This window comes from Hyaena hyaena, unplaced genomic scaffold, assembly GCF_003009895.1.
Source record: "Hyaena hyaena isolate Hyena2069 unplaced genomic scaffold, ASM300989v1 scaffold_60, whole genome shotgun sequence".
Classification (NCBI taxonomy): domain Eukaryota; kingdom Metazoa; phylum Chordata; class Mammalia; order Carnivora; family Hyaenidae; genus Hyaena; species Hyaena hyaena.
In genome coordinates this window covers 4,272,467-4,416,645 of record NW_024080692.1, presented here as the reverse complement: position 1 = coordinate 4,416,645, position 144,179 = coordinate 4,272,467, and the positions used below count along the sequence as shown (strand labels likewise).

The 144,179-nt window shown below is 45.6% G+C and overlaps 1 long non-coding RNA gene across 4 annotated transcripts; it reads left to right on the top strand.

The window, feature by feature from the left end:
* Positions 1 to 35,171: 35,171 nt before the first annotated feature.
* Positions 35,172 to 115,178, top strand: LOC120231670. 4 transcript variants are annotated; one of them, XR_005528380.1, is made up of 8 exons: positions 35,172 to 35,232; positions 36,379 to 36,481; positions 36,906 to 36,957; positions 37,992 to 38,084; positions 98,227 to 98,358; positions 107,321 to 107,374; positions 113,699 to 113,949; positions 114,922 to 115,178. It is a non-coding gene; the product is annotated as an uncharacterized LOC120231670 (long non-coding RNA). The 4 variants fall into 4 exon arrangements; XR_005528378.1 differs by lacking the exon at positions 36,379 to 36,481 and having other exon boundaries at positions 113,699 to 113,810; XR_005528377.1 differs by lacking the exon at positions 36,379 to 36,481.
* The last annotated feature ends 29,001 nt before the right edge of the window (positions 115,179 to 144,179 follow it).

The window sequence follows — 144,179 nt, the reverse complement described above, 5'->3', positions numbered from 1 at the left end:
CAGCAGACAGAGTAATGTGGCAAATATACAGGGTACACGATGTCTGGAGGGAGGGTCTAGGTGCTATCCCCATGGGGCCTGGTGGAACGTGACCCCCAGATCTAACCATGGGTATAGAGTCAACTGTTGATTACCCACTTGTGAGTAACACAAGGCCACTGTGAATTCACCCTTTGGCAGGGAGGCGGATTTCCACTGAGAAATCCTGCCTAAGGGATTTCTTAGAAGCTGGGGAAGCTTCTCAGTGGCCCTGCCTCTCTCTGTAGGTGACAAGATAACCAGGGATCAATCCATACCATGATATGAATCAGAATGATGGACGTAGGAGCAAAGACCAGCGGTTGGTTCTTTCTAACTTTTTCTTCCTTCTGTATTGTCCTTTCATCTGCCGAGCACAGTCTAATAAGTAGGGAAAGCCTAGGAGGGTCAGAAACATGGTGTTGGCTCACTCAGCCTCATTACTTAGCCAGCTTGCCAAGAATTCTACCCCAAAAAGAGAGAGAGAATGAGGAGGGTCAGTCTGAAGCTTCCCGTCAGCATGAAGCAGTCAGATTTGTCTGGGGCTTGAATTAGGTGGTTTGAGAGATGATGTGTTGAAACACGAGCCTAGGCGAGGAACCAGAAACCCCCTTCTCTCGGCCAAGGCTGACCTTGACCAGTGAATGACCTTCAGCAGTTATTTAAATTCTCTGGGATACAGTTTCCTTGTCTGTTTCCAAAATCCAGCACTCAAAATCATTATTCATTTTTATTTATCAGATATTATATATATGTATATATATACTTAATATATATGGGTAGCAAATATAATTTTCCAAGTAATAATATAGAATACAGTGTTTGAAAAGCCCTGGGCCTCTGAATATTTTTTCAGGCTGCACATTATTTCAACCATTCCTACATTTAGCAAGCTCTTTGCGGTGTATGCTGTGTCTAAAGGAACAGAGACATTAAATGGTGAGCTTCTATACCTATAAAGTGGAACTATTTATTACAGTCAGCTATGTGACTGGTTCCAGGACCTGCCTTTCCACAATCAGAAGAGCTGAGAACCTAGGTGTTTAATTTCTGAAATGCAGAGAGTTAATAACCTCTTTCATTCATTAGCCCACACCTTTCATTATACAATTGGAGTTAGAATTAAAATGCAAACATGCACTCGTAGCGTAGCGACATAAATCCTGATTATTCTAATTCATACTAAGGTGTAAATGACTGACACCAGGCCCTCTCCTTGAAGTGTGTTTTAAGACTAGTAAAGGGAAAAAACAAAGCAAAACAGGGAAAGTGATGGGGACTATAAGGGGTGGGGGTGGGGGGCAATGGGCTAAGAACATGGAAAGGGAAGGATGGAGTTTCCAAAGATAAATTTTCCTTTACTTACTGCTTTTTCACTACTTTTAGACAGAAACCAGTGGTTTAAGATCCAATTTCAGGGAATGTCATAGTCTCTGTGTTTTACGACCCGGGCTGATTTTCAAGACCAGAACGCCCCTTCCACAAAAATCAGATAAAGCTGCCAAAGCAAACCTCAGGATCTTGAGGGACGTTATAAAATAAAACTAAGTTTCTTCCTTTTTATTTTTTTACACCATGCATTTTTTTTCCACCTTGAATACAAAACATAGCCCCTCACCTTAGAATATTCAGATACTGCAACAAAGTTTAAAGAAAAAAGCAAACTTGTCCTCAATTCCACCATTGTTATCATCATGGTGCTTTTTTTTTTAAACTTAAAGAGAGATTTCAAGGCTGTGGCAGTGTGGCCTGAGGAGACTGCTAAACGACCGCAGCACAAACAAGTGGGGTCCGAACATGCTTCCGTCAACAGAACCTGACAGAAGAACAAAAGCACCCACCTGTGCGTCTTTGGTGAGGTGGGTAGATGTGAGGCTGAGGACGGGGCACGTTCAATAACCACCTCTTTTCCTTTTTGACACCATATTCCTAGGAAGCAGGTTACTGAAGAGTTCATTCCAACCGGAACTGACTTTTAAACTAGGTGAGGACTGAGTAATGCCGACCAGAAACACTCTGGTCCACAAACACGTGTGTGTGCACAGGTATGTTCTCCCACCCCCATAGGGCTCAGGGCACCAGATTAGGAATGAGATGGGCTGGGAAAAGCCTTTTTATGTGTTTGTACTCCTGTTCCCATCTTTAACTTGCAAACGAAGGCTTTCTTTCTTTCTTTTTTTTTTTTTTCTAGGAGAGAGAGAGAGAGAGAGAGAGACAGCGTGAGCAGGGGAGGGTCAGAGAGAGAGGGAGTCACAGACTGAAACAGGCTCCAGGCTCTGAGCTGGCAGTCAGCACAGAGCCCGACGCGGGGCTCGAACCCATGAACCACAAGATCATAACCTAAGCGAAAGTCGGATGCTTAACCGATTAATACACCCAGGCGCCCCCAAACGAAGGCTTTCTTCAAAAAGTAAGGTGGTGTGTGGAAAAATCGAGAACATTTGGCCCGGGGTGGGGTGGGGGTGGGGTTCCCTGCTTCGGGCTCAGCTGCAGACAAACTAGAGGATGGCTGGCTGTGTCCACCAGCCTCCAGGTGAGGCCTCATTGCCCTGGTGGCTTTAGACAAAGGGTGACGGTGATAGTAAGTATCATTAGCCCACAGGGAGTCCGGGGTCCCGGTGCGGCCCTGACCACAGGGCCCAGGTTCCCAGGACTCTGAGGCTGCTCACAAAGCAGGCATTTATGAAGTGGTTGGCTTTGCATTAATTAATTCCCCAGCCATTCACCAACAGTAACAATCCCTTCAATTAGAGTCCAGGCCCGGGAAAGCCCTGGTGTTTATTGCAAGTGACGTCTGCAGAGCTAAGTGTGACTGTGTTAATACGGAGTGGCACAAGGGGACCCAACCCCTCTCCTGCCTTGTGTTGCTTTGGAGGAAGAAAGGGCTCTTGGAGGAATGTTCGATTTGTGCTTCTCCTCACCAGTGGTCAGCTCGTCAGCTGAAGTTTTCTCATCTGCTTCTCCTCCGGGGACGGGTTGGTCCCGATGGCTGAGTTCTGCCGTGTGTCCATGGTGTATCGAGGTGGGGGGGGGGGTCTCAAATGGCTTCGGGTCCTGGTGGCCTGATGTGATGGCGCTTGAATGCACACGGATGGGGGCCCCGCTTGAATGCACACGGATGGGGGGCCCACTGGGAGGCTGGACAGAGCTCGGCCACTTCTCTCATCATAAACATAAGAATTGGGGGGGTCAGCGAGAGACTTGGATCTGCAAGGGTCTCCGTGTCGTGCAAGCTGAAAGGTACAGGAAATAAATGTGATTGTTCATTCCCAGAGGAAAGCATCTGTTCTCTAAGGGTAGTTCTGAGTCCTGAACATCACAGGCTCTAAACAAATGTGTGACGGCCCACTGACTGATGGGTTGATGAGATACTTGCCGCTTTGTCCTCCAGCCTGTTTAGCTGCCTGGGTTGGTCAGTTATCCAGCCTCTTTCATCTCTAGATCTTTCTAGTATCTGCCTCCATCGTCAGCACCAAGGATGCACACATTTGCCAACTGGACATCCCTCACGCAGCCTTCCCGGATCTGCAGAAGGCTGGGCTCATCCAAGCCACGTGGCTTCATTATAGGTTGGCTACTTACTTTTTAAAAAAATTTTAGTGTTTTTTATTTATTTTGGAGAGAGTGCAAGCAGGAGAGGGGCAGAGAGAGAGGGACAGAGGATCCAAAGCCGGCCCTGTGCCGATTGTCAAGTTCTAGTCTAGCTCTGCTTTAAGGAGTTGCGGCAGAGCGCCTGGGTGGCTCAGTCTGTTAAGCGTTTGACTTCGGCTCAAGTCATGATCTCATGGCTCACCTATGAGTTTGAGCCCCATGTCAGGCCCCGTGCTGACAGCTCAGAGCCTGGACCCTGCTTCGGATTCTGTGCCTCCCTCTCTCTCTACCCCTCCCCTACTCATGCTCTGTCTCTCTCCAAAATAAATCAGCATTAAAAAATAAAAGAGTTGTGGGGAGCTGTGGGGGACTCTGGCTCAACGCTTCTACCTGTACCAGGGTGAGTTACGTCCCAAGTGCCCACTGGAGTTCTGAAGTCCCTTGAAACTCCTGACATATGTTAATATCAGCTCACCTAAAGAGAGAAGAACCCCAGCTTGGGCACCCAAAGTAGGGTCGGTCAAGGTATCTCAGAACAGGTGCCTTGGGAGGTAAATCTGTCTGTCCAATTCTGCCTTTCCCTCGCCCTCCTCTTTCCAAATTTACCTAGCACCGGGAGCTGGCCCCCCCCCCCATTGTTGTTGTGTCATTAACAAAACTCCCTAGACCCTTGCAAAGCCCCTACAGCAGAACTGTCCCATGAGAAAAATGGTGGATTTAATAAGCTTCCCCTTGAATGGCCCCAAATCCCTTCCAGTGATGGGGGGGGAGGGGGGAAGCACGCGCAGAGAAACAACCATCCACAGGACAGAGTTTTCAGGGGCAGGAGGCGAGAGAGGGAAAGAATAAAGAAAGTTCCCGAGATCCTGGGCCTCAGGGACCAAATTAAAAAGGCAGCATCACTTATTCAAAATCAGATGAATGTCAGTGGGGTGTTTGTCAAACAAACTTGTCATTATTTGTCACAATTTGAGGAAGTATCAGTCAGTAGTCACACTTGAACGTGTAGCAGAGTTATTTATAGCTGCCAGTCTACAGTTTTAAGTCATGCAGGGCCAAGGTTCGGTGCTATAAACAGCTTTATTTATAATGATTGTGTGGCTATAAATAGTTTGGTTTGCTGGGTGTAGCAGAATGGCTGGGCGCGGGGCCGCTACAGCCAGGAGGGAAGCGACAGCCGGTTAGTGAATTCTCTTGTTTTTTCCTCTTCTTGGCGGACCCTCTCTGTGAGTCCTTGGCCAGGAGGGTATTTCATCGTCTTCCTCGCTGTCCCTTTTGCAACGAGAAGTTGTGTGCCACGGTGTTTCCGGGAGACGGTGGAAGTTACTTAATTAATTAACATCTGCCCCAAGATCTCCCGTGGAAAGGTTGAAAGGGAACGAGCCTGCCAGTAACGCCTCCTTTGTGCCTATTCATGGACAATGAGCTAATTACAGACTCCTTCTCATGCTGGAGGGTGGAGGGAGAGAGACATCCTGTTATTCTCCAGAACGGGCAGAGCTCGAAAGGTTTGTTTATAGCTTCGGTGTTAATTTGACCGACAGCAAGAGTCTCTTCTAAAAATAAGCGGTTGTCAGATATTTAGAAATTTACTAGTTTCTTGTGTCAGCAGAACCTTGTTTAGGGAGTAGGGAGGTGGGGTGGAGAGGAGACGAGAGGAAGGGGAATATGTATACATAAATTTTACATGTAAAATACATAGGTATGTCAGCTTAAAAAACTGATCATTATACTGTTTGGCAGAGGGACAGTAATCTTACAATGGGGAGGAACACCCTTCACCCGCTACCCTCCCAAACATTAATGTGTTTGTCATATGGAAATTTCCGGTTCTAGACAAATTCCCACCCCACCCCACCCCACTCCACCCCCAAAAGCCTCACGCTCAATTTTAATACCATCAGCCTAAATCTTATTTTGCTACTTTTTTTTTTTTTTGAAGAAAAGGTGTGGCCATGAAAAAATTTATTGGATCTTAATTTGCAAAATTAGTTCTGGCTCATTTTATCGCTGTAATTTAATACTTATAATGATTTTCTGACACATATGTTTTAGCAGCAAGATCTACTTCCTATTCATTTTTCATTTCGATACGGCTGCAGTCTATTAGGCAGGACAGTAGAAATCAGAGAGCAGAGCGCCCCGCGAGAAACTGACATCTTGGTGTCATCTGCACGCTCTCAGACATGCGCTGAGCGTGTAAGTGTGCAAGCAGGTATGGCCAGAGATTTGAGACAGAAGGAGAGAGGCAAGCAATCCATCCTGAAAAAGGGATTCCTTTTTTTTTCGGGGGGGGGGGAGGCTATATCATCAGCAACATCTTCATTGTCATCATTATCGCAATTTTTGTCCAAGAGGGCTGTCAGATGCATCGTATTTGAACCTGTCCCACTCGAGCTGTAGCGAGGACAGTCTGCCCAAACAAGCTGACAATTAACACTCAGGAGATGCAGGTCATGGATGCAGATGATCTAAGGTCCTGGGACTCTGAGGGGGTGCTTCTCATCCTGACCTGGGTGCTGGGGAGCCATCGGGTGGAGATGGTCCCCGGGTTGAATCCTCTGGGTGGTTCCTTAGGACCCCCACTGCCGTGTCTTTTTGCTTCTGTATCGACACCTCTGATGTGGTGGGCCCCTGGTAAATATTTGCAGAGAGAACAAATGAAGGTTTACTCTCTTTTGTAGTTTGATGGGCTCCAGGAGAGCACTTCTGGTGTGCATTTGCAATATGCAAGTAAACACCCAAATGAATTACAAGAGTTAAAAATGAAACAGTAAAGAGACGAGATTTCTGCGGTGTGTGCCCTAGCCTGCTAGGGGACAAGGCGCCTCTTCAGACTGATGGCCTCACATGCCTGATCAAAATGATAAACTCCTTACTGAGTTATGATAAGGATGTCCAACACCTAGGTGTAAGGAAAACGCGGAGCGATGTGCATGTGGAGGTGAATTGATTTCAATGGCCTCGCCAGCATCCCCCAAATTCCCTCCCTGTATATTGCGGGAAGGACCTTTACCATACACAGGGTGAGACCTCATCTGCCACAGGTTCTAAGTCTGGACTCATGAAAGACAGGGCACTGAGCCAAAGGAAAGGGGACCAGGACAAAGAGAAAGATGTGACATCAAATTTCTCCCCCTTCTCTCTTTGGTTTTCTTCTCTTGGACTGTTTTTGGTTATACTTATCTCCGTGATTATGCTCAGCATTTTAAAAAAGAGATTCTCAACATTGATTTTGGAACACAAAAGACAAATGTTTTTCCCTATCGCTTATTGAGTGAAGGTGGGGGGCGGATTTTAATATTAGCATTATCAAGTCTGACTTCAGAGAAGATTCTTGGAACTGGAAATCTGTTTGGCCAGTCTGATTAACTCCCATCCTGGTGATGTTATGACCATATATCCTAGATCTAGATGTTCCCATTCAGAGAAGAAAGAGGAACACAATAGATTTTGCAATATAATTTGTGAATCTGGTAAGTAGCGTATACCTAATATTTTTCTTTTTATTTCCGTTTCTAAGAAATGTCCCTAATGCCGAGTACTAGCTGAGCAGGATCTGGTATAAACGCATTCGTTCAGTCCCTTTGGCTACTCATTCTCTGAACTCGAAGTGTTTGGAGCTTCAAGACACCATTAGCTTCTTCTATTCTATTCCTCTCCTTTGGCTAAGTGACTGGTTCAAAGCCATTTGCTTTCTAAGAGGCAGAGCTGGGATAGAATGTCGCTTGCCTTCCAGAAACGAGAACTCACTAATTTTTGGAAATGGAGAGACATGCCCATTATAAAGGTGGGTAAGAGTGACGATTCTAGTGTCAGACGGGCCTCGGTGTGAATCTTGGCTCGGTCACTGTGTGTGAGGCAAGGGCGCGTTGAGCCCTGACTTTCTCATTCGTGTTGTAAAAACAATAGTGATACCACAAGAGACGGGTTGGGAGAATTAAACTGGGTATTGTGGGTCGAATACTTTGCTGTGGCCCCTAGAACTTGAATGGTCCCCAACATATATCAGAAGGAACAATGAAAACAAAACCTAGAAGCCAGCTAACTCGTCTAAACTAGGTTCCTGGTTCTTTGGGTCGGCCGACCAGAGTTGTTGCTGGGAAAGTATCTTCCCACTGCACAGCCTTTTGGGTGCCCTTGTTTTTCTGGGGGAGAACGTACATGCTTATTTCCTCTGAGAGAGAAACAGAGGAGCCCTGTTCACTCCCCATCAGGCTTTGAGCAGAGAGATACAGAGGTGGTAGATTGGTGGCTGGAGATGGGGACAGTGAGGGAGGGCCCTAGATGAACAGTCCCCAGGAGCGAGAGGGGTCCAAGAGGTCCAGATGGCCCGGCAGGAAGCCCAGCTGTGTGGGACAGCAGACCCCTACTTTGGAACGCGGCCTGTGCCCACAGGAGGCATAGCGGATAATTCAGTGGGAGCGATCTCTGCCAGCAGGGCCCCTGCCCCTGAGATGGACTCCTGTCAAACGGTGTTTGAGGAACTGAAAAACTCTGGGAGATAATTGTATAGAAGCCTCTAGTAAATTAAGCCGCTGAGGGCTTAGAACATGATTTCACTCGCAGACGGGGGAATAACTATTTGCACACAAAATTATCCCATTTAATCCCGCAATAACCTGGTGACGTTTTTAGGGTACTTTGCGGATCGGGAGAATGGAGGCCCAGAGAGACGTAAATCACACACGCAAAGTCACAGACATCAGACTGAAGCCAGGGTTGAAAACGACCCTCGTGGAGTTTAGACTCTGACCTGGCTGCATCCACTGGCCCGGCTAAGTTTTCCTGGAATATATTTTCCACTACACTTCGCCCCCGCCTCTTGGGCTCACTGATGATGGGCTAGGACTTCCTGTGTGTGAGTGTCTGGGGGAGGTAAGCAGATTCTGATTCAGAATCTCAAGGCTATCCTGCCTGCACCACTTACTGGCCTTGAGGCCTTGGGCCAGGGAACTAAGTTTCCTGTGCCTCAGTTTCTTCATCTGTAAAGAGGGGTATATTAGGCAGGCTTCTCAGAGAAACAGAACAGATAGGATGTGTGTGTGTGTGTGTACATATATAAATTACACACTATTTGTATGTATCTAAGTACATTTGTTTTAAGGAATTGATTCCAGTGATAACAGAGGCTGATAAATCTAAAAGGCTGGAGACCCAGGGAAAAGCTCGTGTTGCAGCTGGAGTTTGAAGGCAGCCTAGAGGCAGACATTCCTTTTCCTTGGAGGACCTCAGTCTTTTTTTCCTTTTTTCTTAAGACCTTCCACTGATTGCACAAGGCACACCCACGTTATAAAGGATAATCCCTTTTACTCAATGTCTAGTGATTTAAATGCAAATCTCACCTAAAAAAGTACCTTCCTAGCGATATCTAGACTGGTGTTTGGCCACATATCTGGGTCCTGTGACCTAGCTGAGTTGACACATGGCATTAGCCAGCACATGGGGCTAATAAGATCTATCTCCATAAGGTTGAAGTGAGGTATCAATGAGCTGATAGATAGATAGATAGATAGATAGATAGATAGAGAGCTTGGAACTTGCCGGGCACAGGTAAGTTCCAGCTACATATTACCTACTCTTCCTCCCCCAAAATGCACGAGCTCTCTCTGGCTTTGGTTCAGACAGGTCATTTCTGTTAGCGGACCAAGCCTCCGGCAGCCAGCCGGTTTGAGTTCTCTTCCACTTGCTTCCTGCGGCTGCAGTAAAGTCCGCGCGCCTCCTGTGCGGCCCCCCGCGTCTGGGAGGAGATTTATGTATCCTGTTTCGCAGGGATAAATTAGGATCCTGGGCACTGCCTCCCAGGGATGGCCTCAGTAGAGGCCCCAGAGGGGAAATACTGCACGGAAGGGGCGGCTGAGGACAGCCGAAAGGACAGGCAAGAATTCCACCCAGGAAATTTTTGTTGTTGTTTATACTGGTGGCAGGAAGCAAACATAATGCTCTTTAATTTTCCTTGGCAAGGTCTGCGGCCCGCGGCTGCCAGCCTGTCTGCCTGGCCGGGTTGCACCCCTCCTCCCTTCTCCGCCCAGCCCTCAGGTGGATGGCCCCCCAGCAAACGCCTTTTCTGGAAAAATGAGCCCCCTCCCGCCGGACCCTCTCTGCGGCCAAGGCTCTGCTCTATCTCCACCCGCCAGCCGCGCCCTCCCCACCCGATGGAGCGAGAGACCTTTGATAGCCACGCGTGCATTGCGAGCCCCATTGCACGCTCCGTTTGGACACCGGAGAATTTTCATTTTGCTTTGGTTCGTTGGGGGGGGGGGGAGGGGGATTAAAGCTGGGACACGTGCAAAAGATCCGGGTGACAACGGGGAAGGAAAGCTGGGGGAGGAAGCGGAGGAAGGGGTGGCCGTAGCAGGTGGGAGGGGCCCGCAGGACCCGTGAAAGAATAAACTAAGCTTTCATCTTGGAGTCTGATCCGGTTCTGAACCCTGATGGGAAAGGTCATGAATTTTAAAATGCGTCTCTCCGGCCGACAGCTCTAGTCATAAACCACACTCTCGGGAGAGCTAGACGGCAGGCGGCGGGAGACCTGAGGCGGAGGGGCGCACTGCAGCCCCCCGCAGCCCCCGGCCACTGGCACGGGGGTCCGGGCGCCCAGGCGGGCCTGTGGGGGGCGGTGGCGACGGGAGGCTTGAACACGCTGTCCTGGGCAGGCTTCGGAGGTCCAGCCCTCCTTCCTGCCAGCCGTGGACGTCTCCAGCGCGCAGGCCGCCAGCTCTGACCTGGGCACCTGGGTTAGTGGACCCGCCGGTTCCTGTGTCACTTGCAAGTTACGTGGCCGCCTGCGGCGGTCTCGTTCACCCACCTGGGGCGCCGAGGGCCCCTCCGCCGGGGCAGTGGCACCCAGGCTCTGAGAGCTGCTGCAGGAGGGGCAGCTCTGTGATCCCTCCTCCAACCCTTCCCCTCCCCTCCACCCCGCTCCTCAGGCTCCCCCTGCGCCCTTACTGTCCCTCCTCCCACTCCTTAACCTCCCCTCCCCCATGCCACTCCTTCCCCCTCCCCCTCCTTCCCCTCCCCCTGCGCCCTTACTGTCCCTCCTCCCACTCCTTAACCTCCCCTCCCCCATACCACTCATTCCCTCCTCCCCCTTCTTCCCCTCCCCCTGCCCCCCATTCCTATACCTCTCCCACACTCCTTAACCTTCCCCTCCCCCCACCCCACTCCTTCCCTTCTCCCCATCCCCACTCCTTGCCCCCCACCCCCCAAGTCTCAGGAAGCTCAGAGTCTGCAGATGACCCAAGGCTGGGTTCTTGTCGGGTCTCTGCCTGCTGTGGGAGGGGGAGAGGGTGGCCGCTGTCTCTCTGGGCTGTAATAGGCCATAGGCACCCCGTCCTGGGGCCCTGGGCTCCTGTCAGTACATCTGCGTCAAGGAAAGGTGAGTGCTCTTGAGAAGTGGAGTGTGGCGTAGTCTCTTAAATCATGTAGTGTTAGATCTTGAGTAGAAGAGAGGCTCATTTTTCCCCCCAGAAATAGCCCTAAGGAAGTGCAGTGGTGACTTACCCGTTTGCAAACTTCGGGTAGAGAACTTGGAGTTTTCTGAAAGCAAGATAGTGGGAATGGAAGCAGGATTGCAGACGTTTCTGGAAACACAAGGTAGCCAAGCACAGTGCTCTGACCGCTTCCAAGGCCCGATGGCCGAGCTGAGGAGACGGAGGCTTGTGGCTCCGGAAAGAGGGCCGAGGTGCAAGCCGGTCCCGTAGATGCAGTGGGACCCTTGGGAGTCCCATATGAGCCCCCACTTCTCTCGCCCTGTGCCTGGCCTGGTCCTGTCTTCCATCCCTGGGAAAGAGGGTAGCTCCTCCCAGAGAGCAGAGGGGGGCCAGTCACCTATGTTTGGGCACTGGGGCTCCTGATTGCCTCAGTTTGGGGGAGACTTTTCAGGGGGTGAGCAGCCTCCTTCTCATTTAAGAAAAAAGATGTTTTCCTTGTGATAAAACATATCCACGGTAAAATTTAAAATGTTAACCATTTAAAAACATGTTTTTAAGTTTATGTATTTATTTTGAGAGAGATAGAGANGCAGTGGGACCCTTGGGAGTCCCATATGAGCCCCCACTTCTCTCGCCCTGTGCCTGGCCTGGTCCTGTCTTCCATCCCTGGGAAAGAGGGTAGCTCCTCCCAGAGAGCAGAGGGGGGCCAGTCACCTATGTTTGGGCACTGGGGCTCCTGATTGCCTCAGTTTGGGGGAGACTTTTCAGGGGGTGAGCAGCCTCCTTCTCATTTAAGAAAAAAGATGTTTTCCTTGTGATAAAACATATCCACGGTAAAATTTAAAATGTTAACCATTTAAAAACATGTTTTTAAGTTTATGTATTTATTTTGGGGCAGACAGAGAGAGAGAGAGGGAGAGAGAGTCCCAAGCAGGATGCAGAGCTTGAACTCCCAAACTGCAAGATCATGACCTGAGCAGAAACAAGAGTCAGAAGCCCAACCAGCTGAGCCACCCAGGAGCCCCACCATTTTAACGATTTTTATTTTTATTTTTATTTTGGGGGGGGAGGTTTTAACATGTATTTATTATTTTTTTCCCAGTTCTACTTTTTATTTTATTCTTATTGTTTTTATTTTTTTATAGTTTATTGTCAAGTTGGTTTAACAGAAGATGAAGCGGGAGAAGAAGGGGAACCATGAGAGACTCTTAACGATTTTTAAGTGATAGTTACGCGGCACTTAACTCACAATGTTGCATCACCACCAGCACTATGTCCAGAATGTTTTCATTTTCCAAAACCGAAACGCTGTGCTCATTAAACAATCACTCCTCTCCGCCCACCCCCGGCCCCTGGTGACCACGATTCTGTTTCGCGTCTCTTGAGAATCTACCTATTCTAAATACCCCTACGTGACAGGATCGTATAGTATCTCCCTCATTTTTAACACAGATTAATTTGGAAACCACAGATTTGCAAGGACTCTTCCAATTTGCAAAGAGACAGAAGCCTGCACGAGGCCATGTTGGCGAAGGGTCGCTCAGAGCAGGGGACAACTTGGTGGTGGCTGAACAGAAATGGGAGCCTGGCCAGGATGCCCCGAGCCGGGAGGGGGTGGTGCTCTGTGGGGGTGACCTGGCACGTATGCCCAGCTGCAGAGAAGACCATGGCAACAGAGGGAGCCTTGACCTTCATAAATCACAGTGCTCTCCCTTTTCTGATTTCATTGACTGTGACCGACTTTCTGAAAACCAGACTTCCCGCTGAGCTTGTGGGCAGAAGTGACAACAAGGTGACATGGGCATCTCTTTGCTTGGCACTTAACACTCGGCCACGGAGAGGCGTGGTCAGAACACAAACATGGGAGTCCTTTGTGAATTGGAAAACCAGCTCTTCCATTTACGATATGTGAAACCTAGAACAAGTTTCTGCAGTCACAGGGTTCTGGCATCTGCTTGTGAAGGGGGGGGGGGGGCGGTGATGGTGGTGATGGAGAGAATCCCCGTCTCTTAGGGTTACTGTGAAGTATAAGGAAAACACTATGTCAGATGGAAACGCGCACTGCAGAATGCCTAACCCACAGCAGGTGCTCAGTAATGACGGTAATTGTAAGAATAATTCATTTTGATGTTACACATCAGTCTCTTATAAGTTTTGTTAGCATGACTCACTATCCTTACATCCAAACCACGTTAAGTCGTGGAAACCGAGTTTGAGGTACGCAAGCCCGAGCCCCAGGCATTCCCGGCCTCTCAATATCACCACCCGTTTCCCTTTCTAAGCATAAGTGGAAATAAAGAATTTGGAAGTGGGGAGCTCATCTGTGGGCAAGAGATACTAACCACAACCTTGTTTTAGTCAGTCGTACCGCAAGGACCGCCTGGTGACAGATGGGCCACCCGGGGTAAAGGCAGACAGAACAATGAATGTCACCCTCTTCTACCCCCAAGATAAACTCACCTGCGGTGGGATTCACAGTGGAGGCGCAGAGCAGGTCTGCCTGAGACTTTTTTTTAATGTTTTATTTATTTCTTAGGAGAGAGAGAGAGAGAGACAGCGTGAGCAGGGGAGGGTCAGAGACAGAGGGAGTCACAGACTGAAACAGGCTCCAGGCTCTGAGCTGGCAGTCAGCACAGAGCCCGAGGCGGGTCTCGAACCCACGAACTGCGAGATCATGACCTAAGCGAAAGTCGGACGCTTAACCGACTAAGCCACCCAGGCGCCCCTTGAGACTTGTTTTTTGAGCCCCTCTGTCTGTCCCGGACGCATTTCCTGGGTGTCTTCAGGGGTGCTACCTGCTGTTACGGCTGCTGGTGGGATCCTGACCTGGGTCCTCAAGTTCCGAGAGTCTCCTTCCTGGATGGATTTAGGTGGGGGCAGCCTTCATGCAGACTCAGGGCCACAGCCTCCTTGACGCGTGGCCTTTGGTGAATTTGCTTTTCTTTCTCAGGAGCCTCCTGGTCCTCGCTCAGGTTACCCAGAGAGTTTTCGTAGCAGCAGATCTTGAACCCAAAGCACTGCGGTCTTAATCTCTGTTGTCTGTGGTCTTAATCTCTGTGCATCGACGGCTCCCACTGGCGTTGACCCAGCCCCCAGGCCCCTCCTGCAATGGGTGTGGCAGGGTGGTGGGGGGTCGTCCATCTGCCCGCAGATCCCAGTTGGGTGGATTAATTAATGATTATAAAGTACTTTGAAGGTTGGAAGGCTAATTATTTAGCCAGTCCCCTCCTTCCCCACCCTCCCCAAGTCCCCTTGACGGCTTTTGTCTCTTTCCCTCATGGGGCGTCCTTTGAAGTAAATAGCGGAGGATGAATCGGGGTCAGTTAATAGAGCTGGCCATTCCAGATGGCCGGACCAGAGAGGCCGTCTGGATGCCGTGCCACAGTCGGTGCTGAGATTTGCTAGGAGACTGGCAATGCCGTGTAGCTTTTCTTTACATCAGAGCTGACCAAGGTTCCAGAAGATGGTGTTTTCCCAGGCTCCCAACAGGGCAGAGCCAGCAGCAGGTCATCAACAGCTGAGGGGTAACCTGGTGTCCCCGTGTGTCCAGGTCTGGTCCAGTTTCAACATGAAATCCCATGTCTAGTCCCTTATTCTCTCCTCTTTCTCTCAGGACTCTTTTCCCTGAGCAGGGTTCTGTAGCTAGAACCTGGTAGATTCTGTTTCCTCTGTGGGTACCAGGGGGCAGAGAACAGCTGCCCTGCGGGAGCGGCGATTTTGAGGCGCCTCCTGGAAGGAGGCCATCATATGGCTTCTCTGCCCTCCCTCTCTCCCAGCATACCAAGGTTTTGAAATAAGATGCATTTTTCTATTATTTTATAATCTTGAATTGTGTCTACCTTTTTAGCTGGGGAAACCCAAGGATGAAGTAAATGTCATAGGTGGGGGGATGATACCCGTAGATCCCTTACCTGAGCCCGAGACTAGGCCTTTGGGGCACCTGTGTGCATATTCAGGGCAGAGAAGTCCGGGGCTGGAAAATCCCAAGTCAGTGGAAGTTATTCATCTATGTTCACAAGGTTTATCGAGGGGCTCTTCTGGCTATAAAGACGGTAGGGATTCAGAGAGGAGACGATTAGTTCTAAAGGGAGGTTAAGTCTAATAGGGAGGAAATATGAAGATATATAACTATGGCAAATGATCCTTGGAGCGATTGTTTTGTATTTTGCTCCATTTTTATGTTCCCTCAGGTCAACAGGTAGATTGGCTCTTTGCCTGTCCTTGCCTCGGGATATTTCTAGGGCAGAAAACAGAAGCTGCTTGAAGTCAAAGGCTTTTGTAAAACTCCCAAGCTCTTTGAAGCAAGGATGCTGGGGTCCCAGGGGCCGAGGGGAGAGGGGAGGCCTTTGAGGGCATCCAGAGGAGAGAGGGAGATGACTCTAAAGGCCAGAGGCGGGTGACAGAGGGCTTTGAGCGTGATGAAAGAGAGGGAAGAAGGCAGAGAAGCCAGGAGACGTGGAAAGATCACGAAGGTGTGGTGTCGGAGATCTATAGAGACCAGTGAGGCACAGGGGACCCCAGCCTCACCCCAAACTCCTCCAGTGAGTCCTCAAGGTGGAGGAGCCACCGGCCCTGGAGGTCCATATGGGTGGGGACAGTGGAGGACTCTGGGGACTGGTGGGTGGAGGGGCTCCCCAGTGTTCTGCTGATGGAGCAGGCCCGGCCACTGGCAAATTCCCCAGAGATCACAGGTAAAGACGGTGCTAGAATTTCGACCCCACCCCCAGCAGGACGGGAGCTCAGAGGGGACTAAGATGGTTGAAAATGAAAACATTCTGCATGCTGGAGTAGTAGACTTGGATACTGAGAGGACATGGCACAATAGAAAGCGGGGGTTGGAGATGCCCACGAAGTCTAATTCCTACAGACGGAAGGTAGAATGGTGGTTGCCAGGCACTGGGGTAAAGAGGATCGGGGGGTCTGGGGGGTTGTTTAGTAGATTCAGATTTTCTTTTTCGTTTTTAAAAATTTTTTAAAGTTTATTTATTTTGAGGGAGAGAGAGAGAGAGAGAGAGCGAGAGAGCGCACAAGTAGGGGAAGGGCAGAGAGAGGGAGAGAGAGAATCCCAAACAGGCTCAGTGCTGTCTACACAGAACCCAACACGGGCTCAAACTCACACACCATGTGATCATGACTTGAGCCGAAACCAAGAGTTGGATGCTTAACTGACTCAGCCACCCGGGCGCCCCAAGAGCTGTTTTTCTCTTTTCCTTCCCTTCCCTTCCCTTCCCTTCCCTTCCCTTCCCTTCCCTTCCCTTCCCTTCCCTTCCCTTCCCTTCCCTTCCCTTCCCTTCCCTTCCCTTTCCTTTCCTTTCCTTTCCTTTCTTCTTCCTCCTCCTCCTCTTCTCCTTCTCCTTCTCCTTCTCGTTCTTNTCTTCCTCCTCCTCCTCTTCTCCTTCTCCTTCTCCTTCTCGTTCTTGTTCTTGTTCTTGTTCTTGTTCTTCTTCTTCTTCTTTTTCTTCTCCTTCTTCTTCTCCTTCTTCTCCTTCTTCTCCTTCTTCTCCTTCTTCTTCTTCTTCTTCTTCTTCTTCTTCTTCTTCTTCTTCTTCTTCTTCTTCTTCTTCTTCTTCAGAGAGAACATAGTGAGGGAGAGGCAGAGAGAGAGAGAATACCAGGAGGGGCAGAAGGAGAGAGAGAGAGAGAAGCAGGGCACACCCGAAGTTGGGCTCAAGCTCACCAGAAGCATCAACGGCTGCTGGTGGGATCCTGACCGGGGTCCTCAAGTCCTGAGTCTCCTTCCTGGGAGGATACGTGTGGGAGGGATCCAGACACACACTTGTGCGGGCAGCCTCCGTGCAGACTCAGGACTACAATCCCCTTTACTCTTAGCCTTTGGTGAATTTGCCCAAGCCCTCGGGTGAATTCTTTCTCAAAAGCCTCCTGGCCCCTTTTTCCCACTTTGCCATCTCGCTCAGGTTACCCAGAGAGTTTTTGTAGCAGCAGATCTTGAACCCAAAGCACCGTGGTCTCAATCCCTGTCTCAGGCGCACCGACGGCTCTCGCTGGCGTTTGCCCAAAATCTGAACCCAAAGTTTGACTCTTGGTTTGTGAGTTTGAGCCCCGTGTCAGGCTCTGCACTGATAGTGGGGAACCTGCTTGGGATTCTGTCTGTCCCTCTCTCTCAAAAGAAATACATAAACTTAAAAAAAAAAAAGAATGGGGGACCAAGGGAGGAATTTGCCTAGTTTAGAGTTTATCTGGTAGGTGGTGGGAACCATGGTGGGAACATGTTGTTGTCAGGGTTACATAATCAGACTGTTCTGGAAAGATGGCCCAGGCTGCTGTGTGGAGGATGGAGTGGAGTGCAGAGGCAGGACGCTGCCCTCCCCCCTGCCTCCCCCCTTTCACTGTGATGGCAGAAGAGAAGGCAGGTCCTGTCCGTCGCCTGAGCCCTTGCTCACCCAGCTCCCTGGGATCAAGACGGTGAGCAACTCTCCCCTCTACTCACACCTCCCCAGCGACTGGGCCATCTGTCACCTCATCCCCCGTGTGCTTGGCCATATTTGCCATTTTAAGAGTCTCTGCTGTTGTTACCACCTCAGTGGATGGAAAGAACTGGCATCACAGACAGGCCCTTCCCAAGCCCCCTGCCCCACTTCCTCCATGACTTCTGTGGGTCTCCTTCCCACGCCCCCGGGCCCACAGAACTGTCTCTCTGTTGTACCTACTGCATCAGCCCACGTTCCCCCTGGTGGCCGATTTCTGCCTGGCTGGGGCTGTCTGTGCCTCCTTGCGGGCAGAAGGGTGCTTTCCCAGGGCCGGGGAAGGCCCCCCACACTCGCTGCCTGGGTTCAAGATGCAGATAAGTTTTCTGTCCTGTGGCCATGTCTGCAGCAGGAGCGCGGACAGTCTTACCTCCCTGGACTGTTAGGAAGGTGTTTTAAAATGGTTAAAAGACAATTTAGGGGCCACCTCGGTGGCTCAGGTGGATAAGCATCTTACTCTTGATTTCGACTCGGGGGATGATATCAGGGTCTGTGAGATCGAGCCCTGTGTTGGGCTCTGCGCTGACAGCATGGAGCCTTCTTGGGACTCTCTCTCTCTCTCCCTCTCTCCCACTCACGTGCACTCTAAATAAATTAAAAAATAAATAAAGACAACTTAAGTGGCAGAAATAAACTTGATTTAACACTTCATGAACTGGACAATCTCCTTTTGCTTTACTCCAAAATGGGGCGGAAGGCAGGAAGCTTTTACAGGATGAACGATCAAGAATGAGGAAGAGAAAAATAGAAAATACCTGATTGGCTGAGGCCACATAGGCAACCTCGCTTGGGGTGAGAAGACTTGGCATTTGGGGATTGGCAGGTGGGATGGGGGTTCTGCATTTCTTTTCTTTCTTTCTTCCTTCCTTCCTTTCTTTTTTAAATGATGTATTGTCGAGCTAGCTAACATACAGTGTATACAATATGCTCTTGGCTTCAGGAGTAGATTCCTATGATTCATCGCTTACATACAACGCCCAGTGCTCATCCCAACAAGTGCCCTCCTCAGTGCCCATCATCTTTTTTCCCCTCTCCCCCATCTCCCCTGCCCTCCCCATCAACCCTCAGTTTGTTCTCTGTATTTAAGAGTCTCTTATGGTTTGCCTCCCTCTCTATTTGAAACTATTTTTGACTCCTCCCTTCCCCCATGGACTTCTGTGAAGTTTCTCAGATTCCACATAGGAGTGAAAACATTATATCTGTCTTTCTCTGCCTGACTTATTTCACTCAGCCTAATACACTCCAGTTCCACCCACGTTGCTGCAAATGACATGATTTTATTCCTTCTCATTGCCAAGTAGTATTCCATTGTATAGATAAACCACATCTTCTTTATCCATTTGTCAGTTGATGGATGCTTGGGCTCTTTCCATAATTTGGCTATTGTTGAAAGTGCTGCTATAAACCCTGGGGTCCATGTGCCCCTAGAAACCAGCCCTCCTAGGGGATACTGCCTTTCTGGCCAAGCACAGCATTAACAGGGACAGCATTCTCTAGGCTAAGCTTCTGTTTGCTGACATGGCACCCCGGGCAGGAGCGCTTCCATCTTGGGTCTAGAAATCTTTTCCCATGGAGGATTGAATGAGTCAACATTTGAAAAGCACTTGGAACAGTGCCTGGCATGGAGATGGTGTAGTATAATTGTGAAGTAAGCACGTACCTCAAAAAGTAATGTGGGGCATTAAATGAGATGCTGTTCATAGGGACAAAGCACAGTGCCTGGTAAACAGTTAACGCAAAATAAATGCTAACAGCCGCTCTTACTGTGACAACGTCTGGAGCTTGACCCCTGTGGGGTGGCATGGAGGAGATGAGGTGGGGTCTGCCTTGGGGGTCGGCCCAAGTAGTGGGCCTGACTGCCCTTCAGTTCTCTTGGTTGTCTCTCACATCTCATCTGCCCCCTACATGACTGCTGCCTTTCTAACTGGACGTGGATCTAGTCAGGTGACTGCCTGACCTAACAACCTGCTATCAATTCTTGTTATGGGTTCAAGTGTGACCCCTTGATAAGATACATTGAGGCCACAAGCTCTAGAACCTCAGAGGGGGACCATACTTGGAAATGAGATTGTTGCAGATGGAATTAGTTAAGACAAGGTCATATTGGAGCATCCGATATGGCTGGTGTCCTTATAAGAAGGTGGGCATACCGAGGGGCGCCTGGGTGGCTCAGCTGTTAGGTTCGTTAGGCGTCCGACTTCAGCTTAGGTCATGAGCTCATGGTTTGTGGGTTCGAGCCCTGCATTGGGCTCTGGGCTGACAGCTTCGGATTCTGTGTCCTCCTCTCTCTGCCCCTCCCCTGTCTCTGTCTCTCTCTCTCAAAAACAAATAAACATTAAACGAATTAAAAAAAAAAAAAAGGTGGGCATATGGAGACACAGGTACCCAGAGTGAACACCACGTAAAGGTGGAGGCAGAGATCAGAGTAACGTGTCTACAAGCCGAGGGAGGCCGAAGATCACCAGCCTTCACCAGCAGTCAGGAGAGAGACATGGGACGGGTTCTCCCTCACAGGCCCCGGAAGGAGCCAATCCTCTGACACCTTGATTTTGGACTTCCAAAATCAAGCCTCCAGAATTGTGAGACAATACTTTCAATTGCATGAAACTCCCCCCCACCTCCCCAGTTTGTGGCCCTTTGTCTGGCAGCCTTCGGAACAAATACTGTCCTCATTGCCTGAAGAAACCAACCAAACTTTTTAGCCTGGTATTTGAAAATCACTATCCTTTACACACACACACACACACACACACACACACACTTGCGTGCACATGCATGCATTAGCCACACATGATGTCATACCAGACTATTTGCAATTCCCCAGATGTGACTAAAAGATAATTATTTGTTGTAGGACAAAATTATTTAATATTGATAATTATTCCCCCCAATCTGCTACGATCTGAGTACTTGCAGCTCGCTCGTGCTTGTAGGGCATCTGTACCCCAGAAGACAGCTGAGATGAGAGAGTGAGAGAGGACCCAGAGCAGAGGAAGAGCGATACACAAAATACCTCTGGGTTGCGAAAGGGAGTGTGTAACGGGCCTGGGGAAATTGGCAGGGCCAGGGATGTGGTCGCCAGAGGCTGTGCCGTCCAGGGAAGGAACAATCTGGGATGATTCTCAGTGGACTTCGGAGGGAGGACTGAAATGTTGAGGGGAGATTTCCCGAGAGGTGAGGTGTCCCTGCTCACTCTCCCTATGAAATCTTCAGTTGAAACATTGCCCTCCTTCTATGCTTGTGGTGTTCCTCTCTCCTCCCCCCTTCCCTTCTTCTTCATTCCCGGGTGGTAGTGGGGTGCCTGCCTACAGAAGTTTCCAGGTGAAATCAGAGGCTGAGTAATCCAAGTCCATGACACATCCCCTTGTTCCCACGGTTCCTGATGCCCGGGATGACCTTTCCCTCTTTCTTTGCAACACCCATCCCACTCAGCCTTCAAATGCCCTCACTTCTGTGGCAATTTCTATGCCGCCTCCCCTCTTCCTACTCTTAGGCAGAATTATAACTAATCACCACCTTGGATTCCCACAGAGCTTCCCAGATCCTCCTGTGGTCTTGCTTTATCCTACTTTCTTTGAGGATGGGTGGAGCCTGGGTCCCAATTCACCTGGGTCTCCCCTGCCTGCATCGGGCGCTGGGTGCCTAGCGTGGAACCAACATATAAATAAAAGGATGGGCTGAGGGCCAGCAGGATTGGACAGGGAGAGGACTATATGCCCCCCCACACCCCCGGAAGAAAATGAGATGACAAATGAGGAGCTGGGGCGAGGAGAAGGAGTTAACAGGCAGCCTTCCCAGAAGCACCCCTCAGAGAAGTCTGATTTACATAATTTAAATCTGAATAACTAGAAGGATGGATGGGGAGCCGATTGGTAGGTGGAATGTAGAGACAGGACGCACAAAGGCCAAGAGAAGATCAAGAATGGGGATTAGAGATGACATTTATACTAGAGTCATACAAACACGAAGTTGGAGGTGGAAGAAATACGGTAGGAACAAGGTGGAAACACAGGCAAGGCGGTGGGGGCAGGGAGGGAAGAATCGCATTAATAACAGATGCTGGGACAGGAGAGAGACAAAATCCATGACCTCAACTCAACGTCAGGACCAGCGGGGTGATTGTCTGTAGCCATCTTGGTCTGACATCTAACGGGACGTTTGTCTGCATCTCACTGCTGAGCGGGGCAGAAGACCGAGTAGGAAATGACGAGGACTGGCCCAGAAAGGACTGGAAACCCAGCACAGAAGCTCGACAACGGTCGTTTGTGTGCGTGTGTGGGGAGGGAGGAAACGTGGATAATAATATACTGTGGAGATAAATTAATAATACTAAGCTACCTCGCCAGGGTGTTATGAGTGTTAATTAATTAATTATTGTTTGCAAAGCACTTTGAAGGTGGAAAGGCTCTATAATTATTATGAATAAAATGTCAGAGATAATAATCCGGCAGAATGCGGTGACCTCATCAGCACCTCATTTGCATGGCACCAAGTAGAGCAGATTCAAGGATTCTCTGCCAAGGGGGAGACCTGCTGGGGACGACAGATGCCCGTCTCAACGCCCTGCCTTCTCCCTGCCATGTCTTTCTGTCAGCCCCAAAGCCGTAGCCTCTGCTCCCTTGGCAGCAGGCTCCTGAGGAAGTGTGTGAGGTGATATTTTTATGAGTCAGAAGGCTGCATATGTAAGAAGCTGATGACTGGATTACTTCACGGTGGGTAGCATTCTAATGTTCTAGCCCTGAGGAGCGCTCTGCACCCTCAACGGCTTTGATTTGGCAGGCGGTTCTCTTTCAGAGGAGATAAAAAACATGGCGGCATGGGGCTGTTCCTCTGGAGTGGGATGGGCATAGACTGTTGGGGGACAAAAGATAGGGACATTTGGGGATGATGGCGCGCCTACAAGGTTTTTGCTCAGGTGTGGGGGAAAGGGCAAGGCGCGGGCCACATCACGGGCTCATGGTGCTGACATTCTCAGGGTGGGAGTCACTGAACACAGAGAACTCCCCGTTCAGAGACGGAATGTGTCGGTGGGGTGGTGGGGGGGACAGTAAGGCAGAGGAGCCTATTATCAGAGAGCAAGGCAGCAGTGAGAGAAGGAGCTGCCCCAGCGGGGCCCATCGGAGGCCAGCGTCGGGAAAGTGCGCAAGGCTGAGGTGAGCTCTTGGAGGTGGGCTCCTGGAGAAGAGATGTTTGAGGATAGTTGCTCTTAGCTTGGATGACAAGGCGGAAGAACCGCAGAGCATTGACCCACCTTGGCCAGCGTGTTAGGGAAATGTGACAAGCCCACAACAAGTTCCCCTTCCTGCAAGGTGGCAGAGAGAACAGACTTGTGCCTTGGGGTGAGCGTTATCCGAGTTACACACACACGGCGAACACAGAAGACATTCTCGAGTCTGAGAGTTTCCCACCAATTTATACCAGAAAGACACAAGAATGACAAAATTTGAAGACTTCTGTCTCCCCTTGAGACGAGAGGACTCATTTGACTTGTCCTGTGGATACCTTGTGACAGATCCCGCGAGCTAATTCCAGAGCTAAGTAGGGACAGTCTAAAGGCCGTAAGACCCACGACCTTGCACTGTGAAGTAAAAAGCTCTGAGCTTTTCATTGGCCTAGTATATCCTCAAGGAGACACACTGAAAAGGTCCTCAAAATCTGTGCAATTTATTAATCTTGCTAAAATTGGAAAAAATGTTTTATTAATATTTGGGAGAGAAAGAGAGAAACAGAGCATGGGCAGGGGAGGGGCAGAGAGACGCAGAGACAGAATCCTAAGCAGGCTCCAGGCTCTGAGCTGTCAGCACAGAGCCTGTCGCAGGGCTCGAACTCACGAACCGCAAGATCATGACCTGAGCCGAAGTCAGACGCTTAACTGACTGAGCCACCCAGGCGCCCCAATCTTGCTGAAATTTATTAATCTCCTCAATTGTTGGACCGTGGATTTATGATGAGACACGCATGTCTGGGCAAACTGTGGGTTCCTAGCTCCCATGTCTTGTTACTGGGATCTCAGGAAAAACAAAACCCAGTTTCAGGCTGCCTTTGGCTCAACAGTGATTCTCAAACACCGGAATGCTGTGGAGGTCTCCTGAAATTGCAGCTTGCCGGGCCGCACTCCCAGAGCTGTAGATGCAGAAGATCTCAGGCAGGGCCCAAGAATTTACATTTCTTTTTTTTTTTCTTAAAATTTTTAAATGTTTTATTTGTTTCTGAGAAAGAGAGAGAGAGAGAGAGAGAGACAGCATGAGCAGAGAAGGGTCAGAAGGAGAGGGAGGTACAGAATCTGAAGCAGGCTCTGGGCTCTGAGCTGTCAGCACAGAGCCCGACTCAGGGCTCGAACCCATGAACCATGACATCATGACCTGAGCCAAAGTCAGACGCTTAACCGACTGAGCCACCTAGGTGCCCCAAGAATTTGTATTTTTAACAACTTGCCAGGTGATGCCCATATGGCTGGTCCGGGGCCCACACTTAGGAAATAGCTGATTTGAGAACTAATGAGCCTGCCTTTGGAGGGAGATACCGGGAGAGGGAGGCAGGGCAGTAGATGACGAGAGGTGCGTCCAGATAAAGAGAATTCGGGGCGCGATCATGATGGGGAGCTGGAAAGTGGGGGTGATCCCAGGTGGGGAACGGAACTCTGTCCTCATTCTGGGTGTGGGTGGTCTCTCCGCCTTCTATATTCCTCCCCTTGAGCAGCAGTGCCTATGGGGAATCGATCTTCCCTCTGAAGACCGCAGAAATGTCACAAGTTTTCCTCTTCTGGCACCTTGCAGGTGTTTCTGGATTGGTGTATTTGTTTCCTAAGGCTGCCGTGACAAAGCACAGTGGACTCTTGATCAACACGGGTTTGAGCAGTGGGGCTCCACTTATATGTGGGCTTTTTTCATAAATACAGTACAGTCCTGTGAGTCTTTTCCTTATGATTTTCTTAATATTTTTTCCCGCTAGCTTACCCGACTGTAAGAATACTGTCTAGAGTACGTATAACATACAAAATACGTGTTAGTCAACCGTTTATGCTATCTGGAAGGCTTCTGATCACCAGTAGGCTCTGAGTTAGTTAAGTTTCGATGGAGTCAAACATTATACTCAGCTTTTTGCCTGCTGAAGTGGCTGGGATCCCCAGCCCCTGAGTTGTTCAGTGCTCTTCAGTCTGGGTGGCTTGAAACAATTTATTGTGTCTCAATTCTGGAGGCTGCAAATCCAAAATCAAGGGGTCAGAAGGACTGGTTTCTTCTGAGGCTGTGGGGGAGAATCTGTTCCGGGTCTCTCTCCTGCTTCTGGTGGCTTCGGGCGTTCCTTCGCGTACAACGGCCTGTGTCTTCACTTCCTTTTCTCTCTGTGTGTGTCTGCGTCCAAATTTCCTCCCTTTCGTAGGAACATCAGTCATTGGATTAGGACCCACTCTATGCACTTCGTTTTGCCTTGATCATTTGCAAAGACCCTAGTTCCAAACAAGGGTACATTCAAAGGTCCTGGGGGTTAGGACTTCACCCTCTTGTTTGGGGGGGAAGTGACACAGTTCAACCTATTACTAGTAGAAGTTTCTTCTCCTCCAGGATGGGCCCTATGTCCTGGGGGGCTTGGTTTTCCCCTGGCTGTGGGGAAATTGAGGTGGAACACGGAAATTGAGGAACACAGGAGCCCTCTGTCTGTACCTGCATACGGGGCCCGCGCTCAAGTCTTGTGCAGGCTGAACAGACAGGTTGCTGGGACGCAGAGCTGTGCTGCTACTGAATCTTTCCATCCCAGTCCGGGGTCCTGGGGCTTGGAGCTGCTGATTACAGAGCTGGCTGTTGGTGTCCATGTGGCAGCCTGGCCCATGCAAGGTCCCAGAAGGACAGACTTTCAGGGATTGGAGGAGGAGCTGGTTTAGGGTCAGACTAAGGGCTGAGAATCCAGCCCCCATTTCCCCATCTATGAGGTGAGGGTGACAATACTTACCTCCTAGGGTCGTTGCGTTAGATGAGATAGTCTGCAGACAGCGCCTGCTACAGTGTGGGGGCTCCTCATTAATAATTAGGAGCTCAGAGGAAAACCTCACCCCTAAACTGCCCTAGACTGTCGAGCTATGAATTGACACTAAGTTTGCTCAGTTCCTCCTGACTTCTCCCTCCCCACCCCCCGCCATCCCCCCACTGTGGCTGGGAACCCTGCAAGTCAATGGCTTTGAACTTGGACTTCAAAGAGAAGGCAGCTCCGTTCTTCAAACAGGTTTATAAAGAGATTTTGATACAAGACAACAATACTTGTCAGCAGTGCCCAGTTATCGTCCTTCCCTTTGTAGTTTTATTAGGAAATAATTTCCCAGCTGGCGAGGCTCCTGCCGGCACGTCTTGTTTCGCTATTTGCGATTGGATCTGCCCACTGGAGGGGCTGCCTCTGTGCACAGCGGTTTTGCCCGCTGGGCACCCCACCCCCCTTCTCAAGAAAGACATCACCGTAAGGGTCCCTGCAGCCCAGTTACCACCTGCCCCTCCCCTCTCCCTCCCCCTCTTTGTAACAAAAATGCAATTTGTTTGACCTCTGGGGAGGTTTAAAACCTCAGCCTCTTAATTGCCCCCCCCACCTTATTATTTTATATATATATATATATAGATTTTTTTTTTTTTTTTAAGAGGGAGGAGAAAGTGGAAACCATGGCCGGAAAATACAAGTACCATGCAAGCCTTTTTTTTTTTTTTTTTTTTTTTATCATGTCCTGCATTCCAGGCTGGCGATAAGGATTCCAGTAGATGATGACCACAGAGCTTTGATCACCGGCGGGGTGGGGGGGGGGGGGAGTGGCTGGGGGGAGGATGGGAATGAATCCGGGCCTTGTTGCAATGTCCAGCTTTTCCAAGCAGAGGGAGGGTGTGGTTTTCCAGAAGCGATTATCCCTTCTGTCGTTGGTGCTTTTCCCTGTAACTCAGGACACGTGACGAGGAGTCTACCATGTACCAGGCACTGCGTCAGGATCTGAGACATGGAAGTGAGGAGGGTCCTCCGGGGATGTTTGTCAGCGTGGGCTGAGGTGAGCTGGATTGAGAAGCAGACTTTTCAGGGACTGTCCCTCACGGGTCTCTGTGCCGCAGCCAAGGAAGACTCTCCAGGGGTCAGGAACATACTACTTCAGGACCACTTGCCAAAGAGCCGTTAGAGGTGGCTCTTGACCATCAGTTAGACAGGGAGGCAGGATCCATTGGGGGGGGGGGGGTTCTGTCGCTTGGTTTAGGAAGGGGGCCACTGGGATGCGTTACAACAGCAAGGAGGGGAGTCAGATAGAGAGGGATCTCGAAGACGCGAACAGGAGAAAATAACTGACATTATATGAAGGCATCTCCTGGGGCTGGGTTGGGGTGGGTTGGCTTAGTGGGATTTAGAAACTTAGAGGTAGAAGTTCCTTAGAGATCATTTAGTTCAGGGCGTCTGGGTGGCTCAGTGGGTTAAGCATCTGACTTCGGCTCAGGTCATGATCTCACGATTCATGAGTTTGAGCCCTGCACTGGGTGAGCTCAAACCCTGTTTTGGGGGAGTCCCACTTCTCTCTCTCTCTCTGCCCCTCACTCACTTGCACCCTCTCTCTCAAAAAAGAATAGAGATCGTTTAGTTCATAGCCCTCATTTTATCTGATGAGGTTCAGAGGGATTGGGAAATTTCCTAGGTGATGTGTTGCTGAGTTAGCAGGGCAGGGACTTGAACTCAGGTCTGCTGGCTCCCAGGTAGGGACCATTGCTCCACAGGATGCTCGTTACATCCCTGAGGACTCAAGGCTGTTCTTCATGAAATGGGGAAGATTTGCTGTAGGAGACTGGTCAAGGCCCCCTGAGATTTCTGGCTCACTGGGTGTTGGGGTTTCTTCCAATGCCCTTGGTGAGTCTAGAGAAGAGGGGTCAGTGCAGAGGGGAGCCTGGCGTGGTCAAGGGTCACCTCAGCTTGGTGCAGGATAGACAGGACAGAGCGGGACAGGAGTCTCGGAGCTGATGCCATTCCTGACTCCGAAATATGTTGCTGACTCAGGATCGCTCACCTTCCCATCAACATTTCCCACTGCTGCCAAAGGAAATAGTGGAGGCTTCGACTGAAAAGCCACAGAGGAGGAATTGACCTAAAAGCTTGTTGTTTCTGAGCAGAACGTGCCAGACCACAGGAACACAACTAACCCATTGGCCATACTGCCCGGGGTCCATGCCAGTGTTATTGTACCCATTGCGCAGATGGGGTGACTGAAGGTGGTTGCTTTCCAAAGAGCCATCCAAAGGAAACAATAAAATCCACCGTTGAGTGTCATGCTCATTCCCAAATCTTCCTCCAGCTGCCGACTTCATGTGTTCACAGAGTATGTGGAAAGCATTGACTCGGACATGAGAATAGACTCTAGACCCTTCTCCACAAGGTCTGGCTGGTCCTCAGGTCCAGCCACTTATGTAATTTTTTTGAGGCAACCAGCACAAAAATGAAGCTGTAATAAAATGGTTGTGATATAGTTTATATGTCTGAAATTAGCGGATGGCAAACTATGGCTTGCAGACCAAATCTGGCCTGTGGCCTGTTTTTGAATAGCCTGTGAGCTAAGAATGGCTTCTACATTTTAAAAAGGTCATAAAAAGCGACACCCCCCTCCAAAAAAAACACAAAGAATATGTCACAGAGACTCTCTGTATCCACAAAGCCTAAAATGCTTGCTAATTAGCCCTTACAGAAAAAATTTGCTGACCCTTGATAACCAGTGAATTCTCTTATCACAAAAAGGCAATGGTGTGGCGTTGAATTATAAACAAGCATAGGATGTATTACAGATGCTTATTTACTGTGGACTAGAAGTGGTGTGGCCTTGTCATGAGACAGATTTCAAGTTGTTTGGCCACTGCTGTTGATTCCACTCACGTCAGCTAGTCTCCTTGTATTCACTTGGGCCTGAGTCCCAAATGAATCACAGAGGCCATTGGAAGCCTGAGGTTCGGCCACACAGCCCTCGTGACCCCTGGTCTGGCATCACACGCCCTGGGGTTCCTTTGAGTTGGAGGCAAGAAGCTGCCAACCTGATGGCCTCTGGGTAAGCATTCAGCGTCTCAGTTTGCCTGCGTTACGAGGCTCCTACCCACCTGTAGCCGAGGGTCCTTCCATGGTCCTATGGGGCAGCTGAGTCAGAGCGCAGGACTGTGGCTGAGTTTGCGGGCCTCTGACGGATGGACATGCCGGCTCTCCAGCCAGCAGCACATCCAAAGCCTTGTGATGTCTGCTGTAAGTGAGGTGGAGGGCTAGGCCACTCTGGTCAGGGAGAGCTGTGTTTCTGAACTGCCCAGGGACTCCCCACAGAGATGGCCAAATGGGGACCCCATGACACCCAAAGGCTGGCCAGGGGGAGCCCAGGCACAAGCCCAGTGCATCTGGGTCACGTGCAGGCCGCTGGGTCGGTGGGGGAGGCCTCTACCTCCCCTTTTCTGGGAGCCAGAAGGGCAGAACGGTGGAAATGAAGGAATATAGTGGTGAAGTCACACTGAATGGGATTCAGATCCTGTCTGCCATTTAATTAGTCATGAAAACTTGGGCCAATGACTTAATGTCTTGTATCTTCAACTTCCTCATCTGTAAAATGAGGTAATAATAGTCTACCTCAAAGGGGTCTTGGGGAGGCTGAAAAACGATACGGGATGTAAAACAAAACAAAACAAACAAAACAAAATAAAACAAAAAAACAGACAAGAAGGCAAAAAAGGAGCAAAAGTCACTGGGGTCTTTGTTCTATTCCATCCTCTAAACATTGGGCTGCGTATACTTCCCTCAGTGGCCTGAGAGCTGTTTCCAGTGAGGAAAGTAAGAGTGAGAGCAAGAGGTAAGGGAGAGAGAGAGGGAGGAAGGAAGGAAGGAAGGAAGGAAGGAAGGAAGGAAGGAAGGAAGGAAGGAAGGAAGGAAGGAAGGAAGGAAGGAAAGGGACAGGCAGTTTGCAGTGCAGAAATGACAGATTCTGGAGAGAAGACAGAATCCGAAGACACTGCTACCGAACAGCCCAAGTTCATGGGTACTTGTTGAACAAGGACACTGATTGGAGGAGCAGCTGCTGGCAGGCACCCAGCGATCACACAGGCCAAACGTCCTCACACATTTGCGAGGGAATGTTATGTCTCCGGAGGCAGACGGTCCTGGGCTCCAGCTCTGCCACTTTCTGTGACCAGGCAAGTGACTCAAGTTTTCTGAGCGGCCACTTCCTTGTTTGTAAATAGGAAAATAACAATGATAATCAACACACACACGGTTGCTGTGAACATTAAGTGTTGGCCTCAAGGCCGTGATAGGGGTGTGGGCAAGGATGAGGTGCTTTCATATGCTGGGTCTGATGACAAATGGGGCCCTTCATGACCCAGGTCTCCTCTTAATGGTGCCGTGTGGAGTTTCTTTTGTACAGGGCCCAGCAGATCTGTGCGGATCGAGTTCCATCACCTGACAACATGAACAACCCAGAACCTTCAGATCTACGTCACTGAGGCCGGATCTGTGTAGTTAATTTCCTGCTTCTCTTTAGGGGTTGATTACCTTCGCTTTGGGTTGAGGAGAAGTCAGTTGTGAAAACGCCCCTTGTAATAGGTATTTCAAAAACACTTTAGCGTTGGTATGAGCCTATTAAATTCTAACAGCTCTGCCAGCAGGTAAAGCACATTGATGGGCTTAAAAACACAACCGCACCATCTGTCTTTTGGACTGCTGGACCATTCTAATGGGATTTCGTGCTGAAGGTCAAGGGGTTTTGAAGGGTGAATTTCATTTCTCCAAATCGCTCTGCTTTTATTGCCCTTCTATGCAGTATTAATTATAGGATTGTTTGTCTGCCTCTAGTTGAACTTGGTCTTGCTGGAAATCCATGGCTCCTCTTCAACTAGAGGTATCTATTTTTTAGCCATCGCCATCTCAAAGGGCTCATGCTACCTCTGGGCTTTTCCTATTCTAACTTTGCCCAAATATTTGAATGTACAGAAGCCACAGATGAAATGATTTCAACCCTGAATTCCGCAGGGTGCGATTCTGGCATAAAATAAGGCTATTCAGTTGTGCAAGTAAATATCCCAGGACCGGAAGTTTTTGTTGAGGGAGAAGGAGCTAGGATAGAGAGGAGAGAGGGTAAAGCAAGGTTTAGCTCTCTAAGAGACAGAAGGAGGAGAGAATAAACAAGTACTTGCAGAGGAGTCGAGGTCAGACAGAGGAGGGAAGGAAGGGGTGACAATGGCTGCCAGGGCTCTGAGTAATCTACAATCAGTTGGGGTCCGGTATTTGGAACCAATGCATTCCAGAGCCAGAGGACCTAGGGGGCAGTGACGTGTGCACTGGCACATATTGGGACTTTGGAAGCGCCTCCTAGGAGACTGTAGACTGTTTCATCCCACATGCTGACCTGTGGTTTTGAGACAGTGAGTGAGGCAGCAAGGGACGGACTGTCTGAATTCCAGCTGAAGTTTTCAACATGGTGGAGAGTCATGAAATGATGTCAGAACTTCAGAAAATGTGTTTAGACTAGACTCTGTTTTACTTTGTGGGAATTCAGTTCAAAGCATCAGTAATTTTTTCATACGGCTAATGTCATTGATTTACAAAGAATTCTTCTCCCAGGCAAACATAAAAAGATATAAAGCCCCACCATCAAATGCCTGTTCTGACCACAAAGTCAGACTGTCTCAAATCATCTCTTTCATGCACACAGAAGGACACATCTCTCAGCAGCCACTGAAAACTTGTAAAGTAGATTTTCTCCCTTTATCCCTCCCAGTACTACGGTCTTCTGAGATGGACCCGCAGCAGGGGAAGTTCTGAGTTAACTCTTTTCTCTTCGGGAGTGTCCTCTACTGATTTGTAGAAAGACTCATGTCTTTCACCCATGTCTGGTGGGTCCAGAACAGACGACAGGTGTTCTGAATAATGAGGTTGGAGGTGGTGGATTCTTTCCTGACTCCACTTCTTGGAGTCTAGCTGCAACCCTGTCGTCACGTTCGCATATGTGACTCTGAGGCTCTTAGAGGTTCCGGCTCCGTGAGATGAGCTGGAGCCAGTGTCGCTGCCTGATGGTGGCGGGGCAAGCTCTTCGATTCCCAGCTGCTTCCCAGGAACTGCTTATGCCATGCTTGCCCCACCCCTTCTGCAGAAGCCACTTATCTCAGACCTGGTTGTGGTCAGCTGAATAGTGGCCCCCAAACAGAGCCACATCTGTTTGCTTGTTTGTTTGTTTGTTTGTTGTTTGCAGGTGCACATTCACTCCTCAACATCCCATCCAGCCACGGGGCTCTGTGTCTCGTTTGCTGATAGGCAGGCGCGATTAGCTCCCTGAACTGCGAATCTGTGTAGTTGAGTCCACACTGCTGTCCATCTTCCCCTCCTGGGGAGCTCCCTCTGTGTCATGTATGTCATGCCCTTTTAACATTCGCCTCTCAGAGACGCCCTTATCCTTCTTGCTTGACAGAGTCATTGGATTTCAGAGTTAGAAGGACCTTTATTAGACACATCTATTCCAAGTCCAGTGAACTAATGCACTTGGGGCCCAGACAGTCTGAAGAGGGAGTCATGGGGCCTGGGGAGTGATTCTGAGACACATGGTATGCGGGCTACTCTTTGAGAAATGTTGACCAGACCAGGAACTCAAGGGAGTGGAAGCAAACAGTTGCGACCTTCACATTTGGGAACAAATTCTCCACGACGGCCACTCTCGAGTCTCCTTTTCTTTGTTCCTGCAGAATTAGAAAACAACCCCAGGACAACTGTCCTGATCTACCTCCCTTGGCATGTGCTCGGCAAGTCCGTAGCTGGGTTTTGTTAAGTCTGGGACACTTGGGTGCTCCTTGCACTTGGGCAAAGGCGGTGAAATTGTAAGAATGCCACATTGACATGCAGGGCTACCTGGCAAAGGGACAAGCAGTCAGGCGAACCAGAAAGATCCATTTAACCAACTCAGAGGATGGGCATTTTTGATGAGAGCGTTAACCTTCTCCGGGCTGGCTGTCATTTTCAAATGACAGATGCGTGCATGGTATTTCCAAGAAGTCTTTCATCTCTAAGAAGGGAAAGGGAAGCAAGGGTCATATCTAATATATTAAAAGCACAAGGAAAGCTTTAAGCAATTTGGTACCCTTTGGCCTTTTTGGTATTCCCTCCCCCCACCCCCACCCCCCCAGTGAGGTGGTGCGTGTTTTAAAATCCTAACCTAGGAGATGTTTTGAAAGAACAGATTCAAAAAATCACACTAGCTTAGACCTGCCTTTAGGATGTCAGAAACTGTCTGCTCTCGTGGTTAGGGGATAAATTCCTTTGGGGAGTTAGTTAGGTTGTGAATCATGTAGGATTCTTTTGGTTGTAAGTGACAGAAAATGACATTTGTGTTTCCTTCCCTAAAAAAGGGAAGTGTGTGTCTCAGGTATCTGAATAGTCTCATTACAGATGTCACTTTAGGCTCAGGTGAAAACAGAGGCTTAATAGTGTAATTAAGGGCCTCATTGGTCTCTTCCTTCCTCTGTCTAGACTTGATTTTCATGCAGGCTTTCCCTTTCTGTCTACAACAGGGAAGTACAACTTCCAGGTTCAAGTTCAGTCCCTGTGAGAAGGTACTTTCCCCGTTTGCTAACATAAAAGTTTGGGAAATAATTCTCCTTGGTCTTAGTTGACCTATTTTGTCATCTCTGGGACAATTACTGTGAAGGGGACTTTGATCCCTGCCTCTCAAACTTTCATGTGCATGTGAATCACCTGGGAATTTTGTTTAAAGACCCATGCTGACTCAGAAGGTCTCAGATGGGACCTGAGATTCTGCATTTCTAATAACTTCCCAGGTGATGGTGCTGCTGCTGATCCAAGAACCACAGCATGAGTGGCAAGGATATGGACTAGGCTTGCTGGGTTCGCAGAGACCGACAAGGGGCTCGAACTCACAGACGGCGTGATCATGACCTGAGTCCAAGTTGCTGCTTAATCCGACTGAGCCACCCAGGCACTTCTGGGTGGGATTTTCTTTTCTTTCTTTCTTTTTTTAATGTTACTTGTTTTTGAGAGAGAGAGAGAGATAGAGTCAGAATCTGAAGCAAGCTCCAGGCTCTGAAATGTCAACAAGAGCCTCACATGAGGCTCGATTTCACAAGCCATGAGATCATGATCTGAGCCGAAGTCGGATGCTCAACCGACTGAGCCACCCAGGGCTTTTGGGTGATATTTTCTGTGTCTGTAGTTTGACCATCAACTCAGATTCAAATGAAGACAAAAGCAGAGTATTAGGGTAGGGCATGGGGGAGAGCATTTCCTCAACTCAAAACATAATAGTGGTGGCCAAACAGAAACCCAAACCACCCCTCCCCCCACATTTCCGCCATGGGCTCTCTGTGCTGTTTTGGTAACTGCAACATTAAACTTAGCTAGTGACGTTCAGGGACATGAGTGTCTCTGCCTCAATAGTACCCCCACCCCCCAACCAAAGCAATTAAAGACATGGCCCTTAGATAAATGACAAAAGATAAACTCTTTAAAAATTTGTGCACGATGATCATCATTACTATTAATTATTAATTGAGGAAGGACTAGCATGTGCGTGATGTGGGCAGAGATTTTGTTTAAGTACCAGCCCAGAGAGACCTGGAAAGGAAACCAGTGGAGATGCATGAATTATAAATACGGATCCTGCCATATGAAGGTCTCGGGCTGCAGGCTCCGGATCTGTAATATGGAGTTAATGCGCAACCCAGGAACCTGAACACGGTGGCGTGTTAATGCTTGTTAGCGGATCCGGGTTCATGCTGCTCGTGACGGAGAATCAATGCAGAGACAGGAACTACAACTTTGTGAACCTTGGGAGGCACTTAACATTTCTTTGACTCCTATTATATAGGAATTAAAAAATGATGACTCGAGTTTTGCTTGTTACTTAATTGCTTTGAGTATCATGGTAAAGAGGTAGGTGGACCTGGGCTACTATATAATTAGTTGATAAACTACGAACACAAGGCTCGCTCTTCTGGGGAAGCATTTATTTAGAACGTGGCATTTAAGGGGATTGGCTGTCCAATGCAGATGTAGAATGTCACAGCGTCATACACAATAATAACAGCCACCCCAGTCCCAGCTTGATGGGGGCCCTGCTGGGTATAGAATGTTCTAGTGAGGTTACCAGGTGGAGAGTTGTAATCGGGCTCATTCACTGGTAATTTGAGAGATGAAGGCAGCGTCGCTTTTGGCCTCTGACCACTGCCCCCGTCTCTTTGTTTCTCAGCATCCTGATGCCTTCTGTCTATGGCCAGCAACCTCTCCCTCCCTCCTTCTCTCTCCTTCCTCCCCCACCCCCATTTTTCTCTCCTCTGGAGCCTAAGCTGTGAGTGTTCTGCTGCTGAGGATCCTGACACTGTGCACTGTGTACACATCCTTATATGTATCTTATCAGGTGAGCCCTCCACCGTCTCAAATCCCTGTGGTAGGAGGACGTCAAAGCGTTAGCCACATAACAGATGAGTGGTCAAGGGCATTTCTAACACAGTAGATACATGTTTGGAGTGATCCTCTTCTCTCCTCAAACATATCCTGGTTTCCACAGTAGAAAAGTTAAATCAGAGTCTTTTTTTTCTTATTGGCTTTCAACTAGGTGGGCAAGTTCTAGAACCTTCCTTCTGTAGATTCTGAGTGCTTAGACACCAGGTGTTCTAGACACCAGACCACCGCCTGCCACCATCCTCAGGCTGCTGCCCTTTGACTTCCTTCAGCAAGAGGTGCATCCCTCTTCTGCTTGTGTCTCAGCCATGCCCTCCCACCCTGACTTTCCTGATGAAAATTCTCTTTCTTTATAGATGTTCCTCCCCAGTCTCTCCTTCCTCCTCTCCTCAGGTGTTTTAGAGGGTCTAGTGCTGGCTCAGAATTAAGTCCAACAGGAGATACAGAATCAGAACAATTCCCCGTGCTCAACTTGGGGTGACAGGTTAACCAGAGGAAACAATTAGAGGAAAATTTGTGAATCGTCACGCTCCATGGTACTCACTGTAAGTGCCAGCCACCTTCCAAAATAGGAAAAAGTGGTTCCCAAGACACGGGAAGAGGCATCCACCCTGCAGCGTCATCCCTTAGCATCCTGATGGCACTTAACTCCCTCCCCGACAACAGCTTTCACTGTGAGTTTCCCTTGTTAGACAGCGAACTCCCCCTGGCCAGAACTGTGTCTGCCCCTCTCACCGGCCCATTTCCAGCGCCCAAGCAGGTGCTCAGAACACATGTGTTGAACTAGCTTATTAATTCATCTTTTCGGAGGGGGGGTGGGAATACAAGCATGAGGAGAGCAAGCCCTTCTGTGTTTAGAGTAAAAAAAAGATCCATTATTTTTGAAAACTAGCCAGCAAATGTCTAATCGGTTCTAGAAAATAAAACTGAAAGAAAGGGGGAAGGGATTAATAGAAATACCGAGACACTACGGGATTCTACATGATTAAAAATTAAACCCTGTGTGATTAAAAATTAAATTATATATTATTCTTCTCCTCAAGTAAGTTTCCTATTGAAATACAACCATGTGCACAAATCACATGTATGCCACTTGATTAATTTTCACCAAGGGAACTTGGGTGATGGCCCTCAGATCATGAAACAGAACACTGACAAGATACTAAAAGCCCCCTCTTAGACCCTCTCCATTCACTTCCCTTACAAAGGTAATTCTTGTCTTGACTCCTGTTGCTGTAGATTAGTTTTGCCCATTTGTGAGTGTTGTAGAGATGAAATCATACAGTATACTGTCTTCTGAGCTTGACTTCTTTTCACCACGCTCTTACATTTAGCAGTAGTTCATTCCTTTTGTTTGCCTCTAGTTTTCCATTATAGAAATACGCTGCTCTACCTTACGCTGATGGCATTTGTTTTGTCTCTAGTTTTTGCCTATTAACGATGGTGCTGCTATGAACATTCCTGAATGTCTTCTTTGATGCCTGGGCATTGGGTGTATACCTATGAGTTTGCACGATTGCAGAATAGGTACATTTTCAGCCTTAGTAGATATTGCCAATTTTTCTGATCGCTTATACCAATTTGCACACCAACTGGCTTTCAGTGAAAGTTCCAGTCCCCCCCTCCCACTTTTAAAACACTTTTTGGCCAACACCCTCATATTATCATCTCGTAAATTTAGCCATTCTGGTGGGTACGCAACATCACCTTTCGCTGTTTTGACTTGCATCTTCCTGACATCTAAAGGAGTCAAACACCTTTTTATGTGCCTGTTGGCTATGTGTACACTTTTATGATGTGTTTGTTCGGGTCTTTGTATGTTATTTTGCATACCATTTGGGCATTGTAACATTTAGTCATTTTACTGAAAGTTGGAAGGAGACTTCCTATTGAGGGATTTTAGACTTTATGAACTTGGCTTTCTTACTTAAAATTTTATTTTCTTTTATAGCACCAGAGCACAATCTTCAGATACAATCTTTGGGAGAAGACTGACATGCAAAGTAAGTCAAAGCAGAGAAGTTCTCATAGAAGGAAGGATAAAGGACTCAGATCCTTTCCTTCCCTTGACCCCTAATGTATTCCGTTCAAACTTAAATACTGCCTTATGGCAAAGTTAGGCTTTAAGAACCAAGATAACAAGTGAGCCAGTAAAAGCCTTCATAAATACTTTATATAAAATATTTGCTAGCACAAAGTGATAATGATAACAGGAGAAATAAGAATATGAAAGGCATTTTCACAGCTTCAGTGGGTTGTAATAGACATTATACTATTCATTTCCATTACATTTTCTTGCTTAGGGAAGACATTTCATGATTTATTCTCCCCACAGTTACAAGATCCTTTCAAATTTATTTGGATCCATTGTAGAAAATACATACACTAAGATACAACGTGTGTGTGTGTGTGTGTGCACGTACACAGGTGCACTCCTTTCCTCCAAATGCTCGATGCTTTCCTTTCTTTCTTTCTTTTTTTTCCTTCCTTCCTTCCTTCCTTCCTTCCTTCCTTCCTTCCTTCCTTCCTTCCTTTCTTTCCTGTTCCATCTATTGAATTAATCTCTATACCCAGTGAGAAGCTCGAACTCACAACCCTGAGGTCAAGAGTCTCATTCTCCTTGGACAGAGCCAGCAGGGTGCCCGGCGCTTTTCTGATTGTATAACTGAGACTTGGGGATGCCTGTGTTCTGAATCTTGCCTTGATCTCAGAGACACAAAAGTATTTGGATAGTTCAAGTGGAAAAACTTTGTGGTGAACCTTACTTAACACAGTGGGGAGGTATTTTTGTTTCCCGTGCGGAGCCTCACACTTGTTACACACAAGAACATCTACTAGTCCCTTTCACACTCATCTCATTTCGCCGTCTCCCAGACCCTGGAAGGTAATGCAGGGCCTCTGGTCTCCCTCTCCTCCTCTCCTTTTATCTCTCCCAGACCTTCATGCCCAAACTTCTATTTCTTTGCCGCCATCTGCTTTACCTCCCTTTTGCCTTTCCCAACGCCCCAGTTTCCTCTTTTCTAATTATTCCCAACAGGAGTGACTTGCAATCTGTAGACAAAAGAAGCTAAAAGAAATATGAAAATAAATTTGCATACAACGGAATCTGGCAAAGCAAGGGAGCTCAAAGGTAAGGAGGGATTAGTGCAGGGCTTTTCAAAAGTGTCCATGGTGGTTACTGGAATGATCTGAGGTAGTACCCTCGATGAACAATTCTTTAAAAATTTGAGTGGTTATATATTTATTTTAAGGGTGTTAATATATTTCTTCCATTTGTGGTACTCATTCTCAGCTTGATAAACGGTCTTTTAAAATATTTAAGTATAAGAAATGACTATATTTCTCTGGCAAAACTTGTGAATTAGTGACACTTGGGAGATATTGGATGGTTCATGCTCAATCAATCAAAACTAATTTTATTAGAGGACTCTCTTCTCCCATCAGATCTAGATAAGCAGAAGTGAGCACATAATATTTCAAATTCTGCTCCTTCAGTGTGATACTAAGTATTAGAATTAAGACGATCTACTAGAGTGGTTTCAAGGTATATCATAGACCCCTGGGGGTCCCCAAGACATGTTGAAGGAGTCCATGAGGTCAACACTATTTTCAAAATAATCCTCAGGTGTTATTTACTTTTTTCAATTGTTGACCTTTCCACTGTTGATGCAAAAGCTTCAACATGGCGAGTAGAGTGCTGGCGTCTGAAGATGGTTCTAGGCGTTGGCCTGAGATGGCTCTGGTGGTAACTGTGTACTTCCTACTCTGAGAGAAAAAAAAGAAAAGCCAATGTCACTCAAAATGGCCTTGATAAAGCAATAAACATGATTAATTTCATTAAATCCCAACACTTTGCATCTTTTTACTGTTCTATGTGGTGAAATGGGATGGACAAATCACACAGTCTGTCTCCCCGAGTTCGCTGGATGCCGCAAGGAAGAGCACGCATTCTGGGTTGAATTACCTCCCTTTTCCATGGAATACTATTTTTATTTGTAAGCACTACTGACAGACAAACAAAGGTTATTTAGACTGGGTATGTGGCAGTCTACATATTTTCTCAGAAACAAATAAAGTGGGCCTGTTCCATCAAAGAAAAAAACTAGTAGTGTTTGTAAGCAATGACAAAATTGGCGCTTTCAAGTGGAAATTAGAATCTTGGAAACCTCATGTCGTGCATCACGAAGCCACTGGGCTGCTTTCTAGTACCTTCGGGCTCATGAAGAGATTGATTGTGATATTTATGCATGTGGTTTTTTGATATTTCATAACAAAATCTGTCAACATGTGAAGATCTGTGTATCTTAGGGAATCTATCTATCTATCTATCTATATTTTTTTCAAATGGCTAATGCATGAGGTTACAAATCATGCATTGGTAAAAGATTCATTTTGTGAGTGAGATAGACCAGTGGATTTTAATGTAACAGAATGTGAAGTCATTGTTATGCTTTCAGATTACCTTCCACAGCATTTAAGAAACTACCACCGGCACTTGTGGGGATGAGCACTGGGTGTTATATGGAAACAAACTTAACAATAAACCATAAAAGAAAAAAAGAAAGAAACCACTATCATCAAATTTGGGGGTATCAAAAAAGAACATCTATAATCACATTAAAAGACTATTAAGAATATTTCTCTTTTTTGCAGTGACATATCTGCAGATGTGTCTAAAGCAGAGCCTGCTTTAGATCTTCTATCCCCTGTCTCTCTGTCCCTCCCCCACTTGCATGCTCACTCTCAAAAATAAATAAAACATTAGAAAATGTTTAAAAACATAAAGCATTGTCAGTTTCTTAATACTTTTTGTTATAGAAAAAACTAAATATTTTTACTTTTCATAACAATATTTGCTTGCACATAGCAGGTCTATTATTTTTCAAAGAATAAATATTTAAAAAGTCTCAGTTTTCATGTCTCACACAGCATATATCAGTGGATATAGTTTACATAAACAAAAGTTCTTTAGTGTCTTCAGTAATTTTTAGGAGAGTAAAGGGGTCTGAGACTAAAAAGTGTGAGAACCAGTCCTGTCCAATCAAAACACTCCATTTCTCACAACTGACAATGGCCTAAGGTGTGTGTGTGTGTGTGTGTGTGTGTGTGTGTGGTGTGTGTGTGTGTGTGAGTGATAGGGATGAGTGGTAACATAGGATCTTGCATCACAATAATGTTAAGGGAAGGAGGGGCGCCTGGGTGGCTCAGTCAGTTAAGTGTCTGGCTCTTGACTTTGGTTCAGGTCATGATCTCATGCTTTGTGGTTTTGACCCCCCACATTGAACTCCGTGCTGACGGCATGAAGCCTAGTTAGGGTTCTCTCTCCCTCTCCCCCGCCCCCACTCATGTACTCTGTCTCTTTCTCTCTCTCAAAATAAATAAATAAACTTAAAAAATGATAAGGAGAGGGGATACAAAGACTATTGTCAAGAGACTGTTGTATGAGGGGGAATAATGCCAGCCTGGTGCAGAGAGACGATTTCTGGTAACTTGTGAAAATGCAGAAGACTCTGGGTACAACCAATGCTTGAGACAGAAACAAAGAGAAAATACCAACATTGATTCAGAAATAAAAGATATGATGAAAGATATGGATCTTTTTCCTCTTCACCATTTGTTGTAGCAGGAAGCCCATAAGATGACTGACCATCCTCCAATGATCCCCACTTCCTGACGTTCACATCGTGAACTGCCTCCCCTCGGCTGTGGGCCAAACCCAGTGACTTGCCTCTAACCAACAGAATACAGCAGAAGGGATGGGATGTCACTACTGAGATCAGATTACAAAGAGACAGTGACATCTGTCTTGCCCACCCTGTCCCTGGCTGGTTCTGCCATGTTATGAGCTGCCCTGTGAAAGAGTCAAGTGGCAAGGACCTGGTAGGTTTTCAGGCAACAACCCAGGAGAAACTGAGTCCTTTCAGCTACCTTGTGAGTAGAGCTACACTTAGAAGTGTCTTTTCCTTTGCTGCAGTCTTTGGGTGCGACACAGAGCTCTGACCAATACCTTGATTACTGCATTTTGAGAGGCAGAGGCACCCACTTAATCCGTGTCTGGATTTCTGATCCACAGAAACTAAATAGTAACTTTTATTGTTTAAAGTTGTTAATTAATGGGGTATTTTGTTACACAGCGATTGATAACTAATATGTATATATATTATCCTATATATATATAGGATTGATATACTAGATATAGGATATGTATTATATATGATAACATATATATATATATATATATATATATATATTCATGCAAAACTTGCACACAGTTTCAGGAGACTTTGAGAAATCCCTGAAGCCCGTTAATGGATAGTCTATAGACCCTGTTAATAAACCCTGCTCTAGGAAAGCATTAAAAGAAAAGATATCAAAGGAAGAAAGAAAATAAGACCAGCCAAGAAAGTAGTAGAAGGGAAAATCTAGACAGTATAATTAGAGGCAGTTATATCAGGGAAGTAACACAAGAACCCAGTGCCTTAATGAGGAGAAAGTTTCCCTAGAACTTTCCAGGGGGATGGATCCCTAAGGATAGCAGCTAAATTGGTAAGGCAAGCACTTCTATCATGAAATAAAATTGGCTGGATCTGTACCCAAGAAAAGAAAAGACCAATGTTCTGTATTTAGGTGTGTGGGAAGAGAGTTTTCAACTCAGCCTTGTGGGTAGGAGATATGTTGAGTAATAAATTAAGGAGTCTAAAAGTGGGATCTGTGGAATAAAAATGTGCATGTCACAGAAAAGACTCTAAGTTACAAAAAGTTTTATAATGGCCCAGGTAAGTTGGAGGTGCAGAGAATGGCCTCAAGAATGATCAAACCCAAGGATTTAGCTGATGTCAACAGGTCTCTGCTTCATCTTTTTGGTTGGCCTCCAAATGGCCAGGGGTTGGGTGTGGGGTGGCAAGTCTGCAGAGAGAGCTCTAGGCTTTCTAAAGCCACAGAGAGTGACACTCAAAGAAAAAGAATGTCTTCTCTCAGTGCCCACATATAAAATCTGGGGGAGGTCTCAGATGGTTCTACTTGGGCAGCCATTATCTCCCCAGACACCCCGGAACTATATGAATTGGCATGAAAGATAATTACCTAAAGGCAAAGGGGGTGCTTGTGTCTGAAAAGGAGAAACAATGCGGGCCAGATAATATGACATGTGTCTACTGCAGTGAGTGACAATGATCAGAGGCTGGGAAGGTTGTTTAATATTTCAAGTTATGCCAACACTATAAACTTGAGACTCAAGACTTAACATGGATGTGTAGTGTTTGTGCCTCAACAGCCCCTCATTACAGGAGATTGGGACTCTTTGAACTGACTTGGGATGATGGAGTCTAATGAATAGGGCTCTGTCAGGGGAAGGACTGGAAAAGGAGCTTGGGGATGAAAGCACAAATTCAGAGGCTTGGATTTTTAAGGAGAAATTCAGCCCTTTCTCCTTCTTGCGCGTCAGCATCTGTTGTTTTCCTTCCAGAACACAAAGTGGCTCGTGAAGCCCATATCCATCTGAATAAAGACTGAACAACCACTATAGCGAAGGCTTAGCTGCCGGATGCTCTCTGATGTGACTCGGTTGAATTTCTACTGCTCTCTGGAGTCCCTGGGAGAGCCCTGGGCTCATGCGGGGACTCCCAATATTTTTTGAACTGAACACTTGGTTCCAAATGGCAGAGATTTAATTCCTAAGCACACAGAAAGAGTCAGTGCTGACTATTCAGTTGAGCTCTTCTTAGGTTGTAAATAAAGACTTGTGATTTACTAAATTGAGGAGTATTGTGGGGGGAAAAAACCCTGAATGTTCAGCTGAGACCAACAGTAACGTAGAACTTGGCAGAAGAGATCTCTTGGGTGGGCCATCTTCCTTCCTGACTTGTCCGCAAGAAAGTGCCACAGTGGGATTTGGTGGGACAGGAAAGATGTTAAATAATATGTGAAATAATCAACATATAATAGATAAGGGAACACATTTCTAACTTCTGTAAAGGTTTTCAACTCTTTAAAAAAAATTTTTTAATGTTTTATTTATTTCTGAGAGAGAGAGACAGACAGCGTGAGCAGGGGAGGGTCCGAGAGAGGGGGAGATACAGAATCTGAAGCAGGCTCCAGGCTCTGAGCTAGCTGTCAGCACAGAGCCCAATGCAGGGCTCGAACCCACGAACTGTGAGATCTTGATCTGAGCCGAAGTCGGACGCTTAACCGACTGAGCCACCCAGGCACTCTAAGGTTTTCAACTCTTGATTGGTCACCATCATGGCATATGGACAATATAAATTTCAACTTAAAAATTACGTTGTACTGAATTTGTTTACTTTAAGAAATGGACATATAATGCCTAATAGAAAAAGCATGCCTGTAGTTACATTCTATGACCTTGTTCAAAGCCAGTCCCTTCAGTAAATGTCTCATAAGTGACTGCTTGCCCTGTTTTTCTGGGTACACTGCCTTTCCCTTGATGACCAAGGCACATTATAAAGATACACCACTTTAATCTCTCCTCTCAGTACTTGAATTAAGTGGAAGTTCATGGTGTATCCTTGATCAACACTCAAGAGGCTTCCCTCTTGAGTCCCTTGGATATATTTATCTTGAGGATCCCATCAGATATGAATGATCTCCCTCGTTTAAGTTTTGCCTTTTTCTAGTATCTACGCATCTTACTTATATACTTCTACATTTTTACCAACAAGTCTATACAGAGCTAAAATAAATAATTTAGATACCCATCATATTTGTGTTCTGTGCTCTGCCCAACATTTTTCATGCATGAATATCGCCAAAATTATGAGAGGAAGAGGTCAGAGAAATGAAAGAGAAGATGTTTCTCCTCCAATAACCACACTTTTCAACGCCTGAAATTACAGGAGGGATTTACTTTGGCTCTTCTGGAATATTTCTTCTGATTTCTGGAAATTACTGCCTTACACAGTCTGTGCAATATTGACTTTTGGGAAAGAGGGAAAAGAAACATTCACATGTCCCCTAAATATCCTTTCGGTGGCTTTTCTGGTAGTTCATTTTGGCCCAATAACAATTTATTGAGTCTAATACATGTGCCACAGAGCCAGGCACCTAATGTACAGACACGATTCTTGCTTTCCAAAATATTATGGTCTACAGAACCAGAATTAAGGGAAGAGGGCAAGGGAAGTTGCACTTAGTGATGTCTAACTCTGAGGAGATCTTGTGGCAAACACTCATGGGTATTACTTCACATCACCTTGAGGACCACACTGTGACCTCGGGCATAGCTGCCTTTATCTTAGAGATTCAGAAGACATTCTCCACGTGCCCAGGCCACACAAGTGATATGCTGCCCACTATGATTCAAGCAAGATGTGATTCCATGCTTATTTTTATTATTTGATACCGTTCCTTCTGTCAGTGCTGTTCTGTTTGCCCTGAAACTAAGTCCTAGAAATTCCACTTCTTTCTCACTGCTGAAGTCTAAAAACTGATAACGTTAAGATTGGTTAGAAAAACATGCTTTCCTTGAGTCTAAAAACTGATTGGTCTTTGTAGGTTGTGAATTTCATATCTCACGTGAGCCTTATGGGATTTGAGTTCATTCACATCTGACTTTCTATTTCGGAAGGAAGAAATTACAGTGATAGTATGCATACATACAGTGGCTTTCTAGCAAAGTATCTTTTCAAAAGAGATTATGAAGACATCGACATTACTTGCGGGGAGATAGATAGCTTTTGGCAAGGTAACATTTAGAAGCATTGGAAAATCAGGAATTAAGAACAGAGGTGCTGGATATATTTGTAATAGGTTCCACAAATCTTAAATTGTATCTGGATTTGCCCATCATTATCAGCGGAATCTTTATTCAAGCCTGGTTTATCCAATAGGTTTTGCCAAAGTCAATGGCTCTATCACATGTCTTAGAATTAGCATTATGGAGACTGTTCCCAGATTGAGGTCACCAAGCTGGTCACGCGTAGTTTTCAGATAGTTCATATAAGGCCCTGTTTGGTTTGAATACGGATTAATGAGCGATTTCTGTTAGTAAACACAAACATAACTTTCATTATTTAAATACACAGGAATAATTGTAGGAGTACAAGTCTGTACCATGATGGGCAGTTGGGCTATTTCATGAATAATATATTAGTGAGCCTTTCTTTTTATTTATTGTGTAGGCCCAGGAGGGTTGGTCTGACTCCCCGGGTCCAGCCTAAATTGGCACATGTCCATAGCAGCCACAGTGTCCATGAGAAGTGCGTCCATGCTTCAGGATGGAGCCTTCATTTGTTTAAGGAGCCTGATGACATCATGTCACGGGTCTTATACCCCAAAAGGCTCAGGAACCCATGAAAGAGCACAGCCTCCCTGCTTAGTTAATGTAGACCTAACACAAAGATTTCTGTCTTCAGATCTAATTTCAAGGAGAACCAGGTTGGAGAATTCAAGGGGAGACTATAGATTTTTTTTTTTTTTTTTTGCTTCCCACATTGGTTGGTTGGCCCCAAACATGGTAACTGATTAATGTCTGAGAGCTCTAATTAGCAATGGCTAATCAGGTCCACACGCACCAGGATATTGATTCCTGCCTCAAGAAAACGAATCTAATTGTGCTCCTTATCACTAGCAAATGGTTGGTGTATGAAAACAATGACCCATCCGTCTATTGGAAAGGCTACTCCATTATGACAGTGTTGGAATGGAAGCAAGTTTAGAAACTGCCCAACAGTGGTGTCAGGAAAAATAGCTCTGATCCCCAAAGGAGAAGAGTTGTGAATATTCAGGATGAAGTTTTCCTTTTAACTTTCCCAGCAGAGGAAAACTGGCATGAGAGTCAAATGTGTCCTTTGGACCACAGAGGGGAGGGAGAAAAGCTGCCTTTGCTGGCCTCTCTCGGCTTTTGAAACAGTTGACAACAGACCCTTGTCTACCTTCCAGCTACCCTTAAAATCATGGTGATTGTTCTGCAGTAATTAAAGCACCTGCACTGCTCACCTTGGTGGCTTCCTAATTTCAGGGACCATAATAAAAAAAACACATCCCTAAAGAGGTAATAATATCAGCACGGCACTAGGAAATGTACAAAAACAAAACTTAGCATGCAACTTACGTGGGCTTCCCCTCCCCCCCCTTTGGTAAAAATTGCAAATTCACATTTTCCATAGCACTTAAAAATTTTCTTTTTTAAATTTTCAACGTTTACTTATTTTTGAGAGAGAGAGAGACAGAGAGAAACAGAGAGCATGAGCAGGGGAAGGGCAGAGAGAGAGGGAGACACAGAATCCAAAGCAGGCTCCAGGCTCCGAGCTGTCAGCACAGAGCCCAATGTGAGGCTTGAACTCATGAACTGTGAGATCATGAACTAAGCCGAAGTCAGATGCTTAACCAACTGAGTCACCCAGGTGCCCCTCCATGGCACTTTTAAAGCAAGAGCACCATCTAGTAAAGATGGTCTTCTTTGTCTCTCTAAACATAGCGCTAGTCTTTTTGTTTTGTTTTTTAATATTGAAATCTAAAATGTGATCATTTGGAAATTTTCTCTAGAAAAGCCCACAGGCGCCATCACTCCAGCCACAGTGGAACAATCCTCTGATAGCCGTGTCTGCTTAGTGCCCCCCTGGAGCAAGTCTCACCCACCGCTGCCTTTGTGCTATCCTTCTTACTAGCTATTCCCGTGAGAGCACTTATCACACTGTATTGCCATTGTTTGTTGATCCGTCTGTCTCCCCAACTAGGCTGGAAAGTTCTACAGGGCAGAGCTTTATCTGATTCATTGGTGCAAAAACGGAATGTCTTAGGTGCTTATCACAAAGTGGTAAGGTCACTTTTCTCTATTAATCCTCTAGATTGCAGCAGGTAGGACCGGCCACCCACCTTATGATGTCCCCTGCCCTCTCCAGGTCTCTCAGGGTTTCTCAGAGTGTCCCACGTCCAAAGTGCCCAGTTGAGGTGAATCTGTGACATTGCCTCTGTCCCTCCTTCATAAGGATCTGCACTGAGATCCCACTGTTGTCTCCCAACAGGGTCCAGGCCCACCCATTCCCCTTGGGTCAGCGCTGTTACTGTTAGTCTGACACGCGGGGATCGGTGGTGAGGTTTTCCTTCCCTTAAATGGAAGCCATTATGGTGGAAGTGAAGGGGGAAGTGACATCAAATGGAAATGAATTTAGAGAATGGAAATGAATTTAGGTGGCTTGCAGACATGACAAGGAGTTTGACTTTGATTCCAAATGCAGGAGGAGACCTCAAAGAAGGTCACGATGTGATCAAGTTTATTTAAAAGATTACTCTGGTGTTGGACAGCTAGCCGAGTGGTTAAGCAGAAATGCCAGTAGGAGACTATTGGAACAGCCTTGGGTGATGGCAGTGGAAATGGACATGGGATTGAGTGAGTGTGCATTGGACATGCAACCTCCTGACCAGTTATGAATGCAGGAGGGAAGGGAAGAATTCAACCTGGCCCCCGGTTTTCATCGAGCAAATGACTGCACACTGTTTCATTAGAAGGGGAATATCTATGGAAGTAAGGTTTGGGATCCAAATCAAGGGCTTTGTTAGAAGTTCCAGTTGAGGGGCTCCTGAGTGGCTTAGTCGGTTAAGCGTCTGACTTTCGCTTAGGTCATGATCTCGCGGTTCGTGGGTTCGAGCCCCGCGTCGGGCTCTGTGCTGACTGCCCCCTCAGAGCCTGGAGCCTGCTTCAGATTCTGTGTCTCCCTCTCTCTCTGACCCTCCCCTGCTCGCTCTGTCTCTCTCTCTCTCCTAGAAATTAAAAAAAACAAAACAAAACATTAAAAAAAAAAAGATGGAGGAAGCGGCGAGTGGAATGTGGTTCGCTAGGCCTGGGGCTACTTCCCCAACTCTCATTTTTGTATTCTAAGGCAGTAGGAATAGCCCAACGGGCTCGCGCAGTGGAACACAATATTCTAACACGGATGAATTTCCCAAGGTGTGTTTTATTTGGTCTTCAATAAAACAGTGTGCAGGGCACCCGCGTCTTCGAACAGCCTGAGCTGCAAAAAAGCCCATTTCAATAGTGCTCCTTCTTTTATCCTAATGTGAGGATCACGCCTGAATGTCCTTCTCTCCTCATGAGAAACAAAGGTTTACTGGCACAGGGTACAACCAGATCCATGGAGAGAAAAGGCATATTGCTGCCACTCAGTCTCTAAATAAAAAAAAAGAAAAGAAAAAGAACAACCACAAAAGAAACTAATCAACAAAAGCTTTGGCTTAACCACAGGTAAAATTTTACAATTAGAGGAGGCTTTTGTTCTCATTCTAAAACACGGTATTTCTGTCATTTCCAAGCTTCAGCTCTGAATGACAGGTGTGTGTTTGCTGTGCATTTGGGTAATTAAAGGGTCCACCCAAGTTGTTTCTTCCAAACGTGGGGGACAGTCAGGCCCAAGAGTGACTGAGTTTAGGTCTCTCACTGTTCTGCTGAGATTCAAAATGACAGATTTTGTAGCTTCAAGACAAATTATTTCCTCAAGGCCTAAGATAGTGCCTGGTCTATTACGTGATCAGTGGCTATTTGTTGCATGAGTGGCTGAATGAGAAGGCCAAGTGACAAAGTAGGAAGAAGGCTTGATTTAATTAGGAGATCTGGATTCTTGGGAAGGTCATTTATACACGCTGCACCTGAACCTTCTCAAATGTGCCACCTTAAAACCAAGGAGCTTTAAAGCGATGTGTTGAAGAAGTAGTTCATCAGGCAAAAATAACAGAAACAAATTCTACTAATTTCTCACATATCTTAGATGAGGTGCAAATGCACAGTGCATAATATATATTAAAATCTTTCCTTTCTCATGACCCAATCTCTCTCTCTCCTTAACATCCTGTCTCCAGAGGACTTGCCTTCCACTCTCTCTCTTTTTTTTTTTTTTTTTTTCTGAGAGAGAGAGAGAGAGCGTGAGCAGGGGAGGGTCAGAGAGAGAGGGAGACACAGAATCTGAAACACGTTCCAGGCTCTGAGCTGGCAGTCAGCACAGACCCCAACGCGGGGCTCGAACCCACAAACCATGAGATCATGACCTGAGCGGAAGTCGGATGCTTAACCGACTGAGCCACCCTGGCGCCCCGCCTTCCACTCTCTTAACTGTAGCTGGTGAGACACACCCATCCTTTGTGACTGTCTCCCTCCAGAAAGGATTCTACATCTCTAGGAAGGGAAAGCAAAGGGGAAACTGGGCACAGACGGTATCTTTGGAGGTCTGGGAGAGGAGGTAAGTTGTAGAAGATTCTCACCTGAGTAGTTTTGCACCATCACATGTGCAAAATGGGAAAAATAATTCCTGCTCCCTGGTTTTGCTGGGATGATTAAATGAGATACAGCCATGGATTCGTAAATGCCCCACAGACATGCACTGTCATTCTGTGTGCTGTGTAAGCATCATTTAGTGACTTTAGTGCAAGTTTTGATCTTATTCTCACAAAAGATAAGGCTCATCTCATAAGAAGCCTGTATCTGCTTTCCTTTTTAAAAAATAAGTTCCAGGGGCACCTGGGTGGCTCAGTCAGTTAAATGTCTGACTTTGGCTCAGGTCATGATCTCATGGTGTGTGTTTGAGCCCGGCGTCAGGCTCTGTACTGACAGCTAGCTCAGAGCCTGGAGCCTGCTTCAGATTCTGTGTCTCCCTCTCTCTCTGTCCCTCCCCAGCTCATACTCTGTCTCTGTCTCAAAAATAAATGCACATAAAAAAAAAAAAGTTCCAGGAGCACCTGGGTAGTTCAGTCAGTTGAGCAACCCACTCTTGGAATCTCAGTTCAGGTCATGATCGCATGGCTCTGTAGGTTCAAGCCCTGTGTCCTGCTCTGCACTGACAGAGTGGAGCCCACTTGGGATTCTCTCTCTCTCTCTCTCTCTCTGTCCCTCTTCTGTTCTTGCTCTCTCTCTCTCACAGTCAATAAACTTAAAAAAATAAGTTCCAAAATAAATGAAAATCAAATTGATAGCCTTATAGAAAAGCCAACACAAGACATGTCTAGAAGTAGCTCTAAATGCACTGTTAAGGTTCATTGTCAGCCCCATACGTAGCACAGTTTAGAGTAGGGAAAATCTGTGCTTTTGCCACTCATTTAAAAATAATTTTAGTTTCCATGTGAATATGTTGCGTATGCCCAGTACCTTCAATGAGCTATTTATTTACACGGCCAGATTTGAGAATTGTGTCTTAAGTAGAACATCAATGATAAAAATCTGGAAATGCTATTCTTTCCATTAAAAAGTGAGATTTATGGGTTTTCTGTTTTCTGTGTTTGTTTGTCTTTTTAAATCATTGATTTCATGAGTATTGTTGATTCTCAGAACAGACAAAATAGAAAAATCTAAAAAAAACCTTCAGAAAATCTGGTCAATTCTGTGTTAGTTCCTTCTTGGTGCACAAAAATTACTTTAAAGCTTAGTTAAGACAACACACATTTGTTAACTCCCCGTCTTTTGGGTCTTTTTGGCTTGGAGTCCCCTATGAGATTGCAGTCGTGCTGTCGATGGGGGTGTCTGCATGTGATGTATTGACTGGGGCTGGAGGGTCTATTTCTGTGATGGCTCCCTCGTGTGCTGTTAGGAGGAGGCCTTAGGTTCTCACAACGTGGACCTTTCTGTAGGTCTGCCTGAGTGTCCCCATGACATGGCGGCTGGCTTCCCCTAGAAGGAATGCTCTAGTAGAGAGTAAGGAAGAAGCCACAGTACATTTATGTCCTTATCTTGGAAGTCATGCACTGTCACTTTGTCCACATTCTATTTGCTAGAAGTAAGTTTGCTCACACTTAAGGGAAAGAGAATTAGACTCTACTTTCTGAAGGAAGGAGTATCAAAAAACTTTGTGGTCACACTGTAAAACCAACCCAAGTTCTTTGGCGTAAGTTACATTTGTAGATTATGTTCCAAACAAAATAGGAATCTTTCGCAAGAGGGGTAGCTACTTACATTACTAGATTCTCAGGATACAGAACATAAATCTCTTCATTGTTCATGGAGAAATTGAGTTCAGAGGCATAAGTAAGCTTCTTCTACTTCTAGAAAAATTCAGCATCCAAATCTAGACTTGGATTAGATTTTCTGATGTATAATTCCAGGTATGGTCACATCTAAATAATGATAGCAAAAACAGGGCTCTTGGGCTCTTCTGAACTTCACTATTCTAACTTCTGGCTATGTACATGATCTCAAACAGCTGGATTTAAACTGGAAGCATTTCATGAAAAATTCGGATTTTTCCAAATATAGGAAACATAAAAGAACTGTCCAGACCCGTTGGTAAATGCGTAATTCTGCATGCTGAATGGTTATCCTGTTAAAGACTTCATTCCCCTCCCCCATGTATATTACTCTATATGGAAAGCTTCCAATGTAATCAAATGTTAAGTTGGAAATTTGGACCAAGGAAACAAGAGACCATAAATATCAGATAGCAGAGTGAGGTGTGGGACAGGACTGAGATGCAAGTGCTGAGAAAAAGTATTTGTAAAATTTTTGCACAAATTCTGTGCCCTGCTTCCTGGGTCCTTCAACCAGCTGTGGCTAAGTCAAGGGGGGTCTTATAAGGAGGCAACCAATGTCCCCAAAGCAAGGAAGAACTTCTGTGGGACCACTCGGGATTCATAAGTGTTTTCTCTAGGCAGAAGGCACAAGGAACTGGTCCCTGGCCCTGGACTGTGAAACTTTACCTAAGGGAACCAGAAAAATCATGGGGATTTCCAGAAGTTTCATCCTGCAACAGTGAAACCATTATCTCACGGAACAGATTGAAAGAGGATAGTGGAAAATAAAAAGAAAGAAGCTTTTATGATGAACTATCTTTCATGCATGCTCTGTGTTTAACGTAAGTCTTCACTGGAATGTATCATGGATATTTCCTCCCTTTTAAACAATGCAAAGTGAGTTATGAAGAAAAGATGAAGTTAGTTTCAATGTAATCATTAATTAATATGACAATTACATTAATTATTAATGCAATGATGTGAGAAACTTGGACTTTGTATACTACAACATAGTATATTTATATATATCAATGTTCCCAGGATTTAGGGAGATATATGTGGGTCTTTACCTCTAACTCATAATTCTTATAAGGTTGTTTCTAATTTTCCTGTGTCCTCATTTGGTGGCTCTTTTGTCACTTGTCGCAGTTTTCTGTATGCTTCATTATTTTATCCCTGCTCTCTTTTTAAAATTTTTAACACTTATTTGTTTTTGAGAGACAGAGCAGGGGAGGGACTGAGAGAGAGGGAGTCACAGAATTCAAAGCAGGATCCAGGCTCTGAGCTGTCAGCACAGAGCCTGATGTGGGGCTTGAACCCATGACTGGTGAGATCATGACCTGAGTTGAAGTTGGCCACTTAACCAACTGAGCCACCCAGGCACCCCTGTCCCCACTCTTCTTTAATTAATAGCTGGTAGGGAGACAACCTTGTTGGGATTGTGAATTAAAGGAGCTTAAATGGGACACCATAGTGTGTCCCATCACCCCCACCCCCCTTTGGTTGCTCCCCAAAGGTCTTCAGAAAAAGTTGATGGAGGACTGACTCAGGACAGAAGAGATCTACTTAAAAGTGTGCGTTAGGTAAGCAACAGAGGTATATCCACACGAGATGATCACTGAGTATTGGGTGAATAAATTTGTTTTTGCCTTTAATGAGACTCTTCTCGACATACATATTTTTCATTCATTAGTTGATTCATCAGGTGTGTTCTGAGCACCTACTCTGTGGCAGATGCTGAGGGTAGATGACTTGATGCCGGCATGGATTGAATTATTTAGTCAACTGGTTCTATTCGAGTTCCTGCACTCCAGCCTAAATGTTGTGCTCTGTAACTTAGACCAAGAAATGAATTTTCCATGCCTTTTGAGAATGGCAAATCTCATACACCACTTAAACAGATGAAGAAGCAATGGATTTAGCACCAGATGAGGAATGAATTCTAATATCACAAATGGTAGAGAATTTGTTGCGTGGACCTACTGGTAATAAGACGAAACACTTTCCTTTGATATAATGTTTTTGTTTTCCTGATTGCTACCTTCATGTTGTACTTCCTGAGGGAGGTAAGCCAATCTCTCTGAACTGTTACAGGTGAGGTTAAGGGTTCTCACAGCCCAAAGCTAGTGACCAGGAAAGCCCATCTTTGTTATATGAAATCCAGTCTTTTCTCTCTTAAATCATGGCTGTAGACATTACCTCTTTGTACCATCATTTCAGCTTATGTAGTATTGGGTTGATTTTGATGCAACGTGGATTAAATATTTAGAGATGTGACTGGATGCACTTGCAGCCAAATGGTTTCCCCAGAGCTGGAGTGTATCATTAGTGCCTCCGTTTTGGGGCCTGAATATTCTTGACCTGCTGCTCTGCTTAATAAAAGAGTTGCGATACCAGAAACGGAGGCTTAAGAATGGTTTTCATGCATCGAGCCCTTGGCATAGGTCCCTGGCAGCAAACCTCTGCCCTTCATATGCCAGGAAGCTGACGTGAAGGCTTGCTGCCAAGGCTCGATGCTTCAGGAGGAGTTATCCCTCCCCACCACTGACTCCTAAACAGCAGAGAGGGACTGAGGCTGGTGAAGGCCCAGGGTGTCCTAACTCTCATAGACTTCAGATGCCCCAGCCCTCATGGCAGAGTGAAGCCACAAGGGAAAAGCAAATTTGGATGTGGTACATCCAGACAATGGAACACTATTCGGTGCTAAAAAGAAATCAACGATCAAGTCAGGAAAAGATTGGAGGAGACTTAATTGCATATTACTAAGTGAAAGACGCTGGTCTGAAAAGGCTACATATGGTAGAATTCCAACTCTGTGATACTGTGAAAAAGGTAAAACTAGAGAACGTAAAGACATCAGTGGTTGCCTGGGGGTAGGTGGAAGGGATGAATCGGAAGGGAAGGGAGCACAGAGGCTGTTTAGGGCAGTGAATATATTCTGTATGATACTGTGATGATGGGTTCATGTCATCATCACAGTTTGTCTAAAGCCTTAGAATGAACACCAAGAGTGAACTGTCATGTAGATTACGGACACATGGACTATGGCGATAATGACATGTCAATGTAGGTCCATCAGTTGTGACAAATGCACCGCCCTGGTGGGGGAGGTTGATAATGAGGGAGGCTGTGCATGTGTGCAGGCAGAGGATGGATGGGAAACGCCTGGACCTTCCTCTCAATTTTTCTGTGGACCTAAAATTACTCTAAAAATATAAAGTCATTAAAAAAGACAAAGGGAGAATTTGCCTGCTCTTAATGGCAGCCCTCCTCTTAGAAGCTGGGCTCCTCCCTAGAGAGTTGTTGGGCTCTGTTTTCTGGTCAGCACAGGGAAGTGAGTGATGAGCAAACCATTGAGGCTGAAATGCATTTAGGGTTTGCAGCCAACTCCAGCATTTCCCTCATTGCACATATTGTGTTGCGACAATGGTCTGATCAAATGTTTCCTAATTTCATTGTGGACTTCCTGTCTAATGAGTCCCTTTCTCCCCTGCTCTAAATAAAGAAGATGCTAAAAACGTGACACACGCCACAGATGGGTCACCCACATCTGGGCTTTTCATTTTAAAAGGCGGTGGGGGGGGGGGGGGTTGGGAGGACCGTGAAGTGAGATGTGGCTGGCTTTCTTATAAGAGGGGTGAGTTGGGGGAGGGGCGTAAAGAGACGAGGGAGTGAGACGGAATCATCCACCATTGTAATCGAGTGACAGACGTATCCATTGGGACTAATTATAATAATGATCCCAGTCCATAACCGACTCAGGGCTTGAGTGCACCTCTCTATGCCAAGTTCTCAAATTTGGGCACCTGGATTGCACCTATGAAGTTGGCATTTACCAAAGAAACCATGTGCAGATGGATATTTGCATGTGAAAACCGGGTAATTGTGTGTGTGTGAGCAGGAGCTTCTGTGCACAATTATCAGCCTCTCCTCAAGATGTTGGGAGCAGTGTCTGGTCCTTTGGAAAGCTGGCCTGCAATTTGCTGGTGCAGATCTGATTCTGTGTGTGTACGAGGCACGTGCCCAGGTTTCAGAGAAGTAGCTCAGCTGAGTTGCTACGTGTGTGTTGGCCATCGGCGATGTGCCCGGCACTGTAACGGAGTGAGGAAGGGCTCAGGCTGTGTGATCAGATGGATTCCAGCCCCATGACAGCATTCAGCAGGGCAGGATGGTGGGAGAGAGGACTTTGAGGAGCTGCTGATCACTGGGTATGCTTGAGCACTCAGGCTGCACATGTTGTCAGAGAGTCATGTAGGTCTCTACAGAAACGAGGCTTGGAGGAGAGAAGTTAGAGCTGTGGCAGAGCAGGGGCTGTCCTATGAATTGTCCTGAGCTCTGCCATCTCCCAAGGGAGCTCAGTGAGCCCTTGGGGAAAGAAAGAGGGACCCAAAGAGCCAAGATGTCCATCTGTCCATCATTCTTCCACATAAGCATTTCCCTCTTTTATTTATGAGCTGCACTGGGTCCTGGGGAGAACTCTCCAAGGCCAGTGTAAAAGGCATGGGGACAACTTCCGTAGCCAGTGCTGTCTGTAGTCTGCGTTGAAGATGACAAGAGCCATGAGATGCCAGATGGCGTCTGTCCGTCTCCGACCCCGGACCTGACCATGCGGTTGGCTGGGGCACTCCTGTCTTATTCTTTATTGATATGTGTCTTATGCTTTCTTCAAGCTCAGATCAAGGTGCACCTCTTCCCAGAAAGCTGCCCCATAAGAGGGGTGCTAGTCCTACCCCCATTATATGGATGAAGAGCTGAGTCACAGAGACATGAAGTAACTAATCCAAAGTCATAAAACCAGTGAGTGGCAGAGCTGCCATTGGGCACTGGTCACCTGGCTCGCCGAACCAGTGCTCCTGGCCGTTACACCATGCAACTTCTCAAGTACGATAATCTATCATATATATTTTTATCATATAAACTCTAAGGGCCCCTTATTGTCGTAGAGCCTGTTGTGGTGCTACATGCTCTGTGTACTCAGCTGTAAATTTTCCACGAAGAAGCAGAGGACTTTGTTCTGGCCCTGGACAGATCACTACCAGCCTTGGGTTTAAAGTGCATTTTGATGGTTTTATAACATTACTAGAGGAATACAGTTGACAACAGGGAAGGATGGTGGACTTTGGCTCTTGTAGCAGTTTTTTTTTTTTAAGTTTATTTATTTATTTTGAGAGAGAGAGAGAACAAGTGGGGGAGGGGTAGAGAGAAAGGAAGAGAGAGAGAATCTTAAGCTGGCTTTGTGCTGTCTGCACAGAACCCAACCTGGGGCTCAAACTCACAAACTGCGAGATCATGACCTGAGCTGAAATCAAGCACTGGGGACACTTGGGACGCCTGGGTGGCTCAGTCGTTGAGGTGTCTAACTCTTGACTTCAGCTCAGGTCATGATCTCGCTGTTTGTGAGTTTGAGCCCCGCATCAGGCACTGATAGCGCAGAGCCTGCTTGAGATTCTCTCTCTCTGTCTCTCTCTCTCTTTCAAAATAAATAAATAAACTTAAGAAAAAAAAAGTTTGATGCTTAACCAACTGAGCCCCCCAGACGCCCCTCTTGTAGCAGTTTTATGCCACCAGCTGGCTTTGGACAACCTACCTCCAAAAGGCAGTTCTCAGAGGAGAAGCAAGACCCAAGGGAAAGCGGTGTTACTCGGGCTGAGGTGTGAGAGCCCACGAGTTCTGTTGCCAGTGTGGGTGGAATATCACGAGGTATTTTCTGTGAGAGGTCGGGGTTTCTCCTGAAATCCTACTCTACCCTCCATAGTCTCTCGCCCTCTGCTCAGCCTCCAGGAAACCAATTCACTTTCCTTTCCTTCAGAAGCTGCCACTGTCCCTCAGAGTTTGTCTCCTCAATATTCTCCAAAGACAAACACCAAAGACCTTTTTGTTTTAAGGCTTTTAGTGCTGATCACAGAGGGAAGATGGAACAGGAGGAAAGTACCAAGGGATACAGGGGTGCTGATGCATAGGGGCACATGGACCCCAGTGTTCATAGCAGCCCTCTCAACAATAGCCAAATCATGGAAAGAGCCTAAATGTCCATCAATTGATGAATGGATCAAGAAGATGTGGTTTATCTATACCATGGAATACTACATGGCAATGAGAAACAATGAAATCTGGCCATGTGTAGCAACATGGATGGACCTTGAGGGTGTTATGCTGAGTGAAATAAGTCAGGCAGAGAAGGACAGATACCATATGTTTGCACGTATAGGAGGATTAGGAGGAACTTAACGGAGGACCATGGGGGAGAAGAAAGGGGGAAATGGTGGGGGAGAGGGAGGGAGGCAAACCATGAGAGACTCTTGAATGCTGAGAACAAACTGAGGGCCGATGGGTGTGGGGGGAGAGGGGGGAGATGGGTATAGAGGAGGGCACTTGTGGGGATGAGCACTGGGTGTTATATGGAAACCAACTTGACAATAAACTATTTGTAATAAATAAATAAATAAACAAACAAAAACAAAGATGAAGAAGCAGTAAATGGTTCCATATCTTACAAAGTCCTTGTTGTCACAATCCCTTGGATAGAGGTTTAAGCTCTCTCGGGGATCGTGAAAAGAAGCCTCGAAGGTATTTTGTCCTTTTCTGAAGATGAAGCTCACCAAGTTGTCCCACCGTGTTCTGATTCTACTTTGGCCATGTCACAGGGATCGTTTCTTTCACCTGCTTCGTTCCCAGCCTGAACGTGCAGCCTCTGCCTTGGTTTCCTGTAGAGATTTGGCTTTTCAGAAAACCTCTAGAGTGAGTTGTGATGACTGGTTTAATTGACTGTTGCCTCGCTGGGTCTTTTTCTGTATTCACCTAAAGCCCCACGGGCAGGAACTGTCCCTCTGCTCTACTGTCTTCCCACCTGTTGATGGATTCTTGCCCAGGGCCTAGCCTGTTGTCCACACAAGCAGTGTAGAAATAGTTTGTGGCTTGACTTGGGGCATTAGTATCGAAAGGCACTTAATTCTCCAGTGATAAATTTATACAATTTATCCTTAGCATTAACCAGGAACCTTTAGGGAGATTTTTTTTTTTTTTTGTATTTTTGTATTTAAAAACCATCTAGAAGATGCCAGCAAATACAGGAATGGGTGGGTAGGTTGAGCCAGCCCCACAGGGTGGGAAAATCCACTTCGAAATGGCTTAATAGGATATACTGTCTTGAATAATGAAATAAGGAATTCCTGGAGTAAGGGAGAGCTGCGTAGGGGTGCGGCTGTGCAGGAAGAAGGCATCCAAACGTTCCTATTGCGTTTCTATAGTTCAATGTGCTTTGACGATTTGGTGCCAGAAAACAGAAAGACACAAAAGAGAAGAGGCAAAAAAAGAGGGAAGGAGGGTCAGAGGATCGGGAGAAGGGGCAGCCAGATCAGAGAGGCAAGATCAGGGACCAAGCATCACACATGGGGTGGGAAAGACAGACTTTAATGAGGCAAGAGAGAGGACAACATGATGAAAGTATGACCAGACACGGAAAGCACGTCAAGTGAAAGCCAAGAGCTTTGTGAAGCAAATAAGGAACGTCAACCCCAAGGTCTGCTCTCCCTGCAGGATGGGTGGCCTTTTCCCATCCCTCTGTCTGCACATCTCAGGCAGTTGTAAATGATGAGGCCACCCAACAGAGGAAGGAAGTCCCCTGAACCTCATTCTAGGGGGTAGAGTGTTGCTGGGGCTGTTGCCGACAGACCAACGCGAGCTTCTCCCGGGAGAAGCGGCTCTGACAAGACACAAGATTTAGAGCAGATTATGATATTAATCGTCATCGTTTTTGGCAATCATGGAGGCTTGCACATGTAAGACTCTTTTAAAAATCTTACGGTGCTGGTGACTCATTTAATGGGAATTTGGCGCTGATTCAGAAGACAGTGCTTCTGGGCATTTAGCAGCCAATCCCAGGAATGCAATTTCAACAATTTAACATACTTGCCCACTAAAACACAACACAACACAAAACAAAGCAACAACAACGATACGTTCCTACTCTAAAATGATATGTCAAGACTATTGTAAGTGGAATAATCGTAATTGTTATCATTATCATCGTAATGATGTTAATTGTTTTCATTTGAATGTGAATTTCTGAGAATAATCCGTTCAGCTTAGGGTCTGTAGTCAAAGGAGTGCATTTACAGCGTCTGTTGTGCAGATGATAAGGTAGTAAGGCAGTAGTACAAGAGCCACTTTGTAGATTTGTCATTAGTGACATTAGATGTCCAACAAGGGAGGCACCTGGGTGGCTCAGTCGGTTAAGCATCTGACTTTGGCTCAGGTCATGATCTCATGGTTTGTGGGTTTGAGCCCCGCACCGAGCTCTGTGCTGACAGCTAACTCAGAGCCTGGAGCCTGTTTCAGATTCTGTATCTCCCTCTCTGACCCTCCCCTGCTCACGCTGTCTGTCTCTCTCAGAAATAAATTAAAAAAAAAAAACATTTAAAAAAATTTAGATATCCAACAAGGGTATGTAAAGTCATTAAGTATTTCTCCAGTGCCCTTCTCCTTAAAATAGCCCATAAGTTAGGTTGTTCACCTCTACCTCACGGGGATCAACATCATCCCCAGGAGCCTGGAGGAATCCTGATGCTTGAGCTAACATCTTCTGGCCCTCTTCATGGCCAGTGTCCTTTCTGTTGACCCAGAGGCCTCATCTCTTACTTCGAGCTCCAGAATAGTCTCCATGTTGTTATGGGTCTCCGAGGTCCCATTCCCTGATTTGGATGCATGGTCCAGCTCTGAGTGCCTGTCAGACTCTGCTCCCTGAGTATTTCAACCTAGGATCCCTGACTCTTCATCTCCAATATTCCCTCTTACTACTCTTCTCGCTGAATCAGAGAGTTGAGAGCTTACTCCTCTCTAAACAAGGTGGCCTTACATTGGATCTTGTGGGGAGGCCTATGAAAGTTGCTTTTTAAAAAAATCTGTTTTAGGGGCACCTGGGTGGCTGAGTCAGTTAAGCGTCTAACTTCAACTCAGGTCATGATCTCATGGTCTGTGAGTTTGAGCCCCACATCAGGCTCTGGTCCGACAGCTCAGAGCCTGAGCCTGCTTCAGATTCTGTGTCTCCTTCTCTCTCTCCGCCCCTCCCCTGTTCATGCTATGTTTCTCTCTTTCTCAAAAAAAAAAAAAAATCTGTTTTATAAAAATCTGGCATGTATATAGTTTAACATTCAAATATAACTCTTCCTCTTGTTATTAAAGCTCAACCCCATACTCCAGTCTCAGTTCGTGATACCCCAATGCAAATACTTCTCACTTTTTCAGATGTTTCTTCTTCTCTATTTCCAGTAATATGTTTATGTCTTTATTTTATGATTTTCAGTTTTCTATGCTCTCTTTTGACTCTTTTCTATGAAAAATAGTTATTTAGTTTCTGCCTTCCACTCCCTACTCTCTCTCTCTTTCCCTCCCTCTTCTTCTTATCCTCTTAATTATGTATCACACATCTACTCCTGCAAAATGAATTACTGTAGAAGTTAGTGCCGCAACGTAATAAACATTCATTATCTCATAGTTTTCATGAGTCAGGAATTTAGGGGTTCTGGAGCTGAAGGATCTTGACTTCAAGGTCATTCACATGGATGGCCAGTTGGTGTTGGTTGTTGGCCAGAGGCCTCAGTTCTTCTCTATTTTGGCCTTTCTACAGGATGTGTGAGTGTCCTCATGACACCATTGTGGCAAATCTATTGCCTCGCTCATTCCTTGTTGAGCTGTGAGTGCGTGGTGGCCATAGCTTCTGTGAGGGGGCTCTCTCCTGGAGCTACAGGTGTTTTTCCGTGTTCGGGAAATACACCCTCCCTTTGTGCCTTCAGCACTTACCACTGTAACAGCTCCCTGCTCCTGCCTGCCTTAGGGTACTTCATCGTTTCCGGCTGGATTCCCTTAACCTTGGCCACATTTCTGTAAAGAGTTAAACTCTTCTCAGTTTGAGTGAGCCCTCTCTTCCCTGCTCACACTGACTGACACAGAAGTAAATTTTTGATCCAGCGTATATCTGAAAATGTCTTTATTCTACCCCCACCTTTGGGTATAAAATTTTAGGTCGAAAATAATTTTTCCTTAGGGCTTGAGAGATGTTCTGCCATTCAGCTTTCAGTATCCCTTTTGATGACACCAGTGTGATCCTGATACCCAATCCTTTGTAGGTGACTTGTGTCTGCTCTCAGAAACCTTTGGGAGTCTCCTCTTTATCTCCAGTGTTCAAAAGTTTCATGATGATATGCCTTGATATATGTTTTATTTCATTCATAGTGCTATACACTCAGCGGCTCTTTTCAATCTGGAAAGTTCTGGGAAATCCATTACCTCTTTGATAACTTTCTCCCTCCTCTTTGGCTCAGTTCTCTTTTTTTGGAACTCCTTTGAGTTGAAAGATGAATTTCATGGACAGATATGTTATCTTAAGTTTTCTCTTCTTTTTCCAACTTTTTTTTTTTTTTTTTGGTTTTCCAAGACACTTTACCATCTAATCTATTTAGTTTTTTATTTACCTACCATATTTTATACATTCCTATTTTTCTTTCATGGATGCAACATACTTAATATTATCTCCTTTTGTCTCTCATAATTGAGACTTTCCTCAGATATTTGGTCATTCAGATTTGCCGTCTTCTGTTTAAGAGTGAGATGTCAAATTTCTGATAGGTGCTCTGTGCACATGAGTTGTTGGCTGTTGGGTTTCACTCTGGGTGATCAATGGACATCAGTCTGTAGATTTTTCTCTCAGTCTGGTTGGTTTCCTCAAGAGAGGGACTCCCTCATCCAGTGCTGTCCCATGAAAACCTTTGGTATCAGCACTGTCCAATATGGTAGCCACTATCACATGGCTGTCCAGTATTAGCAATGTAGCTAGTATAGCTGAAAAAGTTACCTTTACTTAATTTTGCTTAATTAAATCTCAGTCACCTGTGATGAGTGGCCATCATATTGCACAGCTCAAGTCTAATGTGCTGCGTTGGCTACCAACCTACCAGCTAAGGTGGAGGAAAAGTTGTGGAATCCCATGATTCAGGGTGCAGGCTCACCTAAATTTCCCCTTTGCAGTAAGCTCTCACTCTGCCTTCAGCTGTTTGGAGCCCAAAGTCTCTCTTGTTGAACTTCTCCACACGTCCAGTCTTCTGAGGCAATGGGGGAGGGACAATCATCTGACCACATGAAATAGAAGACAGACTTTGGGGATCCAGATGCTACTCACACGTCTTCCAACTAGTCCTCCTGTTTTCCTCGCCTTCTGAGGGTCCTGTAACATGAACATCTGGATTTCCAGGATCCCTTAGGGAAAACGGCTAGTTTCTGTGGCTTCCTTGGCTGCAGATCGGTTTCAGCTTTCTCTCATCTGCTAAGTCAGCTGCAGTTGACCTTCCAGCTCGCAGTTTTTGCTGTCATCTCCTCTCCAGGTCTCCCTGGCCGTGTGGGTTGGAGCCATTTCTTTTTTCTTGCCTCTATTTTAGTGAAGTTTCTGCAGGAAGAGAAGATTGGGTGTGTCGGCACCTCCACACCGGCAGCTGATTACTTGGTTTCCACACTTACTTGGTCTAGCTCTTCTGCCAAAGTCATGGGATTATTTATTTTCCCTACAGATGTTTTTGTGATGTTCTAAAATGGAAGCTATTGTTCTAGTTGCCATTACATTATTTATTTTAGCAATAGTGGGATATCTTGCTAACAGAGGTGGCCAGATTTAGTTGTTCTATTTTTATGGCGCTCTCCTCAGATTTTATCTAGTGGCCTTAGCAGGACAGTCTTGGGTGTTTAAAAGGAACATCTTAGTCTCACTCGTCTGCTCATATGAGTGAAACCAGGGTTATAAAAATACCCTTCCTGGCTGCAGAAAACGGAATCGCTTCCAGGATTCTCTTCTCAGATTTTTTTTTCTCCTTAGAATCCCTAAGGGTGTTCGCATGTGTCCAGAAATCAGCTCTGGTCATTTATGAATCCATTTGCTGGCCAAGCCAGGACCACACAATAGCCCCGAGTTGGAAATTTCCACTAGGGTGTCATTCTGCATTTAGAAACTTTCTCCCACGGCCCGTGCCGCTGGAGATTAGCATTGTTGGTGAAAACAGGCTCCGCCCCTCTGAAAGACAGAGGAATGGAGGCATCTCCTCTAGTCTGGGTGTCAGTCACATTTGGGAGGTGGAAGAGAAGTGCCAGTACTGGGGTATGTGGGGCCAGAGGTTCTCAGACCTATCTGTGTTACAACTTACCTCTGATTCTAGCGGGGGTTGAGCTTTGACTTCCCGCTCAAGCCCTAACAGACTCCCATCGTGCAGTGACCCCCCAGCGGCTCTCAGTAGATCTCTGTTAATCTGACCAGACAGCGTCTCCACAGCAAGAGAGAGAAAACTCCCTCTGTCAGCTATAGATTACATCAGTAGGAGTTTCATAGTAAAAGTGCCTGGACCCAGTGTAATCTGGCTCTATCAGCTCACGCTTCTTTCCAGCATCCACCATCTTCTCTGATTCTCTGACTCTCTACTCTTGAGTTCCCTCTCGGGGACCCACTACTCTTTCTTTCTACCCAGCCCCCATCTGGGAATACGACTGTTCATTACACATAAGTCTATATCCCAGAAACCCCCGGGATCTTATGATTCAATCCATTTTTTTTTTTCTTCCATGAATCTCCTTAGTAGTTTCCATGTGGATGTCGAAGTGTGAATAGGTCGTGATTCTCCCCACGACCCTTCACCCACTCGGCCCCGACTCCACTAGCTAGCCGTATCCCACAGGCAAGTCCAACAGGATGAGCACAGGATAATTTTGTCTGAGGCAGTGGTCTTCAAAGTGAACTTCACAAGATGGTATGGGAATAAAAAAACAGAATTTCTATTTTGTTTTAGTTTATTTTATGGGGGTATAATTGACATATACCACTATTATTAGCTTCTGGTGTACAGTGTAACGGTTCACTATTTGTGTATAATGCAAATTGGTTCCTCTAATATGTCTGCTTAACAGATGAGGACTTTGAAGATTTATTCTTTTAGCAACTTTTACATATGCGATACAGTATTACTATTAACTGTAGTTGCTGTGCCATTTCTTTTTTCTAATCTCATACTTAAACATTTTTTTGCACACATGTTTTACATACATATATAAATGTTCTGGTCCACAGTCAAACATTTTTTCCTCGTGCTGTAGAGCCTTATTAAAGTAGGCAAACCAGTATTTCCCACAAGGGTGCCTGTACACCCCAGAGGCCCCAGACTCCTCACTATGTCCGTCTGTTTAATACTTTGCACGTAAAGGGTTACTGTGGTACAGTTTTTGCATGGATATTATGCCTAGTAACCCTTTTGAATTCATCAATAGGGTGACCAAACTCGTTTTGATTTCAACTTTCAGGAAGTCTACCCAGTGTTTGCCTACCAAGACTTTTAAGTCCAGACAACAAGCACCGAGTTTTAAAACATAGCATATTTGAACTCATGTTATTAATATTGTTACTACCTGACTCTTGTTGCCCACACAGAGATCAGTTTTCAGGATTTTTTTCAACTTGTGAAACAACTGTTTCCTTTACGTTTCTTTACCATTGCTGTGTGGTTGATTGCTTTCAGCTGCCACAAGCTTAGACGTTTATAGGTTCCTCTTTGAAGTAGAACTTGAAAAATTTGAGAAGGCTCTTACAAATGAATCCATTCATCACAGTAAACTGAACTGTATTTATCCATATTGAGGCCCACTCATGTTGGCGGAGGTTGCCGACTCACCAGACTTTGGCCTGGGCTTACTGAGATGGGCTCATGTGGTGCCTCACTGAAGTGTGTAAGAAATAATTCAATAACACAAACATAGAGCATCAGTATCAGTGTGGTAGGATGATGTGTGTACAGAGAATGGAGAGGACTTGACTTTGCTAGCTGCGTAGCATCTTCAGGTCAATGACATATGTGTCATCGAGGACTAAGTTCACTTTTCCATGGTCTACAAGCAGGTGTTTCATTCCTTCAGCTCCATGATGGCCTCTAAGAACTCCCACCTCCTGGTACTTATATTTGGTGAGTCCGCTTTCACATCAGGCAGAGGTGATCAGTATGAGCAAGAGAATGTGGCAAAAGTGATGGTGTGTTACTTTCAAGGTCAGGTTTTAAAAGACACCTCGGTTTTGTCTTATTTGCTTTCCTCATTCTGTGTTGGACCATCCACTCTAGGGGAACCAAGTCACCATGTCATAAGCAGCCTGGTGCCAGGCCCTGTGCTTGTTAAGTATAGGATATAGGGAGGTAAGACATATCCCCTGTTTTTAAAAATAATTTAGTCTTGTAAGGGAAGTGAAATGATCTCAGGCAAGTACAGTGCAACTGTACTAGATACAATAGAAGTAGAATGGGCAAACCTTCCATGGAATCTCAAGGAGGCCATCTTTATTTCAGCTTTGGTTGACTGAAAAATTGCCTTTGGAACTGAAGAAGAACAAGTAGAAAAAATAGGCTCCCTGAGACAAACAGGGAATGAAGGGGGAAGGGTCCTTTCAGACAAACAACTGGGTATGTAAAAGCAGGGAATTGGGTTCAATTAGAATTTATTGGAACAAAAAAGAATCTATTAGACCTTCTCTCGTTGAGCCCACTGAAAAGGTAAAAGATGGGTGAGAGAAAATGTCTTCCTCTAAAATCATATACCTTTTCAAGACCCCTTGAAACTCTTACATTGACATTATTAAATATGGCAGCCATTCTATTAATGCAGCAAGTCTAAACAAAATGTGTTATAAGTGTAAGGTCCACACCCAGATTTGAAGTCTCAGCTAGAAAAAGGTCAATGATCCTATTAATCACTTTGTACATTGATTAGATGTTGAAATTATATTTTTGATATATTGGATTAAATGGAACACATCATTAAAGTTGATTTCATGTGTTTCTTTTAACTTCCTTAAAAGGGGCTGCTAAGTTTCAAGTTCTGTCTACGTGGCTTGCCTTGTCTTGTTCTTGTTGAATGGGGCTGGTTTGGAGGCTGCCTCTGCAATAGCCCAAAAGAGCCTGTATCACCAGCACTGTGGGTGATGAGGGAGGGATGGGGTCAGGAGATGCTGAGGGGACCACAGACATGTGCTTCGTGCTATACTCTGTGCTGCGAGTGTTTCATCTGAAGCCTGGGAAAGCTTAGCTGGAAAGGAGGTGGTGTGTATGAGTTTGGAATCCAAGGGAGAGTCGTGTGTGTCCTGGGCAGCTTGTAGTGTTGACAGGCATTCCTGATGACTAGTGTGTGACAACGCTTTAATTATACCCTCCCTCCATCAGAACCTCTTTGGTTCAGAATTCTCTGGATCATCTGCCTCACTTTTGCTTCTAATATTATGGCATAGGTGGAGGGGGCGGGGACTGTGCTAAGAGAAAGGTGAGGGGTGTACATCCTTGGCAAGAGAGAGAAGTTCTACCTTCTTTAGAAGAGCTGAGTCTGGTTCTGGATATATTCCAGTCACTCTCTTGGAGGGCTGAGATTCTAGTGCATCTCTATCTCTCCGCATGGTTTGGGGTCTTTGGTGGGTAATTCTGGGGGCAAGCCATAAAGACATGCTTATCTTTTTGAGTTGTGAGAGACCAGAATTGGGTTTTTATTGGGCCGGAAGATACAATAGCAGCCTCCTAGGCCTGGAGATTCTACCCATTGGCCCATAACCTCCAGGGACTGGCAAGGTCAACTGTTGGAAGTCATTCGGATCCTTGACCATGTGCTGCAATGGGGCATTGATTCTATTCCACTCTCTGGCACAGACTGCTGTGTGATCTTGCCAAAACATCTCTCTGTGTCTTTACATCCTTATTGGTTAACCCATTTCCGCATCTGAATAGCCAGAGTGCCCTGTAGATTTACTTCAGAACATTTTTTAAAGTGCAGCGTCAATAAGAACATTGTGCTTTTTCAGATAGAGAGCACTCTAAAAGAGGATAATTGATTGTATTCCAGGACCTCTCTGTGAAACTGAAATATTAATAGAAGAGGTCGTTGCCCAATGATGGGAATGTTGCCGGGGGTGCTAATGAACCCTGGGTCAGAGGATCTCTCCTGCCCCCTCCAGGTGACTCCAGACAGTTTAAGAATATGTGGTCTGAATGAGCTCCACACTGCAGACCCTAGTAGGCTCTCTCTCCTAACATGAAGACATGATATCGAGTTTTAGGGAATAGCTGTTGTAGTCCATTAGGGCTGCCCTAATAAGGTACCGCAGGTTGGGTGCCTTAAAGAGCAGAAATGTATGTTCTCACAGTTCAGGAGACTCCAAGGCCAAGAGCAAGATGTTGGCAGGGCTGGTTCCTTCCAAGGGCGGTGATGGGGACTGTTTTATGCCTCCTTCCAGCTTCTGGTGGTCTGGTGGCTTGTAGATGCACTGCCCTAATCTAAGTCTTCACCTTCATGTGGTATCCTCTCCAAGTGCATGTATCCATGCCCACATTTCTCTTCTTTTATAGAGGACACCATTCCTACTGGACTAAGACCCACCCCCAATGACTTCATTTTAACTTGATTACCTCTGAAAAGATCCTCTTTTCCAACAAAGTCATATTCTGATGATGAGGGATGACCACCTCAACATATACATTTTGGAGGGAAGAGGCACATAATTCAAGCCATAACAAACTCTATTCAAGAAAGTGTTGATATGTCTTGGGTTCAGTTATTTTTATGTACATGTAGCAGGTCTGATTAACTTCCCTTTGTTGAGGGATAAATATCAACCTATCTTCCTTTTCTATGACTGTGGTCATTTGTGTTCTCTCAGATTTTCTCTTCCACTCTAGGGCCTGGGTCCATAAGCACATTCTACTCAGGTTCCACATTTCATGCATTATCATGGTTACATTTGGTTATTGTGATTCTGATCTATTCTTCTCCGGGTAAGGGGATTTGCTTCTGGTGGTATGGTAGATACCCTATGGGACCCTCCCACTATACAACTAAAATATTTATTACAGAAAGAAACATCTTTTTCAGTGCACCACTTGGCTGGAATAAAAGTAAGAAGTCATCAGAGTCTTCTTTTTTTTTATTTTTTAAAATGTTTATTTCTGAGAGAGAGAGAGACAGCGTGAGCAGGGGAAGGTCAGAGAGAGAGGGAGATACAGAATCTGAAACAGGCTCCAGGCTCTGAGCTGTCAGCACGGAGCCTGATGCAGGGCTTGAACCCACAAACCATGAGATCATGACCTGAGCTGAAGTCAGATGCTTAACTGACTGAGCCACCCGGGCGCCCCATAAGAGTCTTTTTATTATTTTTTTAAATGTTTATTTATTTTTGAAACAGAGAGAGGCAGAAGATGAGCAAGGGAGAGGCAGAGAGAGAGAGAGAAGGAGACACAGAATCAGAAGCAGGCTTCAGGCTCTGAGCTGTCAGCACAGAGCCTGACACGGGGCTCCAACTTGTCAACCATGAGATCATGATCTGAGCCAAAGTCGGATGCTCAACTGACTGAGCCACCCATGCACCCCCGGAGTCTTCTTTTTAAATAAACTTTTGCTTTTGGAATAATGATGGATTTACAGAAAAGTCACCAAGGCAGTACATAAGATTATCCTCTTATACGATTGGGGTACATTTGCCAAAACGAAGCTAATAACATTGATACCTTACTATTGGCTAAACTGCGGACTTCATGCAGAGTTCACCAGTTTTTCTTGTCTCAGAATCTAGGCCAGTGCACTACAATGCATTTAGCTGTTATGTCACATGAGTCTCCTCTTAGATTTTATAATCTTGACAGTTTTTTTTAATGTTTTTTTTAAATTTATTTCTAGGAGAGAGAGAGAGACAGCGTGAGCAGGGGAGGGTCAGAGAGAGAGGGAGTCACAGACTGAAACAGGCTCCAGGCTCTGAGCTGGCAGTCAGCACAGAGCCCGACAGGGGCTCGAACCCACGAACCGCGAGATCATGACCTATGCGAAAGTCGGATGCTTAACCGACTAAGCCACCCAGGAGCCCCTAATCTTGACAGTTTTGAAGAGTCCAGGTCAGGTATTTTGTCGAATGTCCTTCATTTTGGGCTTGCCCGCCAATTATCCTAAGGTTATAGAGTTTGGAACAACAAGGAGGGATGCTCTAAAATATGTGAGTTGCCAAATATCCCTAGGATTTACTGCCAAACCATGAAGGCCAGACACACTGAGCATCAGTTTTTCTGACCTCACAGGGCATATGCAACAGGATATAAAAATCTAGGGCTTTCTCAAGGTGAGGAATAAAACAGGAAGGCACTGTCTACCCCTCAGTCTCCACCCCCCCCACCTCCACATGGTAAGCTGGGAGCCCAAGGAACTATAGTCCCCGTTAGATTAAAGAGAGATAAACGCCACCACCAGAAAGGGACTCTTAGAAAATTTGTCCATCACAACGCTAGGTGCTGTGTGGAGGAAAGAGCTTCCCATAGAACCTATAACCCTAACCCAACTCTCATGTTTTCAGTCTGAATCTGTACTACATTGGTGGGCTGAAAAAATCTCACACACGTAAAAATATAATTTGAAAACGATCCTGGTGTAGAATCACCAGTCGGTATATTTCGTGTTATAGTTAATATATTTTAACATTTTAGTATATAGATAGTTTAGAAACAAAAAGTATATAATAGTTGGAAGTAAAAAAAAATCAGTAATGAAGGAGGCTGAAGAAATTGAGAAATTGTGAACCAGAAGATTGATCTAAATGAATCATTCAGTCTGTGGTCCTATGAGACAAAGATTTAGAAAAAGTGAAAGGAAAGTTAAGAGAAAATAAGAACAGAATGAAGAACTCTGTTGTCCAAGAGAATCTTCTCCAGTGATAGAAACGTCTCAAAGAGTCACGTGTGGCTAGTGACTGCCATATTGGACATCACAAGGTTAACTTCCGTCAAATCGGTGTTCTAGAAGGAGATTGTTAGAGTCCGGAGGAACAATATCCAAAGAGATCATGGCTGAGAATTTTCCAGAGTTCCTGAACTCTAAGCAAGATGAAAAGGCATATACACCACAACCCACCATCGGCAAAGCTTGGAACGCCAAATAGGATAAAGGAGATGTTTACGAAGTGACCAGTGAGCACCACCAGGTCGCCTCTCACCAGTACCAGTGGACACTGCTGGACAAAGGACCAGCATCTTCAGTGTTCTCAGAGAAAACTTGTCAGTTTACAATACTTCGTCCTGCAAAACTTTCTTTTTTGAACAAGGGTCCAGGAAAACCATTTATAGACAAACCATATCAGACAGAGTTTGCCGCAGGAAAACTGATACCAAAGCAGATTCTGAAAGATGATGTTAAACAGAAGGAAAATGGTTCCTGGTGAAAGGTCTGAGATACGAGCTGGGATGATGAGCAAAGACGTAAGTAACCCTAAAAAAAAGACTTTAAAATGATAAACATAACGTCTAGTTTGTGTGGAAAACTAGGCCAAAAAATCTAAAATATTACAGCCAACCAGCATGTAAGAGGGGAGAAGCTTGATCGTGGTTGTATAAAGTCTTTGTCTTGTTTAAAAGGAAAAGCGAACATGAGGGCATAGGCCAAAACCTTTGGCTTTCAAACAACTAGAGGCTAACAGTGGAACAGGAAAAGAAAATAAATAGCCCAAACAGAAGGAGGCATATAGAAAGTTTGAAAGGCACAATTAGTGACCTTGCTCAAACGGACCTGTATAGAGCATGGCACCCTGCTGTAGGAGAAAATATCTTATTTTCAAAATACATGAAATATTAATGCCAACTGCTCAAGTCCTAGGGCCATCGAACTGGATTTCAAAAGATTGTATTCGCCCATATTGCGGTCTCCTACCACAAATAAATTAAGTTAGACATAATAAATTAAGCACATTGTAGAGAAACTACATTCATTTGGAAATTAAATATATACAGTACGTGTAATATGCTCACAGGCGTCCTAATAACTGATGGCTCGAAAAAGAAATCCTAATGAGGATTTAAAAATACTTGGGACTAAAAAACAAACAAACAAACAAACCTAGTACTGAATAATTAATATATTAGAAATCAAAACTTGGGAATGCAGTTAAACCAGTACTTAGAAAGTTAATGCTGACATTAGAAAAAGAGGAAGGATCAAAATTATTGAGAGAAGCAGGAAACTTAAGGAGTAAGAAAAAGAACAGACACGGTATGGTTATGATTCTTACTGATTCATTGAGGCAAGCATTATTTACTGAGCCCCTAATATATACTAAGAACACAAAGTCCCTAATCTTCCAGCTTCTTTTCCAATGGGGTAGCAGACAGTGCATAAGAAAATGAATGAGTGAGGGGCGCCCGGGTGGCTCAGTGGGTTGTGTGTCTGACTTCAGCTCAGGTCGTGATCTCACAGTTCGTGAGTTCCAGCCCTGCGTTGGGTTCTGTGCTGACATCTTGGAGCCTGGAGCCTGCTTTGGATTCTGCGTCTCGCTCTCTATGCTCCTCCCCTGCTCACGCTCTCTCTCTCTCTCTCAAAATAAATAAAACATTAAAAAAGAGAAAATGAATGATAATGATTTCAAGTAGTGAGAAGCACATCAAAGCTGAAGAACATATAGCAGAGAAAAGGAACGGAGGGCGTGGCGAGGTGGTGAGGCGGCGGTGGCTATTTTAGACTTCAGCATCTCTTCCAAGGACAGGAACCCGCGTAGCCATGAGGAAATGGAAAAAGCCCACATCCTAACTAATAGAGTGATAATGGGCTCCCAGCCAGACGGCTTCTGCACTCGGCCATTTGTGGCCGGGCCGGGGCTGTGGGTAGGGAGGCTCCCAGAATGGACACAGGATGAAGCAGGGGCATAATTGTCATCCAGGATCGAAGCTCCAGGGACTCTGAGCCCTTTGCCTGATTCTCTCCTGACTGTTGGACCCTTGTGCTCATGTTGTCGCTGCGGGTCCTGCCCTCCTGGTGGCCCCTCCAGTCTTCTTTGGAAGCTCCCCATGTCCAGACCATTGTCCTTTGACCCACCTCTGTCAGGCTCTGTCCTGCTTTTCCTGGAGCCTGGTGGGATGGCCAGAAGAGGAGGCGGCGTGTCGAAGCACCCCGGTTCTAAGCCCAGCTGGGTGACATGGGCTAAGTCCGTCTCTGGGCCTCTTCATTGGTGAAATAGGAGGGTCAGCCCATGACCTCTAGGAGTCTTTTCGGGGCTCTGATTCCACAATACTGGGAAATAAATCAATGCTAAGGAATACCAAACATGGGGGCGCCTGGGTGGCTCAGTGGGTTAAGCGTCTGACTTCAGCTCAGGTCATGATCTCGCGGTTCCTGAGTCCGAGCCGCGCGTTGGGCTCTGTGCCGACAGAGCCTGGAGCCTGCTTTGGATTCTGTGTCTCCCTTTCTCTCTGTCCCTCCCCTGCTCACGCTCTGTCTCTCAAAAACAAATAAAGGTTTAAAAATTTTTTTAAAAAAGGAATACCAAGCACTGCAGAGGCGTGGGAAAACATGTACCCCTCCCAGGCCACATTTACACGGTAACAATGCTTTTCGACACCTTGGCCCACACCCCCAGTAGAATTCTATCAGCCATTCAGGCAACATGAGGAACATGGATAGGGGAAGGGTCATGCCATCGTGGAGAACCCAGTGGCCTCCCAGAGAGCTAGGAAGCCAAGGTTTCATTGCAATTGAGGATTAGCCAAAGTTCCATATAGAAGGTGGCATTTGAGGAGGGGGTTGAAGGACATGTAGGAGTTTGGTAGATAAGGAAAGACCTTTCAGGATAAGGGAGCGCCGTGAGCATCACCAAGGGGGTAGGGAAGTGGATGGCACGCATGCCTTGTAACACTATCCCTGGGCAGGAGCAGGCAGCAGGTGGGTGTAAAAGTGTTAAGAGTTACTTGCAGAGAGAGTGTGGAATAATAGTGACCTCTACTTTCATGCCAGGGGCTGCTATGTGCCTTACATACCTTTAAACGTTTAAATCCTCAGACCAGTTCTACAAGGTTGGGTACTATCGTAACCCCATTCTACAGATGATAAGACCAAGGTCTAAGGGGAACTTGGCAGCTAGGAAGCAGGTGCAGCGTGACCATAACTGACACTAGGCGTAGAGAATTCAACAGAGCCCAGAGGGGCCAAAGAGCTGAAGGTGAGAGCCGGGAAGGTGGGACCGAGGGAGTCAGCAGATGTGAAGAAATGCTGGTCTGCGCACCAGCAGAGAAGTCTTGAGCCGGCCGACTTTGGTGGTTTAGTGCCTCTTTGGAGTGAAAATGTTCATAATGAACGTTCTGCCTGACGGGTGATAATGGCTCTGGAGGGAATCATGAGCGAAGACGAATGTGTGCTCTGCATTATCCTAAATGCAACCACTGCAGGGAGCGGGGTGGCGCAAGGCTTGTCATTCTGTCTCCAGGGGACGCAGCCCCCGGTGTGTGCGGTGGTGGGCTGCGCAGCGGCTCTCAGAGACCCGGCTCGCACAAACCTTAATTCGCAGCATCTGCTGACTTCACGGTGTAAACCCGCCCCCACCGCGGGCTGATTTCAAGGTACCAAACACGATGTCACTGCGCACAGGGTTGGGAGGAGGCGGGCACAGTCACACATGAGTCTCTGCCCCCGATATACGTGTGAGGGTGCGGGGGAGGGTCTGGGGCGAGATGCTGGAAGGGTCCAATGCAGTCGTTCTTCGCTCCTTGTATCTGACAGGTCGGGCTTCTTTTCTTTCATGGGAGTATTTCCCACGGGTGTGAAAGAAGACATGAGAGGCTGCAAGAAAGAGTAGGGTGTCAGGGATTGTCTCCCACCCTCCCCCGCGACCACTCCCAGGCTGCACGAGCCGCCCAAGAAATGAATGAAAAAAGTGCATAACTGAACCTGCACAGCTCTGAGAGGCTCGACCTCTCCTTCAGTGCCTACTTGGGCCAAATCCGGTGTTTCCTTCCTGAGGTTACGGACGTGCCTCTGGAAATTTGGAGGAAGTCGAACGCTACGGCGGTCAAGTGCACCGGCCTGGGTGGAGACGACCTGGCCGAAGTACAAGGTCTACTGCTTATTAGTTGTGTGACCTCAGACAGCGTCTTAACCACTCTCTGCCTTAACTTCCTTATCTGCAAAATGGGGGTGAGGTGCTCACTTCACGGGGGTGTTGTGAGGGTTCAATTATTATGTGCAGAGCTTTCAAAACAATGCCAGGCACCAGTATCAGATGCAAGCTTGTCACCATCAGCAGCATCATCTATAATTATTACTCTCATTTGCTGGTTTTCTCCTTTCTGTGTGGATGGAAGCTGTAATTAATACACACACGTTGCAATTTATTTTCATGTTTGTATGCCTTTAAAAAAATGCCCCAGGTTTAAGGAATACTGGAGTTGAATATTCCTGTGGCATAACTTCTGCTTCCTGGGGCTCAGAGGTGCCCATCATAGCCTGGATGTCCTAACCATTTGACACGAACATTCGGGCAGTGAATATGTGATTAATATTTTAGCCCAGAGCATTACGTTCAACATCATTTAATAAATGTGCAGCTGTGGTGGCCACTACTTGGAGTAGTGAGGGTCTAGGGGATAATCCGGATAAATTAAACATACCCATAATTCCCAGACCTAATTTGGCCCGTACTTCACTGTCTCTCTCCCATTAGGCTCCATGGTTTTTCCTGACCTAGAACTCTAGACAGATGTTTTAATGACTGGGTTTGGAAGGTCCTTGCCCATCCCTGCTGTGTGTTTGGGGGCTGTTCTGAGAAGCAGCAGGCAGCCTGCAATTTCTCCTCCTGTGGCAGAGAGGCAGGGGGCAATCGAAGGTTAATTTATCTCCAGGGGTGCCTGGGTGGCTCAGTAGGTTAAGCGTCTGACTTCGGCTCAGGTTATCATCTCACAGTGTGTGAATTCGGGCCCCGCGTCAAGCTCTGCGCTGACAGCTCAGGGCCTGGAGCCTGCTTCGGATTCTGTGTCTCCCTCTCTCTCTGCCCTGCTTGCACTTTGTCTCTCTCTCAAAAATAAATGCATGAAAAAAAATAATTTGCCACCAAAGAAAACCCAGTTTCCTTACCAAGATACTAGGAGAACACTCTCATTTAAATAAAACCTGTAGCTGAGTCCTGTTCAAATTAGCCAAGGTGTTCTGTCTGTGACACCCAGGGGCCAGAGTCAGAGAAAGCAGTGTCATTGCCAGTGAATGCCCGTGTTATCTTCCTGGATTAGATGGACCCAGATACAGCTAATCGATTCCTTGTATCTTCACAAGCTGGCTGGAATGGGGAGGCGCGGGGTGCAGTAGGTCAGTAGAATAACCTCTGTGCCCTGCCTCAAACAAAGATCCTGCCATCAGGCTTCAGACTTGGGTTCATTTGTTTAACAAAATATGTGTTGAGCCAGCCCCAGTCTCAGGAACTAAAGATACAGTCATGAACACGATGGACAAGATGCCTGTCCTCATAGAGGTTGCATTCTAGGTGGGGGAGGCCATAAACAACTAAAGTTTAAATACACAGTATGATTTCACCCGGTAGATCAATGAAGAACAAAAAAGCAGAAACAAGGGTAGAGAAGCATGGAAATGAGGAGCTATGCAGATGAGGTGGTGGTGGTAGGTCTGAAGGCTGGACAGAGACCTGATGCCTGTTGGGAAGCGAGTCACACAATGATCCAGGTAAGCGGGAAGAGTAAGTGCAAAGGCCCTGAGGTGCGAAGGAGCCTGGCCCGCTGAAGGAATGATTAGAAGGTCAACATAAGTCATAACATATCGGTCATAACAGAGTAGAATCTGACTGTGCTCTCGCTTCATCCAGTGTTACTTGATGCCTCATTTTCCTGTACGGCATCCTTTGTAGGGAGCACCTAACTCTTGCCCTACAGTCAACGATGGACTTAGCTTCCCAAGGAAGCTGGGTCTATTTTTGGACAGCTCATTACTAATGCTTGGTTCTACATACAGAATGTCTTCCAGCCCTCCCAAAGTTTCCAGGTGCTTGTTGTGGTTTTAACACGCTGAACTACACACGATAAGCCTAATTCCTTTTCCACGAGACAGGCTTTCAATGATTGGAAGACAGTCATCTTATCCCTCTATGTCTCTCTTCAGAAGCAAGATGGTTCCTTCATCTGTTCTTTATATAGCTTGGTTTTATGTTCCTCCACTTTGCTGGTGGAGCTCCCTGAAATGGATCCTAGGTGGCATGCCTCACTTCTGCAACCAGGAACCCAGAAGTGAATGCAAAGATCTGGGTATGAGCTGGGCAATGGAGTACAGGGTGACCAGGCCCCCCTCCTTCATTATAGATTCTCGACAGTTATTAGAATGGCGCTTTGTCATTTTCAAGTGTCGTTTTGTTTTGTTTTAGTTTTTTGCCACAATTCACCATTGACAGAGGCTCTCAAAGCTTGTAAGAAACGCCAGCCACATTCATATTGAATTTCTCCCTGTAAGATTTTAGGACTCAGTCCTGGACTCTGAACTTTATTCAATCTAATTATTTCTAGATTTTTGCCTATCATTCCAGGCCCCTGAAAATCTGTTTAAAAACTTTTTTAAAATATTTATTTATTTTGGGTAGACAGAGAGACAGAGTGCAAGCAGGAGAGGGGCAGAGAGAGAGAGAGGGAGACACAGAATCCGAAGCAGGCTCCAGGCTCTGAGCTGTCAGCACAGAGCCCGACGAGGGGCTCCAACGCATGAAGCACAGGATCATGACCTGAGCCGAAGTCAGACGCTTAACTGACTGAGTCACCCAGACGCCCCTAAAAATCTGTTTTAGACTCTGATTCTGCTATAAAGTCACTGCATCATCACACCAATCTATGTCCCCCGGAAAAGTGGTAAGCAGGCCCCTCGAATATTCATCCAGGTCGCTGATATAAATACTGAGGTCTACGCATAGGGCTAGGAACCGTTTCTCTGGCAGATCACCAGGACTCCAGGAAGCCCTCACCATGTTTGACACCAATCCATTAACGAGTATCCTTTAAATATGACTCCTGAACAGTTAATAACCCAAAAATGTTCTACCATCTGATGCTTTCTTCCCTGTCTTAACCAGAAGTATAGCATTAGAGATATCACCAATTGTTTTGCTGAAGTCCAGATGCCTGAATGGAAATGTGTGTATATTGTCTTTATCTGCCAACCCCCCACTGAGGAATGGAAATGGGCCGGACTAACAAGACATGTTCTTATGAGCTCACGCTGGGTCCTATAATCACTTCTTTGTCATTTGGGTGCCTATTATAACATCGCTTTAGTAACACATTCTGGAATCTCGTCTGAGATCTGTATCAAGGGCAATCATCCGTAGTTTACAGAATCCATTTTCTACCCATTTTAGAAAATTGGAAGGGTATTTACTCATTGCCAGCCTTCAAAGTTCTCTTGACTTCTTCCCAAACAGCGTGCCTATCATGTCCCTGGTCTCCAGCGCACCCCAAATATGGCTGAAAGGTGTTCTGCTTTTGGTTTTGCCTCTTTGTTTGTTCCTCGGCCCCAAGTCATGTTGATAAAATTCTGTCGCTTTCTTACACACCCCTTTGGTTAGTGTGCTCCTCTGCATCCAGTCCTTTGAAATCTGGGCATCCGCGGGGCGCCTGGGTGGCTCAGTTGGTTAAGCGTCTGACTTAGGCTCAGGTCATGATCTCTTGGTTTATGAGTTTGAGCCCCGCATCTGGCTCTGTGCTGACAGCTCAGAGCCTGGAGCCTGCTTCGGATTCTGTGTCTCCCTTTCACTCTGCTCCTCCCCAGCTCTCTCTCTCTCTCTCTCTCAAAAATAAATAAACATTAAAAAAAAATTTTTTTTAATGAAATCTGAGTATCCAGAGCAGTGGTTTGCAACCATAATCAAATATTGGGATCACGCGGGGAAGATTTAAGAAAAAATGATCTATGCTAATTTCTCACCCTAGGCAAATTGAATAAAAAATTCAGGGAGTGAGGGAGGGGTTCATATTTTGTTTTGAAGTTCCCTCTGACACCCAAAGCTGGAGTTAAAAGGGAGCGACACATTAGTATTGTTTTTGTTTCTTTTTGCTGCACTTTGTTACTTGCGATCGATTTTCTGTCTCTTTATCATTGCCATCATCTGTGTCTGCATTGTGAGATTTGAATGTTCGAGAAGTTTGTGAAACAGTTTGAGTACAATGAAACTTCCTTCGGGCTGCTTTGCAACTTCGCTCTCTTTTACCTCTGAATTTGGTCTGTGAATCACGCTCTCTTCTGCATCTCGGGCTCGCCCCATGTGAACTCGGTGACCTTTTCTCTGACCCGCCTTTCTCATCCTCCCTGAAATATACTACTTTATCCTAGAAGGTCGGAATTAAATCTAGGACAGTAGTGGCTGCATTTGCATGCTTGATCTTTTTAGAAACTTAACAAGTTTTAGGCTTTTCTGCTTTTGGCCAAAGGAGGCTTCTAGTCGTTGTTTATAAAGCTGAAATCCACCATCACTATTATTAAATCATGCCTATCTGGCTTTTAAAAACATGTGTTGGGGGGCGCCTGGGTGGCTTGGTCAGATAACTGTCTTACTTCCGCTCGGGTCATGATCTCACAGTCCATGAGTTCGAGCCCCGTGTCAGGCTCTGTGCTGACAGCTCAGAGCCTGACGCCTGCTTCGGATTCTGTGTCTCCCTTTCTCTCTCCCCCTTCCCCGTTTGTGCTTGGTCTCTTTCTCTCTCAAAGATAAATAAACACTAAAAAAATGTTTACTTAATAAAAATGTGTTAGGAAACTATCTGCCTTTTTACTCAAGTGGCCCAGTGGCCCAGTCTGTGTCCTAGGGATTCATAAACCGAACTTATCCTTAGGACTCCTTAGAGAGTCATAAGAATACAAATTTTAGGATCCAACCCCAGAATTTAGGCTGTACAAGGGGCTCAAGAGATTGCATTTTAAAGGTACCCTCAACAATTTGGATGATTGGCTAAATTTAAGAAACATTCAGCTGTACCACAGCAATATCCCTTCTATTTCTGTTCCCTTAGCTTTTTGCTCTTAGGCACGCATCCATCCACATGACTATGGATTTCGGCAAAGATGTCTGTCTTCTTGACATAGCATCCTATCCGATCTCTTCTTCCCACAGGTCTATTTGTCTTGAATAGAGCATATGCCCTCTATCAGCATATTTCAATTCCGCGTCTCTTCTTTCCCCAGCTTGGAGAAACAAGGTCAGATTTATTGCCCTATCTTGGAAGAATTTCTTCCAAATTATCTCCAATCCATTTTGTTACTCATGCACTGCTGACTGGCATAAAATAAGACTTCTAAGATGATAACAATTTTTTTTTCTGTCTCCTCCGCTCCATTGCTTTCTGGTAAAAAAATTAATAAATAAATATCCCGACACTACTCATTCTTCTTTGCATTTGCTACGTTGTATCTTCTGATTTTCACAACAATTAGTTTAATGGATTTTTCGGGGCATTTGAATTTCTCCTCATCTAGCCTTCATGTTTAAGACATTCTTCTTCCCCTTTTCAATTCTCTTCCCTTAAAAAGAATCTTTTTAGGGGCACCTGCGTGGTGATTTTGGCTCAGGTCATGATCTCGCAATTCCTGAGACTGAGCCCCACATTGGGCTCTGGACTGAGAGTGGAGCCTGCTTGAGATTCTCTCTCTCCCTCTGCCCCTCCCCCACTCATGTGCACATGCTCTCTCTTTCTCTCTCTCTAAAATAAATAAATAAATAAATAAATAATAATAATAGGTAATTAATTAATCAAAACTTTTTATTGTGAAATTGCCCCAAAATACCCCAAAGGAGAAAGACTGATAAATGAAACTTTACAGACATCACACATTCAACGGTGTGTCAGTTGGGTCCTCTGGGAAGCAGGTTTTGAGATGGGGTTCAGAAGGCAGAAGCTGCATGCGGAGCGACACCCATGGAAGGATGTGGAAGGAGGCAGGATTGGGCCAGGGGAGCCGCCAGGCTGTGATGGAGAGTCAAAAAGTTTGTCACAGTCCAACAAGGAAGTCCAGGGCCAAGCTTATCGTGAGAGGAGTCCTGTGGTGGCAGACGTCGTCATCGGCTGGGGCCACCCCTGAGAAGATTGGGATGTGTGGTATACCTGAAGGATTAATGGCTCAGAGATGCCAGCTGACCACATTCCTCAAAGCAAACACATCAACTCAAGCCTTATTTGCTGCTTTTCCTCTCACAATCACAACGGAGCAAGGCTGGACCATGGGGCATTCAGGTGGATCTCCTGCATCTGCAGGTTCCTTTCTGCCTCCATTGTGTAATGGCGGCTCCATTTCCTCCTGCTGGTTAAGGTCAACTATGAAAACTGCCAAAGTAGTGACTGCTCTGCTTTCCTGCTGATCCCTGGATACACGAGTTCAAAGTGCCCATTAAATAACTCCCCATTCCCTGTTCCTCCTAGTTCCTGGAAGCCACCATTCTATGTTCTGTCTTTGTGAATCTGACTACCCTAGGTACATCAGAGAAGTATCATACAGTATCATGTAAGAATATCATACATATCATATAAGAATGATATAGTATTTGTCCTGTTGTGACTGGCTTATTTGGTTTAGTATGATGTCCTCAAAGTTCACCCATGTGCCAGAGTTTCCTTTGTTTTTAAGGCTGAATAATATTCTAGTGTATGGATGTACTACATTTTATTTATCCATTCATCTGTTGATGGGCGTGTGGCCAACCCCCATCTTACTGTCTGCTTTGTTGGACTGTTCCTGGTACCCACTCTGGGATGATGCTGCTGAGGCGGAGTTAGAAATACAATAAACAGGATTGGCTAGAGGAGTTGTCAGGCTTATGACATGTCTCAGAGTCATGGCATGACTCTATGTCATAGAGTCTCGACCAGCCCAACCCAATGGAGAGGTCTGGAGTAAAGTCTACCCATTATAGGAGTCCCCCCATTACATTTAAATGGCTGAGCTCTTGGAACACAGTCTTGCTTCATCATTGGCTGGAGCCTCCCTGGAAAGGGCATGGCCTTGGCTCAAAAACTGAGATAGACCTGAAGGAGTTAACATTTGGGCGCTGTCTCTGACCACCCTCTTTGTAGCTGAGTCAAACATCCCTTCTTAGAGGCAATCAGCATATTTCTGTGTCTGCCCTAGAAAAATTATCAACATTTTGCCAGTCTTGAATTATTAAGACACACTTAATTGGGTCAGTGAGTCTCTGGGCAAACTCTTTCTCTCCTGTCCTCATGAAATGCATTTTACCCTCAGCCAAGAGCCCGTCATTTTGGCATCTTAAACCATGGTCCAGCAGTCTAGATCCCACCCACAATAGTATCTGCAGAGCCAAATGCTCATCTCCTCCACTAATCTGTCTCCTCCTTAATCCCAGCTAGTGACATGAAGGAACAATGAAAAGACCACCTAGTCTTCTAAGTCTCCCACTTTCTTGTTTTGAATTTTATAACCCTTAAAAATATATCCCTTGTCCCTTAAATGACATTATTCATATACCTAATAGCAGGAGAGATAGATGTGGTTTGTGAATTTAATAAGCCTTGGGGAGCTTTCTGTCACATCCCACCTTCTTCATCCAAGAAATTCAGCCATGGACGTTTTCCAAGGATTTCCCTCCATTTCTCAACATTGAGTCCCAGCACCAAAGCCCCTTTTGTCTTACACTTTTAGGGCATTTCTTTGCATTGATTGGGGATTGGTCAGTCTTCTCATCATTCCACCTTTTCTCCAGAAGTTTGAGCTTCACTTTCACTAGACAAGCATCTGCAAAGCTCTAAGGATAGAGAATTTCTCTCCTTGGCTTTTCCTTTCCCTGTCACATTTCCTTAATCTCTCTCTCATGACTCCAGTTTTAATTTGTCCGCCTACATTTTGAACTTCCTACTTTTTGCATTATCCCTTGCATTTTCTCCAAGATTACCCCTCATATAGAGAGACGGTTTTTGTGCCCCTCACCTGGTTCTGGTGATGAACTCTGGTTTGCATTTGCAGCGAATGCCTCTACTTATAAATATCTCCCATGCGGTGCAGGTCACAGGGATAATTTCTTCTAGTTTCCACTTTTCCTGGTTAGGGGTAAGAGTCCAAAGGCAAGAATATCCATCCTAGGTCTGCTGTCTGGACTACTTTTTACAGCCACGCCATCATCCAATGTCTCTCACGGGTCTCCTGGTTGGAGGGAATCTCTTGGCCTCTTCGCACCATCAAATTACCAACGACGACAATTGTTTGTTTAATGCTTATTGGATTGTCAATAATTAACAATGTTCTGCCACAGCCACCAGATTGCAAAACACTGAGGAACCAGAGAGAAAAACTCTAAGGATTTCAGTGATTCATTCACTTCTCCCACACGCCAGCCTTTGCTGCAGTGTCAGATTTAATTTTTGTCTCTCCGGACGAAGGCCGGCAAGAACAATTCTCCCACATTGACTATCTCCACATGCAAAATGGGAGCAACATTTTCGTCCGAGTTGAATAATCAGTTCTTACAAAAAGGTGAAACAATCAGGTTGACTCTTTTTCCTTCCACTTAGTTGTTGAGCCGAATTGACTGATCCAATAGCGACAGATTCTAAGATAATGAAAAGTACTGTGGGCATCTAGTCGCATCATGTAGCAAGCTATTTTGTAGCATTCCTGCCAGATTCTGCAGTGTCCTGCCTGGTCTGCAGGGTATGTGAATACTTCCAGTGATGGAGAGTGTGCTACTTCGCCTACACTCAGCTCACGCCATTTATTAATAATTCATCAAGTCGTGCTGGAGTTGGTGTGAAGACATTTAATGGACATGCACCTTAGTTTCACTAGCAAGTGTTCCCTTCAACGTCATGTCCTAGAAAAGAGCCCAGAAACTACAGTTTTGTACTTATCTGGGACACTTCCTGCAGCATCCAGAATTTTGTTCTAAATACACCTCCTAATGCCGTATGATCACACCTACCTTCATCTCAACAATCCCTAGGACCTTTCCATTATTTCCTCTAGATTCATGTGGACTCTATGCATATTAGTTTCCTAAAAACTCTCCCTAGTGGGCCAAATATTTGGATAAGGGCCTGTTGAATACCCCCAAACTCTCCTACATTTATGATCTTCCTATGAGAAAGGGAGACCCAAGAGGTGACGCTACCTCCATGTTGTAAAAGTGGGTGATGGGGCTCCCTGGCATGAATAAAGCCTGTGACACTGCCACTCGTCACCACTGACAGGCATCTCTAACTGATGTATTCATCTACCCATTCATTCTCTGTCTTAGAATTTAAGGCAATACATATAATTCATATAGTAAGAAAAAGAATTAAAAGTGATTCTCAACCCCACCTCTCCCCGCCCCCAACACACACACTACCAATGCCACCACCAACATCAAGAACAGATGTTAAAGAGGAACAAAAAGAGACTAAAATCCAAACAGGTAGGAGGCTAAGAAAAAAAGTTCATAGGACAATGTCTTATACTTTTGTTTATAATTAAACCACAAGTTTCTCTCTTCTTTCCCTGGAAAGCTCAGTGGGTAATTAACAGAGCCCATGAAACTTGAGGAGTACTTACTGCATACTGAGTGTTTGCTCGGGATCACTTTAGGCAATGAACGACATTTAAGTTATAAGACTCAGCTACAAAAACGAAGATTCCTGTGTTCCAACTGTTTGATTGGCAAAGATAAAGAGCAAGAGTGACGTCTGGGATGAGGTGTGGGACATGGGCACTGTCAGGCTCAGCTGTGGGGACAGGAAGGTACTGCTGCCTTGCTGTAGGGCTGTGTGTCATCTTGCATCAGAAAACACACATGTTGTTTTTTTGGGGGGGGGCAGAAATTCCATCTCTAAAAACAAGTCTTAAAGAAATAAGTAGACAGGTATACAGAGATACATATCAAATGACATTTATTGATGTCTTATTTTTTTAATGTTTATTTATTCATTTATTTTGAGAGAGAGAGAGAGAGAATGTGCACATGAGCAGGGAAGGGGCAGAGAGAGAGGGAGAGGGAGAGAATCTCCAGCAGGCTCCACAATGCCAGCACAGACCCTGATGCGGGACTCAAACTCATGAACCACGAGATCATCACCTGAAATCAAGAGTCAGACCCTTAAGTGACTCTGCCACCTAGGAGCCCCTATTGGTGTCTTATTTTTAATAGTGAAAATTAAAAACAATCTAAGTAAATGTGCAGAGTAGAAAGCTCTGTGGTGATTGAAAAAGAAATGTCATTATATCTACACTGGCCTGAAGAAACATCCATGATATATATATTTGAAAGGTTCACAGATCATGTATAGTGCAATCACATTTTTATAAAAAAAGGAGAAATACTATTTGTAAAAGTACTTTAATGAATACGCATCTAAAATTTAATAGTGGCTATTTCCAGATGCTGGGAAGAATTTCAATAAAAGAATTTCACTGTTTACTTCATACTTTTCTATATTGTCTTAATTATTTCCCAGTGAGAATTGACATTACTTTTATTATCAGAAATAAAAAGGTCCCTTGTTCATGGCTCTGAGAGATGATAGAGTTTCCCCAGTTCAACTTCTTGATTTTATAGGTGAGGAAATGTAGAACAGAGAAGTGGTCACAGGTTTTTATAAAATTTCCTGAAGTTGCTCTAATGACTATTTTAATGTCTGTATAGTACTGCAAAAGTATGCTGATGAGACACTTAAGCTCATAGGCATTCACAACACAAATCGCACTCAACTTTGGGTTCTGTGCTGGATGTGGGAAGGGGCTCTAGAGAATTGATGAAGCATCATGTTTGGATTTGGTCGAAATCCAGTGGCTAACCATCAGAGGAATGAAGTGTCCTCAATGGTGGCTGCTCCCACCTGAGTCCTCTCCAGGTTATGCTACTCATGGGAAACTTAGCCCCTGCTTCCAAGTTGCTATTCATTTCTGGGTTGATGCTGTATCCTTCCAGCAATAAGGTATGCTGACAGCAGACCAGACCCTGCTTTGGTATGTCTACGTCCTCATTCATATATCCACACTTGTGCAGGGCTACAGTAATAGCACACTGGCCTATAAGTAGATAAACCAAAACAAAAATCCTGTCACCAGTCATGAAGATAAAATAAGAGTTAAAATGGCGCCTCTGTGTAATGTGGTCCATGGGGAAGCTGGCTTCTAGGAATTGGGGTGACCGCTCAGACTCAAGAAACTGGATTCTGATTCTATAAAAATGTGTTGGGTTGGGGGGAGGTAGGGATGGTTGGGGTAGTTCTTAGGCTTTCGTAAACCTCTGCTTAGATATATGAGCCATCCTTTTTTACTTTTATAACACTGGTGAATCATTTATTGGGGCAACCTTTTCATTCTTCCCTTTTAAAAAACATATCTTCATAAAACATTTATGAGTAAATAAACTGTTCTAGATGGGCTGTTACAGGCACTGAGCTCCACTGACAGGGTACTTTCTTCTGCCTGGGCTTGGCCTTGGGAATCCTAAGGTTACAGAGAGTTCAGGAAGGTACTTGGCAAAGATGTCTGCTCATGCTAATGTGCTGGTTGTGTCTGAGCTGGCGCGTTGGGCCAAAGGTGTGGTCTTCGAAGGCTGAGTTGGGTTGGGACCCGAATATGAGGTCCAGTCCCTGGAGGAATGAGACGTGGATGGAACGTTGCTTATCTGTGTTCTGGAGGGTCTGTGCGAGTTGGACCTACTGGTGGGCAACTTCAAGAGTTTGAAAAAAGGATCAGGAAAGTCCTCTCAGTCCTGACACTTGTAGACCAAGGCCTTGTAGACCTGACCTTGTAGACCGGCTCTTCTGACTCTCAAGAAGAGCTGGCGCATGGGCAGGGGCCCAGCTGGTTTTGTATCTTCTTTGCCCCCACTGCTCTGCCTGAGCTTTGGAGAAGCATGTTGTTGCTTTCACAAATATCCCCATAGATAACCCAGTGGAGGTACAAGGAAGCTGGTAGCTGAATGGGATTGAGAAGGTGGAAGAGGAGAAGTAAAGAGATTTTCCCCATCTCTCTACAAATTCCACATCATAAGAACCAGGGTTCTGAGAAAGACTACTTCTAAAAATACCTCCCTCTCATACCTGGATGCTAACACTTGGCATTTCCTTATTCATGCATTCACCCATTCATTCATCCACTCATCCATTCACTTATTTATTCACTCATTCATATGTTCATTCATTCATTCACTCATTCATTGCGTCAGGCATTACACAGCTGGGATGTGATAGACACAGACCTAATCCCAGCCCTCACAGGATCTATAGAGGCTAGTGAAGAAGGAGATAGTAACCAAAGAACTGCAGGAATAAATACATAGTTTAAAAATGCCATGAGTGCACAGTGGAGAAGAACATGGTGCAATCATTATAAAATAAGGGTGATCGGCCTTCGTGAGGAGGTCCAAGGAAGGACTGATCATTGCTGCTTGCCCTCTTCAGTTCAAGGAACTGATGTCAGCTGAAGTGGACAAGACCTGGCCCAGATAACGCTCAGGAATGAGGGAGAGACAGGTCTCTGATTTTTGGGGGGCTGTATCGTAGTTTCTTCCTCCCCTGAGCCCTTCTCCTGTGTGTCGCCTTCACTGCTCCCACAAAACATGCACACTTCTGACAACTCTGGTCACCAAATGTGTAGGGATCTCCCCCCACACCAAGCAATTCTCTGCGACACCAGCTGTATGCTACGATGTAACCCAATTCTGACACTACCTTCCTGGAGTTAGTGTCAGATCCCACAGGTTAAGGGCTCAGTCCCCCAAGACTGCTCCCACCCAACCTCAGACATCTATCTGGTCATTACTTGGGCTGCTGACCAACCCACTAGGAGTATGAGGTTCCCACACTCCTCGAGTTCAATTAATTTGCTAGAGTAGCTCACAGAACTCCGGGAAACACTTACATTATCAGTTTATTAAAGGAGATGATACCGGATACAGATGAATGACCAGATGCAAATAGATATCAAACACTTGCTGAGCACAGTAGCTCCTGTCCTCATGGAGTTGGGGTCTGTCACCCTCCCTATGTGAATTTGTTCACCCCCCTGGAAGCTCTTGAAGTCCCATATGATTGGGATTTTCTGGAGGGTTCCTCACATTAGACATGATCAATTATTAACTCCATGTCCAGCCCTTCTCACCTCTCTGGAAGGTGGGATGAGGGGCCAAAAATTCTAAGCTTTCCAGGGGTCTTTCCAGCCCCCACCAAGGAACCACCTGGGAGCCCACCCAGGATCACCTAAAGGGAGCAGATTTTTCTAGTGCACTTATCATCTAGGGAATTACAAAGATTTTAGGAGCTCAGTGCCAGAAACCAAGGGCAGAGACCAATTGCATTTTCTGTTATCTCACAGGTGTGTACTCAGTGCTAGGCACTTCCCCAACCTTGTCCATTTGAGTCTCAGAAGGCCTGTTGGGGGCTGGGCCCATAATTCCTCACCTGACAAATGAAAACCCAAGTTCAGAAAGAAGTGACTTGCCCATGGCCTTGTGCCTTGTGAGTAACAGAGCTAAGGTTTAAGCCCAACACGTGATGTAGCAAGTAGGATTTATTTCCTCCTTAGTCAATGGGAAGCATCTGGGGAGCCATTTTTCTCTTGGAGCATGAGGGAGGGCTTGGGGGGCCTGTGTGTGGGAGAAGAGAACATAATTCCCAAAGAAGGGAGAGGAAGAGAAAGGATGCAGAATCGGGCCTCTGGTCCATTTAAAGAAAGCACGGGGGCTCCCGGGTGACTCAGCCGATTGAGCATTGACTTTGGCTCAGGTCATGATCATGCGGTCTGTGGGTTCAAGCCCCATGTCGGGCTCTGTGCTGACAGCTCAGAGCCTGGAGACTGCTTTGGATTCTGTGTCTCCCTCTCTCTCTGCCCCTCCCCAAAGCATGCTCTGTCTCTCAAGTCTTCCTGTGTCTCTCAAAAATGAATAAATGTTTTAAAAAATAAAGGAAGCACAGATCACACAGTACAGCCAGCCCTGTCCTATCTGACTGTCTGAGGGCAAAATGTCACAGCCAGCAGCTCTGGTCACGGGTGGAACACAGTTGTGATATTCCGGGGGGGTGGAGGGTGGGTGGGTGTAAACATGTTTGCCCACCCATAGAACACGAGCACCAACTAGTCAGAATGGATGGCCAGAGAGCTGTCAGTCCCAGAACTGAGGCCTTCTGGGTGTGGGGAGGCAGGGAGGCAGGGAGGCACTGGGAGTGAGGATGGAGGCGAGGAGCAGTGTCTACTTGCCAAATAGTTCAGTGTTCAACGGCACTCAGGCCCACCTGTTGGATAACAGCCCTGGCTATTGCTACCTCAGTGACAGCTTAGCTGGAGGTAAAAAAAAAGAAAGAAAGAAAGAAAACCCAACCCAAACCAAACCCAATGTATCAGTGTTTCTTTGATGGAAACCGGTCTGAAGTCTTGTTTAATCCAGAGAGTAATAAAAAAGAAATGTGAGCCAACCTTCAAAATGGGGAGATTCGAAAGTCCATTTTCTTTTAATAACAGATCTCAGGTCTGGCATCCAGGGCCCATGGGGCCCGCAGAGTCTGCTTGGTGATAGCACAGTAGAATCTGTCTCCGGTGTTCAGGGCAGGCTTCCCAGGCGATGCCTCTGTCGGCCCAGCCCTGAGGCCAAGTATGGGGGCCGTTCAGCCGGCACTGCTGTCTCACAGAAAGTGATTGCCCCATGTCTGTGTCTCTGTCAAAGGAAAAAGCCGTAGAGGGACAAGAGCAAAGTATTTCAGGAAATATGGGCAAGAGGGTCTTTCTCTACGGAAGAGAAAGCCCTTCCCACTCATTTTTAATCTTGCAAAATCGTGTCTGTGCCAAAATGGCAGACTGGTCCTCCTCAGTCACCTCGCTCCCTGCCTGGTTTCTCTGGGTGCTGAGTTTATGCCCTGTTGTAGGCGATGTTTCGGACGGTTCTTCTGATGCCTCCTTGGTGGCCCAGCTTCGACGAAGCTGGAAGTGTGGATCGGCATTTTAACACAGTGATTCTCATGCAGGTGGCCCAGGTATGGCCCTTGGAGCAGGGGTGGGCCAGCTCTTTTGGCGAAGGGCCGGGGAGTAAATATTTGAGGCTGTGCAGACCACACTCTTGTCACAAGTACTCAGCTCTGCCGGTGTAGACAGTATGTAAATCCGGTGAGGCTGGCTGTGTTCCAGTGATGCTTTATTTACACAACAGGACGCACGCAGGCAGGATGTGGCCCCCAGGCTGCCGTTTGCTGACCCCTCGAGGGGATAAAATGAGATCGTTTATGACAGTACTGGGCATATGGCGATGTCTGAGCCTGGGCTCCCCCTAGACACAGAGCCTCAAGCAAAGACTGCCAGGCTAGTGAGTGGCTTATTCGACAAAAATCCCAGGACACAGGGCTGAGACAGGGGCACTGCATGGGGGGCGGGGGGGAGGGACATTCAATACAAAGATGGCACTAGGGTCATCGGGAGGCTTCCTTCCTAGACTTTGTGAGAATCCTGATGGTGGATCCACTCTCCACCAAGGTTTGCCCCATGGGTTTCTGACTCTCCCGCCCCTCTGGGTTATATGTGTGGGCACGGAGCAGACGAGGCAGACGTCCTTGGGTCGGAGAAGCCGGGATGGAGGCCAGAGGCATGAGATTCACGCGGAAAGTGAAGCACCATGTGGTTTTGCTGGCAGGAAACCTGCACACAAATGGGTCATAGTGGAAGTGACCGGGAGGAAGAGATGAAGTCAACATCAAGGGGTCAGGGGTCATGGCAGAAGTGACTGGGAGGAAGAGGTGAGGCCGGCCGGCACAGACAGGTCATGGCGAAAGTGACCGGAAGGAGGAGGTGAAGTCAGCACTGAGACGTCATGAGTCATGGTGGAAGTGACTATGGGGAAGAGGTGAGGCCAGCACAGATGAGTCATGGCGGGAGTGACCGGGAGGAAGAGGGGAGGCCAGAAGGATTTGAGGCATCGGGACAAACAGAGCCTGATTCAATGAATTCAAGCCACCCTGATGTCAATCAGCATTTCAATTCATTATTCTCAGGAGGGACCCAAGAGAACAGCAACGGCCTCCAGGCTTGTGATGCTTGGAAATGGTGCCAAGTGGGGAGACCTCCTGGAAATCCCAGGTGCAGAGGTGTTTCCGTTTAAGAGTCGCAAAGCATCAGTGGATTCAAATATGTAGACATTCTTATTTCTTTGTTTTTTTTAATATTTTTATTTATTTCTAGGAGAGAGAGAGAGACAGCGTGAGCAGGGGAGGTTCAGAGAGAGAGGAAGACACAGACTCTGAAACAGCCTCCAGGCTCTGAGCTGGCAGTCAGCACAGAACACGACGCGGGGCTCAAACCCACGAACCGCGAGATCATGACCTAAGCGAAAGTCGGACACTCAACCGACTAAGCCACCCAGGCGCCCCAAGACATTCTTATTTCTTGCTCAGTTCTGTTGGAGAGTTCATTTACAGAAATATTTGTGAAGCACGGATCACCATGTGACAATCCTGTAAAACTCTTACTGGCATCCCCAGTTTGCAGATAAAACTTGAGCGCCAAGAAGTTGAATAGCTTGCATAGATATTTCTTGACCCGCTCTGAGCTGAGGGCCCTCAGCTACTACCTGGCAGAGGGAGATTTTAAATCCGGTCTTCTGAGGCTTCGGTCCTCATTCTCTGTACTATAGATTTGGAAGCAAATGGCAAGACCATTTGCTTCAACCTTGCACCCAGGAAATAATTTCTCTTGGGGCCACCCCTGGTGTTGAGGGGAAACATGGCTTCTCTGCCACCTTTTTCTTTCAAGATGAATTTAGTGTGCGTTTATATCTCTCATTGACTGTTGATTAGAGCCGATCTGGATTGGAGAGGATACAGAAGTAATTGTCACTTTGTCCAGAGGGGGGATGAGCAAAACAGCCAGTCATTTACATGGCATGTGTGGGTTTTTTAGAGGCCATGGTGTGAAGAAGCCCGGGGAGGTAATGGGGTGCAGGTAGGTACCAGAGCTGTGCAGTGGCCTCAGCAGATCAGATGCCCTGGGATAACTGTTGTCTCTCTTAAAAACTTTTAAGATATATTTTTAAATTTTTATTTATTTTTGAGACAGAGCTTGAGCAAAGGGTAGAGGGAGACACAGAATCTAAAGCAGGCTCTAGACTCTGAGCTGTCAGCACAGAGTCTGACCCGGGGCTCGAACTCACAAGCCGTGAGATGGTGACCTGAGCCGAAGTGGGCCGCATAGCCGACTGAGCCACCCAGGCGCCCTAACCGTTGTCTCTTTTCAAGGCATGTGACCCGGTTGAAAGTCACCTCTGTTGGGCTTGGAAAAGTCCCCGGCAAGAGAATTCTACTCGAGTCAGTCTGGCAGAGCCACACTTAAAATCAGATGGGATGGCAAAAGGGCAGCTCAAGGGGAACAGTATCTGCGCGTAAATTAATGCCGACCTTGTTGGAATAACTTGCACTCTTCAGTGTTCGCAGCTGTGGGGTCCCTAGGGAGTTGTCTGGCTACATGTGATTTTACATATCTGACAGCTAAATCAGAGATCCAAATGCCAAATCCGGCACTCGGGAACATTATGTGGGCTTGTGACACTCCCAAGGGGACTTCGGATCCATAAAGCAATGAATGGATTACAATGAGGCATAAATATAGCACTTTCATCTGTGACATACAGTCCCGCTCTATTATTTCTCACATTGTTATGTGAAGGAAATCTATACCCACTCGCTCAAGTCTGTTCTCACAGAAATTAAAACATTTTTTTGAAAAGAGCTTTAAGGGGGGAAAGAAAAAAGCTCTGGATGCATCTGGAGTAAACCAGAACACGGTATAAAGAGTGTGAGAATTCCACGGAGGTAATTTGCAATATAGGGTACACTCCAGAAAGCAGTGATCCCAGGCTGGTGTGTCTCCTCCAGCACCAAAGAGCTGTGTGGCTTTGGGCAAATCGTTTCATCTCTGTGGGCCTCAGTTTCATTATTTGTCCAGTGGATTCCACAGTTATGGGCATGTGCTCTCATGGGGTGGGCAAAAAGATGCACGGTGTGGTACAGGAAGAAAATATTAGGACTCCCTTTGTGCTTTTAAAATTTCTAATTATGTATGTATTTTTACAGGGCACATTATCTATTAGCATAGTGGTATTATCTATTGTTTATAAATGAATAAATATGCATATATGGGGAGGGTATGCAGAAAAAGGCCTTACCGCTACAAGGAGGTGAACCACGTTTGGAGGCCACTGATTTAACCCACCTGGTTATCCCCAAAGGCTGAGAAGTCCTCTTTGGATCTCATAGTCCATGATTCAATGTACCTGAAGAGCGCTCTCAGATTTCCCAGATTACTCCCATTAGGGTTGAGTGCATCAGCTGTCTAAGAAAAGAACCTGTGCCCTTTTGGATTGGGCTGCAGAAACGTGGGCTCAGAAAGCACAAGACGCAATTAATGGACCCGTTAGAACCGTGCCTTCTACGGCCACCCTCCGTGTGACGCTACCTTTGCAAATAATTTTAATTCCTCATCTTTGTTTCACACTACAGAGTTTGCAGATCAATTTCAAAAGTCGTCTTATATGTACATATGGAAACAGGGCAGGTATTGTGGGGTTTTTTTCTGTTTTCTATGTAAGGAAAGATTCCAAAAGGCTTAATGACTTCCCCACGGCCACCCGAACCCCCATTCTGATAAGGACTCCAGAGGTCTTTGCACTTCTAACCAAGTGCAAATGTGCTCCCTGGATCCCAGGGAGAATTAGGTGACAGTGTAGGAGCCAGCCAGTGTAAATGCAACCCCCAGCTAGGTGGATCAATAGCGTCATTCTTGTGTACACAAGACCTCGCATTATTCAGGGAGGCCTGGCAGAGAGAGGAAAGCAGATGCATGGGCCCCTCATGCCACCAGCTGTCATGGCTTGCTCCGCTGCAGTTCCTGACAAGTGCTGTTGTGACAGTCTTTCTACGCGGTTGCAGGGAGCAGCTTGGGAGAAACAGGAACAAGATGCCTTGTTTACAGAGGTGTGAGGGAACAAAGAACACAGATGTACTTAAGAGAAAGGAATTTTTAAGAAGGTCTGTGGCCCTGCCAGGTGTGTTAGCACTAGAAGATGCCAGGTATGGCCACGCCCCTGCACTGGCCATTGTAAATGGGACCTGCTCTCGGGACAGACCCTTTCCCCATTGCACTCCTTCATACAATCATGTGATAATGACCAGCAGAAATGCTGTATCCTTTTTACCCTGAAGTGACCTCCCCGTGGTAAGAAAGGCAATGCGATTTTTGCTAACCGTGATGGTGCTGACGGGGTTGTAATAGAATTTAAATATTTACTTGTCTGTTTCCTCCTCAGGATTGCAAATTCCTTAAAGGCGGATGTCTGTCTTGTTTATTCCATATCCTCAGACTCTCCCCACCCGCCACCGCCCTGAGTCTAATCCGTAGACGATTCTGATATTTGCCTATTGAATGAATGAATTGTAACTCACATGTCGGCAAGCCCTCTGTGAAGCCTCTTTTTTGCTCTGCATTTACCTTAAAGCAGGACTCAGAATCTCTTAAATTCACCATAGAAAATGACTTTAATTAACACTTGCCACAATGCAGATCACCAGCAAAGGTTTACTATCAGAATGTATCAAGAGTGCCTACAAGCTGACAGAAATAAGACAATCTCTTTGAGAAAGGGATCAAGGATTGAACAGGAAATTCACAAAGGGGGAAACCAAAACAGACCATGACAATATGAGAAAAAGAAAGCTTTTCCTTGTAAGTAATCGTGGAAATGCAAGTTTAGGACACTGAGATCCCATTTTGCTCCCTTCAGTGTAAAAGCATTAAAAAAAAACCAACAACAACGAAAAAAAAAAAAAACCCAGCTGTACGATTTGTTGGTGGTGGCATGGAGCAGCGGATTCCTTACATTGTTGGCGTGAGTATAAATTGGTACAACCACTTTGAAGAGCAATTTGGCACCATCAGGTAAAATTGAATTTGTACGAACTCAGCAGCGATTGTGCACCTAAGATAGATCCCAGCGGTCTTCAACCATTTATCGCGGAGAATTGAGCCCTAATGTCCTGAGGCATCATTGTGTGAAATGAATTAACTTCTCATTTAATGCATCTAGAATGGTGCTAGTTACATACCATTCATGGGAACTCGAAAAATAGTCATCATTCCAATTATCTTCTGTGTTCTGTGGTTCAGAGGAGGAACCCCGATTGAGAAAGGCTTCCCCTTGGCAAAGTACGCGAGAAGTCATGAAGAATGTCAGGAACTTGTTGCTTGAAAGAAAAAAAAACAATTCAAAACAATCTAAATGTCCATCAAGAAGAGGGGAAAAAAAAAAAAGAATCGTGGTCTATTCCTGCAATGGAGTGCTATGCAACAGTTAAAAAAAAAATAGACAACCTACAACCACTTGTATTGATAAGGATGAATATAAAAAATGTCACGGTGAAGGAAGAATCAAATTGCAATAAAATAAATGCAATATGATTCCATTGAGATGAAATTTTTTTTATTTCTTTATTTTGAGAGGGACAGAGTGTGCATACGTGGGTGTGCACAGGGGAGGGGCAGAGAGAGAGAGGAGCAAGAGAATCCCAAGCAGGCTTCACGCTAGCACAGAGCCCAGCGTGAGATCATCACCTGAGCTGAAATCAAGAGTCAGATGCTTAATTGACTGAGTCACCCAGGTGCCCCTCTATGAAATTTTAAAATAGTCAATTTGCTGTCTATTGTTATATATTCCTTATATGTACTTACATACATGGTAAAAAAATATGAAAACAATGCATGGGCATGATAAACTTCAGGGTCAGGAGAGTGGTTATCCTTCAGATTATTTTTAAATTATGATATAATATTAAAATATAATAATATATAATCATGTATTAACACATTACACTTTATATAATAAATTTAACATCACATAAATATATAATATATAATTATCATTATTATATGTCATCAATAGATTATATTATTCCCTACCTTGTTCTGGATGTTAAAGTCGATGATTTCAAGAATGTGCCATGTTAAAAAATAAGCAAAATATACACCAGTCCCTACTTCTACCCCAATCTCTGCCCCAGTCCATCTGCACTAAAGCAATTGAGTTGCATGACTTCTCTTTCGGGAGACAGAGGAAATTTTTCTTGACATAATTTTATTTTTTAATTAATTAATTTTTTTAATGTTTATGTTTTTTAATGTTTATGTTTATGAGAGACAGAGGGCGAGTGGGGAAGGGGCAGAGAAATGGGGACACAGAATCGGAAGCAGACTCCAGCCTCTGAGCTGTCAGCACAGAGCCCCACATGGGGCTCGAACTCATGAGCTGTGAGATCACGACCGGAGATGAAGTCAGATGCTTAACCGACTGAGCCATCCAGGCACCCCCAAGAGATTTTTTTTTTGACAGAATCCAATCATTTCACTCTCCAGTTCAAAAGGGTATGCTGTTTTCTGAGTGCTGCCGACAAAACCCAAATTCTGCTGTGTGGCATTCGAAACTCTCCAGAAGCGGGGTGCAGACCACTTTAGAGGCAGCTCTTCAATCTCCCATTTTCAGGCACTTTACATTCTTTTCCGACTGGAGTGTTTGCCATTTTTCATATATACTGTCATGCTTTTCCATCTCATGCTTTTGCTTATCACATTTTTGCTTTTTGGGAACTCATTCCCTCCTTTCAATTTGATGTTATGTACCAAAGCCTTAGTATGTCCCTATGCTTGCACAGAGCAAGTCACCTGCAAAGACATAGTTGAAGATGCACACACAGATTTAGCTTACGAGTGTGTACTGTAGCATCGTCTCTAATGGTAAAAATATTAAAAATAACCTTAATGTCCAAGGGATCCATTCCACATAGGACACACCACCTAAAATTAAAAGCACACATTCCTGAGTCAAAAGGTAGACTCCCTGAGTCAAGTCCCAGCTCTGGAACATTTTGGCACATTCCACCTGTATGATCGCAGCCTCTCTGTGCCTACGCATTCTAATCTGTAACACGGGAATAAACCATTACCTCCTTCACAGAGTTATTAGGGGGTTTACATGTGTTAATACTTGTGAAAGCACTTAGAACAGGGTCTGGCACATTGGAAATTTATTTATGGATGGCGAATTTTGGAGATATGTTATCTACAAACTTCTGGCCTAAAAGAATGGTCACAATCTATTTTGGTGTCCTAAACCTAGGCATGATTCTTGGTAGTTAAATCTAACATCATACTAATCTAGCTAAGGGCTTAAAAACCCTATGTTGAATGCATAAATTGCCACTAGTTAGCTGAGTGCTTTTTAATTTTAGGTTCTAAAGTAGTGAATCAGTTTTGAGGAGTCAAGTAGAAAAACCCAAGTGTTACAGGGTGAGTCTTACAAGTAAAGTGAGAAGGAACTAGATTAGGATAAAAAGCCAAGCAGAGGACTAAAAGAAGAAAACACACGGGTTCTGGAGTCAGTAACTCTGACTCTGCCACTGACTTTGGGCTGTGGCCTTGGGCCTATTTCCCTGACATCCAGTTAGGTTTCCTTTTCTGTCAAAGAAAGACAATATCCACCATGATTAGCTCTTTGAAAAGTTTGGAAATTATATAATTAATAATTTGTGTTACTCTGTGCCAGGTGCTGGTCAAAGCTTTTCTCTCTCTCTCTTTTTTGTTTTTTTTGGTAGAGGGGAGGGGAACAGAGGGACAGAGAGAGAGATGGGGGAGGGGAAGAGAGAGAGAGAGAGAGGGGGAAGAAATTGAGAGAGAGAATCTTAAGCAGACTCCACACTCAGCATGGAATTCGGTATGGAGAATTGATACCATGACCTTGGGATCATGACCTGAGCTGAAAAGTCGGATGCTCAACTGTCTGAGACGCCCAGGTGCCTCACTTCTCACATTTTCTCTAATCCTCACAACAACTTCATGGGGTATATTGTGGGTTGAATTTTGTCTCCCTAAAAGATATGCTGGAGTCCTAATCCCAAGTACCTGTGAATGGGCCCTTCCTTGGAAACAAGGTGTTTGCAGATGTAATTAGTTAAGATGACATCATACTCGAGGGCGCCTGGGTGGCTTAGTCAGTTAAGCGTCCGACTTTCGCTTAGGTCATGATCTCGCGGTTCGTGGGTTCGAGCCCTGCGTCGGGCTCTGTGCTGACAGCCAGTTCAGAGCCTAGAGCCTGTTTCAGAGTCTGTGTCTCCTTCTCTCTCTGACCCTCCCCTGCTCACGCTGTCTCTCTCTCTCTCTCTCCTAGAAATAAATAAAAATATTTAAAAAATAAATAAATAAATTTATATGCCCTTTGGAATCATTTGTAAAATTTTTAAAAAGTACTGATACCTTGGTCCAAACCCCAGTAATACTGACTTAGTTGGTCTGCAGTATGGCCCAGGCAAGGTGATNGCGGTTCGTGGGTTCGAGCCCTGCGTCGGGCTCTGTGCTGACAGCCAGCTCAGAGCCTGGAGCCTGTTTCAGTCTGTGACTCCCTCTCTCTCTCTCTCCTAGAAATAAATAAAAACATTTAAAAAAAAAAGATGACATCATACTGGATTAGGGTGGGCCCTAAACCCAGTGACTGTTGTCCTTATAAGAAGAGGAATTAAGGACACAGGCCCAGGGCAAATGCCATGTGAGGACTGAGGCAGAGATGGGAGCCATGTGTCCAGGAGCCAAGGAGCACCACAGATGACGGGCACACCCCAGAAGCTGGAAGACAAAGAAGGCCCTTGGAGCCTCAGAGGGAGCATGGCCCTGCTCACACCTTGATCGTAGACTTCTAGCCTCCAGAACTGAAGAGAATAGGTTTCTGTTGTTCCGAGTCACCAGATTTGTGGTAACTTGATACAACAGTCCTAGGAAACTAATACGGATGCCATTTTGACAGAGGCAGAGATGGAGGCTCAGAACAGGTACGCTCTCAGGCAGCTGGTGAGCCAGCTAGGATTTGAAACCAGGGCTGACGCTGGAGTCTGTGCTCTTAATAACTGGATAATATTCAGTTGAATTCTGGGTAGCTTCATTCTTATTTTGGGGAGTGCCAAAGTTTTTATTTGCAACATTTACATTTTGATATACTTCACTATCTACTGTCCCAAAAGGCATCATTCCGTGGTATGAGTGGTATTGTCACATGGTTATCTGAAGTCTGTCCTCATTATCCCAGCTGAGTCTATGTTCAAATTATACAATTTTCAGGAGCTTCACATAGCAGGGTCCTTGAGCCCCGCTGGGGATGGCAGGCTGGGGCTGAGGTGCTTTCTCCATGGCTCTTGGGGGAAAATGTTCCAACAGCTATGCCCCCTGAGCCAGGACGGAAGCAAGCTGCTACATGCACGACACGTGATAGCCACTTCCGGAGGCCCTTGCTGACTTGGAGAGAGAATGAAGAAGTGAATAAGTAAAATCTGAACTACCCCTCAAATTCCATTTTGCCCCCCAAATTTACCTTCTTCATCCATCAAAATGATGTTTCAGTTTGCAAATATCTTCATTTATTCTATTGCCTCTCTGTCTCTCTCTCTGTCTCTCTCTCTGTCTCTCTCTCTCTCCCCCTCTCCTCCTCTCTGTCTCTGTCTCCAAAGATATTCAGGGAAATGCATGCCTGACAGAGATGACTAGAAAAGCAGAGGCGATCCAAGACTGCATTTCCAGCACTGGTGTGAACTTGGCTTTGTTTAATTAGTCATACCTTCGAAGACAGGAAAGCTTCCTGGGTACATACCATCTACCTCCTTTTCACTTTTCATTTACCTTCTTTTCACCCCATGACTGCAGCTTTATCAAGAGCCTCCCTGACATGGTTCCACAGCAAATATAGCAACACGATCTATTTGGGGGCTTCTGCTCTTGGTTTTCAGACGTAGGGCTGCGAGAAACCTATTCATTCACCTCTGTGGGCTCCAGGCTACCATAGGTTGTTATTCAGGTTGATAAAAGCTGTCCCTGGGAGAAACTCCTCCATCATGGCAAGCGTGACCCTGACTCAAGAGTGTAAGCTGAGCCCAGGCACACCTGTACTTCTGACAGATGAGCCAGGCACAGAAAAGCCTCTGCTGACAAGCTTATCGGACAGCAGACACCTGCAGAGGGGCCCACACCTTTTCTTCGTGAAGGCTCCTACGGCAGTTTTGATCCAACAGGTCTGTGCACACTGTCAAAGAGAGATTACCTGGAGATTCACAAAGGGGTTGGATTATGCCAAGCCCTAACGTCATGCTTGGAAGGAAATACAGCCACTCATTCATAACACGGGCTCTGTTTGATGGAATCCGTTGTACACTCCTCGCTGGTTTTATTCCAAATAAAATCCCATCTTTGTCTCGTGAGATAAAAGTGAAGGTGAAGGCGATTTGGACACATTAGGACCACTGTGTGCCTTCACAGGAGCAGAGCCGAGTATTTAGTATCTGTTTAATACTCCGAAGGACCGATGTGACGGAAGTGCCGTCACCCCATATCCTGATTTCACAGATGAGAAAACTGAATTTGGAGATGTGAAGTCACTTTGTGAAACCGCACATCTCATTAGCGCCAGGCAGCACTTGGAAAGGGGCCCTTCCAGGGCTATGGCCATTAGCAGCTATCTCCAAGGAAATTGACCCAGAGAACCCAAGGCCCAGGGGCTTGGGGGGAATTAATTCTGTTTTGGGTCCTTCATTTGGGGGGCTCATACTGTTATGCATCGGCTCTATGGCCGGTAGACCCGCAGGCATGACCCTGCCATCTAGAACTTGGGGCAGACGTGCAGAACAGCCTGGGGTGACCAGCAGGCTGTGCCTTCAGCCTCCATGCAAGTCTGAACAAGAGGTGAGTGGTCCCACTCTGTCAATTTAGAGGCACATCAATCTAGACTTGGAAACGGTGCTTCTCACTCGGGAGCAATTTTGTCCCCCAGAAGACATTTGGCAATGTCTGGAGACATTTTTGTCGTCACAGATGTGAGGGGGTGCTGCTGGTGTCTAGCGGGTAGAGGCCGGGGCTGCTGCCCAGCATCTCACAACGCACAGGCTGGCCCCACAGGAAAGAATGATCTGGCACAACACGGCAGTAGCGCCAAGGTTGAGAAGCTGCTCTGAAATCTTATCACCCCCCGACATGTGAAGTTCTTGGCACAGAAGCTAGCAACAAATGGGAGCTTATTTATCATCCATCATCTGTTTCCAAGTGTTGCTGTGTGATGGCCAAGTCTGTGGTCCTGGGTGGGTGATCCCGGGGGGGTTAGGAGGACCTGGTCCTTCCTCCTCTGGGTGACCGCACAGGGCCACTATGTGCCAGGTGCGCGCCAGAATCTGGCCACCTGGTTTGTTCTCTAATGCTAGTGCTCTTGTTAGCATGTGTGCTCCTTGTAAATTCATGCCTTCACTGAAGGTTTTTTGTGCTAGATTTTTTAACAGAGGAGGCAAGGTATGTGACTAGCAGTGGGGAGCACAGACTGATCTCTAAAAAGCCACTTATTGAGTCTGAACTCTAAGGCTCTGGTGGACATGGAGTCCATAAGGACAGCACCGTGAAGAGGAAAGAGCATGGTCGGTGGAGTCCAAACTGGCCTTTGATTCATAGCTCAACCCCTTCTCAGAACTACCATTTCCTCATGAGTGAAACAAGAGTGATAATCCTTACCCTCAAGGGTCAGTGGGAGAATTCACTGAAATAATGAGTATAAAGTACGTAACCCAGCAGGTGGCATGATAGACACTTACATGGTACCCATCGTTAGGAAAAGGTTAGGACAGGCTGGCCTTCGAGGTCTGCCCGAAGCCTAGTTGTAGCCTAGTTAAAACAGTGACCTGAAGGCTGTTTGGATGACATTGCCCACCTTTCTGCTGGTCCCCATGTACCCAGGCACTTTCCTGACACAGCTGGGTTGGCACCATGGGTTGGGATGGTATCAGGACTCCTGGGGAGCTCTCAGCAGGGGAACTGGGTCAGCTTTTGCTGAGATGGGTCTTGAGTATTGAAAACAAATGAGGGAGCATTCAAGAGGAAATGGGCCATGACCCCGTTCTGCTACTATCTGTCCTGGGAGGCGGCTGTGGTGTAAGAGATGCATGTGACCGGCAGCTCCATCCCCGCACTGTGCAGCCCTCAGTGAGTGACATATACTGTTGGAACCTCGCTTTTCTTCCCTCTAAAATGGAGAATATTGGCTACTTCGTGATAGTTACATAAAGATTCCATGATGACTGGGGGGAAGGCAATGTTGACAAGGATAAATAATCAAAACATAAGTATCTGGCTCTAGTGGGAGATTCGTAGAAGTTAATACACTTGCTCTTATTTATTTTATTTATTTTTTCTTAAGGAACAGCCAGATTCCTCATGCAGGTGAGAGTCTGCTTCCATGGTTCTGTTCACCTGCCTAAACATCCCCTCATTAGTTAAGGACATGGTCCTTCCATCCATGTCCATGTCCATGTTCCTCTCTTTCCATATCCATTCTCACCACTGCCTCTATGCCTTTGCCAGTAGCGGGTGTCTCAGAGAAGCCTTCTCTCTCTTTTCATCCAAACCTCTTCCTCTCTCGAAGCACAGCTCTGGTCTCTTCTCTCCTGGTGACCTCATCTTCCCCAACAGCTTCCAGTCACCACCTCTTGAGCATCAGAGAGTGACCGCTATGTCGAGGAAGACCACCTTGCCTCATGTGGCCACCATTAAAGGTCGAGGTGAAGGATCTATAGCTTTCTTTCCTTTTTGTTTCAAATGTTTGCATCTGGGGATTTCTACTAAACAGTGACAGCTGATGCTCATCCCTCACCTACTATATACTATCATCCCTCTTCGCCCAACAACTAACACTTCTTGCTCTAAAATGCTATTTCACAGAATTCAGTGTGCCTACGTAGCTCTTCCCTCCCCACCCCATCTAAGCCTCAGGGGCCATGTGATATTTGACTTTGTATCTCTGGACTTTAACAAACAGTCAGAAATAGGGTAGGCAAACTTAGCGAACACTGAGGGACGACTGAACCAGTGCAAGATTTTTGCGATAACGAACCTCCCTTCCCTCTCCTCGGCCAAATTCCCCACCTCATGAATGTCTATACATATGACCAAAGGTGAGGGTGGGCAGACATTCAGGCTTCCTCACTGTGTTCCTGAGACTCACACTTGAATCTCTGACATCGAAGGCCCACTTTGCAGAATCCTGATCACAGACACCCCTCCCTGTTTTCACAAGAGGTGGACAGCTGGGACATTTTTTCCTTCTTTTCTCCTGAGCACTCCTTCTATACATGCATTTTATTTTTTTCACCAGCCAATCTACAGGCTATTGTCCAAATGAAATGTCCCATAATGCCTCTGACCTCCAGGGACACGTTCTGCTTGCCCCAGACTATACATTTTAATCTCTCACCCATTCCATTGAGGACTTCATGCTGGCTTTCATTATTCTTCAAGTGGCTTTGTTTATTTGTTCTTTGTTTTGGGTTACTTTTTCTGCTCTGATTTTAAGAGCATTCTCCCTGACAGAGGCTACTTTCTCAGAAGGCACGCACCCAACCTGTCACTGTCTTTTTGAGAACACGACACGAGGCAAATAGCAAATCCTGTGGAATCCAACCAACCGCTACCTTCCCGCCTCCTCTTCCTCCAAGCTTAGCCTGGTGGCAAAGGCCAGAACCTGGGGAAATAACCCTGGCTGGGGATTTTCAAAAGGAAAAGACATCAGGTGACTTGAAGAGGAGAGGGTGGTAAGCAGAGGATGGAAACGCCAAGACAGAAAACCACCCCACCTGCCCCTTCAGCTCCTGATGAAAAGAGACCGAAGCCATTTGATTCACTTCAATTGCTCTCAGGGCCTGAAATGGCTCCCTCCCCGAGGCCTGTAGGAAAATTCAATTAAAGGGTCCATCTGCGAGGCAGCAGCTGAAGGGGAATGACTGTGGGGAGGCCCACGTTTTCATCAAAAAGACCCAGTGTCCTTCTAGAACGCCCCTCCCCTCTGTGCCCTGCCCCCCTTACTTATTAGGCCCAGCCCTCACCTCACCACTGCAATTCTGTCCAATTAGGCCGGCTCGGAGAAGCAGCTTTCATCTGCTCCTTTCAAATCCATGCATGTTAAAGACGTGGTATATGTCACAGACACGGGACTTGCTGGGAGAGAGTGAGAAAACCCACAAAAAGCCCACAGAGGTTGGGGATCGAAAGCCTCCTGGCCCAATTAATTCCATTGCAACAGCCGGCTCAGTGGTTGGCGTGCCTCAGTGCCTGAGTGCTGCAAGGGCCGCCAAGCCAAAAGGCAGGATGCACTTAAGGAAAAAAATCACCACGAGGGCGTGCGGGTGGCTCAGTGGGTTAAGCATCCAACTTTGGCTCAGGTCATGATCTTGTGGTCTGTGAGTTCAAATACCCTGCTGGGTTCTGTGGTGACAGATCGGAGCCTGGAGCCTGCTTTGGATTCTGTATCTCCCTGTCTCTCTCTCTTTGCCCTTCCCCAGCTTGCTCTCTCTCTATCTCAAAAAATAAATTACTTAAAAAAAAAAAAGGGAAAGGATCACCCCCAGGCAAACTTTCTGGGGTTCCATGAAAAGCAGAGAGGAAGGCAGAAGGGAAGAGTTAAATGGAGTGGCCTCTCAGAACAAGACTTGACCCTTTGGAGCCCTCTGAGGCTGGGGGCTCTAAACCCTGGGGTTTCTTCCCTGCCTTTGTGTTTTGGATGAGGGGACTGGGCCGTGCCACGGGCTACAGGCATGGTGGAGTTTGGTGGCCAAGGGGCAGGTGAGAACTCCACCGTCCCCTGGCCAAGTGCTATTCTGCCACTTAGCAGAGGCTTTCAGAACATGAAGGACGATGCATCTTCCAGGAACCTCATGCATCTTCCTTCTTCCCACACTTCCTTCCAAATAAGCAACGCTCATGCCAGGGTCTGTGGGGCAAGACTGAGCACAGACCCCACAAAGGCCTCTCAGCTCCACATCCAACAGTGTCCCCAAAGGACTCCTTGTTCATCTTGGGGTCTTCTTGGGCTTCTTCCCCTCCCCTTTCTGCAGCCTCGTGATTATTTTTGATTAGAGAACATAGGGACGAGGGCTGCTTGCTGCCTTCCTCTATCGACTCCAGTGAGAAGACCTGGAGTCATTCTGGTAAGAGAGAGAGTTGGCTTATTAACGCAGGCCCTGTGTGAGGCTGGCCACGTAAGGTCCCAGTGTGTGGCTGGGAAGTGGTTTTCTAGGACCGCCATAACAAAGTACCGCAGACCAGTGGCTTAAACAACAACAAGGAATTATCTCTCAGTTTTGGGGACGCAGCCAGAGTTCAAGGTGTCACAGCGGTTCTCCTGAGGCCACTCTCCTTGGCTTAAAGATGGCCACCTTCTCCGTGTGTCTTTTTGCAGACTTTTCTCTGTGCGTGTCTGTGTCCCAATCTCCCCCTTTTATGAGGACACCAGTCGTATGGGATGAGGGCCCACCCTACTCACTTCTTTATAACTTAATTACCTCTTTAAAGACACTGTCTCTCAATACGGACACATTCTGAGGTGGGGGGGTTAGGACTCCAACATAAGAACTTGGTGGCAGGGATGGAGGACTGAGTCCATAACGCATACTTTTGTAGTTCTGCCTAAAATTGATTTGTCATTGGCCAGGTTAATTATTTCATCTCAGGACTTTTAGGACTTTGAAGAGACATCAACTTTACAAAGGACTGGAACTCTCTCAGGGAAGCCCTTTGATAGTGGGTATCAGCGCACCCCTGCTTTATTAAGTGCAGCATAGAGTTTGGGACACAATGTATGGCTGTTATATACAATTGGACTGGAGAGCTTCCATTAAAGAGCAGCATTCATTCGGTCAGGACAGAGTCTGAAAGATCCATTTCCTACTCCGAAGTGGTTAGCACAGCTCACACGTACACACAAGTGGAGTAAATGGCCTTCCTCTCCGTTCCAGACTCTTACCCGTCAGGCCCCACCGACCTCACTTGACCCCCACCATTCTTGCAGTGTGGCCTTGCTTGACATTCCTGAATCCAAGCCTCTGTAAGTGTTGCTCCCTCTTCTGGAAATGCCCTTGGCCTTCTTAAACCATGGAGTATCATGGAAGGAAAGGAGAGGACAAATTAGTTTTACAAACATTCTCTGACTTCCCTACCGGGGGCAGTGGTGTTTATACAAATAGAAGCCATTGGATGCCGCTGGTTTGTGTTCTTTCCCCGCTCGCTGTCCCCTCCTCCCCACCCCCAGTCACAAATGACTCACTCTTGAGTGGAAAGACGCACATCACCACGCTGTAGATACATGTGCTGTGTGGTGCGTGTTCTTAGTCACCGTCTTCTGGGCACTGCTCTTCCCAGGGGTCTGAGTAAAGCTCTTCTGCTTCCAACTTCTTTTAAGAGCCCAAACCACACAAGCCTTCACTCAAATTAAACATGCTTGTCCATGTTTAATAGTTTCAATTAGATGGTGCACTGGACAGACCTGAACCCTTTTCTTCCTCTGGGAGTGTGAGTGCCCTAGGGATCCAGGGAACGCCTGGCTCATGCTTTCCTATGTGATCTCTCCTCTGGGTGAGGGCGTGTGTGAAGACAGACCTCTGACGACCGTGAGCTTCTGCGTCTTGCTCACCCCACTCCTCCTACACCCTGGGCCTCAGGCTCCCTGGAGCTGGGCTCCTTTTGTGAGACAGGGCAGTAAAATAGCTAAACACGTAGGGTGTCTTTCAGACTGTCTGGGTTCAAACTTGATTCTACACCTTTTAATTGCCTGACCTTACTCGTTCACTAACCTCCCCAGACCTCCGTTGCTTGTCTGTAAGATGGGGATCATGAGAACCACCCACTTCGTGTAAGAACAGAGCATGTGTTCTACATATGCTCATTGTTATTGTACAATGTACAGTAACATTCGAAACTCCTGGGTCTCAAGTGACTTCAAGACCTTTGGAATCTCAACACATCATGATTTGGAATGTTTGGGGATAGGATCCGGAAAGAAGCAGCCTTCAAAGCTGTCTGATGTCATTTTCTATTCATTTACCTTTGAGCAAAGCAAGTCAAGAAACCCTTTCCCCTCGTAAGAGCAGATATGTACCTTCAGCTCTGCTTTCAGGAAACAGCCAAGAGCCCCACGCACAGCAAGCATCTTAGCAGAGCTTACTGAGATTTTAGTTATTCGGTTCTTTGTTGAATCCTTTGGGAAGTTTTGCATGAGTGAGACACCAAGTGGCTTGTGATGGGAGGCGAGGGGCAGAGAGGAGAGAGGGGTTGTGTGGTTATGTGACTTGTATGAGACAAGGACACCCAGGAGAAGCATGACCTGTGTTCCTCACACAATACCTGATGAGGGGAGGGGACGGGAGCTGAAGGAGCTATTTGCATGCAAGTCTGCACGCTCTGGAAACAGCCCGAAGTTGGGAGGGAAGCCATTCTTGCCACTTTTGCACAGGCTCTGGTAATGTTCTCGCTGCTCAGAGGTGATCAGCTATGAGGACATGAGGACACGGCAGCCTGATGAGGACATTAGTCATCCAGCGATGGTCATGGTGTGGTGGGTGGGGACAGCCCCGTGAGATGCACAGCCTGGGAGGCAGGCAGAACAGACAGGCTGGCTCATAAGGGACGCCCAGGGCTATGTGGTGAGCGTGAGGTAGTCTCAGATAAAACCCTGCCACGTTGGGCTTTAAGCAGGTCGGAGTTCTCAGTTAGCAGAACCTAACATGTTTTTTTTTTTTTTTTTTAATATATATATATATTTTTACAAATAGTTTATTGTCAAATTAGTTTCCACATAACACTCAGTGCTCAATTTTTAAAATATTTTTATTTATTTCTAGGAGAGAGAGAGAGAGAGACAGCGTGAGCAGAGGAGGGTCAGAGAGAGAGGGAGATACAGACTCCGAAATAGGCTCCAGGCTCCGAGCTGGCAGTCAGCACAGAGCCCGACGCGGGGCCTGAACCCACGAACCGCGAGATCATGACCTAAGCGAAAGTCAGACGCTTAACCGCCTAAGCCACCCAGGTGCCCCGAACCTAACATGTTTTAAACCTAGAAACACTGGCTTCCTACAGACCCTTGAGTTACATGTGTTTCTGGTGACGCCATTTTTTCCTTCAACCTCCACATCAGGGGCCTGTCCAGGAGTGGGTCACCTGTTATGACTGAGAATCTAGAATAAGAAGAAAAGGGAAAGGGTATGCTGGTTGCTTACTTCATCACCCCAAGAACGCCATTCCCAAGTGCTTCTTTGGGTGTGTGTCTGTGAGCCTGACCTTCTGTGTCCATCATTCTGCTCTTGGCTAATCTTTGCTCCTTCCCTCTGGAGAATTAGAACAAAGGATGCATCAAAGGTAAGGAGGTGGGGCTCTCACTGCCATTTAGGGCCAGCATTTTACCTGATCAAAAATGATCAGGTAAGACACAGAGCTCTCATATCTTTCCCTCCACCATTTTGGGTTATCTACAAAATGGCCTTACAAGGCAATGGGTAATGAAAATATACTACTAAATCTCAAATGTACTTGACCTATGGTTCTGTAATCTTGTGTTCAACCTCCATCCACCAATTCTACTCTTAACTTTCAAATCAGTCATTTCAGGAAACACAGAGTGAGCACCTGCTGCATGCCAGGAGCCGTGTTAAACTGGTTTTTATTGTTTTGTCTTTTGGGTCTTTTTGTTTTGTTTTTGCTTTTTAGCAAGCAATTTATTTAACTAAAGTTGAGTTTCTCCGTCCGTAGCTGCCACTGTGGTCTACCCAGCAGAAGTCTGAATATACACATTGTGGTGGAGAGGTAGGTATTGAGCTTATAAAATAGAGGGAAAACCTACACACATAAAACAAGAGATCTGGATTGCCTGTGGTAAGTTCATGGGCCCCCGAGTAAGTGAAAGTTAACGGTGTTTTCTTTTTTTATTTTAATTTTTTAAAAATGTTTATTTTTGAGAGAGAGAGAGCACAAGCAGGGGAGGGACACACAGAGAGAGGAAGACACAGAATCTGAAGCAGGCTCCAGGCTCTGAGCTGCTGGCACAGACCCCGACGTGGGGCTTGAACCCCCTGACCATATGACCTCAACTGAAGTCAGATGCTTAACCAACGGAGCCACCTAGGCACCCTTCTTCTTCTTCTTCTTCTTCTTCTTCTTCTTCTTCTTCTTCTTCTTCTTCTTTCTTCTCCTTTCAAATGTTTATTTATTTTTGAGAGAGAGAGAGTGAGTGGGGGAGGGCCAGAGAGAGAGACAGGGACAGTAAGTCTGGGATAGCATTATGTCTGAAAAACAATGTACACACCTTAATTAAAAAGTACTTCCTTGCTAAAAAATGCTAAACATCATCTGAGCTTTCAATGAGTCTCACTCACCGATCACAGATCCCCATAACAAACGTAATATTAATGAAAAAGTTCAAAATATCGCAAGGATAACTAAGCCATGATAACAGACCTGCAGTGAGAAAATATCGTTGGAAAAACGGAGCTGACAGACTTGCTCAATGCAAGGCTGCCACGAACCTTCAACCGGTGAATAAAAAATGCACTGTCTGCAAAGCGCAATAAAGCAGAGCGCAATGAAATGAGGTAAGTCTGTATTTGGGTCAACAAGGAGCCTGGACATCTGGGACACTTACAAAGTGACCCAAAGATTGTGTGCGTTTGCTTGGTTTGTTGTGTTTGGATGACCGTATAACACCTGCTTCAGGTGTTCGGAATGAGACTTTCGCTAAGTGCTGCTAGACATTTCCTCTCAGGGAGGGATTCATAAAACTGGCCTGACAAATTTGGAGGAAACTCTTTCTCCTCTTGGGTTTATCCAGCAATAATCCCTCAGCCGGCCTTGAAAACGACCAACTCAAAGAAGAGGCACACACTTGGGCACTGCTGAATTCTGGCCCTTGGATCTGTTTCTCTCTTACTTGTGAAAAAGGTACAAAGTTAACAGGCTGCCATCGGAAGACAATTCTGCACAGGTCACTCCCATTTCTGCATGTTCTGTAAACAGAGGCGCTCACAGATTTTGTCTCAGAGTCATTTCAAAGACGTTTGCAGAGCAGACAGCCGCAGAAGATGGAGGTGGTGTCTCGTCCCCAAACTAAAGGCAAATCCATCCAGGAAAAGAAAGATAATGTCTCCCACCCCCCACCCCCCACCCCAGGGCAGAGACCAGGATGCTGACAGCCTGTTACAAAAGATTCAGATTCCTGAAACCAATATTACACTATATGTTAACTAACTAGAATTTAAATAAAAACTACAAAATAAAATACAAAATAAAAGAGAAGAGGCAGATTTTCGCGGTTGAAAGTCCGCTCCTCCAATGCCATCCACGGTGTGAGCAGGCATCATGTGGCCCCCTGCACCTTATCCTGGGGGAACTGGGGCTCGGGGAACCGCACGAGAAAATGATGATCCCCTGGCTATCAGCAGCGGTGTGAGAAAAACCCGCTCTCCCTCTGACTCGGCGGTCTCATGCCTTCTGCCAGGCTCCAGGAATCTGTCGCAGGCTACCTGGCTCATTTGCAGGTAGAGTAAAATCTCAGCCTTCTTGTGGTTCCTGACAGCTACAAGTCAAAACTGTGTCTCTGGCATGTTCTGTTGCAGTCAAATCGCACCTCGATTTTAACAGTTGGCCAGAGGGGATGCTCATGGGCTAAGAGCATTCACTTTGAGTCCAAGTCTCAGCACCGGTGGGCATGTTCTTATTCCTCACGCAGAAAGAAGCCAGGCACTTGGCTGCAGAGATAAGAAGTAAATGGCCTGGGTGGGGGGTTAGCTCCAGCTAACCCAAGCTCTAGCCCACCCTGTCTGATTTGCCCTCTGCCATCTTGCTTTGCTTCTTTTTTTTTAATTAAAAAAAGTTTTAATTTATTTAAATACGTATTATTTAAATAAATATTATTAAATAAATAAAGGGGCAGAGAGATGGAGAGACTCTCAAGCGGGCTCTGTGGGGTCAGTGCAGAGTCTGATGTGGGGCTCGAACTCACGAAACTGTGAGATCATGGCCTGAGCCCAAATCAAGAGTCGTACACTTAACTGACTGAGCCCCCCAGGTGCCCCAATCTTGCTTTTTTTCTGATCAAACTTAATGCCACTCCTCACTTGGGTTCCACTGTTCTCCTTCACTAGGTGTGCGGGAAAGCAGCTCGCTGAGGGAATACAGCACTGAGGCCACGAGTAGAATTTTTAATTCGTGCTACAACTTCTGTAGTTTTATTGTTCTGTATACCTGTGAACGTAATACATGATGATTGTAAAAAAGTTATGATTGAGAAAAATCACAAGAAGAGTAACATGGAATGTTCATCATCATACTCCATAGGAAGTACCGTGAACATTTTGATTACATCTTTCTAGGCATTTTTCTATACATATACATATTGCATTTTTCTTTTAGGTTTGTTTTCTTCACTTTCTTGGTCTTTTTCTAAATATAACTTTCGTTTTTCTTTGAACAGCATAGTGAGGATATCTTCTCATTTAACAGTTTAAAATTTGACATTATTTTTTAATGTTATTTATTATTTTTGAACGAGAGACCAAGTATGGCAGGAGAGGGGCAGAGAGAAAGGGAGAAACAGAATCCGAAGCAGGCTCCAGGCTCTGAGCTATCACCACAGAGCCCGGTGTGGGGCTGGAACTCACAAACTGTGAGATCATGACCTGAGCCAAAGTCTGACACTTAACTGACTGGGCCACCCAGGCGCCCTGAACATGACATTATTTTTAATGAATATGTAATGTAGACATATCCTTATTTATTTAACCAATGTCATTTATGTGGAAATGGAAGTTGCTCCTCATTTTCAATATCATAAATAATGCTTTTATGGCCTTCTCTGTGTGTGTGTGTCCCTGTCTCTCTCTCTCTCTCTCTCATCTATCTATCTATCTATCTATCTATCTATCTATCTATCTATCTATCATCTACCTACCTACCTATCTACCTATCTATCCACACTAGTTTCAATGTTTCCTTAGGATTTATTTGCAGGAATGGAACTACACAGTCAATTGCATCCAAATTTTTCCTTGCTTCAAGTTTGTTTTTCTTCTACTCCAATAATCTTTCTTTCTGATTACAAGGTTGTGATGATTTGTCTGGAGGAAACAAATACGTGTATTTCCTCATTCTTGGCTAGGTTTTGTTTGGTTAAAAGTGTAGAAACAAGCTCATATTAACTTATGAAATGAAGAAAGTATTAGCAGGATCCCAATCTACTCCTCAGACCTGACAAAAAGACATATCTGAGCTTTAGAAAAAAAACAGAAGGGAGAGGTCCAATGCCATGAGACTTTTCTAACCTTACATCTCTGTTCCTCTTGATTTTGGATGACTGGCTCCTTTTACAAGTGGTAAACATGCAAACAAATGGTCCCCAAGGTTTGCATTGGATTGCCGCAGGTTTGAAAATCCTGGGGAAGGAGCTCATTGGCCTTGCTTGATTCCACCACCCATCCCTGGCCCAATCAACGCTGGCATGGGGTCAGTCACAGTGCTCTAACACGGCAGATCCTGTGACAACTATAGGGATCAGGGAGGGAGATATTCTCAGAAAAAGCCTGCTGGGCAGACAACTTCTTGGGTATCTGTTAAATCTTCTCTGGACATGTGCCAAACTAAGATGTAGTTGAACATCAGGGGCACCTGAGTGGATTAGTAGGTTGAGCGTCCAACTCTTGATTTTGGCTCAGGTCATGAACTCATGGTTTGTGAGATCAAGCCCCAGGTCAGGTTCTGTGCTTATAGCACGGAGCCTGCTTAGGATTCTCTCTCTCCCTCTGCTCTCTCTCTCTCTTTCTTTCTCTCTCAAAAATTTAAAAAACATTTTTAGTTAAAGATCTATTTACATATCTTTCCCTGACCACCTTTCTCAAATTGTATTCCACTTTTCAAGGGAAAAATTTTAAGTGAGAAATTTAAAAAGCCACCTCTGAGACTATAGCAGAATGAGATAAGAGAAAGTGTAGGGAGGAACATTATAGTTATGAAATAACATGTATAGGTGTGTATGGAATAACACATATAGTTACATGTATCAAATAACTCTTTTCTTCCTTTTCAAGGATGTCACCTGCCAGTCTTCCTCAAGAAAAATCTCACTCCACTCTAGTCAGTGAACAAACCTTGTTCATCCTACCTCTATATCCTTATTATAGAAAGTAATTTGTCCCCTCTTTTCTGGAGAGTTCATGGGTTTGGGGATTATAAAGACCTAAACTTTACTCCCAGTTCTGTCACTTAACTGGGCACCCTTGGCTGGTGCTTATATACCCTAAACCCATTTCATGAACTGAACATATCAAGGGTCTTGCCCTTTCCCTCGTTATTTGTTCCAGATTGCTGAAACTCACTTCCCCTCTTCCGCCTCACTGTGATGGTGTTCCTGTCTCCACCACTCGAATCTATTCAACACCTGGCATCTCTGTTACTCATTTAGAAGCTAAAGTTTATTGCTTTCCCTCCAGGGTAATGGTAAAAATATTTAACAGCCGGGACTTCATGGTCACTGACCAATTACAATGGCCAGGGTGGTGATGGACAGGATTCTGGAGGAAACTGCAAATCCCAGAGTTGGGGAGAGGTCCAGAGCCCAGGGAAGGAGCCAGGAACACCGAGGAAGGGGAGAAGGCCTGCAGGACACTCGAGGCAGTTCAGAGGGAAGTAATTCAATAATTTAACAACCAGTATAATGATAACTGTTTAAACAAACATGAGTTCTATTGATTTCTTGTGAGTATGTTATTTTTCTTTCCATTTGGACTGGAAATTCCTTGAGGTCTAAAAGCATGTCTGTAGGGGCGCCTGGGTGGCTTAGTCAGTTAAGCGTCCAACTTTGGCTCAGGTTATAATCTCCCAGTTCATGGGTTCGAGTCCCACGTCCAGCTCCACGCTATCAGTGTAGGATTCTCTCTCTCTACCCTTCCCCCACCCACTTTTTTTTTCTCTCTATCTCTCAAAATAAGTAAAACTTAAAAGATAAAAGTATGTCTGAAATTTCTTGATGCCCTATATCCAGCCCACAGTCATCCTTAGAGTAAGGATGGTATTTAAGAGCCACATCATTCAGAAGTCAGTTTGGGGAAAACACTTGGTGCTCAGAGATGGGCGGTACCTGACTAAGAAAGTCAGAACTTAAGGGGCTCCTGGGTGGCTCAGTCAGTTAAGTGTCTGACTTCCGTTCAGATCATGATCTTACAGTTGGTGAGTTTGAACCTCACGTTGGGCTCTCTGCTGTCTGTACAAAGCCCTCTTTGGATCTTTTGTCCCTCTCTCTCTCTGCCCCCCTCCCCTGGTTCTGCCTCTCTCCTTCTCTCTCTCAATAAGTAAATAAATAAACCAGGAAGGAAGGAAGGAAGGAAGAGATCAGAACTTAAGATCGACTCTTCCCATACAAAACACCTATAAGGGTTAATTTTTTTATTCCCTTCGAGACCTGGGCATTTGTGGGACCGACTACCTGAGCGGCGACTCATTTCCGAACACCTGAAATGTGAAAAACCTGGCGGGGTTGCTTCTTTAATGCAGAATCAGACTCTGAGGAGTTTTACTATTACTATTCTGGTAGAAAGTTGAATGAATTGCTAGTGCCCAGAAGTAACCATCGCACATTCTATTCCCTGTTTTTCCCCACTTGTGGTGGTGAGTCATGTCATGGAGGAAGGGAGAAAGGTGTGCTTGGAATAGAAACCTGTCATGCAATGTGGAGATCGGGAATGCATCCTTTATATATGAACTGTGGTTTCAGGAAATAGTTGAAAGAGGGTCAGTGGCGCTTCCAGTATAGTATGGGAAGTGGATTACACTTTGATGTAGCTAACATGACTTTCTCAGCTGCCTCAGCTCTAAAAGTAAGACGGTGGACTCCATTTCAGTGATCTGTTGCCATGTCGCCAACCACCTCCAAAGCCAGTGCTTTACATGGACAACCTTTTATTTATTCATAAGTCTGCAGTTGAGCTGGGCTTAGCTGGGTGGTTCTTCTGCCGGTCTGTCTGCTGTTCACTTGTGTAGATAGATGCCATCTTCTGGAAGCCCAGCTAAGGCTGGGCAGCCGGAGATGACCTTCTGCACACGTCAGCAAGGATGCCTCAGTTCTGTCTCATGTTGTCATTCCAGCAGGATATTCTGAGCTTTTCACATGGCCCAACACCTAAGCACTTATCAAGCCTGGTGACATACATGGTGAGCAATGCATCGTGTTTGCTGATGTCTCGTTGGCTACAGCAAGGTCCGTGACTGAGCCCAGAGTCAACATGGAAGGCAATTACACAGGGTGGAAGTCATGGAGGCTATGAGTGTCACAATCTATCACAGGCTACATCATCTCTAAGGTTCTTTCTGCCCCAACATTCTGGCTTCCTGGGGATGTGAGTTCTCATTTTCAAATATCAAATTTGGAAACATACTACCTGAGCGCAAGCAGCCTGAAAAATCCCTACTATTACCAAGATGACAAAATGGGATTGATTTTTCCTTTCCATTCATATTAGCACTTTAAAAAATATGAAATCTTTGGCTCTTTCAACTTGCGCTATCTATTCATTTTTGTTCAATGTCACTTGTGCAAAACCATAGCAGGAAGTGAAGGGTTAAAGAATGAAGTCGGAACCTGTGTGTTTAACAAATGTTTGCCCATTATGCTGTATGCAAAGTGTATTAACAAAATTAGAGAATCTATTTTCTCATGCATGATAGCAAGCCGAACTCAGGCATATGCTTGTCCTCTCTCCCCAAATCTTATTGAACTTACAAAAAAACATGTTTTAAAGTAAGAAAACTAGAAGTTCATAGGGAAACAAGAACAGGAACACTCAAGTAGAAAGGAGGTAGGATTCGATCAGAGTTTCTCCAACTCAGCACTACTGATATTTTGTACTGGATAATTCTTGGCTGTGGGGACTGTCCTGTGCATTTCAGGATGTTCATGAGCCCTTCTGGCCTCTACCCCCCTGCCCTCATGGGAGGATTATAAAGTTGCCCCCAGTTAAGAATCACTTGATTATTTGGATTAGGAGAATTGGAGTCCAGATCACATGCAAGAAGAGGCTGCTTCAGAGGTAAGAGATTTCAGAAATCACAGTCAACTACAGCCAGAGCAGGCGTGATCTTGCAGGTGATGTACAAGGGGAGGAGCGAAAGAAGGCCTATCTTCAGAGCAGCTGGTGCAATCACAGCCTTCTCGCTCACGGCCCCCAGAGGTTGGCTAGCTTCAAGGGAATTGCTCCCAAACCATACCCCCAGAGCTACTATTCAGATAAATTGAAGGATCTGAGTGGGAGCACATCTAGTTTAGAGGCGGAGGCTGTGGAGCAAAGCTGATACTCAAATGTTCACAACAGCATGGAGGGGAAAACATGGAACAGCAACTCTGCTCAGAAGTGAAATGAAGACCCCAGCACACCAAAGCCTTCTTGCCTGGAAATGGCGAAGCCGCTAGTCTATACCAGCTTCCTACCATGTGTTGCTCATTTCCACCAAAGCCCTCCAATTCAGGGGAAAGACTTACTGAGGAAAGGAAGAGTAAATGAAATGCAATCCAATCACTGATACTGTTGCATTTATTAATTCGTTCATGAGGAAGAATGGTCAGTAGGATTATCACACATTTGATGACACCAACCAACACTGTATACAAAAGAGAAAAAAGAGAAATGTAAATGATTACTAATAAAAAGGGTTTAAAATTTTTTTAATGTTTTATTTATTTCTGAGAGAGAGAGAGGGAGACAGACAGTGTGAGCAGGGGAGGGGCAGAAAGAGAGGGAGACACAGAATCCGAAGCAGGCTCCAGGCTCTGAGCTGTCAGCACAGAGCCCAACGCGGGGCTCGAACCCATGAACCGTGAGATCATGATCTGAGCCGAAGTCGGACGCTTAACCGACTGAGCCACCCAGGCTCCCCAAAAGGGTTTGTGTTTTTACTTTATTAATAATCAGATGAATGCAAATGAGAACTTCTCTTTTTACCTATTACAGAGGCAAAAATTAAAGAGTGATAAAATCCACTATAGGTAAATCCATGAAGAAATAGGGGTGCCTGGGTGGCTCAATCGGTTAAGCGTCCAACTTCAGCTGAAGACATGATCCCAAGGCTTGTGAGTTCGAGCCCTGCGTCAGGCTCTGTGCTGACAACTCAGAGTCTGGAGCCTGTTTCAGATTCTCTGTCTCCCTCTCTCTCTGCCCCTCCAGTTTGCACTCTGTGTCTCTCTGTCTCTCAAAAATAAATAAATATTACACAAAAAAAGTATGAAGAAATAGACTCTCTCAGATACTGTCAATGAGAAGGCAAAGTCCCTTAAAAAGTTAATTTGAAAGTACCCATCAATGGATGCTTGGGTGGCTCAGTCAGTTGAGTGTCCAACTCTTGGTTTCAACTCAGGTCATGGTCCTTGGGTTGTGAGATTGAGCCTCGAGCTGGGCTCTCCTCTGGACATGGAGTCTGCTTAAAGTTCTCTCTCTCTCTCAGTCTTTCCCTCTCTCTCTAAAATAAAATAAAATAAAATAAAATAAAATAAAAAAAGTACACATCAAAATTAAAGGTACCCAAATCTTTGCCCCATATATTCTTCATCCAGAAACTGTCTTACAGAAGTATTTGTGTACATGCTCCAAGAGGTATGTGTAAGGATGTTCATGGAAGCACTATGTGTAATATGAAAAAAAATAAGGTACAGCAAAGGTGGCTTTTCAGTAGAGGAGCAACTATGGTATGATGCTTCTGTAGAATACTGTGCAGCCCATTAATAGGATGACACAGATATGAATGTACTGATAAGGAAAGACTTCAGGTATTAAGTGAAAAAGAGTAAAGCTCAAACAATACATTAGTTATAATGTCCTTTATGGCCCGAAAAGATTCCTGTGTGTTCACATGCACACACGCACTCACACACAGCATATATAAATGCATAAGGGGTCTGGCAGGAAAAGGTAATAGGGAGAGGTCATTTTATAAGGTACATATGATACCTCTGTAAGCTTAGAAACAGCTTTCACAAAGATAAGTAAACACAACAGGTTAAATCTTACAGGTTTCATAAAGATCACATCCACTCTCTTTTACTTAAGTCAAGGAAACTGAAGATTCCTTGAATCAGAACCCCAGTGTTCTGATTCTTATTCTTACACTCTTTGAATTTATCATGTTCCTTTAAAAACATTTTTTTTAATGTTTATTTTTGAGAGAGACAGACAGAGCATGAGCAGCAGAGGGACAGAGAGAGAGGGAAACACAGCATCCGAAGCAGGCTCCAGGCTCTGAGCTGTCAGCACAGAGCCCGACGTGGGGCTCGAACCCACAAACCATGAGATTGTGACCTGAGCTGAAGTCAGAAGCTTAACTGACTGAGCCACCCAGGTGCCCCTCTCATGTTCCTTTTAAACTTCTAAGTATTTTATTGTTTATGTTAAGCCATTTATCACAGCTGTTATCTTAATCGTAGTTTTGCTTATTTAACAACCACTGTTGCTTATAATGCATTTACCTAATACGGTTTATAGAATCACCATGCCCTTTACAGAGATTTCAGTATTATAAAAAAAAAAAAAAAAAAAAAATCCTTACATAACGTATTTCTCCAAGCATAAAATTTTCATGTGACTTTTAATCACAGTTCCACTATAGCAGATCAAACAGTATACATATTTCAGTGACTAGTGCAAACATGCAGTGCCCTCACTGGTGGAAATGTGGGGCAGCTGGGAATACAGTCCTGTTCTGGATGCTCTGGGGAGACCCACGCTGCCCTCAGGGATCACATTCTAGCAACAGTGGGTGACATGTATGCTTGAGAAAAAAAAATTGCAAAGATTCTTCTGACCCAAAGGACGATGAAGGACAAACAAATATAATACTGTCTGAGAAGGTAGGAGATAAGGGTGGACAAGGTGGAGATTTCATTTCAAGGGTCTAGGATATATATTCAGAACTGGCATCCAGGTAGGTAAAATTAGAGCCAGACTTGGAAGGGATAGAAGCAACTTTAAGATGATAGAGGCTCTTCCTTTTCTGGAAGAATGTCAGATAATTTGGACAAGATCTCAGATCAGATTTCTTTAGCCTCATCTTTACTTACTATGGCTGATTCCAGAAGTCTTGTGAGTTTGAGAAGAAACAAATGAACATGAAAACCATGGCAGACCCACTTTGAAAATGTGGAAACTTAGTAAATGATTTTTTCCCTAAGACACTGACCAAAGTTTTTTAAGTCTAAAAATGGACTCTCTTTAGTCTTGGAAAACATCACTCAGTATTGTAAAGTGGATGCAGTTTCACAAAATTACTTAGAATTTTACCCAAATGCCTAATATTTATTTACTACCTTTGATCTAGCTTGAAAAGTACATTTCTCTTCTCAAATATGAGTCAATCAGGACTTAAATACAGGCCTAAGCTGGGTGTATTTCAGAGACGCTCCCCTCTTCCCGTGAGCACTTCGCTCTCCATCCTGTTCATAGCTTGGTGGAAATGCAGATGAAATGTGCTCATGCAAACATGTATGTTCCATGTCATTAGAGCTGGAAACTTCTCTAAGAGAGGATCAGTACAATCCACCACTGTCCAATTAGCACCAGAATGTTCCATAGGGGAAATATCATGTATATGGGAGGCTTTTCATTTTCTCCTTTATTTTCTTTGCATTACATGGAAAAGCTATCAAGACACATTCTTCAAAGGAGCAAGGCTTCTGCTTCTTTGCAAGCATGCTGTTTATTGGGGGGGGGGGTACAGAGCCTTTGCTAGCTGGCACTCATTACCTTCAGAATTGCTTTCTGGGCTCACAGGTGGAGAGGAAATGGATGGCGCCAGCTGATAAGGTCAGGCAGCAATCCAAACCCACAGATCAATAGGTACGCAGATAACTGTACCAGGCTGTCTTCCCTGATTGCACTTTCTCCCCAGTCACAGCTCATCACTAGGGTCACGAGGGTCAAAGGAGAGAGCATGCCTCAGTTTCAGATACATACGACCCTTGTCCCTACAGAGATGACCATGATGAACTCTTGACCAACAAATGGAAAACATGGGTCTCCGCCCCAGTCCGGACAACGTCTTCATCAGAGTGTGCACCCAATAGCCTGGATTTCTGCAGGGTATGAGGCTCTACCGGCACACATGGATTCCTGACTCCCACTGGGGGGAGTGGTGCCTGTTGGGAGCGTTTTTTGGATGCTTTGTAAGCTTGCTCTGGAAATTAATGGAAAAGGACAAGGGCCTCTTTCTTCCATCACAGCTCACCTTCAAGGTTAACAAGAATTTTCCAGGGGTACCTTCTTCTCCTCCTTCTGCTTCTCCTTCCTCTTCTTCCTCTTCTTCCTCTTCTTCTTCTTCTTCTTCTTCTTCTTCTTCTTCTTCTTCTTCTTCTTCTTCTTCTTCTTCTTCTTCTTCTTCTTCTTCTCCTCCTCCTCCTCTTCTTCCTCTTCTTCCTCTTCTTCCTCTTCTTCCTCTTCTTCCTCTTCTTCCTCTTCTTCTTCTTCTTCTTCTTCTTCTTCTTCTTCTTCTTCTTCTTCTTCTTCTTCTTCTTCTTCTTCTTCTTCTTCCTCTTCTTCTTCCTCTTCTTCCTCTTCTTCTTCCTCTTCTTCCTCTTCTTCTTCCTCTTCTTCCTCTTCTTTTTTTCTCCCTCTCCCCCTCCTCTTCCCCCTCTCTACTTCTCCTTCCCCTCCCCTTCTCCCTCCCCCTTCTTCTTCTTCTCCTTCTCTTTCTTCCTCTTCTTCCTCCTTCTCCTCCCTTCATTTCTCCTCATTTCTTCCCTCCCTCCCTTCTTTTCCTCCACAACTTTCCTGGAGTTAAAAAATTGGCTTCTTTACTGTTTAATTTCTATGTTCTATAACTAATATTTCTACCAGATTCCTCGACAAAAGAGATCCTCTGATTTTCTTGGAATTGGAAATGTCCCCCCTGGAGTCCTCCACCTTCTCTAGACTTGATACATGGCAATTGTCCTGGTATATGTCCTCATCATCCTCCTGGAGAATTTCATTGGCTGCTCTCATTTTGAGAATCTCCTGTTCCCACACTCCCTGTCTTCTCTTCTTAATTTATTCCCTTATTTTGGTGGAGCTTAGGCACCAAGCCATTGAAAGTAAAGTTTTAGGCATTGCATATTTGAAAATATCTTGATCACTTGGCTGGAACAGAATTTTCGGTTGGAAAGACTTCTTAGAAATTCAAAGGCATCGCTACACCGTCTTCCAGCTTCCAGCTTTGCTGCTGAGAATCCACTAGTGACTCAGGTTCCTGGTTTTTTGTAACTCGCTTTGAAAGCTTTCGGGGCCTTCCGAATTTCTGGATTCTCTTGTTTTGTGTAGCAGCTCATCCTACCCTCTTTTGTGTCTGCTATCCTCGAGCCCAAGGCTCCTTTGCTTGCATCTCCCTAGAAATTAAACTTTCTTTTTCCTTTTCTGCAGGAGTGGGTCAGTGAAGTCAGCTGCTGCCGTCAGACTTTCCATCAGCCTGCCTGCTAACACCTTGATCACACACTATTGCCTGTAGAACTGGGAGACCATAAATTTCGTCTGTATAAGCTCCGCAGTTCATGGTACTTTGTTACAGCAGGCGTAGGAAACTAATATACCATCTGAAATTTGACCTGCTCCAAATGGTTTACCCATAAGAATTATGTCTGTGTTCATAATCAGTTTGATCCAATTCAGCTTTTAAAAAAAATTAACCATTGATCAGGAGGACATAGCAATGAGGGTTCCCAGGCACGTACTTCTGTCTGTCAACCCAGCTTTGTCACCAGAACCCGGTGCATGAATCCTGCCCCCTTTGAAGGGAAGAACATTCTCCCTTCCCACTTTGACTAGTTCCTCTGAGCAATCAATTGCTCCCACCTCCTGGCATTGGGCAAGATGTGATAGTGTGTGTTGGTCGCTGAGCCCGAGGGCTTGGCAGCAGGGGAGAGCAGGGCATGGTGAGGAGCTAAGGTGGCTAAGCCATGGACATCTTAGGATGGACATGAGCACATCGGGATATGGTGGCACAGTAAGACTGAGGGTGTCCAGTGAGAAAAGTCAAGGTCAGACCTTGGTAGCCCACATGTGAGAATGGACAGAAGAACGGGAGCAGGCAGAGGAGGCTGAGAAGCAGTTGGTAAGGAGGTGGCAGGAAAACCAGGGAGGAAAAGTCTTAGAAGCCAAGGGAGAAGGGAGTTCACAGCGAGGCCACCCTGTGCCCCAGGGAGGTCACGAGGTGAAGACCAAGACAAAGCATTGAATTTGCAACTGGGAGCCACCGGCCTTTAGACAAGTGTGCCATGGCAGCTGGGTTAGCAGAGAACAAGAGGTGAACCAGACATGGTGGAGAGGAGAGAACACGAGTGGATATTCTGAAGGGATCTCAACGGTACAAGGAGTCAGAGAGAGAAGATGGGAGTTCAAACAAGAGGCAGCATTACAGAGGGGATTGTTCTCACGGTTTATTAGTTTATTTTTAACACTGAGGAAAGAATGGAGTGTTTGTGTTCTGAAGAGAGAGGAGAGACTGAAGCAGAAAGAGAGAAGAGATCATCAGAAAGGAAAATCCCAGTAGAGGAGGCAGGGGCATGAGCTCAACGATGGAAAAGACCATCGCCACTGAGCTGAGAAAGAAGCGCATGTGGATATAGACTCAGCTGAAGGGACCGGGTTGGGGGTCAGCTGCAAGCAGGAAACTGACGGAGCTCTGGGCTTCATTTTGGTAGGAAGTGGGAAGAAAAGTCAAAGGAGTCCTGGTTCCTTCCAATACTGTGACTTAGTGCAAACTGCTGGCTTCCTCATCCAAGACCAGCATTGGAGAAACAAAGAGGGAGACAGAGGGAAACAATGAAATAGCATTTGTTCATATAAAGATTTAAAAAATCACTAAGAAAAAACCACCTCCAAGTAACTCATGGGTTGAAGAAATCACAATGGGAAATCTAAAAAATGTGAAAGGGGACACCTGGGTGGCTCGTTGGTGTTGGTGTCTGACCGGCTCAGTTCATGATCTCACGGCTTGTGAGTTAGAGCCCCGCGTCGGGCTCTGTGCTGACAGCTCAGAGCCGGGAGCCTGCTTTGGATTCTGTGTCTCCCTCTCTCTCTGTCCCCTCCCCCCCCACCAACCTTTCTCTATCTCAATAGTAAACATTAAAAAATTAAAAATAAATAAGATAAAACATACAAGGGACTATATGATAATGAAAACATTGCACATTAAAACTTGTGTCATGCACTGAAAGTGCGATCACAGTAAAGTCACAGCATTGAACGCTTCTAGGAGAAAAGAAGAGACGCTGAAAATGCATGCCCTATATTGGCTAGCTTAAAAAGTTAGAACAGAAGAGTAAACCCAAGGGAAGTAGAACAAAAAATGACAGTGGAAAGCAGTGAAGTAGAAGCCATGATTCAATAGAGAAGAACAATAAAACCAAAAGTCTATTTCTCTGGAAAGATAAACAAAATAATCTCTGGCAATCTTCATCAAGAGCAGGAGAAGTCAAGGGGCACCTGGGTGGCTCAGTCGGTTAAGTGTCTGACTTCAGCTCAGGTCATGATCTCATGGTTCGTGGGTTCGAGCCCTGTGTCAGGCTCTGTGCTGACAGCTAGCTCAGAGTCTGGAAACTGCTTCAGATTCTGTGTCTCCCTCTCTCTGCCCTTCCCCTGCTCGCTCTCTGTCTTTATCTCTCAAAATAAAATAAAGAAATTTAAAAATGTTCATTTATTTTGAGAGAGAGAGAGCAAGCATGAGAGGGGGAAGGGAATGGAAAGAACAGGACAGAAGAATCCAAAGCTGGTTCTGTGCTGACAACAGAAAGCCCAATGTGGGGCTTGAACTCATGAACCATGAGATCATAACCTGAGGTAAAATCAAGAGTCAGATGCTTAATGGACTAAGCCATCCAGGCAACACAAAAAACTGTATACTTAAAAAAAATTTAATGTTTATTTATTTCTGAGAGAGAGAGAGAGAGCACAAGCAGGAAAAGGGGAGAGAGAGAGGGAGACACAGAACCTGAAGCAGGCTCCAGGTCAGGATATTAGGACTCCACAGAGTATGTTTAGCAAGCAGAGGGCTAGACTCCAAATTGGGCTGAATCCAGATGAACTCAGGGTTCTCCCAATCAGGCACGTGGGAGACAGTGGAACTGTTTCCCCCAAATGCTTCCCCCACTGCCCCCCCTTTCCGCCACGTTATCTGGTTTGGAAACTGCCATGCACCTTCGGAACCTCCAACTTTGGATGACATGCCGGGAACCACCTGAGCCTGGTGGTTGTCAGAACCCTGAGGTGTGCTTCGCAGCCTCCGACACGGCCCTCTTCGGTCGCACTTAAAAATATAGTTGATGAATTTAACAATAAACACATGTTTTCATTTAAATTACAATTAGCAATTAGAGAGCTAAGTGTGCCCTAGATAGAATATATAATCGTTGTTGAGTTTGGTGGCATAGCTACTTTCCTGGTGCCATTCTCCTTTTATGCTTTGCTTTATGATTTTATAGTAAATTTATGCAGAACAGAGAGAAACCCAAGCTAAATAAAGCTGCTGGGTTTGGAGTTATTTGGCTTTAAAAAAAGGTCACCAGCCTGGGCCCGCGGAAGACTCACTGCCTCGTGTGATTCTCTTTGTTTCAGGGAAGGTGAGAAGAGAAGATGTTTTTTATTAACCCTCTTAGCGATTTAAGTTGGATAGTTTGTTGGTGAGGGTTCTGGGGGGAAATGGTGTGCTTCTGAACGATACTTCTGAGTAGCTATCTACCTACTGCTTGGAGTGAGTTCCTGAGAATCCAGAAAGGGAGAAGCGAGCGATCTTCAGCTCCAGGTCCTTGGGAGTGTTTCATAGAGAAATTAATATTTCCTTCTGTTTTTCAGTGGAGATTATGGTTTTTTTTTTTTTTTTTTTTGAAGCAGGCCATGGAAAGGTGCCAACACATACAATGTGGGGGACAAATCAGGTGCGTTCCAGATGGCAGGGAACCTGGCTAATGGAATTACCAGAGGGAAAGCCATGGGGCCGAATGGCCACAGCACAATCACTCCTGAACCGTAAAGGATCTCTACAGCAAAGCATCTAATGAGAAAGTAATTCCTGGGGAGGAGGCCCTCCTCCCACATAAAATAAAGTAAAAAGAGAGGCATAGTTTCTGGTGAAATCACCACTGGGGCTGAGTACAGTTCACACCATACCCAAGTCACCTCATTGTAGGTGGCTGGGAGACCTGGGTATATAACTCCTTGGCACCATCTAAGGAGCCACAGCAGTTTCTAAACGTTCACAAGGCAGACACAGAGGTGAGGGGAGATTGCCGCTCAGGGATAGCATAAGGAATCTGAGACACTTGGCGGTGTTCACTGTAGCTGGCAATGAGTGGATGGCCACTGTAGACACTGGAGGAACTCATTCCTGGATTTCTTTAAAGGGGGAGGCAAGTCATATGGGCTGAGGGGGATGGAAACACTCTCTGGTTTCTACAGAGCAACAGTATTTCATTTTCGTTTTTCTTGGAGCCACCTAGACCCGGTCATTCAAGGCAATCCAGATAGATAGTCTCTCCTGGTTTCGCCAGGGTCCAGTAAGTGTTTCCAGGTGGAAATACAGACTATAATAATAAAAAATAATAATAATCATAAGGTTCCCTGGGGTTCCCTGTCCGTCACTGAAGGAAAGAAATGTCTCGTTGGGCACTACTGTTACCGAGGTGTATTGCTCCCCATGTAGCATGGAACTTTCCAGAGCCCACGCACAGCCAAGTGCTCCCTGCTCCTTCCGTGTTGTTTTTCATCTCATGGAACTGTGTGTGTTGAGCGTCGAAGACAGGGAGTAAATTCTCCTCGACACACTGACAGGCCTCATGGAACATCTGCCTAACGATGGAATTTATTTTGTTCATTATGACTGCCGCAGAGCGTGGGGCTCTATTTTACTCCCATAGACTAGTTCTGCCGCCCATAAATTATCCGGCAACCTCTTCGCATAAATGGCCAGCAGTCTTGGGAGTCGGAGTCGTCTCTGCTTCTTCATTTGGGTTATTTCTGTGTCATAAAAGTTATGACCTATCAGACCGAAGAAGGATCAAGAAGGGCTCCAATAAATACTTTTCGACAAGCTCAAGACAAATCTAATCACAGAGCCATGGAGGCTTCAAAGAAAACTCAGTTTCCCCAGTCCCAACAGCGCGAAGGCAAACGCACCTTTCTGTGGAAATTGGAGCCCATTTCTGCTCCTGGCGCTTTGTTTGGTGCATAGTGATGGAAACCGTACCTTGTGCCCTTGAAAACAGTCCAGGTCTGTGGTCGCCTTTGTGTTCCTGACAATGGATCTCCCCTTTGATTTTTTTGAATCCATAACAGGTATAAATAGGAGCAGTCTGTAAGGACAAAAACAAACAAGGACCCCAAGTTTCTGGGGATAAAAGCATGACCCATGCTGGAGTTCCTTCAGATGTTTCCAGTAGGTCATGGTCTCACATGGCATTTTTTTTCCCCTCGTGCTCTCATTTATCTTTTTCTTAGGATTTGGCACAAACCCCACAAGCCTGGGGGAGGGATGATGTGTTGGTCAGTGTCATCTGGAGCAAAAGAACCAGAGAGAGAGAACGAGGCTTGTTGTAAGGAAATGTTTCATGGAGCTACAGAGGTAGGCAAGCCCCAAGATCTGGCGGGGGGTGGGGGGGGTTGTTCCTCAGGGATGCTGGTGGTAGAGTTTCAGTCCCAGGGCCAGCAGGCTCAAGACCCAGGGGGAGACAATGTTCTAATTGGAGTCTGAAGGCAGAAAAGAGCTGACATCCCAGGTAGTCGGGCAAGAGTTTTCTCTTGCTCAGGCTAGGGTTCACCTTTCGTTCTATGTGGGCCTTCAACTGATTGGATGAGGCCCACCCACACAAGGCAGGACAATCAGCTTCACCCCATCTACCAATTCAAAATGTAATCTCATCCCCAAATACTTTTATAGAAATACCCTGGAAAAAAATCGTTGACCAAATACCTGGGCAATCTGTGGCCTGGGCAACTAAAACATAAAAATTAACCATGGGGGAAGTAGGGGTGATGTGAAATTAAGTCCTCGGGTGCATGTGCTGTATCTTGTTTACCTGAGATATTCTGGGAACAAAACTAATGGCAGAATAAATTGCAGGGGACTGTTTGTTATCTATCTAAAGAGATACGAATGAGCAATAAATCATGCAGCTCACCTCATACCTCTATGCCTGCCCAAACTAGCACAACTCTTCTACCAGGAGACACTCATTCCATGGTGGCAGTTTTCAGACTGTTGGATTATTTGTTCTTATGGTCCCAGCGTTCTGGGATGGGGTAAGAATGGCCTGAAAGGGAAGGCAGGGAGCAGGGAGCCTTGCTTCTTTGTCTACCGGGATCATTGACTTCAAGGCTATTGTTCTACTGTGATATTGGTGCTTCATATCCATTGGGCGACACCGTGATACCACACAGATCCCCATGGAGGCAATGGGGGCCATGAAGCATAAAGGTGGGGTCTCCCGGCTAGCCACTCAGCTGGACCCTTAAAAGGGCTTGCCGCCTCCTGGATGTTGTCTCAGAGCAAAGCTCCCGGCTGCCATCTTTGACATGACTTGGCTCCTCTCCTTCCCCTCCCCATTTTATTCCTATCCTCTGGACATGCATCGTTAGGGTCAGTCCTGCCTGCTTATTCAACGTGAAGACTCATTCCCCTGGCTGAGCCTTGAGTTGCTGAGGAAAAGTCTGGCTGTCAGTTATCTTTAAATGTAGCCCCTGAAACATGACAATCTGTTGACTCCCCTTGGGCGAGGAATGTCCACAGCTCAAAGACTCACAGAGATTCCCAAAGACATGTAAGTGAGGGTTGGGGTGGAGGAGGGTGAAGCACAGAAATCAGAGCAAAACACATATTTTATATTCATTTCTTCAATTACAGAAGTAGAGATCAATAGCGATAATAATCATATAAACATTATGCTGTTACTGTTACCATTTCTGAAGCTCATTCCATTAAACCTTCCGTATTATCAAGTATGACACTCGATGCTTTTAGATCTTTTTGGTTGGATCCTTGTAACTTTATGAGGCAAATATTTCCCTCCTATTAAAGACTGAGCTGGGTGGGGGGAGTTACATTTTTCATTCTAGGCCCCTTGCTGGGTACTGCAGATATCTTTTCAGTAGTATTTACAGCCCCTTAACACATGTCAAATCAGATCCACCTTACAGATGAGCAAATGGAGACAGCATTCCTGTTTAGAATAGTGCAAAAAATTTATAGCTGTCAATTTGGCCAACCCCTGAGGGAACGGCTCCTAAATGCTGGAATTTTGGGAAGTTAACTTTAGGTTAAGGTGCTCTGGAGAGTTCAGTCTCCTCTTGGAGATTCTTCTGGAAGTTTCTATGAACCAATGTCTCTGGCATCTTCCAGTGTGAGCCCTCAGGCCACTGGGGGTTGTTTGGAAGTCAGGAAAGAGAGTAAGAGGGGAGGGAGAATTAACTTCCCTGTAATTCACAGACAACTGTGATACACATTGAAGGCAAATGGATGCTAAATGAGAAATTTTGCTTTTCATTCTTGCTTCCGTCTGCTGGGCTGTTTTCATCTCCCTACGGTATAACCATGATATTATATATATAAAAGGCTGCATAATTTCCTTTCATCATCACTGAACACTATTTATTGAGTGTCTGTGTGGATGTGCTAGTTGCTGTGGAAAATCATGATATCTACTGATGGACACTTTCATAATGTGTGCATGAAGCGGTGGGGTGGGGGGGTCTCTGGGTGCCTGGACGCAAAGGCACAAGTTCTGAAATAATAAGTATTTAGGAATTCCTTTCCCAGTGCTCCAAGCCGAGTCATCTGTCCCTTGCCAGCCAGAAGGGCAGCATAAACAGAACATAGTCCCCCTCCCCTCCCCCACTTCAGGTCCAAGGCGAAACACTGGGCTATTTGTTTCCCCAAAACCACAGCGTGAACTTTTCCAGCAATGGCAGGAAAAGGTTTCCCATTCCCCGCCTCCTCCACCCCATCTCCTTCTCCAATTAATACCAAAAGTTTCAATTATACTGGAAACCTGAGCTCTAGTGTGTTATTAGAATCCTGTTTCAGGAAAACACACTCCCGAGCCCCTGGGGTCCTGTGGATATTTTTCCGTTCTCCAGAAGCCACTGGGGTAGGACTGGTATCCACTCAGGAGGTGGTTTGTTTTTCCCCCTTTCCTAGGAAGGAACAGGATCCCGATGTGATGGGGTCTGGGCTACCTGGTGCTTAGGAAGTTTGAGCAACTTGAGATTACTCTTTTGGTGCTTGAAGCCATGAACCTCAGAGGACCTGCTTCCCCTGAGTGTAGGGGACTTTCCTGACACCCTTCACCTCCAACCAAGAAGTAGACTGCTCTAACAACGCAGCTTTGCAAAATTAGACTTTTCTCTTCGTTTTTGTTTTCCTTATCCATAGTATACATTTCTTAAGGGAAAGATCAAATTCTTTATCCATTTTTTTAAAGAAGAGTAATCAGGAACCAAGCCTAAGAGATATGAACAGAAAGAAACCCCAAACCCCAAACTAGGAAGAACTGTGCTCCTTTGTGAAATATATAGACTTAACTTGAGTAAATGCCTGCAACACATTTGCTTAAATAATCAAAACTCAGCACCGGACAAACATAATTTTTTGTATTTTCCAAATAATTGATATCAACTTTGCTTCTCAAGATCCATCATTATGGACAGACCTGGAGAAATGGAAAATTTCCTAGCTGAAATACAATAGTTTCTTCATACGAACTTCAGCTCCCTCCAGGAACTTTCCAATCACTTGTGGTTCAATCAATCTCTTCTTTGGTGATTATTGAGTCAATTCAAAAATAAACTTGTCACTTAGCCTTCAAGACAGTCCCCAAAGACTCTGTTTCTGGTGTTCACACTCCTATGTAGTGCCCTTACACATCACATCAGGGTTGTTCTCGTGACCAAAAGAATATGGTCAAAGTCCTGGTGTGTGACTTGAGAGTAAGCCACTTAAAACACTACTGTTTCCACTTTGGTGTTTGAGATCACTTTCTCTGGAGGACGCCAGCTGCCGCATCAGGAAGATAGCTCAGCAGCACAAGAAACCATGACTTCCTCTAAACAACCAGCAGCGACTTGCCTGATGAGCAGAGGGGCCATCTCCAAAGTGGATTCTCCAACTCTCCAACTAGAGTTGGAGAATCAAGCTCCCAGATGATTGTCGTTCTGGCCAAGATCTTGACTGCATCCACAGGAGAGAGTCCTAGCCAGAACCATCAGCTAAGCCACTCTCAAACTCCTGACTTATAGCAACTGTGTGAGATATCAAAAACTTAACAGTTTTTTGTTTTCTTAAGTGTATTCATTGATTTTGAGAGCGATAGAGTGCAAGAGGGGGAGGGACAGAGAGAGAGGGAGAGAGAAAATCCCAAGCAGGCTCCGAACCACCAGTACAGAGCCTGATGAGGGGCTAAACACATGTACCATGTACCATGTACCATGTACATGTACATGTACCATGAGCTCACGACCTGAGCCTAAGTTGGATGCTGAACTGATTGAGCCCCCCAGGAGCCCCCCAAAATAATAGTTTTTTAAGCCTCTGAAGTTTAGAGTCATTTGTTACACAGCAATAGTTAACTGATGTATCATCCGGGATGATCCTACCTCTCCCCCTTTTCTGGCTTGAGGCACAGGTTTGGAACTGAGTGAATGACAGTGTTGGAGCACCGAGCCAGAAGGCTGTGTGACTGCAGGGGTGATGGAGAGGGTTCCTGGGTCTGTGTGGTATCCTCAGGATACTCCACATCAGATGGATGACCTAGGCAGCGATGGGGTACTGGTTGGATCTGGTTTCTGCTGATGAAGACTCGATAAATGGTTTCTGTGATCTGTTCTCTCAGTTCAGGCATGGTTGGTGGTTTGCCAAGACCAGGTCAGCCCGTTCAGCTCCTGCCAGCACCGTAGAGCCCTCCGTAGGAAGAGCTAGTCATTCCCAGTCAACCCCTGGCTTCCCAGTCAATCCCTAGCCCAGAAGTTCTGTAACCTCAGAGGTTACTGGCCTCATTGCTATGGTGACAAGAACCTTCCTGGCAGATGGTCAGTTAGCTCCTTTGCCTACCTCCCTTGTTTCTCACAGGGTCGGAGGCACTTCTGGGTCCTTCCACAACCCATGTGCACCAAGGGAGGCTCAGGAGTGCTACCTCCGATGTTCACTCTGATGATGCCACACCACCTTTTCAGCTTTTGCTCAGCAGGCTCATGTTATCACAGGCTCATTCCATGGACAGTCTCCCTGTGGGGCTCCAAAGAAGGAGCAGGGAGCCGGACCCCATGCTTTGGGCCTCACCCCTTGCTCTGGCTTTCTGGAGGACAGGACACATGTTCTTGATAATTTGTTCCAGTACTTATTCCTCCACAGGGGGTAGGACAGGATTCTGTCGGGAACTTCTTTTCTGCCACACCACCCTCCTTGCCTAGAGCAGCAAACCTCCCGGCCTGGAAGTCACGGGCAGGAATGGAAAAGTTTCTTTATTATTGCAGCAGAAACCTGCGGGCATCTGCCAAACTGTGCTCTTCATTTGGGAGCTGCAATGTGGCAAGGACCGACGCTGCTGAAGATGAGAATATATGTTTTAATATGCTCAGATTATTATCCTAATTGTCCATTAATTTTGATTGAATTAAAATATAATCCATTTCCCCTTCAATAATCAAACTCATATGCATGTGCATATGTGCACACACACACACACACACACACACACACACGGAACCAGTTCGAAGTGGAACTAAACTAACCTATTTTCTTTAACACGTTCTCCCAAAGCAACTCAATCTAGAGTATTCAATCACCTCCAGGCTGAACCTGAACTTCACAGAAATTCATTCAGTTCCAGAACTTGTGTCCCAAGTCAGATTGGTGTGGGGACACGTAGAGTCATGATATATCTGGACTTTAGATCCTGGGTTGACAGGAAATGAGCAAAAGCTGTGAAGGGCACATTATGGTCTCAATGAAAACCTCATGTGGTATATACTTTGAGGTCTGTTTGTGAAATCCTGTGCACGGTCAGATTTTGGGGAACCCCCTTCCAAAAGAGCTTTTTCCCCCATACCTACTAGGGTTCATTAGAACTGATTTGGGCAGAACCAAAGAAATAATGTACTCCCCAAGGCAAATGCAGTTCTCTGATTTTTCCCTGCCTTTTTGAGTAATCAAAACACAGTGTCCTTAACTCAAGTCATACACAGGTTTCTATGTGTTACTACAAGCCTTTGAAAGATGTTATCAGGACATCTTAACTCATGAGAGTTAGTATTGACCTGACACTCAACATGAGCTGAACCAGGGTCCCCCATTCCTCGGGATTCAGGAACACTCATGTACAGACCTGTGAACAGTCCCCCTAGATTCCTCGTGCAGGGTAACATCTTCCTGTATCCTTAAGGCTATAAACCTGTGTGCTGTTAATGTAACAGTGTTCCTTTTGGTACTACCACAGTAGAGATGAGCAGAAGGCTCCCTCCCTTGTTCGGTCTGCCATTTCATCACTGGAGCTCGGAAGCTGAGTCCCTCAGGGAGATGTCCTCCCCAGTCCCTCTTTCGTCAAGGGCCCTGATGAGCCTGGTATCAGACCCCATCTGCTCTTCCTGTGTTTCTTCTCTATTTCCACAATCATTCATGCACAAATCCTCTTGCTCATGGGTGTCCTTTCCTTCAAGACAATCTAGCACTTGAAAAGATTCTCACAGTCTAGTGGCCCATCAGGCCATCCCATGGGATGTTTTTGATCTTGTTCCAGGCTCATCTGGAAACCCCATCTAAATTCAGAGAGAAAGTAGTTTGGATGTGACTACAGAGCCTTTTAAATTGGCTGGACTCTTCCCCCGCAAATCCCCTTATGGAAAATTCTAATAGGTTCTAGACTTTTTTTTCCCCAGCATAGCTTTATCATGCCTGCAAATTTTAATTTGATTATGTGCAAATGTCTGGTTGTATTTGATAAAATCAATTAGAGGGAGGAGCTGATGGTGGGGAAGGGTGAGATGGGGAAGGGAAGAGCAGGCCTTTGCACTGTGGTTGTATTAGTTGTCTGGGGCCGCCATCACAGATACCACCGACTAGGGTCCTTAAGTAACAGATATTTATTGTCCCACAGTAATGGAGGCTGGAAGTCCAAGATCAAGGTGTCAGTAGGGTTGGCTTCTCCTGGGGCCTCTTTCCTTGGCTTGTAGTTAGCCATGTTCTCCCTGGGCCGCCACGTGGTCTTCCCTCCCTATGTGTCTGTGTCCTAAACTCCTTGTCTTATAAGGACACCAGCTTATAAAGACACATGTCTTATAAGGACACATTGGATTGGGGCAAAGCCATCTGACCTCATTTTGACTTAATTACCCCCTGAAAGGTCTTATCTCTAAATTCTGTCATATTCTGGGGGACTGAATATATGAATTTGAAGGAACACAATTCAGCCCATAACACTGGCCTTGGCGGAGTCAAAGGAAGGTGAACCCAGTGAAGCAGGGCCTTTTTGTGAGACCCCGAGGTCGATTGGGCTGAGGGACTCTCTGTGGGTCAAGTGGCTGGCTGAGCTGGGTGGAGTGTCTGCCATCCTTCGCTATGACTGACTGCTACGTTATCATGGGCAGAACGAAAGGTGTATGACTCTGTGTTCCAAGGAAGGGTTTGGAAAATCCCCCATCGAATTTTGAACTTTTATTAATTACAGGCACCCCAAAGATAGATGTTCCTTGATCAAACAGGTGACTCTCTTTGTGACCACAGTGAGCCCCGAAGGATAGGAATGGGCTGGGGGACATTCACAGCCTCAAGACTCAAGATGAAAAGACACAAAGTGTTTGGACAGTTACGAAACACACAAACTTCTTCATGGTGACAGTATCGCTAAAGCCATGGGCCATGAAAATTCTACAGGGTTTGGAGTATGCGAGGAATGGCAAATGGAAGTTGTGCCTGAACCAGATGCTCATTGAAGGACTGATAAATGTCATCCACAACCTATTGGTTTATTGTTCTATCTTTATTATTTTATTTTACTAAAACAACTCTTTCAAGTTTAATAGGTCCACCTGAGACCTTTATGCCCAAACTCTAAGCTCTGTTTTCTCTACAAAGACTTCGGTTTTGAAATGGCACATGCTGTGTGTAGCTGTGGCCGGGCAAGGCCTATACGGTACGTTTTGAGACCCCAGCCCAAGATGTCGTTTGGGGAGAGAGGAAGTCACAGGCTGAGGATATACAGTCTTGTTCCCAGTTTATGGCTCAGCCCCTAAGACACATATATTTCATTTTAATTTCAGGATCGATGTAACAATGCCTTTCAAGCACATTGAGTACTTTGAAAGAATAGACTATAGTTTTCCTATTAGTAGCAGTGAAATATTTGTAATGGTATGCACCTGTCATGGCCCTGATGTACCAATCCAGTATTCACTCATTCATTTAATACATTTTTAATAAGTACCTCCTATATTCCAGGCACTATGTCCCCAGCCATGAGCACAACAGACAAGCCCCTGAACTCAGGGATTTATAGAGTGTTAAGTGCCCGGGGTGACATCATAAGGAGCAATGGAGTGGACGCAGCAGGGAGAAAAGCATGGAGTGAAATGGAAAGGTGAGCAGCAGCTGAATCAGGCTATCCAAAGCCCCAGAATGATTTAACATGTACGAGTGAGAGGTTCCAATTCATTTTTTTAAAGGATCATTTGGACTGCAGTGTGGACAAAGGATTGTGTGAGGTCGATGTTGAGCAGAGGAATGAGCGGAGAGGCTGCAGTGGTCCAGGTGAGTCATGACAAAGTCCGGGAATAGGGCAGTCGAGGTGTTGAGTTTGAGAAGGGGCGTGCGGATAGAGGAGAACAGGTATGGTGCCAAAATAAGAATATTGCCCACAGGGGCGAAGGGCTGCTTGGAAAAGAGAAAAACCTGTAGCTAATGGAAACAGGCTTACAACTTAATGTGTAAAATTTAGTTCATGCTATCAAGGATCCCCTTATAGCAAGGGCCACTTTGTTCTGAAAAGAGTGACAGTGGAAAAATGGGGGTATCCCAGGAAAAGGGCTGAACAGCCAGCCATATGTTGGAGGGCCCTGTGCAAAGACAGGGGGCTGGAATAGGAAACCTGAACTGGCTCCAGGCATGAATTCCGATTTGTGGTATTTCATGTGTGCACTGACACTGGCTCCTTCCTCTTCCCAACATGCTGCCCGGATTGTAGCCACTAGCCATATGTGGCCATTTAAATTTAAATTAAAAATTATTACATTAAATTTAAAATTCAGTTCTTCAGACACACTAGCCCCATTCCAAGCCCTTCAATGCCACCTGTGGCTAATGGCTACCTCATTGGTTACCATAGTTATAGAACATTTTTGTCATGGAAAGTTCTACTGAACAACCCTGTTATACAAAGTTCTCACTCCCTTGGGTTAAATACCTCTGGGAATATTTCTAGGCTCTGCCCGCTAATCTCAGTTTCACCCTGCCAGTTCTCTGTTGCTGACCCCTTTGTTTTGGGTACTAGTATGATCTAATTGCTTAAGTCCAGTCCCCCGCCTCCATACCCCCAAATCATGTGTTAAAATCCTAACCCCTGTGATGATGATATTGGGAGATGGGGCATTTGGGAAGTGATTGGGTCATGAAGGTGGAGCCCTCAGAAATGAGATTTGTGCCCTTATCAAAGAGACCCCATAGAGCTCCCTTAACCTTTCTACCGTATGTGGACACTGCAAGAAGATGGCCATCTATGAACTAGGAAGTGGGCTGTCACTAGATACCAAATTTGCCAGGGCCTTGATCTTGAACTACTAGCCTCCAGAACTGTAAGAAGTAAATCTCTGTTGCTTAGAAGTCGTTCAGTCTGTGGTATTTTTTTAAAAAGTCTATTTATTTATTTTGAGAGAGAGAGAGAGTGAGCATGAGTTGGGGAAGGTCAGAGAGAGAAAGGGAGATAGATAATCCCAAGAAGGCTCTGGAGCCCAATGTCGGGCTCAATCTCATGAACTCTGAGATCATGACCTGAAAAGAAATCAAGAGTCAGATATTTAACTAACTGAGCCACCCAGGCACCCCAGTCCATGATATTTTTGTTGTAGCAACATGAACAGACCCAGACAGGTGCCCTGTCAGCACTTAGACTGACCGCCCTAGACCATCCTTAGCGCCTGGCTTGCCCTTAGCTGGTATGTGGACCCCAGGTCCTCTACTCTGTGTCCCATGGCCACACACCAGAGCCCTAGCCACTCCCAGTCCAAGAACCAACTCTCGGACCACACTGGGCTTGGGCTTGGGCCTCACTCGCTAAGTCTAGGAGTATGCAGATTCCAGGAGAGGCTGTGACCCAAGAAACAGGGCACTGGGGCTGAGAGTGGGAGTCACATGCTCATGCTCCATCTCTAAGGAGACTAGTCGGGTGTCTTAAATGTGAGTGTCAATGTGTTCTTCAGAGGCAGCATCCCATGGGGGAAATGGACGGGGAGGAATGTCATTCCCTGTGCAGTAAAAGAGTTAGGGCTTTAGAAGAGAAACAATAAATTAAAGACTAGGTGTAAGAATTTTGTGCTTTCCTTGTGCTTCAGGTTTCATATATATTTCAACACTCGGCACGCTCAAGAGTGGAACAGACATTCACATGCCTGCAGAACCAAAACACAGCTGGTAGGTCTAATTTTAGGTCCCTAAGCATTGACAGTGTAACCAGACTCGGCTGAACTCACTGGCGGCCCTGTGTGAGCAGTGGGGCAGCACGTTTGTGAGCCTGGGCACCCCAGGGGACAAGAGGTTGTACCTGCTCAGGCATGACCTCTTAGGGCCAGGGGAGAGGGCAACCTTCTTCACTGGCCCACCAGCGGGCCTCAAATTGCTTTGAACACCTCTGAAAAGGAGTCTTAGAAAGAAAACTATGACAATACCAGCCTTGTCTGGTGAGCTGAGTGGGAACATTCAGGAAGATAATGTTTGCCCGGATAATGGTTCCATAGAATATGATGTTCACCATTTTCTTAAATTTCATTTTTATTTGTTTTGAGAGAGAGAAAGCAAGCAGAGGAGGGGCAGAGAGAGAGAGAGAGAGAGAGAGAGAGAGAGGAGGGAGACAGAATCACAAGCAGGCTCTGTACGGTCAGCGCAGAGTCCCATGTGGGGCTCAGATGTGAGATCATGACCTGAGCTAAAGTCAAGAGCTGGTTGCTTCACCAACTGAGCTACCCAGGCGCCCCAGTATTATTCTCCATTTTGCCTGGACTGACCAGAGAACTAGGAGTCCTGGCTGACAGAAGTTTCTGGAACCATGTGGCTTGGGTTTGAATCTGTTTTGTCATCTACTAGTTATATGACTTTGAGCGAGTTATTTAAGCTCTCTGTGTTTCCTCATCTGTCAAATGATGCTTGTAATAGTGTGTACCTCACAGAACAAACCTGAAATATTGTTGTAAAGGCAGACAGGGTTATGCATGTAAATTTAGAATGATGCCTGGCACATAACGAATATTTAATAACCATTAGCTACAATAATTAACTGCTTGTTCTGATCCAAGATCCTCAGCACCGATAATACAACAAGACAGCAAAGAGTAGAGGTAAAATGTACTTTCTGGAATCAAAGCCCGGTTCTACCACTAACCAGCTCTGAGAGCGTGAGCAAGTTAGTTAAGCTCTCTGTATCTCAGTAACTTCATTGATAAAATGAAGTTAATAATATGGACTTATTAATAGCATCTTTTCCAGATGATAGTTACATGGATTAAAAGAGCTAATATTCATGAAATGCTCAGAAGAATGCCTGGTATTGCAGAGTAAGAACTTGGTAAGAGCTAGCAGCTATTATTATTATTGTGTGATTATTATTGTATAAAGGCAAAGAGTGCAGTAAAGTTCACTGAAGGTTGAAATGAGACTAAGCCTCATTTACTCTTGTTCTGAAGAATCAGGGGGAACTCTGAGATCTTACAGGCGCCAATTCAGTTAATCAACAAATATTTGTGGAACGTGCACAGTGTGTCCAGAACTCGTCATTGTTGCCAACATCCGATAGTGCTGTGCCGGCGAGCTCTGGAGTAACGAGAGTTTGGACGCTGCCATCAAACACAGAGGTCAGTCTAGTCCTGTCTGGTCTGCCAAGACGAAGTACACCCAGTGCTGCAAATATCATGACATCTCTAAGACACTGCCAGGCTCAAACCCAAGAAGGCTCAAGGAAGGAAGACCTTGTCTTAGACCCTTAAACATCCCTAGTGCGATTCCAAGTGAGGTCAAGGCCCAGGCCAAGGAGGCTAAATCAGGTCAAAGTCTTGTGGTGTCTCTTCAGCCTCCCGCTTCCACTCCTGTGACTTTTGCTCTCACTCACCTCACCATTACTGGCCTGTGGTATGGTCCAGGTGACGAAAGGAAGACAGAAGACTGGGGGAGAGGGGCTCATGATAATGGTGACCCTCACCCTCCTGTGTCACCTCTAAGAGTCATTGGACACCTTTGTCTATGTCAGGTCACCCTTCATCTATGTCAGGTGACACAGCAGTAAGATAGAGGAGGCCATGAAGGGTCCTTCCTCCTTCAGAACGGACAGCTCTCTCACTCTGCCGCACACCACCCGCGGCTAAGACTGAAGAATAGTTTGTAGGTCATGCTTCAGCCTCTGGGTAGGCCTAGGACACCCACTCTGCGGCGAACTGGCAAAAGACAAGAACACGTATGTGTATTCTCTGTCGGATCCTTGTCCGCTTCTCTGGAAATAAGGCCCTGGAAACTCCTCTCCTCTCTCTGCCTTTTTGTCGCCCTTGTGAGTGAATTCAGCCTCTCCCTACAGCGAGGTCAGCCTCATTTTCCAGGGCCGGTGATGCCTCCACATTTCCCAGGGCTAAGAGCCTCGCCTCGGAAGAGCTGGGCCAAACAACTACAAAGCAGTTGCCGGGCCTAGAGACCTGTTAGATTCCTAAGCCCACCCTCTGCAGGACTTACGGGGAAAACACGGGAACGGATTTCGGATTTTCCTTCTGACTCACAGCAGACAAGAAAGGCCACTTCTCGGGCTCGAGAACGGTTCAGAAATCTGCCTCCCTCTTGCTCTTTTTCTCCTTTGCTTACTTTCAGTTTAAGTCAATTAGACAGAAAATGAGATCCCGAAACCTACATGCCTGGGGTTCTTATTTATCTATTTATTTATTTATTTGCCTTTTTTTTTTTTCCTTTCTCCCTCTAGCACCTTGTTCCCGAAACTTGTCTGGTTCAACATTTCACCAGCTTGGTTAAGTATCTTGTAAGGAAATCATTTATAATAAAGCTGGTATGCTTGGGTTTATCATTTCTAAGTGTGGGTCAGGGTTTGGTTCGTTGTGTTAAACTCTCCATGCTGCATGTGATTTGTCAAGCTTTGTCAGGAACAAAAAGTTCCGGGATGTGCAAAGCAGGACTGCTTGGTTTCCATGGAGATGCTGCTAGTTAGGCTATGGAAATCCTGAAAAGGCCAGAGGATGAGTGACAATACAAGGATTTAGCGGCTGATCTGAAGAGCCAGACTGAATTAATGAGATTTTGCACAGAGCGTTATTAGCAAGGCTATAGCACCGTATGGCTCCTAGGCTCTCATTTTCTCAGCTGCAGTCTTGGAAAACAGAAATGGAAAGATTTAATTGCTGTTTTTTAAACCCTTTAAGATTATTTTAACCTATAACATTTTAAGGTGGTAATAAAAAAAAACGGGATTCTTTTTTTTTTCCTCCATCACTCAGTTACTGTTATTACTGTGTTTTTGGTGGTGGTTGCCCTTTATCTGTGTGGAGATGGGAAATTCAATAGTACTTATTATATTGAGCAGTTAATTCCCACATACTGTGAACACATTACTGTTCAAAGTAGGTTATCTGGAGTTCCATTTAGAGCCAAGGGAGAGATACCGTGTCACTGGCTTTATATCTCCTAGGGCTATATTAATTATTTATTATAGACTGCTGATGTAAACTGTTAACTCTGGCACGTCAAGGTTTGTACACATATCTATCCAGGGCTCTAGGTTTTTGGAGTTTGGATGCAGATTTCTGAAAACTAGCGCTCTGTGTGGTAGGTTTGTGTGTTCAATTCTGCGCGGCTGCTGCCGGTGCTGTTAACACCGGAAGGAAGGAAGCTTAGAAGGGACTCTTCTTAATCGTGATCAGGTAGCAATTTCCCCCAAAGTTTGCAAGGCATCAGGTCAGAGGGCCTTCTTCTCCCTCTTTCTTTGGAAGGGCTAATGCCAGAACTCCTAATTCCAGCTCCCTGACGCCCCTGCCCAACCCCTACACTCCCTGAGACCATAGCGAGCCAGGTCTGGGTGTCGACATCCTGGGTGTGCTGAGCCCGACTGTCTTTTCATTTTCAACATGTTCCCTGCACAAACTCTTGGTAAAATATCAGCATCCTTCGCCCTCCGGAAACCAGCCAGCCCGACGCAGGGAAAGCCTGGGGCCAGGCGCCGCTCTTTCTTGCTAGTTTGCAGAAGGGCACATGCCCATATGTTTCTGGGAGATGTAAGACCGTAATGTTGCTGCTGGGTAACCCACAACAAAAAATCACATAGAGCCGCATTCCCCGGATTCCTGTACAGTAGACTAATCCACTTAATCTCACTGTTAGCTTCCCCAGGCAGGGATTTCACAGTCTCTTTTGATTTAGTGGTTTGTAAAATCTCTGATTAAGTGCCTTTGCCCTCCTGTTATTGTCTATCTATTCCCTAAATGAGTTTGTGAAGAAGGAATCAGGGAAGTTGAAATAGGGGTCAACATGCCCTCATCCTTCCTTATCTGGTTTTTCTTCATTATTGTTATTTTGAAATTTTAAGGTCTTTCTCTTTCCCCCTTGACTTTAGGGCCACTTGACACTATTTTCTTTTTACAGTGATCAAATTCCCCTCTACCTTGACAGTTCTTGCTGAGTCTTCCCAGCTGAGCTGGTCTTAAATTTATTTCTGTTGTGGATTTGTATGTTACCCCTTCCACTTGGAATGTCATACTTCACGGCTCTGCGTCTCTTTAGAAGAGCGGAGGCAAGATTTCCCAGAGCAAGAACCCAAAATCCTAAAATTTGTGTGGAAACACAAAACACCCCAAATAAAAAAAAGGAAGAAGGGCAGGGGTAAGAGCAAGGGTGACAGGGTCAGACAGACTGGGTCTTGAGATTTCGTTCCGTCACTTGCTAGCTGTGTGGTTGCGGGCAAGCTGCTTAACTTCTCCAGTCTTTATTTCCTCATCTGAAAACGAAAATTCAATGCAATAGTATATAGTGCATAAAGTACCGCTGTGCCCATGTATTATAAGCCTCACTCTCATTCATATGAATGTACCTATTTTGCACAGCAGTGATTTGTTTGCGGGCATTTTGTTAAGCCCTTTGATGTGTGTTTTTCTGGTGTCTCTGCTTAGATTAAGCCTCTTGAAGTTGAGAGCCCAAGTTTTAAAATTTATTTCATAATTGCTAATTGCATTTAGTTTGTGCTGTCATCTGCCTGATTCTCTGCCTCTTAAAAATGCTGATCAAAATATTTGGGGCAATTTACCTTGGGTCAAGTAGTATAAATTACTGAAACACGGTGATCCCTCCAGTTTCCCAAGGTCAACCATGACCCAGAAGCTGATGATCTTCCTTCTAACGTATGGTCGGAAGGTCAGTAGTAGACTAATGCAATGTCACAGTGCATACGTCGTTGAGCTCACTGTACCTCGTCACACAGGCGTTTTGTCACCTCACATCATTGTGAGAAGAACGGTGAGTACGGTACAGTAAGATATTTTGAAAGAGACCACATTCATGTAATTTTTATTACAGTATGTGGTTATAACTGTTCTTTACCTTATTATTAGTTGTTGCCATTAACCTCTTCCTGAGCCTAATTTAAAATTTTTTCTTTAATGTGTGTTTATTTTTGAGAGAGACACAGAGTGTGAAGGGGGGAGGGGCAGAGAGGGAGAGAGAGGGAGACATAGAATCCAAAGCAGGCTCCAGACTCCAAGCTGTCAGCACAAAGCCCTAGCCCTACTCAGGGCTTGAACCCATGAACCATGAGATCATGACCTGAGCTGAAGTTGGATGTTTAACCGACTGAGCCACCCAGGCGCCCCTTCCTAAGCCTAATTTATAAATAAATCTTTATCATAGGTATGTGCATGGAGAACAGCGTATATAGGGTTTGGCTCTATCTGCAATTTTAAGCATCTTCTGGGAGTCTCAGAGTTCATCGCCCTTGGACAAGGGGAGACTATTGGACTGGATACCCAGTTGAAAAGCTGCCATTTATAGTAAGGTTCTTACCTCAATTTAAAGTTGAGTGGCAATGCAGTTGAATTTATATCCATCCAAAAGGAGAAATTCAAAATGCCCCCCACACACTCACACACACACACACACACACACACACGGCCAAAAAAAAAAAATTAAAAATGAAAGGGTTTTTGATGTTGTTGCGGTTCTTTGTTTTTTGGTTTCTTTTTATACTCATGGAATTCTCTTCGAAACCCTTTCGCCTACTGAAAACATGTCTTCTGCTCTTTTTCCATATCGGGAAAGGAAGCAGAATTTGGAGAGACTCTTTTTTCTATGGACGCTTCTGAGTATGAGAAGTTCTATCAGCGTGATTGCTGCCCTCAAGCATGCTCCAGTTCTCCAAAGGAACCCCAGCCTCTCCTCAGGCCTGGTTGGTGCAGAAGCTACAACTTTGCTTTGGTATCTGAGAATGGGACGTCTAACAGTTCTTTCTTCCTTTCTTTTTTCATCAAATTACATGTGGCTCCGACCTCCCACCATCTGACTGGAGGGAGGTCCAGGGCCCGCCAATACTGGCCTGGGGGCTCGGGGCTCCACTGCTCAGTCCCTGCCCGATGTTGGCACGTTACTTCATCCTTCTGTGCCTCAGTCTTCTCATTAGTAAAATGCAGGTATTATTACCTGTCTTGTCTAAGGAAGGCTGTTGTGGAAGGATTAAATGACACTGTATGTGTAAGTGCTGAGAAAAATACCTATTTCATATTAAGGGGTTAGAAAGTGTCAGTGTGATCATAACTTGGATGATTAATTGCGCGAGTTGAAAAACTTACGTGATACCAGCACAATGGGGGCAGATCCTTAGACTATAACTAGGACATCCCTTATCATTTAGCTCCTGTGTTTCCTGACGTTCTATCCAGTGCTAGTCCTCTGGCACCTGTTGGACACCTGTGTGTGCTCTGGGCATGTCACAAAGTGGTTGCCTAAGCCAAACTCACTTACTGATGGATTCCCACCTGGAGCTGTGCTCCCAGAATATGGTCACCTGAAATCCACAGGTCAGTCCCACCAGAAGCCTGTTACCTCCTCATAGCAAATGAGGAAACAACTTCTCTTCTATCCACAAAGCTACTCAGTTTCAGAGTAACCCTGTTTGTTTCTCTCTCTCTCTCTCTCTCTCTCTCTCTCTCTCTCTCTCCACCAATGGGCTCATGGCCTCCTGGGCAATCCAGTTCTGTAGCTTTAGGACTATAGTCTTCAAACAAAAGTCTGTTAATTTTTCCCTGGAGCAAAAGATGTTCTACCTGCAAAATGGAAAACTCCTTCATTTCACCATTCTCGTAAAGGTATAATGTGGTGTGAGGGTGAGATTGGGATAATCCCTAGCACCTTTCATTCCTTTGTGATTGTGCTGAGCTTGTAGCAGAAGTCAGGACCCAGCTCAGTTCTCATTCATATTCCATGCTGGCTTGGAGGCAAGTTTTGGACCATGTGGGTTTGGCACTTCCACCCCACTGTAGCCTGACCCAGCAGTGTTCTAGGGGCTGGGTTGGAGGAGTTGAGGCACTAGGCACTTTGGACAGATGCCTGAAGCAGAATCTTAAGGATTGATGAGGCAGAACTGAATATCTAGATCAAAGCCAGTCTATGAAATTCAGAGCAGCTGAAACAAGATAGGAAGCCAATGGATTAACGGGCCTTGGGGAGCCAGTGTGTGAGAGGATTCTAAGAGGGAAGAAGGAAGGAAGGTGTATCTGGAAATATTTCCAGTTTTTGGCAGTGGCTTTTTTATTTGACATCTATGTCACTTGTTTCCATTCTCTTCTGTGCTTACTGTCCTCTAGTGGCCTATACATTTCCTTCTTTTTCCTCCCTTACCCATACCATGCTTGTTCCAATGTCTCATACAGGTTAGGGAAGCCAGCCTGTTAACTGTGGACCCTTTGAAGAATATCTCAAGACTCATTTCTTTATTCAGTACGCCTACCCCAGCATTGGAGATTTAGAAAGGGAGAGAACTAGTATCTATGGTTCATTCCTATGTGACAGGCCACTTCTACATGCATTATCTAATTTAAAATCAGGTTCTAACCCTAGCCTTTCCATTCTATTCCAAGCTGCATGATGTTAGGCAAGTTATTTAACCTCTGAAGGAATTGCCTTACCTGTAAAAAGAAGCTCTAAGAACAAAGATTTTTTGACACTATCAAGCTTTGCTCCTTATCTTCATTCTCTCCTCGCAATCTAATTTTCTGATTCTATAATTTTACCTCTTCCATTTTTTGGTTTTCTGATAGACAAGAAAATAAATGGAAAACCAATCTTCAGATAAACTAATCAGCACTAATGAATGTTAATGGTTTAAGAAGTGTTACCTCTCAAAGGAATTTGATTTTTACAAGGTAAATTCCGTTTCTTAGCTCAAAAAAGTACTGAGTGTCTAGTGTCAGATTCTGTTATTCCTGTGGATTAATGCTTTAGCCTACAATTTCCCAAAGTATGCACCATAAGAAAGAGTCCCAAAGTCAACTAAAATTCAAAAAAACATTTTAATGTTTATTTTTGAGAGACAGAGCATAAGTGGGGGAGGAGCAGAGGGAAAGGGAATCACAGAATCCAAAGCAGGCTCCAGGCTCTGAGTTGTCAGCACAGAGCCCAATGCCAGGTTCAAACTCATGGACCAGACCGCGAGATCATAACCTGAACTGAGGTCAGATGTTTAACTGACTGATCCACCCAAGTGCCCCAAATAAATTCTTAAAATATAGCACACTCATTTCTGCTTCTTCCTAAGGTGGAGGAAAGGGGCCTGGATTTACTTTCTTTTTCAAATAACAACCAAAAACATACAAAATATACAAAACAACAATTCTCAAGACTGCCCATAAGACAACAAAGGAGAGACAGAAAACAAAAGGGTGTCCTATGAATGTCTCAAGAGAATTTCCAGGCTGCAGTGCAGGAGGGGAAACCCAGGACATGGAGCTGAGGTTACGAAGGTTCTGAGCTCAGAGAACAGTATGTTGGAAAAGAGAGGGCTGCACAGAGAGAAAACCCTGGAGATCTACAAAGGTGCCCTGTAAGTATACAGTAAAGTATAGATCTATGTCCAAAACTATTCAAAAATCAGGGAGGAGACAAAAGAAAAAGAGAAGGGCACCTGGCACTTGCAAAAGCTGGGAATGATAACTGTTCCCATCAGCCACACTGGAAAATCTCCTAATTCATGAGATATTTGCATAGAATACTCAGGAATCGTGTGCCTTGTCTAGAGGAGAATAATTGGCTTTAGATAGATCATGGTTATGGCCCTACTTAACAACCCATAAAAGTTACATGTGAAAGAATCAAATTGCTTCCAGATAACTGCATTCCAGAACAAAGT